The sequence below is a fragment of the Pelophylax lessonae genome (assembly GCF_965119305.1).
Source record: "Pelophylax lessonae genome assembly, chromosome: 1".
Classification (NCBI taxonomy): Eukaryota; Metazoa; Chordata; class Amphibia; order Anura; family Ranidae; genus Pelophylax; species Pelophylax lessonae.
In genome coordinates, this window is record NC_138768.1 from 795,929,148 (window position 1) to 796,073,326 (window position 144,179).

The window sequence follows — 144,179 nt, forward strand, 5'->3', positions numbered from 1 at the left end:
TGTTTGCCCACCTCCTGTACCATGTCCGCAGTGTTTGCCCACCTCCTGTACCATGTCTGCCCACCTCCTGTACCATGTCTGCCGTGTCTGCCCACCTCCTGTACCGTCTCTGACCACCTCCTGTACCATGTCTGACCAGAGTCTGCAGACTCTGATGTAAGGGGGAACTCTGTGCTGGCTGGGTTATGGTAACCCAACCTTCATGTAAATTTGAGAAATATGTTTTTTGACTTTTGTTTAACTTTAACACATTGCTAATAGCACTAGCTATATGTTTATAGTTAAAATATTGATATTTGCACGGTTTAGCACTGAAAATTGTTATTTTAGGTACTTTTTTCAGTGTCCGTAAAAAAATGGTGCTGTCCGTAAATTTTGGACGTTCTGCCAGTAAATTTCCCTCCGGGGGGTTGGCAACACTGATCCAGAGTGATCATGGGCTTCTTGGCTGCATCTCTGATCAGTCTTCTCCTTGTATGAGCTGAAAGTTTAGAGGGACGGCCAGGTCTTCGTAGATTTGCAGTGGTCTGATACTCCTTCCATTTTAATATTATTGCTTGCACAGTGCTCCTTGGGATGTTTAAAGCTTGGGAAATCTTTTTGTATTCAAATCCGGCTTTAAACTTCTCCACAACAGTATCTCGGACCTGCCTGGTGTGTTCCTTGTTCTTCATGATGCTCTCCGCGCTTTAAACGGACCTCTGAGACTATCACAGTGCAGGTGCATTTATACGGAGACTTGATTACACACAGGTGGATTCTAATTATCATCATTAGTCATTTGGGTCAACATTGGATCATTCAGAGATCCTCACTGAACTTCTGGAGAGAGTTTGCTGCACTGAAAGTAAAGGGGCTGAATAATTTTGCACACCCAATTTTTCAGTTTTTTATTTGTTAAAAAAGTTTGAAATATCCAATAAATGTCATTCCACTTCATGATTGTGTCCCACTTGTTGTTGATTCTTCACAAAAAATGACAGTTTTATATCTTTATGTTTGAAGCCTAAAATGTGGCAAATGGTCACAAAGTTCAAGGGGGCCGAATACTTTCACAAGGCACTGTATATATATATATATATATACAGTATATATATATATATATATATATATACACAGTATATATATATATATATATATATTTCACTTGGATGTTATAAGTTGCACTAGTAAATACAGCTTGATAAAAAAAAAAAAAAAATGTGCCCGTCTTTATTTTAGGCTGCAAAGCAATAAAATGTGATTGTTTTAAGGGGGGGAGGGGGGTGATTCTTTTCTATACCCATCGTTCTTCTTACCCTGGAGTTCAGTTTTACCAAAGACCTTCTTGGCAGGAATGAAAGCGTCAGATATAAAAAGCTTAAAAACTACTTTTAAAACGTCATTAATATGTCAACGCTTATATGACATTTCAGCTATTGGGTTTTAAGCTACTTTAATTTTAAAGTGACAGTTATTTTCAGCTGAGAGCCAATAAGATTTGAACATTACACACGTCACATGGCAATAATAAATATCCTTGTGATAAAACTTTATGAATGAAGACTCATGTTTAGTGTGTGTTATATTTTTGCAAAGTTTGGAAACAACATGGAATCCTAACTTATTTTACAACATACAGTATGCCAACTTCAGTACCCTGAAACACTCATCAATTAAAGTGGAGTTCCACCCACATTTCCATGTTGGCATATCCGCTTCATAGCAGCAAGTTAAAACCACATTGGATGTTTGTTTTTTTTAGTTCATTTACCTTGTTTTCTTGGGGTTATCTGTTTTCTTCCTGTTTAGCACCGCCACAGCAAGGTATGTAATTTCCTGAGGTGCTTTGGCTCCTGGGAGATGTGTGTCATCATTCCCAGCAGTCAGTGGGCATTGCCGCCTGTTAGCATTGCATTATTTCCAAACAGGAATGGTGATAAGTGCGGTTGTGATGGCAACCCGATGAATAATCTGTGCGCCGCATCATGTGCTTTATGCGCATGCGTGAGATTGGCTAACCAGCAGCACCTTTTTCCCTGGAAGGATACACTAGTGGGCTTTACATGCTCATTGCTCACAATAAAGATGGGAGCACAATGGCAATCGAGAATAAAGGTTAGTTTTCAACAAAATACATAACTAAAACAGCAGCATTGCATATAATCAACTTGTTAGTCAGGTATTAGTAAGGACATCACAGGTGTCTTTTTTAAATAAAATAAATAAAATTAAGGCTGAAACTCCCCTTTAACAGAATACTGAAATGCCTTCTGTCACCTGGGCTAAGCACTGAAATTCCATTAGCTCTTACAGTATCTCACAAAAGTAAGTACACCCCTCACATTTTTGTATCTTACATCTTTTCATGTGACAACACTGAAGAAATGACACTTTGCTACAATGTAAAGTAGTCAGTGTACAGCTTGTATGACTGTGTAAATTTGCTATCCCCTCAAAATAACTCAACACACAGCCATTAATGTATGAACTGCTGGCAGCCAAAGTGAGTACACCCCTAAGTGAAAATGTCCTAATTGGGCCCAAAGTGTCAATATTTTGTGTGACCACCCTTATTTTCCAGCATTTCCTTAACCTGCTTGGGCATGGAGTTCACAAGAGCTTCACAGGTTGCCACTGGAGTCCTCTCTCACTCCTCCATGACGACATCACGGAGCTGGTGGATGTTAGAGATCTTGCACTCCTCCACCTTCCATTTGAGGATGCCCCACAGATGTTCAATAGGGTTTAAAGCTGGAGACATGCTTGGCCAGTCCATCACCTTTACCCTCAGCTTCTTTAGCAAGGCAGTGGTCATCTTGGAGGTGTGTTATCATGTTGGAATACTGCCCTGCGGCCCAGTCTCTGAAGGGAGGGGCGGCGTATGGTCTTAGCACTCACAGGCTGACCCCCCCACCCCTTTATCCTCTGCAACAATGCTGGCAGCACGCATACATCTATTTCCCAAAGACAACCTCTGGATATGACGCTGAGCATGTGCACTCAACCTCTTTGGTCGACCATTGGCGAGGCCTGTTCTGAGTGGAACCTGTCCTGTTAAACCACTGTATGGTCTTGGCCATCATGTTGCAGCTCAGTTTCAGGGTCTTGGCAATCTTCTTATAGCGTAGGCCATCTTTATGTGGAGCAACAATTCTTTTTTTCAGATCCTCAGAGAGTTCTTTGCCATGAGGTGCCATGTTGAACTTCCAGTGACCAGTATGAGAGAGTGAGAGTGATAACACCAAATTTAACACACCTGCTCCTCTTTCACACCTGAGACCTTGTAACACTAACAAGTCACGTGACACCAGGGAGGGAAAATGGCTAATTGGGCCCAATTTGGAAATTTTCACTTAGGGGTGTACTCACTTTTGTTGCCAGTGGTTTAGACATTAATGGCTGTGTGTTGAGTTATTTTGAGGTGACAGCAAATTTACACTTATGCAAGCTGTACACTCACTACTTTACATTGTGGCAAAGTGTTATTTCTTCAGTGTTGTCACATGAAAAGTTATAATAAAATATATACACAAATGTGAGGGGTGTACTCACTTTTGTGAGATACTGTAGATAGCAATAGCCAGCTTGTCACAGTAACATGCAGACTAAGCATATCTGAGGATTTCCTATTTATGTGTGTAAGGAATGAAAGCCCCGCATCACACCATTGTGCGCCACTGTTCCTCTGCAGCTGCTCTCTTCCACAAGCTCTTTGAGGCCTCCACAAATGGATATGAGATATAATTTAAATCTATTATCCCCACAAGTGTCAAACGCAGGGAAGCATTTTTTTTCTGTGTTGCTAATAACAAGGTCGGCGAGGATCCTTTTTTTTTTGTATGTTAATTGTTTTTCGAATAATGCTCAGCCATCTGTCTTGTACAGAGAAGAAATAGTCTTTATAAAAACCATCTCTTTCATTTTACAAAAATGAAATATTTTTGCCCTTACAAAAATAGGCTATAAAACAATATTTTTATGCAGAACTATATTTTACTAGAATTAATCTCCAGGCAAATCAGAAAATGTTGCATTCACACGGACTGAAACTAGGCTAAACTCATTTTGACCCTGGAATTTCTCTTCCATGCTTGGCTGCTATCCTAGTTATATAGATATAGTTGCTTGCATCTTTATCTTTTGAATAACCCTAGATCTGTGTTGGGAAATTGAAGTGATTGTAAATGATCACCTTGTAAAACAACCAAGTCAGTTTGAAATAGAAATGAAAGGCAAAACATTTGTGTATAGATATTAAAAAAAAACATTATAAAATACCTTTTTATCCCTTTCTTATTAGTGATCACCTTCCCTCTGTTCTCAGCTGCATAAGAGCTAGGGGAGGAGAAACAGAAGCACACTAAGCTTCCCAGTGACAGGCTGTGCAGGGGGGGGGGGGGGCGTGTCAGGGCAAGTCTGATCATTGGAGGAGAGCAGGTTAAGTTCCCAGCAAAGCTAAAGAACTGACCACACTGTGCTCTTCTGCTTAGTGTGATCAGTTTTCAATAGGAAAGCAAAGGGACTGGCAGGAACACCAGGGATTTCACCCAAAGGAAGCAATACAAAGAGAACAGGATACTTTCTCATACAAGTGCATGGTACAGCAGGCACAAATCAGGACTATGAAACGTTGGGGTAACAAACACTCACAAGGAGTAGTTTATTGATGCTAGACTTCATTGATTTTGTACCAGAAGAGTGGTAGCGACCAGGTTTGGAGAACACAGAGGATAGTTGGATTTTTTTTAACACAGAGAGGGGGTGAGGGCACCTGGAGGAGGAAGCTTCAGTTGGGCTATAATACAGTTCTTTGCATGTGGTTTAATAATTATTTAGATCTCAATGGTAAGTTCTATTCAACTTTATCACCAACTGCTCACTGGATTGAGAGTGACCTAAAATAATAAAGGTCAAAAGCAGTTAAATTGTATGAATGGCCAAAATCTTTTTTATTATTTTTATCTATTTATTTATTTTTTTAGAAAATCCGCCCTTACTACTTGTCCCAAAAATGAAGCAGGAAGTAAAAAGAAATCTCTACAAAGTGAGAGGAATTTCCCCCTTAGACAGTTGTCACCAAAACAGAGATTCTTTATTGGATAATGTATCCTCACCTTATTCAATATTCAAATGCAAGAAAAGAAAAAGGCCACTGTGGACTTTGGAGGTGCTGGAAGGATGAACAGACCGAAAATATTTCATGTTTTACAAACTTTTTACATTATTAAAATTTATCTCACCTTATGTTCTGGTGACAACTCAAAAATTTTGGATTTTCCCATTATTTTCTGTCTTAGTGTTCATAATAGCTTGGATTGAGTTAAAGCGGTTGTAAACCCTATGAAAAAAAAAATAAAAAAAAAAAACCTGCAAGTCAAAGGCATAATGAGCTAGTATGCATCGCATACTAGCCCATTATGTGTAACTTACCTTAAAACGAAGCCCCGACACGGACCCCCGGACATCGATGCGGGCGCTGCCATGATCCCTCGTCGTCTCTTCCGGGTTCGGCGGCTCCGGCGCGCTGATTGGCCGGAAGAGACGGCTCCAGCGCGCTGATTGGCCGGAGCCGCGATGACGTCACTCCCGCGCATGCGCGCGGGAGTGATTTTTCCGGCAAGCTCCCGGCAACTTAATTGAAGGTCCCCCCGGACCTTCAGAGCGCATGCGCCGCTCGCGCGAGCGGCTGCATGCACTGTAAATATCTCCTAAACCGTGCCGGTTTAGGAGATATTATTTGTACCTACAGGTAAGCCTTATTATAGGCTTACCTGTAGGTAAAAGCGTCAAAAAGCGGGATACAACCGCTTTAAAATGGATTAGAACCCCTTTCGGTTTTTATTGCTGTCTGTGCCCCTGTTAAGGAGATTCACCCTCTCATTTTGTCCTGTTAATCATTATCATTGAAAGTTAAAGTAAAGAAAATCTTACATTTTGGGTTGTCCCCAGAAAAGTAATAGAGGAGAAATCTACCAATGGGGACACTAGTTCTATTGACCTAGGGGTCCCCAAGGGAGTCCCTTAATTTGCAGGGATTTCCTCTCACTTCCTGTTTGGCTAGGGGATAAGAAATGAAGGTAAATCTCCGAAATGGGACGTAGATGGTGAAAAAAAATTGACAGAGTTTTATAACCCTCCCTTGCCCTATTTGAAATAAAAAAAAGTTTTGCCTATAGTTTTACTTTAATATTTACTCTCCCACCCAGTCAGTAACTCATCACCTCCATTGTGGATGGTAACTGCAATTTGTTTCCTCTAGGCCTCTAGTAGAACTCTATAGCAGCCAGTATCCTCAAGAGGTCCTCCAAGGAGGGGAGATCATTGCAGCATTCCAAGTCCTTAGGTCCAAACCAAAGGTCCAGGAGCAAGATAGGTGTTACATTTGCATTCTCACAGTGCAAAAGGCTAGGAGGAAAAAACATGTGCAAAGAAATACCTCAGATATTTATATCTTTCCCAGCATGCATAAGCAAAGCCCCTTATCCCACATCTTGGCCAGTCTTAAAGAATAATTCCAGGGATGGCTATATTATACATAGTTACGTTGGTCCAGCTTGGACCTATGTAACTGTGTATATACCATAACTGACCCACCAACCTGGAAATCACTGAAGAAGACACTGCTACTTCAGTAATCTCCACTTGCTTTCGGATCCTGCTTACTGAACAAAGGAGGTCGCCTCTCAGCACGGTGCCATTCAGCCTCATAAATTGTCTGCACTATATAGATATATCTATAATAAATAAATATTAGAAAGGTGTTCCTTTACGTACTGTTTAACATTCTATTCATACTACTTTCAGGTTCAGTGGAAGAGAGGCTGGAAATGGCTGCTATATACAGAGGAAGTCCAATCCAATTTTGACACACAAATACATGCCACCCTAGCTCCCCACACCTACAATACGCCACATTATCGTCAAGTGGTACCATAGACCCCCATTACTCAAATACATCATCACCCCCATGTAAGTGAGCATACAATTCCCCCCCATCCCACATTCAAATAACCTTACACAGGACAATGCCATCTGCTAGATCTTGAATGAGTTGGTCAATCAGACACCGTGGATGTGCTGTTTATCCAGCAATCCCATACTTTATTAAAATTGGTAGGTATTCCTCGATTTGTGTAGGTCGCCTTATATAAAGGGAGGGCTTTGTTAATAATAGCCTCCCATGCCAGAACCACTGGTGGGGTGGATTTTTTCAATGAAAGCACGATTCATTTCCTGGCATAATAGTATAAGTAGCAGCGTCAAAAGGGTACGTGTTACATGTCTATGAGTAAGGGTGTCCACGAGACCCAAAAGACAAACCTCCACCACAGGCTGCACCACAATTGCTGTAACATCTACAATGCAGTCAGTAACCTCCCGCCAGAATTTTTGGATCGCCTCACATTCCCAAAGTATGTGCATAAAATCTGGATTGTTTGAAGTGCCTCACCAGCAATCGGGCAACTGGGTAGGGAACATCCTCGCCAATCTAGCTGGTGTGAAATAAATGCGGTGTAAACATTTTTATTGAATGAGATGATCCCTGGTCGTATACATGCCATCCTAGCCCTTGGCCAGAATTAGTTAGCACTAAGATCTAAAGGGTCACCTGGAGTATGTGCCTGGGATGAGCATGGAGCAAGTAACTTCAAAAGTCATTTTAGGTGCTTCACTCATACTGAAAAGAGGGTTTGATGGATCATGTGTGACTGACTGACTGACTGAGTTGGATGTCTGCCACCAGAGTTGTATAAAGTACTCAAAACCCATACTTGAGTAAAAGTACAAGTGCTCGATCAAAAAGTGACTTGAGTAGAAGTACTAAAGTATTCAACATTTTTTGTACTTAACCACTTAAGCCCCGGAAGATTTTACCCCCATTCCGACCAGGGGGTATTTTGCGATTGGGCACTGCGTGACTTTAACGGACAATTGTGCGGTCGTGCGACGCTGTACCTAAACGAATTTGGCGTCCTTTTTTTCCCACAAACAGAGCTTTCTTTTGGTGGTATTTGATCACCTGTGCGATTTTTTGATCACGCGCTATAAACAAAAAAAGAGCGTCAATTTTGCAAAAATAGCAATATTTTTCACATTTTTTTATATGAAATTCCCCCCAAAAAAAATGTAAAAATCAAAATTTTTTAACATTTTCGGCCAATTTGTTTTATGCTACCTATGTTTGGTAAAAAAAAAAATTGCAAAAAGCGTATTTTGATTGGTTTGCGCAAAAGTTATCGCGTTTACTAACAAAGGGAAAGATTTTTGTCATTTTTGTTGTTTTTTTTTTTAACGCGTAATGGCGGCGATCTGCGATTTTTTTTGCGGTACTGCGACATTGCGGCGGACAGATCGGACCCTTGACTGACATTTTTGACACTTTTGGGGTTACCAGTGACATTTCTACAGTAATCAGTGCTATATATATGCACTGTTACTGTAAAAATACACTGGTAGTGAAGGGGTTAACTTTATTTGGGAGGGAGGGGCTGTGTGTGTCCCTAGGGGCGTGCTTTCTACTGTGATTGGCTGTGGCTTGAGCTGTAAGGACACTGATCAACGGATCTACATAGTAGATCCATGTGATCAGTGTCTTTACAGCGAGGAGAATGACAGGTGGCTTGTTTACACAAGCTGCCTGACATTCTCCCTCTCCCCCGCCGATCGCCGAGTGGCCGGCGGACATCGGGTCCGCTGGTCACACGCGCGGGGGGGTCCGTGACCACGCGGGAGCGCGCCTCCGGCGGCACGCGCTCGCTCCCTAGACCCTCACAAGCAAGCAACGTAGCCCTACGTTAGTTTGCCTGTGAGGGGCTGACCGCCGACGTAGATAGTCGTGCGGCGGTCGGCAAGTGGTTAAGTATTGCAAGTAGTTTTTTTTTTAAATTTTGCTACTCAAGTACTGAAAGTAAAAGTACCAGTACTGTGTTATGTAGTTATTAAAGAAAGAAGTCAAAAGTTTTAACATCATATTGTTTTTTATTATTTCAAATGCAGCTTTTATTTATACATACAGTAGCATTTATTTTCGTATGCGCTGATAATACACATGTTTTGAGCTTCATGAAACCTGCCATCTACTGTTCTGGCAGTGGTAATTTTTATAATAGTAACGAGTAACTATGCAGCACAAAAAAAAAATATCGGAGTAGAAGTATTGAAATCATCGAAAAAATGTAGTGAAGTAAAAGTGGAAGTAGGAGAAAAAAATTCTACTCTAGGAAAGTACAGATACCGCCTTTCGGTACTTAAGTACAGCAGTGAAGTAGTTCTACTTAGTTACTATACATCTCTGTCTGCCACTAACTTTACCAAAAAACTGAAAAAACTACTCTGAATGGGGTTCTTGGGATACAATGACACACATACAGTATGTAATGGCAGGTGTAGGTTCTGTGGTGCTGGTTCCCCAATGCTCAGTAGTGTGTTCTACATAGCCCTGAAGACTCCTGGGGAGTTTGAGGTATGTATCCCAGGAGAACTGCAATAGCCTGATAACAAGCCTAATTCATATAATTACACTGCTTTACATTCAATAAAATACATAATGATTTATTAATTATCACAGAGATGCATTTATTTGTGTCTTTTATATGGTGTCTGCCTGGAGTTCAGATTTTAAATATGCATGTAAACTCCAACAGTAAATGTCTCCTATTTGCTCCCAATGGGTCTGTTAAATATGTATGTTACATATATGAAAGTGTTTTATTCATTTTGTTTAACAAGTACAAATAAATAGCTTTTTATCCAGCCAGAAATCCGGGGAACTGATAACTTCCTGCACTATTCACCTCTACACTGTTATAGGTTAGCATTGTTCCCTCAAAACACTGTTATGGAGAAGAGAGTAAGGCGTTATGTATGTCTAACACATTTCCTGCCCTGGGGTGAGAACACTGCTCAGTATGGTTGCCTCTCTAGGACAGGAAGTGTGTCAATGGCAGGATTACCTGGTTAAAATAAAGGAAAAAAAAAGTGTTAAAAAAAAAGGAAAACGAATGCAGCCACCATGTTTAAGGACCAGTAAGCTGCAGCACTATTAACTTTTGTTCTTGGATTAAGAAATGCTTTAACTGGTAAATGTCTGAAACTGTAAGGGTCCATTCACACCAGGTGTGGTGGGTCTGTGTTGAGTGGCTATTTCAGCGCAGCCCCACCGCACCTCCCCCAAAATGTCTTGTCTCCGGTGCGGCCGATTTTCATCACTGTGTTGCAGCAGTGTGCGAATGATGTGTGCTGAAAAAAAGTACTGCATGTAGTACTTTTTTCCAGCGCAGCGTGGGTCATGGCACGCTGGCAGATAGAATCCTATAAAAGGTCAATAAGCGACATTTCAATAACATTTGTTTAAAAAAAAAAAGTAATCAGTGCAGGAACTGCATGGGCAGGCTGGTTGTACTGATCCATTGATCGACTCTAGTCTAACCAGTACAACCAGCCTGTCAGGTATTTTACGTTGATCACTGCCGGCAGCTATAGCCACCAGCAGTGATCATTGTCTACCGGTGGTTGGGGAAGGATCCTTGCTGGGAGAACACAATAGCGCTGCAGGAGGGTTCCCACATAATCACAATCAGTCACAGTCAGACTCTAGCAATTTTCTTTCCTTCAACCCATGTTGTTTGGCTTGCTTTACGCTGGCCATAGGTGAGTCCGTTTTTTTTTTCATTCAACCAGGGGATTGAACTAAAAAAAATTGGCCCGAATCCCCCATTCACACATTTGAGGTGGATGGAGGAATCCTCCCCACTCTATCATTGTATCCTGAGTGGGAGACTTCCCTGCTGTGGGCTATAGCCTGCAGTGCTGATCGAGCAAAATATTTCCCAATAGGGTGGTTGGACTTCTGTTCAACCACAGTGGCCATTCATGGATGGAAATTCGTCTGATACCTGCTGAGCTGGCGGAATTTCTATCCATGTGTGGCCAGCCTAAGGAGATCTCTTTAACCCTTGGTTCACACCTATGCGTTTTTTAGTGTGTTTTGCCTTTTGCAGAAATGCACTTCAGTTCATTTAACACGGTTTCCTATAGATCTAGTTCACCACTGTGCATTTTGAGCTGGTACTTTTTTTTCCTGCAGCAGATTGTGTTTTGTGTGTATCGATTGTAATAAACCTGTGCCAAAAAGTATTGCATTTTTGATGTGTTTAGCGTTTTTTTTTTTTTTGCCTAATAGGGAAAGTATTACAAATCTGTTCATGGAGTGTGACTTTGATGCCATTTTACAGTCTAGGGTTATATTTAAAGGCTAAGATTAAATGTTAGGATTAGAGTAGGGCCCTTTTCACACATGCAGACCGTTCATTTCATAAGTTCAGTCACGTCAAAATGGATGAAGTATTCATCAGTTTTTCATCAGCATTCATCATCTTCTACCAATGCAAAAATGGATTAAAAACTGACCATTTGTCAGTTTACATCTGTTTTTCGTCCGATCCATATTTTTTTTAACAGAAGAAAAAGGGTCCTTTCACATGAGCAGTGTGCCCGGCGGACTCTGTTTTGCTCAGCGGGGATCAATCCGACGATCCTCGCTGAACAGGCGGATGACAGCTCCGTCTCCACTAACTTTGCAGAGACAGACCTGTCAGATCCCCACTCTCCTCTATGGGAGATCAGATAAAAATTAACTGCCTGTCCTTTTCCATCCGATCCGATTCTCCAGACGGATGGAAAATAGGGTTTCCCTCCGTCTGGATTTCACAGACCGGATCGGATAGCAGCGGGTGTCAGCAGAGATGTCACCGCAGACATCTGCTGCCCCATAGGGGTGCATGGAGCATCCAATCAGGTCTGCCTGAAAAACTGACAGGCGGACCGGATTGGAAAGCAGTGTGAAAGGACCCAAATAGAGCTCTGATCGGAAAGCCCGTGTGAGATGACACAAGGGGCTAGATGTAATTGCTAGGGTTAGCAGTAATTGTTAGATGTAATTATTAGGGTTAGTGGTGTAGCAGGTTTTCCAGGCATTGGGCCTGATGTGGGTCTGCCATGGTTACTGGTGACACCTTCATCCCATTTAAGATGAATACTCAAGTGTGAGATTGGAGACAATGACCATTCCAGCATCTTTGGTTTGTTTTGATAATTTGATATTGGGGATGGGAGAAGGGAATGAGTGGGATACTCCTCTGGCTCAACTAGGTACAAATGGGACACTTTATGGAAAAAATGCCTTTCAGCGCTGTCTTGACGCCGGCTGGATGCCAGCCAGCACTTGTTGGCGCTTGAAAAGACACTGACTTGGTGAACTGTACTTGAACTTGACTTCTGACACTCTGATCAGCTCAAAAGTCCTGGACTGTACTTAGACTTGACTTCTGACGCTCTGGGTAGCTCAAAAGTCCTGCAAACAGCTCCCTCCAGTCCTTCCTGACTGAGGTAGCTCCTGTAACTGCTTGTGCTGCTGCAACTCTCAACACAGTACGCTGCACGCTGTACACTTTAACACTCCAGGGCCCACCCGCTGGCGCCCCCTTTACACTTCAGGGTCCTCTCAATAGGCACCCCCTCTACACTTCAGGGTGCTCTCACTAGGCACCCTCTCTACAATTCAGGGTCCTCTCACTAGGCACCCCCTCTACACTTCAGGGTCCTCTCACTAGGCACCCTCTCTGCACTAAAGGGTGCTCTCACTAGGCACCCCCTCTACACTTCAGGGTCCTCTCACTAGGCACCCTCTCTACACTTCAGGGTGCTCTCACTAGGCACCCCCTCTACACTTCAGGGCCCTCTCACTAGGCAGCCCCTCTACACTTCAGGGTCCTCTCACTAGGCACCCTCTCTACACTTCAGGGTGCTCTCACTAGGCACCCCCTCTACACTTCAGGGTCCTCTCACTAGGCACCCTCTCTGCACTTCAGGGTCCTCTCACTAGGCACCCTCTCTGCACTTCAGGGTGCTCTCACTAGGCACCCCCTCTACACTTCAGGGTCCTCTCACTAGGCACCCTCTCTGCACTTCAGGGTCCTCTCACTAGGCACCCTCTCTGCACTTCAGGGTCCTCTCACTAGGCACCCCCTCTACATTTCAGAGTCCTCTCACTAGGCACCCTCTCTGCACTTCAGGGTCCACACACTGGTACCCTCTCTGCTTCTCTTCAGGGTCAACACTGGCACCCCCTTTACTTTTACTCCTGCACCGGCTAGCTGGCTCCTGGATCCCCACGACCTTCCCCCAGAGTGGTCCCCTCTTTCTCTAGGCAGACCCCCAGGGGGCAGTTTACAGTACTCACTAACTGGGAATGCTTTCCTGAAACTGGACCCCTCTCAACTCCACTGGTCCTCGGCACACTGGATCCTCTCTACAGCTCAGCTCAGCCCTCTGTCACCTCAGGCAAGCCACCTGGGACAACTGATCCTTCTGACAGGAGGAGAGACAGCCGCACTCTCCCTCCTGGAACTCTGCTTCCAGTGGCGGCTGGTGAAGTTTTAAGATGGGGAGGCATTCTATTTTAACCCCTCCCGTTTCTCATTTTGCTTGCGTGAAAAAATTCTCCCAATATATCACATATTAAGGGGTCCATCAGTACTAGTATATCCCATAATAGGGAGCAGGGGCCCTATTATGGGATATACTGTGAGAGACACCCTATTATGGGATACACTGACTGAGAGTGGCACAAACCCCACAGTACAGACCCCCTAGCACAAACCCCACAGTACAGGCCCCCTAGCACAAACCCCACAGTACAGACCCCCTAGCACAAACCCCACAGTACAGACCCCCTAGCACAAACCCCACAGTACAGGCCCCCTAGCACAAACCCCACAGTACAGACTCCCTAGCACAAACCCCACATCATGGATGGATGGACCCAGGCCAGGCCAGAACAGGTAGGTACAGGCAGGTCACGGTGCCAGATTTATCAAGTTACCCAGTCCGGGCCCAGAACAGAGTGTGCAGATATCATTATCATCATGGATGGATGGATGGACCCAGGCCAGGCCAGAACAGGTAGGTACAGGCAGGTCACGGTGCAAGATTTATCAAGTTACCCAGTCCGGGCCCAGAACAGAGTGTGCAGATATCATTATCATCATGGATGGATGGATGGACCCAGGCCAGGCCAGAACAGGTAGGTACAGGCAGGTCACGGTGCAAGAATAATATCCCAGGCCAGGCCCAGACCAGAGAGTGCAGATATCATTATATATATCATCATGGATGGATGGATCATCCATCCATTCATGATGATATATATAATGATATCTGCACACTCTGGTCTGGGCCCGGCCTGGGTAACTCGATAAATCTTGCACCGTGACCTGCCTGTACCTAACTGTTCTGGCCTGGCCTGGGTCCATCCATCCATCCATGATGATAATGATATCTGCAGCAGATATCATTATCATCATGGATGGATAGATGGATGGATGGATGGATGGATGGACCCAGGCCAGAACAGGTAGGTACAGGCAGGTCACGGTGCAAGATTTATCAAGTTACCCAGGCCGGGCCAAGACCAGACTAGTGTGCTGTGCTTCATCATGGATGGCAGGCAATGGCATTGGCAATGGCAAGGCATGCATTTTTTTTGTGGAGTGGACGGAGGCCTGAGGAGGAGGAGGACTGAGGCTGCTGCTGCTCAGGGCTGGACTTGTCTCTCTCTTTTCCGACCCGAGGCCTGGATCCGAATGCGGTCTGCCGTCCGTCCACGAACAAGAAGGCCCGCCGCCGCCCAATCCGACTCCTGGTCTCCGTCTCCTCCTGGTCCTGGACTGGTCCTCCTGGTCACGCGGTGACTCGGCGAGAGCTCTGAGTGGACGGGACGTCTTCTATCTTCTCTCTCCGGCTGCTGCGACACACTGAGCCACGGGAAGGAACAGAACCCGGAAGGCGTAAGCGGTGATCGTGATGCCGGGGCTGTGCACCGCCCCACGCGTCACGTGACCAGATGATGTCCTACTGTGATTGGTCCAGGCTGGAGTCTGGACCAATCACAGCCTGGACATCAGAAAAGTGGGGAGTGTCGGGGCGCATTGCCCTGCGCCCCCATGACCCCCTGAAGAGCGCCAATCGGCGCCTCTGCTGGCCGAGGGTGGGGTCAAAAACCCCACCCTGGCCGAGGGTGGGGTCAAAAACCCCACCCCCCCCCATACCCAGCACACAGTCCGGCGCCCCTAGTGGGCGAAAAATTTACATTTTTTTTTGTAAATCTTTCTTCTTTCTTTTTTTTTTTGGGGGGGGGGGGGCGGCCGCCACTGGGCCGGCCGCCACTGTCTGCTTCCCACCAAAGACGCTGCATCATGCGTTCCCCTCAGACGTATACCCCCTCCCAGAATGTTGTGTGGCAGAATCTGCCTTTCTGGGGTAGATACAGACCTGAGTGAACCATTGGCTGGGTTTCCTCCACTGCCCAATGAGAACCCTCTCATTAAGCACAGTGGGGAGACTCCCCAGTCTCAACAGCTACACCTGGGAAACATGACAGCCCAGCTGAAAATCATAGTCCTGCTGTTAAGCAGACAAGGCCCACTATACTTTACCTAGCACCTACTTTGTAGGGTGCTACAGTGGTAATTGTTACTTGAGTGTAAAGTCACATCAAAGTTGCACTTCGGGAACAGAATTGTAATAATTTCCTATTAGCCAAAAAAAAAAAACCCCAAAAAAGCATAAAAGACGTGTTCAAAAAACACAATACGTGACTAAATTGCATCAACTGCAACCTGAATAGATGTGAACCTAGCCTTGGTGTCACTTCAAAGAACAGGAGTTCATTAAACGTAGTTTGTCAAAATCTTAACAGACACAGACTAAGAAGATATGTATATTGTATGGAGTAATCTGCAGCCTTCCTGTATCTCAGAGAACTCTCAATCACAGATCATGTTTCAGGAAGTCATAGAAAGTCACATGAATGAAGTAGTTTGTCTCCTGCAGCCTGCCATAGTCTCAGATCAGCTGATCCCTACTAATACAAAGTATCTGATGCGATCCTAGGAAGAATGCAGCTGCTACAATGATCCCACTGCTTATCTTCCTGCTCTGCTATGGGGGGGTTGTCACCTCTCATTCTACTGATCCCCTCCAGGTGTTTGTCATCCCTCATAGTCACATGGATGTGGGCTGGGTGTACACTGTGCAGGTACAGTATATAGAATGGCATCTTTATAGGCAGATCAGATTTACTCATTATACTTTATACTTGTTATTATTGGCTGTTCACCTGCTGTGCATCTACAGCTCAGTGTGACAGGGCATGATGAGACTTGTAGTCCTCCCCCTGCAGCTAGAGATACATTGGTCACCTATACCTGTATGGACTCAGTGTGATTATACACAAAAAACTGTTGTAATCATGCAACACTACATATGAGTTGTTTGTTTCTCTTTTATATTATCATTGTTTTATGTTTCAAGGTCATATTTACAAATAGATATTTCTATGCATACTAAGCTACAATGTTGTGTGTCTGTATTTATAAAATGACCGATCTGTATGTTATGTCTATTTCATATGCTGTCCAACAAAAATTACCAAGACAGGGTTGGGACAAACTAAAACTTTCACAGCAGTTCCCACAACAGTAAAAAAACAAAAATAAAAACCAAAAAAAAAAACCATTGTCACGTATGTGGCCCTTTATGCTGCATTCACACCTGAGCGTAGCTTTTTTGAGCATTTTTCCGGTGTTTCTTTTGTATGTGCAATTTTGTCATGTTTTTTATAAAGCGTTTTTTTTAACTAGCCTCTAGCGAAAATGATCATCTGTTGCATCATTTGTTGCTAGGCTATTCCACTTTTTTTTAACTTTTCCATCAGCTTTTATTTTATTATTATTATTCACTTATTATTTGAGTTTCTTTGTTAGGGTAATGGGTTAGAGTTAAGCCTCGTACACACGTACCGATCGTCGGCCCGAACGATCGGCCGTCTTTTGTCCAGGGCTGTCGTGTAGGTTGAAAACTGCAAAAGACTGCACACGAATTTTGTCGGCCAACAACAGCCAACTGCAGAAGTGATGTCATGTGATGGTTAACTTTCCTTGTCTTTTTTCTTTTCTGAGCATGCCCAGTCTTGCTAATCTGCTGTCTGTCGGCCGAAATCTGTACTGACTGGCGAACAATCGGCCGTTCTGGTGACGGCCAACAAAAATTTTAAAGTCTGCACGACAGATTCTGTTCGGCCGAAAATGCGCTGTCTGCTGTCGGAAGCATCATACTAACAAGCCTACAATCGGCCGATCGGTTGTCGGCCAATATTTACGGCCGACAATCGGTACGTGTGTACGGGGCTTTAGGCCCCTTTCACACAGGTGGAACGTTCAGATCCGCCTGTCCCGTTATCAGGTGGATCTGAACGGATGCCCCATGCATCTCTATGGGGCATCGGATGTCAGCGGAGACATGTCCGCTGACATTATTATTATTATACAGGATTTATATAGCGCCAACAGTTTGCGCAGAGCTTTACAGTTTTACATCCGATCCCTCAAATCTGGACGGATGGAAACCCTATTTTCCATCTGTCCAGCCGATCGGATCAAATGAGAACAGACAGATGGTCCGTTCCCATTCGATTCACCCATAGAGAACAGCAGGGACCTGACAGCTCCGTCTCCGCACACAGCGCGGAGACAGAGCAGCCATCCGCCTGCTCAGTGGGGGGATCGGCGGATCGATCCCTGCTGAGATAAACGGAGTCCACCGACGGACTCTACTGTGTGAAAGGGGCCTAAAGGTTAGGATTAGGGGTTGAGGTTAGGGCTTGGGTTATGGGTTAATAATTTTTTTATTGTCTTATTATTTAATTTTTATTAGGGTTAAGGTGTTAATACTACTACTGCTGCTACTACTAATAATAATAATAAAAACTATACATGTAAAATAAATACACAATTAAAAGTAATCATAAAAAATAAATGAATACTATCTAATACTAAATAAATAAATAACCCTTAACCTTAACCCCCAACCCTTAAAAAAAAAAAAAAAAGGATAATTATTATTATTAATAATAATAATAATAAAATAAACACCCTAACACAAAATAAATTGAATAATAATATTAATGTATTATTATTATTATTATTCATAATTTTATTTATAATATTAACTTTTTTTTGCTCGGGTTTGGGTGTTTATTATTATTAGGATTATTATTATTAATAATCATAATAATGTAATATTTTTTAAGGTTAGGAGTTAATTATTATTTTTTTATTTATATATTAGTTATTTATGATGATTTTTAGTTGTTTGTGTATTTATTTTACATTTGTTTTTATAATATTACTACTTTTTTTTTTGCATTTGAGCAGAAAATTACTCAATTTGCGTGAAAGAGCACAACAATGCACAAATTGCACGTTTTTATTAATTTCTATGATAATAAAAATGCGCCAAAAACTCGCAAATCTGTGCAATTTGAGTTACAAAAAAGCTCCAGACCTTTTTTGAGCTTCAGGTGATTTGTATTGGAGATGTAAACCAACTCTATAGAGAATAATTGATTATTTTTTTCTCCTGCAGTGTTTTGGAGCTTTGAGGTATGGGGTCTAAAAGGTGACTGCTGTAAGCAGCACCCCTGGTAGGGTTATAAACTGCATACAACTATCAGCAAACCTTCTATGAGATTTTGGTCTTCTTTTCTTTTTTTTCAATACGTTTTTATTGAACAGATATTTTGCAAGAATACAAACCGTGTATATGAAGAACGCTAACCTAAGGCTCTATTCACACCTAGGCGATTTGAATTACTTCCTAATGGCACCCAAATCAAGGTGCGATTTTTGCCGTGATTGTTGAGCGCTGCAGTCAGGGCAAAATCGCAATGTGCAAAGCTTGTCACTCAAAAGAAGCAGAAGCTTCTTTTGGGCAACAGCATAGCATGTTGTGATTTGCTGCGATTGCAGCGCGATGTGTTGAAGCAAAATCGCACCGCGATTTGGGTGCCATTAAGAGGTAATGCCATTGCAAACACGTCCCGCAATTTCGAATTGCTTCTGCCTGCAATTCAAATGGCCTAAGTGTGAAGAGAGCCTCTGTAGGATACTCAGGATACTTAATTGCTGCTGAAATCGCTAAAAAGAGAGTAGCTAACATGCTAGCCCAGTAAGGGCTTGTTTACACTAGCATTGCCTTCTAAAAAGTGATTCACAGTCACTTTTCAGAGGGTGTTTCACAGGTAGTGAGGAGGTATTATATTGCCTCCTCTCCGCCTGTTTTAACCCTTAAAAGCCTGAGCTACAACCACAAACATTGCATGCAGTTGCAGAATGGTTTTGTTGCAGCCCCATTCACTTGAATGCGACAGCGGGAAATTATCACTGTTTATTTCACTGTCTATGGAGAGAAACATTTATATCTACCAGTTTATGATACTACAAGGTTGCACTACTAGCACATAACAGTATGAGTATACTGGCAGGTATATCTACAATTAATATAAAAAGTTCACACACCCCTGTTAAAATGTCAGGTTTCTGTGATGTAAAAAAATGAGACAAAGATAAATCATTTCAGAACTTTTTCCGCCTTTAATGTGACCTATAAACTGTACAACTCAATTGAAAAACAAACTGAAATCTTTTAGGGGAGGAAGTAAAAATAAAAAACTAAAATAATGTGGTTGCATAAGTGTGCACACCCTTTTATAGTAGTGGTCTTAGTAGGTCTTTCCTGACATTTTCTTATGCCCCGTACACACGTACCGATTGTCGGCCGAACGATCGGCCGATTGTCGGCCTGTTAGTATGATGCTTCCGACAACCGACGGTGACTTTTCGGCCGAACAGAATCGGGTGTGCAGGCTATAAAATTTTTGTTAGCCGTCACCAGAATGGCCGATTGTTCGCCAGTCAGTACAGAATTCGGCCGACAAACAGCAGATTAGCAAGACTGGGCATGCTCAGAAAAGAAAAAACACACGGAAAGTTAACCATCACATGACATCACTTCTGCAGTCGGCTATTGTTGGCCGACAAAATTTGTGTGCAGTCTTTTGCACTTTTCAGCCGACAGGACAGCACCGGACAAAAGACGGCCGATTGTTCGGCCGACATTCGGTACGTGTGTACGAGGCTTAAGTCACATCCTACAGCAAAAGACACGGTCCGCAGAGAGCTTCCAAAGCATCAGAGGGACCTCATTGGTAAAAGTTATCAGTCAGGGGAAGAGTACAAAATAATTTCCAAGGCATTAGATATACCATGGAACACAGTGAAGACCGTCATCATCAAGTGCAGAAAATATGGTACAACAGTGACATTACCAAAGATTGGTCATCCAAAATCCATTGGCCTCCAAAATTGATGAAAATAGGGGAAACAACTGGTGAGGACGGCTGCCAAGAGGCCTACAGCAACATTAAAGGAGCTGCAGGAATATCTGGCAAGTACTGGCTGTGTGGTAGATGTGACAACAATGTCCTGTATTCTTCATATGTCTGGGCTATGGGGTGGAGTGGCAAGACGGAAGCCTTTTCTTACAAAGAAAACACCCAAGCCAGGCTAAATTTTGTAAAAACACATCTGAAGTCTCCCAAAAGCATGCAAGAAAATGTGTTTATGGTCTGATGAAACCAAGGTTGAACTTTTTGGTCATAATTCCAAAATATATGTTTGGCACAAAAACAACACTGCACATCACCAAAAGAACACCATACCCACAGTGAAGCATGGTGGTGGTAGCATCATGCTTTGGGGCTGTTTTTCTTCTGCTGGAACAGGGGCCTTAAGGGCCATACACACTATAAGATTTTCTGAAGACTTTTTCCTTCAGATTTACCTTTTCTATGTAGTGCAAGGGCCTGCCAGATTGCATACAAATTGAAAGTGTTTAGGTTTGACCTCATATTATATGGTTTTGGTAAGTCTAAAGGAAAAAGTCTTCAGAAAATCTTATAGTGTGTATGGCCCATTAGTCAAGGTAGAGGGAAAACTGAACAGTTCCAAAAACCTTCAGACTTCTGCTAGAAAGCTGAACATGAAGAGGAACTTCATCTTTCAGCATGACAACGACCCAAAGCATACATCCAAATCAATAAAGGAATGGCTTCACCAGAAGAAGATTAAAGTTTTGGAATGGCCCAGCCAGAGCCCAGACCTGAATCCAATTGATAATCTGTGGGATGATCTGAAGAGGGCTGTGCACAGGAGATGTCCTCACAATCTGACAGATTTGGAGTGTTTTTGCCAAGAAGAATGGGCAAATATTGCCAAGTCAAGATGTACCATGCTGATACTCATACCCAAAAAGACTGAGTGTTGTAATAAAATCCAAAGCTTCAACAAAGTATTAGTTTACGGGTGTGCACACTTATGCAAACATATTATTTTGGTTTAAATTTTTACTTCCCTCCACCTAAAAGATTTCAGTTTGTTCAACCAAGTTTTACAGTTTATAGGTCACATTAACCACTTCAGCCCTGGAAGGTTTTACCCCCTTAATGACCAGGTAATTTTTTGTGATTCAGCCCTGCATTGCTTTAAATGACAAATGTGCAGTCATGTGGTGCTGTACCCAAATACAATTGATGTCCTTTTTTTTTACCACAAATAGAGCTTTCTTTTGGTGGTATTTGATCACCTTTGCGATTTTTAGGTTTTGCGCTATAAAAAAAGAGCGACAATTTTGGAAAAAAAAAAAAAAATTTTTTTCTTTCTGCTATAAAACATTCCAAATAAAAAAAAAAAAAATAAAAAATCAATTTTTTTTTATCCGTTTAGGCCAATTTGCATTCTGCTTCATATTTTTGGCAAAAAAAATTCCCAAAGGTTGTGTATTAATTGGTATGCGCAAAAGTTATAGCGTTTACAAAATATAGTATAGATTTTTGGACTTTTTTTTTTTTTTTTTGTTTTGTATTAGTAATGGCAGTGATGGGCAATTTTTAGCGGGACTGCGGCATTGCGACGGACAAATCTAACACTAAGTGACACTTTTTGGGGATCAGTGACAACAGTACAGTGATCAGTGCTAGATAATATGCACTGTTACTGTATAAATGACACTGGCAGGGAAGGGGTTAATACTGGGTGTGATCAAGGGGATAAGTGTGAGCCTAAATTGTGCTTAATAACTGTGTGGGGGGGGGGGGGGGGGGCTCTGTAACAGGCACACAGAGATCTCTTTTCAGTTTCTCTGAAGATTGCGGGAGGGCGTGATCTACGTGATTGTGTGCAGCCAAGCCGTCCTGCAGCAGTAAATCTGTGTGGGGTGGTCGGCAAGGGGTTAAAGGTGGAAAAAGTTCTGAAATTATTTATCTTTGTCTCATTTTTTTTTTACATCACTAAAACCTGTCATTTTAACAGGGGTGTGTAGACTTTTTATATCCACTGTATGTGGATGTATTATTGATTGTGGGGGTTCAATGGATTGGACAGCGCACCACTGCTATATAGTAAAGATTGACATTCTGTAGTGTGTGAGTGCACTCTTAAAGTGGTAGCAGCAGTCCTATTACCTTAAGTCCTGGTTCACACTGATGCAGTGCGAATCTGATGCGATTTCACTGTGTGATTTCATTGTGCAATTTCTGTTGTAACGGGCAAATTTATTGTGATTTCTGAAGGGACTGGGCATAGCTGGAGATCAAATTCGCACCGCACCCGCACTAAACTCGCACAGCACATGAGACATACACTTACATTTTTAGTAAAAATGCAACTTCCAAAATTCCAACTGTAAGTGTAAACCTAGTCTGATTCCTTTAGAACAGCCATTGCTGATATAATGGGGTCCTTCTACTATTGGGCAATGTAAATTACCCCTATACTGACTAATAATTTAAGAAAGCACTTTTCTGCTAACCGCCTATAGTTTTTACTGTCTTAGAATTTCTGTATGTAATCACAGGAAAGCATGCACGCCTATGCTGCCAATGTCTACACCACCGTTGTAGAGGAGCTGATGAAAGCCAAACACCGCAGGTTCATTGCAGTGGAACAAGAGTTCTTTCGTCTGTGGTGGGACACTGTGGCTGGAGATCTGCAGAGACGGCAGGTAAGTGTGCAGATCATTATGAGGACATGTTTGGGCCATATGGTTAGGCGGTTTTTCTGTTAATTTTTTATACTGCCTTATTGTTGAAAAATTATGATGGTTCTTGTAAGTTGTCAATATGGCAGGTTGTCATCATAATTAAGTGTATGTGTTTTGCTTTCTTCTATTAACTTTACATTGCAGTATAAACAAGGGAGCTCTGACCTCTGCAGTGTATAAATATGCTTTTACTACACAAAAATGCAGTACTTACAAACTGATATTACAATTATAGGAATACAATACAAGACTGACAGGTATACCTATCACTAATCAAAATGCTACCTACTTCCTAGCAAATAAGCAGCCTATAGTCTGTAAACAGTGGAAATACACTTAAAAGTTATTTAACTTAGGTTACAGTGTGTTCACGATCTCCATAGGCAATGAGGACCCAGGCTTAATCTATAAGCAGTTGCTGGAGATCAGGCAAAATCGTCTTCAGGTATAGCTTCTTCTGTCTGTACAGACCTTCCAAGGTCCTTATGGAGTCCTTATTTCAGCTTATGCCTGACGACCTTTTATTTGGAGAATGTACCATCCCCACCTGGGTGTGGCCCCCTATCGCAATACCGAGTTTCAATGGCACCCTCTAGATGGCAATGTGGTATCATACATGCCATTGGTCATATATCTAAAAAAAAAAAAAAAGTCAAGCTATTGTTTGCCCAGGTTACTGACTTGTTTACCATAGTTACAGAGACAATAAAAAACATCTAACTGTCAATTGAAATACAACAATAGTTCACTGTTCCCATTATATCCAACGGCATTTGTTAGAGTAGTCCACTCAAACACTCAAAAGTAACCTGATTTCTGTTTCTAAGACAAACTAATAAACAGATTCTTCCATGTACAGTAAAGTCTGAGAGAAAAATCATAAAACAGACTGTAGAGAGACGACCCCGGGTCACTCTGTGTGTTAGCAATCTACGCCTGGTTTTGATTAAGACAGGCCTGCTGATTGCACACCTGTGGGCTGGGTTCATATTATTCCCAGGGTTAGCACTCAGGGCTCCCAGTTGGAGACATCTGCACCCGGGCAGACACGAGGTCTGACCTAGGAGTCAGGAGTCAAGAGAACACCAACCGACAGACACGAGTTCTGTGTATGGGAGTCAGGAGGGCTCCCACCCTCCCTGAGAGAGAGAGAGAGGACACAGTTGGCAGCCAGAGCGTACAGGTCTGCAGGAGGCAGATGTAGTCTTCTACAGCGCAGTATGAAGCTGATCCCAAGGAAGCTACAAGGGAGCGTGACAAAGGATACTTGTGTTGGTCTGAGGATCAGACCTTAGGCCTAGACGTGAGGCCTGAAGCAGCCGTGTGGCATGTGAGTAAGCCAGGAGGCTGAACTAACCATATACAGTAATGGTGGAACCCCTGCGAGGGAAAATTACTGTTTTGTGAACTTTCTTTATGCATTTAAATAAAAGCGGGCTGCCATGCCCTTAAAAATGCGGTCTGGACTGGCACTACGTCTTCAAATCGCATGCACCACTTGAGTTGAATCGCCCCAAAAAGTTACAAGACCGATATAGTTATATCAAAAGCAGCACAGTATGTCCAGCCAGAATGTATTCTAGTGTTAGATAGGGTGGGGAAAGATTGGAGGCCCTGTCAGGTTTTTTTTTTTATATCCAGTTTTTTTTTTTTTTTTTTTAGAGAGCAATGATGAGTTCAGGTGTATTTGGACACTGCCTGAGCTATCCCACTGGAAAGCTGTCACTGCCAACTGCCAATCATAGGCGACTGAGTCATTCCACATCCCACAGTCGCACGTATACACACCCCTTGCATACAAGGCCGGATAGCTCAGGTGTGTTCAGTCCTGTGTCCAAACCCACCTGAGCTCATCCCTATTAGAGAGATTTTCCACCAATATCTGAGTTGGTGACAATGGTTTCACCTGAGAGCAAGTGAGGGATATTACGCATATGTATTTCTGTCTGTGTTGCTGCCACAGAATTTCCCTCACTTCCTTTCTAGTAAAACATCAGGGATCACAAGGCTGAGCTCAAGCCAAGTTGAGATCCTGCAATATGGACTCCCTGTGGATGTGTGCACGTTTCAGCACTGACTAGACGCCGTAGTTTTTCCTGCGGGTTGTGGCGTCGCTCTGCATTCACAGGACTCCTCGCAAGCAGAACTTGGCAAAAGATGTCATCCCAAGGAAGGGGAGTACCAGTGGATACCTGTTGGTGGAAGGAGCACCAGGAAGGAATCTAAAAAAAAAGGGCTACGGAAGGCCACATAAATGGACAGAGGGTTTATTACCATCATTTCGGACGGCCTGAGGCTAGATGAATGGAAGTGTCCCGTGGCTGATTGAATACTGATGCCATTTTGTCTCCTATAGTTGACCACTAATAGAGGATATACCAAAGCCTATGTGACCTTCCATAAAAGAGGGTCCATACTTTGTGGTAAGAGTACATCTTTACCTAAGGCAGTGTTTCTCAACCTTTGAGTCAAGGCACCCTTTAAAATTATGGACAATCTCAAGGCACCCTTTAAAATTATGGACAATCTCGAGGCACCCTTTAAAATTATGGACAATCTCGAGGCACCCTTGAGATTATGAGGACATGTTTGGGCCATATGGTTAGGCGGTTTTTCTGTTAATTTTTTATACTGCCTTATTGTTGAAAAATTTTGATGGTTCTTGTAAGTTGTCAATATGGCAGGTTGTCATCATAATTAACTGTATGTGTTTTGCTTTCTTCTATTAACTTTACTTTGCAGTATAAACAATCTCAAGGCACCCTTTAAAATTATGGACAATCTCAAGGCACCCTTTAAAATTAGGGACAATCTCAAGGCACCCTTTAAAATTATGCACAATCTCTAAGCACCCTTTAAAATTATGGACAATCTCAAGGCACCCTTTAAAATGATGGACAATCTCTAGGCACCCTTTAAAATTATGGACAATCTCAAGGCACCCCATTCTAAAATGTAAAAAACGTTTCTAATAGTTTCATATATTGCAGCAACATCTACACATGTAGAACACCTAACGTTATTTTTTTTTCCAAAGCAAATACACTTTTGCACACTGGTACAGACTAGTATTCCAATGTTTCTCTTCTCCCTCAATTTCTCTCCATCTAGTCAGCTAATGTGACCCCAGTGCTGAGGGAGAGGGGCACAGGAGGGTCAAACAAGGATGCCATGGAGACAACAGACATCCTCCCTATCAAATTGATGACATCATTGGTTGTTAGGATGCCAGTGTCTAGAACATTGTAATGGTGCATAATGAAAACCCAATGGCTTCGTGTAAATAAAAGGCAGGCTTCATCCACCTGCTGGCTTGTATACAAGTTCTGATCAATTTTTAGGCATTTTGCCAAGGCACCCCTGAAAAAGTCTCAAGGCACCCCAGGGTGCCTGGGCACCCTGGTTGAAAAAGGCTGACCTAAGGTGATGGTGATTTCACATGGTGAAGGGATTCCACTATAAAACAGTGAACTCTTGCAAGACTCTTCTCTTTGCTTTTTCATCAATTGGTTGTCACATCATTGGACTTCACGTTTTTTCATTTTTTAAGTGAATTTTTTTGTGTTTCAACACTTGAACATTTTATGATTCACTTGGATTCATTTTATTGCTTTATATAACACAACGCATACATTGTATTATTGTAGTTTTTATGAAAAATATCTCACATTAGTGTTGCAGCTTTTCTGATTATATATTTAACAATTTTTCACGAGCGCAGTATTTTTCTATATATTTATTTAAACAGAGATACCACTAAGTGCTGAGTGTTATATTCAAAGTGCTTGTTGTGTTTGTGCAATGGTGTATATACAGTGCATTGCGAAAGTATTCGCCCCCCCCCTCCCCCTGAACTTTTCGACCTTTTGCCACATTTCCTGCTTCAAACATAAAGATATAAAACTGTAATTTTTTTGAAGAATCAACAAGTGGGACACAATCATGAAGTGGAAGAAATTTATTGGATATTTCAAACTTTTTTAACAAATAAAAAACTGAAAAATTGCAAAATTATTCAGCCCCCTTAAGTTAATACTTTGTAGCGCCACCTTTTGCTGCGATTACAGCTGTAAGTCGCTTGGGGTATGTCTCTATCAGTTTTGCACATCGAGAGACTGAAATTTTTGCCCATTCCTCCTTGCAAAACAGCTCGAGCACAGTGAGGTTGGATGGAGAGCGTTTGTGAACAGCAGTTTTCAGTTCTTTCCACAGATTCTCGATTGGATTCAGGTCTGGACTTTGACTTGGCCATTCTAACACCTGGATATGTTTATTTGTGAACCATTCCATTGTAGATTTTGCTTAATGTTTTGGATCATTGTCTTGTTGGAAGACAAATCTCCGTCCCAGTCTCAGGTATTTTGCAGACTCCCATCAGGTTTTCTTCCAGAATGGTCCTGTATTTGGCTCCATCCATCTTCCCATCAATTTTAACCATCTTCCCTGTCCCTGCTGAAGAAAAACAGGCCCAAACCTGATGCTGCCACCACCATGTTTGACAGTGGGGATGGTGTGTTCAGGGTGATGAGCTGTGTTGCTTTTACGCCAAACATAACGTTTTGCATTGTTGCCAAAAAGTTCGATTTTGGTTTCATCTGACCAGAGCACCTTCTTCCACATGTTTGGTGTGTCTCCCAGGTGGCTTGTGGCAAACTTTAAACAACACTTTTTATGGATAGCTTTTAAGAAATGGCTTTCTTCTTGCCACTCTTCCATAAAGGTCAGATTTGTGCAGTATACGACTGATTGTTGTCCTATGGACAGAGTCTCCCACCTCAGCTGTAGATCTCTGCAGTTCATCCAGAGTGATCATGGGCCTCTTGGCTGCATCTCTGATCAGTCTTCTCCTTGTATGAGCTGAAAGTTTAGAGGGACGGCCAGGTCTTCGTAGATTTGCAGTGGTCTGATACTCCTTCTATTTCAATATTATCGCTTGCACAGTGCTCCTTGGGATGTTTAAAGCTTGGGAAATCTTTTTGTATCCAAATCCGGCTTTAAACTTCTCCACAACAGTATCTCGGACCTGCCTGGTGTGTTCCTTGTTCTTCATGATGCTCTCTGCGCTTTAACCACTTTACCACAGGAGGATTTTGCTGTCTTACGTCCAGGCCACTTTTTGCGATTCGGCACTGTGTGACTTCACCTGACAATTGCGCGGTCGTGCGACGCCATACCCAAACAAAATTTACGTCCTTTTTTTCCCACAAACAGAGGTTTCTTTTTGTGGTATTTGATCACCTGTGCGATTTTTACTTTTTGCGCTATAAACAAAAAAATGCGTAAATTTTGAAAAAATAACAATATTTTTCACATTTTTTTTATATGAAATTCCCCCCCAAAATTTTTTTTAAATTTTTGGCAAATTTTTGTTTTCTGCTACCTATGTTTGGTAAAAAAATCACAATAAGCGTATTTTGATTGGTTTGCGCAAAAGTTATTGCGTTTACTAACTAAGGGAAAGATTTATGTAATTTTTGGTGTTTTTTTTTTAACGAGTAATGGCGGCGATCTGCAATTTGTTTTTTTTTTTTTTTTTTGCGGGACTGCGACATTGCGGCGGACAGATCGGACCCTTGACTGACATTTTTGACACTTTTGGGAGTACCAGTGACATTACTACAGTATTCAGTGCTATACATATGCACTGTTACTGTAAAAATGACACTGGCAGGGAAGGGGTTAATTTTATTGGAGAGGGAGGGGTTAATGTATGCCTGGTGCTTACTAACGTGTGTGGGGGGAGGTGACTGAGTGACACAGGGACAGATCGCAGGTTCAGCGTTGCTGAACCCTGCAATCTGACTCTGTCTGTCACTTAGGAGATCCGCCCGCTTTGTTTACACAAGCGGGCGGATCTCCAGACTCGATTCCCTGACGATCGGGGAAGAGCGGCGGTGATCACCGCCGCTCCTCCCCTGGCCCGACTCCCGCTGTGACTGAATACAGCGGGAGCGCGCCGCCCACAAGGGGAGGAGTCCAGCGACATAGGTCTACGTCGCTGGATGGGAACGAGCCACTTTGCCGTAGTACAGTCAACGTGACCGGTCGGCAAGTGGTTAAACGGACCTCTGAGACTATCACAGTGCAGGTGCATTTATACGGAGACTTGATTACACACAGGTGGATTCTATTTATCATCATTAGTCATTTAGGTCAACATTGGATCATTCAGAGATCCTCACTGAACTTCTGGAGAGAGTTTGCTGCACTGAAAGTAAAGGGGCTGAATAATTTTGCACGCCCAATTTTTCAGTTTATTTGTTAACAAAGTTTTTTGAAATATCCAATTATTTGAAATAAATTTCAAATAAATTGTATATGCGCTCCCAGGTCGCAGGATGCCTAGGCGCAAGACTAATGATAGGGGTGCCACATCCTTGAAAATTGAATTTTAAGAAAAGGGGGAAGAAAGATTGGACTTTATTGGCACCAGTATTAAAAATATAAGTTTTTATTTTGAAACTCACAAAAAACATTTATACAGAACCAGAAATTTTTTTGGGGTGATAAAAATTATCGAATCTGCTAATACATTTAACACGAACTTCCCCCTATACTGACAATGCTGCTCCCTGATGTGCCTCCTGTTCGCATTTATCCAGAGTGGGGGCACTCTAATAAAGGAGGTGTCTTAGGGAAAAAAGCAAAAGAAAAGTAAACTGATGCAGCCACCACATCTAATGATTGGGAAGCTGTAAAATAACACATTTTTGGTTCTGTGTACCATTTTTATATTGGAAATGCAGAGCATGCTAAGGAAGTGGTAAATTAGGGGAAAATGTCAAGTAACTGTTTTTTTATAATTGATATTTCTTTTTTATAATTTACAGGTGCATCAGTTGATTCAAGAGGGAAGGCTGGAGTTCATCATTGGAGGCCAGGTCATGCATGATGAAGCTGTTACTGCCATAGATGATCAGATTTTACAACTAACTGGTACGTAGGGTTTGGACTTCTCCAAGCTAGGTTTTAAAAATAAATATAATTGGGTAAGGTGAGTGTGATAATGAGATTTATGCTTGATTGAGTAACCTTGTCCTTTATAAGGTCATTAACAGATGACCTTAACCATATGTTCCCAGCAAAGAAATGGCAACTAGCCAGGTTATTTCCCCCATAGCCAGGCTGGCATCTAGAACATGACGCCACTCTACACTTACCTCCAAACAAGCATGGAATTTTCTCCAGAGATAAATCGGTATTTCTGCCACTTTTTGAAACTCTGGTTCAGCCACATCTGTAGTATTCTATCCTGCTGGTCACCGGTCCTCAGGAAGGATGTACTGGAGTTGGCGAGAGTCCAGAGAAGGACCACAAAATGTACAATTGGTCTGGAGGACCTTAATTACAAAGAACAACTACAAGCACTAAACTTTTATTCTCTGTGGAGAAGAGACGCTTGAAAGGATATATGATAGCGATATACAAATATCTCAATTGTCATCTCAGTGTAGGTAGGAAACTATTCAGTCTCAGGGAGTGTAGACACAGGGCCACTCAATGAGATTTACCCTTTAGCTGCGTAGGGGGTTTTTCACTGTCAGGGCAACAAGAATGTAGAACCCTCTTCCACAATCAGTGGTGTCAGCAGGAAGTATTGATAGTTTTTAAAAGACTTGGATGTGCATCTTAGTGAACACAATATACAGTACAGAGTTTGGACTGGATGGACTATGTTAATGTTAGGATCTTTAACAGGAAAGATCCTTGGGCAGTTGGATCATGTCTATACCTGTGACCACAATGTCATGTGTATGGCTTGGTTTACTCGACTTTTTCATTGATACATTCCAAAAAGTGAGCCTGTCTGAGAGATTTGGGGGCTGCCATTATTTCTAAACAACTGGCTGTTCTGCTGACTCATTCACTTTAATACATTTTGAGGCAGTTACCCAGAAATGTACAGATATGGAAAATCAGACAAAAAGTTGGAAATTCCTTATCCGCGTACTTTTTCTGGGTCAGCGAATCAAAATATGGAAGAAACATGAGGAGTATGACATCAGAGGAGAAAAGAAAAGGTCAGGAATGGCGGACCCCATGCTTTTTCAGAACTGGTTTTATTGCATTCCCTACTACTGTCTGAGACTGTGGGAAATGGAAGTGGATCAGGTTAGGGAGCATTGAAGGCAAGTTAAATTTGTCTTGAGCTTCAGCTTGAAAATTTGGCATGCAGTGCCCTGATTTATTTGCTGTGAATAGCATGATGCCCCCACCCTCCTCAATATTCTCCCTTACATTCCTCCATTTTCTTTTATATCATTTTCATTACCTATCCTCTGGAGGGAGGACATGGGAGTCATACCTTGGCTGGTGCCCCACCAAGGGCCCCCAACCCTGCTGTTATGCCAGACGTAGATGATGACACCTGCATTAGCTCCTACTAGGGACCTGCTTCTATTCAGTGCCGACATATGATTATGGGTCACACCCCACAGCCCATGTGCCAGGATTTTAAAAGTAGATTAAAGAATTTTAACCCTCAAGAAATAACTAAAACAAATTCTGTTATATGGAATCTTATGACCTGTCTAAACAATGATCAGAATGTCTCACCCACTTTATGTTGACAGGGTAATGCTTTACTCTGTCACTTTTAATGCTTGTTATATCTTGCGAAAACCTAAAATAAAGCATTTAAAAGGAAAAGAAAATTGTATACTAATCGGCATTCTGCGTTTTCACAGAGGGACACGGCTTTTTGTATGAAACATTCGGAGTAAGACCTCAGTTTTCCTGGCATGTGGATCCATTTGGGGCTTCAGCCACCTCACCAACACTCTTTTCCATGGCTGGATTTAATGCTCACCTCATCTCCCGCATAGATTATGATCTTAAAGCTGCTATGCAGGATTCCAAGGTACCCATGTAGACTGGATTAAGTTTTTTTCTGAATTTCTGCCATGGAGGACAATCTGTGTTTGCCTTGGAATACCATAAACATCCTCCTAAAAGCAGTCCGTAATAAATTTGGAAACAGTTTGCAGCTTAATCTGTTTGTGAAATTACACCAAGTTAGGATTGGTGCCAACTAGAATGGGAAGTGCTTGTTATTGGGCATGGGAATTTTATAAAAAAAAATGGTGATTGCTTATCAGGTATCCCCTTTGATTTAGAGAAAGAAGGCATTAGAATCATGGTTGGTGGCAGCAGTATTAACATTTTTGGGTGAATTTCTCTCTTTTGATTCTTTGTGAGAGATTTTGCAGTGTGTTGCCAGCATAATGTAGCCATAGACTTGAGACGATAGTCATAAAATCCACCTGCCAAGTATTTGTTCAGTGCCTTAATACGCTCACGTGTATTGGCACACATCCATGTATGTTTATGCCCTGTGCATACAGCCTTAGCACCAGCTTAAACTTGGAAGCAATAATAATTGTCCAGGAAAATCTAATTCAGCCTACTGTTGCTTGTCCTTAGATCTGTCATTCAGGGGTTTCTGTCCAAATATCACAAGTTCATAGGAGATGTGATTGTTGCCTGTTCAAAGCATTTCATGCCAATGCACATTTTTATCCTTGGGAATTTTGCCAGTTGTGGCAACAAGCCTGGTTATGTACAAGACAGCTTATTTGTTCAATCCAACAAGATATGGCCAACCTAACATGACCTTCTTTTTTTTTTCATGTATAAAAACTATAACAAGCCACAGATGCGCAAAGAGTATGCAGGAATATCATATGACTGACCACCTTAAAGAGCAGAATTGTGACTTACTGCACAAAAGATTGGAAAGTGGAATTGTTGTTATTGCATTACTAGCACACACAGACGTGCACATGGGGTGTGCCAGTTGTGCCTGGGCACACACTTATCACCCTGCACGGCACAGATTTCAATAGCTATTTACTGTGCTTCAGTTTGTGAATGAACAGGAAGCTGCTCAGCACATAGCACTTTCATTCATTTACTGTCCAGTGCAGCTGAGGCTGCAGAGAAAGGGAATGGGGAATCTGTTCCCTCATTTCATTCTTCTGTCTCAAAAGTGGCACATCAGGGATATGTTTAGACCCCTGATTTTTCACCAAAGCCCCCCAAAGGTGCTCCTACAAAGATTGTAAAAAATAATAAAAAACAGTATTGTAAAAAGTAATAAAATAATAAAAAAAGTTCTGACACCGTCCACTGCCCTACTGACACCGTCCACTGTTCTACTGACACTGTCCATGTTTTTATGGTTTTTAAAATGTGTGTATGCATATACGTGCCTGTATATGTATGTGTATAGTGTGTGTGTGTGTGTGTGTGTGTGTGTGTGTGTGTGTGTGTGTGTGTGTGTGTGTATGTGTGTATATATGCACATGCAATCATAAAGATAGAAGATTTTCAGGAAAATTATTGCATTTTGAATAACAAATCCTCGCAGGTTTAAGTGTCATAACTATCACCTACATCCATTTAATTTGACCATATTTTTGTTAGATCTGATCAAAATTGTCATCGGCTTTGGAACAGTGTTTTTAAAAGTTATAAATGCATGCACTTCTACAGTATATTTAAGTCAGTGTATAAAGAAATTCCAAACTATACCTTATGCTGTAAAAAAAAAAAAATAAAAAAAAATGAATTTTTAAAATTCTATAAAGGTATAATTTATTTTTCAAGCAGATGTACTTAGAACTTACAGTATCTCCTAGGTATTGGAACACTGCTTAAAATTAAAGTGATTTTTTTTTTTAATAAAATGCTTATTGTTGGATTTTAATGCTCTTGCTGTTCTTTAAAAATGTTGCTCTGCTAACTGTGTTCTGGCTGTCTTGTATGTGGGTGACCCCTATGCCCATTGAGATGTATGGAGTCTTGCCAAATGTTTACAGTTCATATGTGCTCCAGTTTAGATCTAAAACCCTATGTAAAGCTGCTCCCAGCGCCTGAGAGGGACACATAGCCAAAGACTTGGGAGCTGCTGTCAATGGTGGAGGAGGAGGAGTGGTTTTTGCTCAGTGTCTCTCCATGCCTGTGTGTGTGGCGCTGGGAACGGCTGCATTTAAGGTTGTAGTTCTAAATGGGAACGGGCATGAACTGGAGAATTTGGCAAGTCTCCATAAGTTCCAAGCGGGCACAGGGGACACCCACATACCAGAAGTCGACCAGCACTGCTCATTTGACCTATCTTTCGGTAAGAGGCTTCGCAATTGGTGGTGGTTCGTTTCCACATTCATTCCCTTTACACTGGGCTATTCACGTTTGCTCATTATTCATTTGGTGAGCGGCTGCACAATCGATAGGGATTCCTTATTGGTGGTGGAAATTTATATAATTTACGGTATAATACTATGCAAGTTTTTTCTCTTTTGCATATTATTCACATTATTCGCTGAGGACTCTGACAACTCCCATCTCCCAGATCTGTGACTACATCTCAGCATATGAATCTTGCAGATTTTTAGTGGCTATCTGGTAAGCACATTTCCTACAGAGACCGTGGAGTGTGATCTATGTTTTCAGCGTCAATCAAGTTGATATTTGGGACATTGATTTTTGTTTGGACATTAATTTTTGTTTACCCACATCACGCAGCGCGGCTTATTTTTCTATACATTATCTGAGGGTGTGGTCGCACTTGAAGTCGCTGCTTTTCATACAATACTCACTTTAACGCGGTTATTTTTCTCGTTTTACAGCCAGGGGATATTCAGTGCAGCAAGAATAGAAGTAATATTTGTAAAAAAAGAATAGCATTAGCATGTTTGTTCTGCTATTAACATCACATGAAAAGGCTTTAATATAACTTTAAGAACATGTGTCCGAAGATTATGATTTAGAGATAAATAAGCAATAGTGCCATAAACATAAAAAAAAAATATTCCATACATCTCTGCAAAACATGCATATTTCCCAAGTTTTGTGTGTATGTGTGTGTGTATATATATATATATATATATATATATATATATATATATATGAATGCTACAGGTACTGAAAAATACCTGTTTATCCTACTATAAATGCTGTCAACATCTAACTTCATGTAGAGAGCTGACAACTCTGCCCTTGCTGCTTTTAAGTCCCAAGCAGTGCTGTCAGCCCTGCCTTGCGTCAATCCATCTCCTCCATCATAAAATCATATCACCCCTTAAGCTGGCCATAGATTATACAATTTCCTTTCCTTCCACCACAGGTAGAAGGATAGAAAATCACTTGATTCCCCCATCAACACAGTCAGTGTTGATGGAGGAATCCATCCCACAGTGCTGTTGTGTTCTGCCAGCAGGGGGAGCCTTCCTGATTACTGCTAGTGGCTATAGCTGCAGCCTGCAGGCAGTATTCGCATGCAAAAAATCCAAAAGGCTGGTTGTACCCAAGTTGTTCCAATCAGCCTACCCATACATGGATCGAAATTCGGCCAGTCCCTGCTGAACCAGCAGAACTTCGATCTATGTTTCGTCGGCTTTAAAAAAGAGATATGCATGGCCAATCAGAACTGTGGCAATGCACAAGAGACACTGATGATCACTCTACCCCATTATTCTCATTATTCTATATTTTATATTCTTTGAAGCTGCATTGTGTGTTACACTGCAGGTCTCTTCTGCACTTTCTGGGATACATTCCAGCATTTTCTTTTAAACCCATGGTTTTTCAAATAAAGTAGGTGATTAAACTGCCGTTTGTTGTAATTGCCAGAAAAAAAATCATCACAAAAGCTGCTGTAAATCCCAGAGCTATAGTCTGGGATTCCCTTTTTTTTTATATATTTTTTTTCTTCTTTTACAGAAGCTTCAGTTTGTTTGGAGAGGTTCTCATTCCCTATCAGAAAAGCAGGAGATATTTACCCATGTCATGGACCAGTTCAGTTACTGTACCCCGTCTTACCTGCCATTTTCCAACAGGTAATATTTGGCCTAAAGATAAGGATTTACAAAATCCCATTATTCATATTGCATATTCAAATTCCAAGTTCCTTTACCTTAACCAGTTTTGAATAATAACAATTCTGATATTATCTAAAGGAGAGACCTAAACATGGATCAACTGTTATTTTTAACTAATCAAATTTCTAGGATAAAGCGTATGAAAAATTAAAGGAGTTGTAGAGTCAGAAGGTTTTTTAACATAATGCATTAAGATAAAAAGCCCTCTGTGTAGCAGCTGCCTCAGCACCCCTAATACTTACCTGAGCTCCATCTCTATCCAGCGAGTAACCTTGGCCATCCTGATTGGCTGAGATACAGCCGTGGCACTATTAGCTCCCGCGGCTGTCAATCAAAGTCAGTTAGCCAATCAGGAGATAGAGGGGTGGGGCTGAATGGCAGCTCCGTGTCTGAATAGACACACTGAGCTGCAGCTCGGCTTGGGTGCCCCCATAGCAAGCTGCTTGCTGTGGGGGCACTCGACGGGAGGGAGGGGCTAGGAGCTCCAGCCAGGGACCAGAGAAGAGGAAGATCCAGGTTGCCCTGTGCCAAACCAACTGCAAAGAGGTGGTAAGTATAACATGTTTGTTATTTAAAATAAAACAAAAAAAAAAACGGGACTTTACAATCACTTTATTTTTCTTTAGTTTGTGTAGCGTAAGGAAGGTTAAAGTGGTTCTTAAGCCGAAACATTTTTTACCCTAATTCATTCCTTGCATTAAGTTAAAAAAATATTTAGATAGCAGTATTCCCTCTCAATCGATCCTACCCTGTGCCCACCTACAGCAGCTGTGTCTTCTCTTCCTGCTCTCACTGAACAGACTGCAAGCAGCAAGAGCCATTGGCTCTCGCTGCTGTCAGCCAAATCCTGTGACAAAGGGGCGGGGCTGAGCCGAGCCGCGCTGTCTGTGCCTATAAATTGGGAGCAAGACTGAAGGTGATCCTGTGGGCAGGTCGAGGTGACAGGAAGATCGTCAAGTCCTTTTATGTTTCCCTCCTCACAGGGCACAAGTAAGGGTCACATGAGAGACCTACCCCGGGGATGGTTCTTCTGAGCTACGTTGGGCACCTGTAACAGAATCACTCCACTACACATGGGGGTACTTTTTGCTTTTGTGCTGTTTCCTTCAATGCCCTGGGACAAGGCTGAGATTGCCGTGGGGGAATATTCGACCTTAAAGTGGACCTCTGCTGTTAGAGATCAATGTACACCTACACTGTAACTGTTCTCCAACTCTCAGGTCCTCGTGACAATGCACATCTTCTCCATAATTTGCATTTAGGAGGAACATGCTGAGCCTTGTCCACATCCACCTGTCCAGCATATTCCACTACCGTTCCCCAGTAGTGGAGTGGGCCCCGCTGTTCACCTTGCATGGGCTCCACATTTGCACTTAACCCTTGAACTTTTGTAGCCCTGTGCATCCCATTGCTGTGATGCTGACATCTCCCTCGCTGCTAGAAGCTATTTCATCTGCAGCATGTACAGACTACCAACAGGCTGCTTGTTAGCCTTCCCTTACCTTAGGTAACCACTTGTGTCTTCACACTGTATTACTTTTGTACTGATGTATTCACACACCTTAAAGTACCTTTTCAACCTGTACCATGGGATGGTACCTGTTACTTGCATTACACCCCTTTGAGTACCTTAAGACTAGGCAGGCACAAAATTTCCAAAACTTTACTTACAAAAGCACAACATTTAGGGACCTAATTCTTTCCTACATCCCTAACTCTAACTATGGACTGCACCAGCATACCTGAAATGGTAGTGTCCATGTAATTACAGAGTCCATCAGAGGCATTCTCCAGTAGCTGGTATCTTCGTGGCGCACCCCAAGTTCTTAATCTTTACATCCAGGTAGTAGTGAGCAATAATATTTTGCTCTTTATGGGTGTTGTTCTCCATCTTTCTCTCTTATGGTCACTGGCTCTCCTGCTCTTGGGCCTATTATGGACCCTGGACCCTCCGTGACCCTCCTGCTCCAGACCACTGTCCCACTTTTAAAACACAGAATCAGCGGGCTGGACCCAGAGAAAATCCCGCCAAAAGACAAAAAAAAACGGGAAAGCATTAACTCCTACCCACTGGTCTAGGACAGCACCTAACTGGCTAATTCCAAACCTCTTACAAACCCCCATGTCAAGGGTCCTGCTATGGGGGGAAGCAAGATGAGGAAGAGCCAGGAGCATTGGTGGAGCTCACAATCTAGAAGGGAGGGTCAAGTGAAACAAAAGGCAATAACAGTGGGGGATGGGTTGATGGAGAAAATGGAGGTATATTTGTTAGGCGTATATTAATTGGTTTGCGCCAAAGTTATAGCGTTTACAAACTATGGGATAGACTTTTGGACTTATTATTTTTTGTTGTTGTTTTGTATTAGTAATGGCAGCAATCAGCAATTTTTAGCGGGACTTCGGCATTGCGGGGGACAAATCTGACACAAAGTGACACTTTTTGGGGACCAGTGACACCAGTACAGTGATCAGTGCTAAATAATATGCACTGTTACTGTATAAATTACACTGGCAGGGTAGGGGTTAATACTGGGTGTGATCAAGGGGTTAAGTGTGAGCAATACAGGAGGACTTAGAAGGCCCTGCTCGTTAGAGCTTACAATCTAGAAGGGAGGGGCAAGCGAAACAAAAGGCAATAACTGTAGGGGATGAGCTGATGGAGAAAAGGGAGTAGAGTGTTAGGTGCAGCTAGGATAGGCTTCTCTGAAGAGAAGGGTCTTCATAAATCGTCTAAAAGCTAGTAGAGTAGAAGATAATCGAACCGATTGGGGTAAGGAGTTCCATAGGATTGGAGAGGCTCTGGAAAAGTCCTGGAGGAGAGCATGGGAGGAGGTGATGAGGGAGCTAGAGAGCAGTAAGTTTTGAGAGGAACGAAGAGAGCGATTAGGTTGGTATAATGAGACCAGGTTAGTGATGTAACTGGGGGCTAAGTTGTGGATGGCTTTGTAAGTTGTTGTAATGATTTTGAATTTAATTCGTTGGGTGAACGGGAGCCAGTGGAGGGATTGACAGAGCAGAATAGCGGACACTGAGCGATTTGGTAAGGTGGATGAGTCTGGCAGCAGCATTTATGATGGATGGATAGTGCAGCAGGCACATATCAGGAATATGAAATGTTTGGTTTACATATTGTTTACATGGCATTAAAGCGGAGTTTCGCCCACCTTAAAAAAATTAAAAGTAGCTGCTAAAATATAGCAAATAAAGAAAAAAATAATATAGCGTATACAATTGTGACACAAGTCATATTGTAATTGAATGTTATTAAAAATTACCTTTCCTTTTCAATCTATAGCCGCTGTATTTTCTGAAAATGCAATGCAATATGGCTACCTGGAACTGTTCTGTACACAGAATGTATACTGACCACACCCCAGAAACATTATTTCCTGCTTTTGTGATTGGCTCGCTGATTTTCCTAGATGGCCTGCCTAAGATACAAGTCCGATTGTAGGCACCCCCTGCAACAAAAATTTCATTTTTAGTGAGATAATCACAATTGGAACACGTCTAAAGGGATGCAGGCCCTGCAGCTTTCCTCATTAGTGCTCTGCATGTGCACAGCTGGTTAATAATTATGAAACCACTCCCATTAGATTCATTTTCACACAGGGGCATAGACAAACACAGAGGGACTTCTTCAGAATAACAAAAGGTAGGAATCTGCAACAAAGGTTGTTATAATCCTTGCAATGTACATAGATCACCCAGAGGGGAATGTTTTTTTCTCAACAAAAGTGGAGTTACGCTATATTAAATGTTGGTTGTAGTGTCTGTAATAGATTCATCAGCTCCATCTATTGCCAAAATTCATTATCATTTCTCATTGAGGTACTGTATGTCCGAAATACTACATTTTGGCCACTAGATGGTGCTGACAATCATAGAAAATACCTATTACAGAAAATATACCCTAAATGTGTGCAGCCTGCACAAATGCGTGTGACATTCTGCCAACAAATGTTTTATAAAAAAAAAAAAAAGTCAAAAGTACATTTCACACTTTTTTTTGTTAAAGTCCAAAACTTTTTTGGAGAACAGTAAAGCCTTCTGTAAAGTTTTATTGATTTCTGTAACCCTGTTGAGGGGATTTAATTTCTCTTCCTGTCTGGGTGACAGCAGGAAAGAAAAGACAGGAGGGTTGTCACTGGGACAGGAAGAGACAGACAGTAATAGTATGCTTATTAGATTTTCTGGATAGTTCTATTACCCTGTGTGTGTTCTTAAGGGGGAGTTCCACTCAAAAGTGGAACTCCGCTGATCTGCTTCCCCCCCCCCTTGGAAGTTCGGCCCCCTCCTTTTTCCTCCGCCGCCGGGCCAATTACAAAGTGCAGCGCGCTTTGCGCATGTGCAGTAGGGAACCAGCAGTAAAGCCGAAAGGCTTCGCTGCCGGGTTCCTTTACCCTGGATGGCGGTGGTGACACCTGAGAGCCGATACAAAAATCGGCTTCAGGTGCCGACATCGCGGGCTCCCTGGACAGGTTAGTATTTCTATTTAAAAGTCAGCAGCTACAGTATTTGTAGCTGCTGACTTTACATTTTTTTAAGGGGGGCGGAACTCCGCTTTAATGCCATGTAAACAATATGTAAACCAAACATTTCATATTCCTGATATGTGCCTGCTGCTCTATGTACTTGTATGAAAAAGTATCCTGTTCTCTCTGTATTGATTCCCCTGTGTGAAATCCCTTGTGTTCCTGCTAGTCCCTCTGCTTTCCTATTATAAATACTAGACATGAGAGCCCAGCATGGTCAGTCCTCTAGCTGTGCTAGCCTGCTCTCCTTCAATAGTCAGACTTGTGCTGACACACTCCCCCCTGCACAGTGAACTGGGAAGACCAGTATACTGCTGTTTTCTCCTCCCCCAGCTCTCTGAGCTCATTATGCAGCAGCAGAGATTATGCAATTAAAAAAAGGTATTTATAATGTTTTTATATTTATACACAAATGTTTTGCCTTTCATTTCTATTTTAAACTGAATGGGTTGTTTTACAGGTGAGGGTTTACATATACTACTATATTTACATACACACATATAATAGTGTGTAGATTCTTTAGGTGTGGGATGGCTGGACAAAGGGCTGGCAGCTTCTACAGGTTAAAGGGGTTCCACAGTCACTTTGGGCTGCACGAAGGAGTTATCATTTTTGAAGGAGATATACCCATTTTGGAGATCGCTAGCAGTGGGAGTGGTACTGCAAAGGGATAGCTCTATCCGATAGGAGGGACGCATCCGGACCTGAAGAGGGTCTCCTAAGCACGTTTGGTCTTAATGCCGTAAGGCATATAGGACCCACATTTTCTGGTGAGTTTGAAATTTACCTATTTCCCACGGTGAAGGGATATTTTGGGAAGAAAGAAAGGAGCACCTGCACTTTACCATTTATCTACACATATCCTGTGGACTATTTTTTTATTTATATTTATTTTTTCACCCAGAAGTCACATTTTGGTGGATGTTACCATAATATGGACTGTCTATCATCAATTCAGTAAACAGTTGTGCACATGAACTTTAACTATTTATTAATTTTATATATATAATTTTTATACACAAATGGTATTTTTCATCATATGCAGCACAGCATTCACATAATTTATTTATTTAGTAGCACTATTTAATTTTTATAGAGTGTTTACATAGTGGTATATTTATTAACTTCTTTGGTTGACATACTATCAGCAAGCGCTATAGGTAATCGCCCTACCTTTGATTACTATATCTCATCACTAGCACTAGCACTTTACTATAGCAGCTGCAATTTATTTATTTATTTATTTATTTATTCACTCATTCATTTAAATTTAGTGTAATATTATCACTAGGCCCAATAACACCTTTATAGGTCCCTACTTTGGCGCGGGGAATATACTTTGTATATGTTTTTCAAATTTTCTTTTTTTACCATATGCTTGGTAAAAAAAAATCGCAAAAAGCGTATTTTGAATGGTTTGCGCAAAAGTTATTGCGTTTACTAACAAAGGGAAAGATTTTTGTAATTTTTGTTGTTTTTTTTTTTTAGCGCGTAATGGCGGCGATCTGCGATTTTTTTTTTTTTTTTTTTTTTTTGCGGGACTGCGACATTGGGGGCGTACAGATCGGACCCTTGACTGACATTTTTGACACTTTTGGGGTTCCCAGTGACATTACTACAGTAATCAGTGCTATATATATGCACTGTTACTGTAAAAATGACACTGGCAGTGAAGGAGTTAACTGTATTGGAGAGGGAGGGGTTAAGTGTGTCCTAGGGGCGTGCTTCTAACTGTGATTGGCTGTGGCTTGATGTGTAAGAACAGTGATCAACGGTCCTACATAGTAGAACCGTTTGATCATCATTCTTACAGAGGGAAGAATGACCGGCGGCTTTGTTTACATTAGCCGCCTGCCTTTCTCCCGCTGTCACGGACATCGGGTCCGCCGGGCACACGCGTGGGGGGGGGTCTGTGACCGCGCGGGAGCGCGCCTCTGGCGGCGCGCGCGCTCGCTCCCAAAACCCTCACAGGCTAGCGACATAGCCCTACGTTACTCTGCCTGTGAGGGGCTGACTGCCGATGTAAATAGTCGTGCGGTAGTCGGCAAGTGGTTAAGGTGTGAATGGAGCATTGTGGCTGAGCACTGTAAGCAGTCATAATGTGGTATGTTTATTCAATATCTGCTTTAAGTTGCATTTTTTTAGCTAGAGTACTGTAACTCTTTACCATAAAGTTACTGCAGAAGACTGATCAATTGCAGTTCTTTTTTTTTTTTTTTTTAATATATTCTAAATGCTTCTAGGTCAGGATTTTACTGGAATGGGGTGGCACTGTTTCCTGATCCACCGAAGGATGGCGTTTATCCTAACATGAGTCTTCCCGTCACCAGTGATCACATTCACCAATATGCAGAGACCATGGTGAAGAATATTAAAATGCGGGCAGCCTGGTTTAAAAGCAATGATGTCTTATGGCCCTGGGTAAGTTCTTTCCAGGTCCCATCAAAGAACTTTCTGTTTCCCATTTCCATCCGATCAAAAAAGCTTAGTTGTAACTGAATACAATCCATGTGTTTCTGTAAACTGCACAAGGGTTTATAAAAGATTGGAAAGGAAGAAGTTGTGGTGGTGGTTTTTTTTTTTAAAAGAATTTTTTATAAATTTATAATCGCCATACAAAAATAAAAAAAACTATAGAAAATGCAAAGACCAAATCATAAAGAGAAAATACAAATATCGAAAGCATGTAATACAGTAGGATATGGGGGGAAAAAAATGTAAAAACAGAATAAATAATACATAAAAGCGGAAAAAAAAAAACGAAAAAAAATTTAGATCACAAACTTTCTAGTTATGCTGTTTTTTTTTTTTTTTTTTTTTTTTTTAACAAGCATGCAGTTTTAGTAATTTCTGCAAAAGATTTTGTGAACTCAGAGGTCTTGATCTGTATGCTTCTCTAGCTTAATGCCTTAGAAAGAATCTAAGCCATCAGCATGATAGCCAGGCAGCTAACATTTGCAGAAGCATATTCCCTCATTGACAACCTTCATATACTCTGTATACAGATTTCCTCAAAGTCATTTTTGATATGACTTTCACATTTTTGCTATTTTTTTTATGCAATTCCATTGACGAGTAAGCAAGCTTTAATTTATGTACTTAATCTGTGTATTTAGCCATTTTTCCCTGGAGTTCAGCTTTAAAGTATTAGAGTCATCTGAGGATAGAACTGTGATAGGAATGTGCAATGAAGAAGACAGTCAGAAAGCCAATGACAAAGATATTAGAAGAGTAATGATAGAAGCTGGTACATACATATTTACCAGCATAGGCGTGCGCAGCCTATTGCATTAGGGTCTGCGCCCCAAAGCTAAAACAAACATGTCTTTCTCTGCAGCTTCAGCTTCACTGGACAGTGAATGAATGGGAAGTGCTCTGTGCTGAGCAGCTTCCTGTTCATTCACAAACTGAAGCATAGTAAACACAGTTTACTTTGCTCCAGTTATGAATGCACACAGTGAGTGTGTTCACTGTGTTTATTTAAAAAAAAAAAAGGGCAGGACATATTTACTAGCCCCTTCCCCCCGCTCTCCATTCTAAACCATCCCTTACAGCAGCCGAAGGGAGAGGAGAGAGGGGGAAGCCAGCAGCACTGCTGGGGGGAAAAGGTGCAATACTGGGGGAAGCCTGGGAGTAGGGGGAATCCACATGTAGGGATTAGGGTGTGCCCTGGCACACCCCCTGCGCACGCCTATGTTCACCAGTACACCATGGATCATGCAGGAGCAGTCCAAATATTTTATTGCAAAAAAGATCACATCAAAAACAGTGCTCTGTTTTTGATGTGATCTTTTTTGCAATAAAACTTTTGGACTGCTTTTGCAAGATCCATGGTGTGCTGGCGAATATGTATGTACCTGTGATAGATCCAGTGTCCAGCTGGTGATTGCTTCAGCACCCAATATATATGTGCCTATATCCAGGAAGGTGTGCGATGGGAATATGAACTTTATTGATGATAGAAGCTGTCATAAAAGTGACAAGTTAACATCTGTACAAAACAAATTGACTGCATCTAGATTGGACTTATTTTTCCATTTTCAGGGCTGTGACAAGCAGTTCTTTAATTCTTCCATTCAATTTAATAACATGGATTTGTTACTGGAATATATAAATAATAACCCAGAGTTCGGAGTGACTGTGCAGTACTCCACGCTTGGAGAATACTTCAAAAGCTTATACAGGAGAAACTTGACGTGGGAGGTTCGCAAAAATGAAGATTTCCTGCCGTACTCTTCAGGTATGATGCACAGACCACATTCTAGATTATAATTATTATTGATTCATATAGTGCTCTCATTTTCTGTGGTGCAGTACAGTACAAAGAAACCATTATATGCACAGATAAGTATTTGGAACGGCTGCAGCACTAAACAGGTTAATGTAATGAATCCAAGAAAATGGACAAGTGTAACTAAAGGCAAAGCTTGTTTTTTCTTCATTTTGGATAAAGTAAGGGTTATAACCCCTGTCATTTTGCCCTCTGTGTACAAAGTGAGGGAAGCCCACGATGTTACCAGGGTCTCAAAATCCGTGACCCATTGGAAGATTTGCCCTCTATTACTGTTCTGCTCAAAATTTGGGATTTTCTTTTACTTTTGATCATAATGGTAAACAAAACAAACAGAGAGGGTGAATCTCCCTAATACAGTGGGGATCGAAAGTTTAGGCACCCCAGGTAAAAATTTGTATTAATGTACATAAAGAAGCCAAGGAAAGATGGAAAAATCTCCAAAAGGCATCAAATTACAGATTAGACATTCTTATAATATGTCAACAAAAGTTAGATTTTATTTCCATCATTGACACTTTCAAAATTACAGAAAACAAAAAAATGGCGTCTGCAAAAGTTTGGGCACCCTGCAGAATTTATAGCATGCACTTCCCCCTTTGCAAGGCTGAGACCTGCCAGTGTCATGGATTGTTCTCAATAATCGTCTGGGAAGACCAGGTGATGTCAATATCAAAGGTTTTAAATGCCCAGACTCATCTGACCTTGCCCCAACAATCAGCACCATGGGATCTTCTAAGCAGTTGTCTAGAAAACTGAAACTGAAAATAGTTGACGCTCACAAAGCTGGAGAAGGCTATAAGAAGATAGCAAAGCGTTTTCAGATGTCAATACCCTCTGTTCGGAATTTAATTAAGAAATGGCAGTCATCAGGAACAGTGGAAGTTAAAGCAAGATCTGGAAGACCAAGAAAACTATCAGACAGAACAGCTCGCAGGAATGTGAGAAAAACAATTCAAAACCCACGTTTGACTGCACAATCCCTCCAGAAAGATCTGGCAGACACTGGAGTTGTGGTACACTATTCCACTATAAAGAGATACTTGTACAAATATGGTCTTCATGGAAGAGTCATCAGAAGAAAACCTCTTCTATGTCCTCACCACAAAAATCAGTGTTTGAACTTTGCAAATGAACATATAGACAAGCCTGATGCATTTTGGAAACAAGTTCTGTGGACCAATGAGGTTAAAATTGAACTTTTTGGCCGGAATGAGCAAAGGTACGTTTAGAGAAGAAGGGGCACAGAATTTAATGAAAATAACCTCTGTCCAACTGTTAAGCATGGGGGTGGATCAATCATGCTTTGGGGTTGTATTGCAGCCAGTGGCACAGGGAACATCTCTCGAGTAGAAGGAAAGATTGATTCAATAAAATTTCAGCAAATTTTGGATGGTAACTTGATGCAATCTGTGAAAAAGCTGAAGTTAAAGAGAGGTTAGCTTCTACAAATGGATTATGATCCTAAACACACCTCGAAATCCATGGGGGATTACATCAAGAGGTGTAAACTGAAGGTTTTGCCATGACCTTCACAATCTCCTGACCTCAACATAATTGAAAATCTATGGATAGACCTTAAAAGAGCAGTGCGTGACAGACAGCCCAGAAATCTCAAAGAACTGGAAGACATTTGTAAGGAAGAATGGGCAAAGATACCTCAAACAAGAATTGAAAGACTCTTGGCTGGCTACAAAAAGCGTTCACAAGCTGTGATACTTGCCAAAGGGGACAGTACAAGATATTAACTCTGCAGGGTTCCCAAACTTTTGCAGACGCCATTTTTTTGTTTTCTGTTATTTTGAAAGTGTAAATGATGGAAATAAAATCTAACTTTTGTTGACATATTATAAGAATGTGTAATCTGTAATTTGATGCCTTTTGGAGATTTTTCCATCTTTCCTTGGCTTCTTTATGCACATTAATACAAATTTTTACCTGGGGTGCCCAAACTTTCGATCCCCACTGTAGGTACACAGACAGAAATATAGACTAACAGGGGTTCTAATCTCTCTCTGCTCTATCCAAAATGAAACATTTTGCTTTTAAATGTGGAGGGATAAATGGAGCCTCAGTTATTAATTTATCTAAAAAGTTGAGCAGGGGAGCACTGGACCCTGTTGTAGGTGAGGATTCCAATCTGATGTGACCGCTTTTTTTTCTGGAAGCTCCAATGAGCCCTGACATGGCCTTTGGGGAAACATCTCAAGTTTTGAAGCAAAAGAGAATGGCAAAATATAGTTGTCAATTGAGATAACAATAACAATGAGGTTCCAAGGAGCTCCTTGGGCCTAACAATGTTGGATTCAAAAGGAAGGCCTGGAAAGAAATATTGGGGGAATTCTAGGGTTAACATTTGAAACTAGCATAAGATCCATTTCAGTTTTTAGTTTAGCCATATTTGGTGCTTTTTTTTTGCAAACCTTAGTTATTTGTTGTTTTTGACAACATTTAAAGTACTTGCCACCAATTGCATCTCTGTAATTTTATAGAAAGATAGTACATTCCTCAGACATTCCTCAGAAGCCCTCTACCGGGCTCACCTCTACATTAAAATAAGCCTTGTGATCTTTTTTCTATATTAACTGACCACACAACTGACAAATAAAAGGCCAGCAAATCCAGTTTGCCCTGCTGAACACCATGTCAATGATCAAGGACTCTCTGCAGTCTCTGCATTTGCCAGTCAAGCTGTCAGACCCAAACCTCTCACTTTTTGGTACCATGCTGGATTTCAGGGTTCCGGGGCCTGGGAATTCTTCCCTGCATTTGAAAATACTCCTATTTATGTCCCATTGAGTTGCCTTGTCCTAATGGAAAACCTGCTGCTATTGCCAGGTCCAACTGTATATAGGAATACAACTGAAACAGCCTGGCCTGGAAAGGGACCTTGAAACTGGCATCAATTTTACTGAATCATTGGCACTAAAACATGAATCTGGAAAGGTGATTTAAGCGTATAAGAAATCCAGTGATTTCAGTGATATTAAATAAAGGGTCAACGCAAAGCCACATTAGTGAAATTGGGATGTCAATTCCCAACTCCAGTCAAAATGTATGGTTTGTGACCCCATTACAAAGATTTTTCCTCACTTCCTGTCCCCCTGACACCGGTACAAGGGAGTGCAATAGTCACAGGAACAGATACAGACAACAATAAAACTATTTTTATCAATTTTCATTTTTTGAGTAGGTTTTATTTATTTTTTTATTTCCCCATATAGATGCGTATCAAGCATGGACTGGCTTCTATACCTCTCGCAACATCTTGAAAGGCGTGGCACGCAGAGCCAGCTCACTGCTGTATGCAGGGGAATCTGCATTCACACAGTATCTGCTGAAGCATCCATCTGGAGCTGTATGCAAAATGTGGGCTCTGGAGCAGCTGCAGGCCCTCCGATGGGCCGTCTCAGAGGTAAACCTTTAGTGCAAACATGGTTAAAAAAGAAAACTCCATCTTTGACTGGTAAAAGCTAGGTAAAACACTGTGCCCCATTTATCAAAACATATTAAAGAGAAATAGTCAGGATTAGGTATTTATAGGAATTGGATTGTGTTTTGTATCCTCCCCCTGTCAGAGCACACGTCTGTTCCGTGTCTGACCACAATGTCCCCACAGAGGCTGACCTGTCTTCTACCTGAGCTCAAGGCTGATCACTGACCTACTCTGTGCAGTAATAGAGAGAGACATAACTGGCATTTATGAAAAGGGGAAGTGATTGGCGCTGCCAAAGATAGGGTATTATAAAAAGTATATTTCCTAATGGTGGTTATTACTATCTAATAAGATGTATATATTAGATAGTAATAACCACCATTAGGAAACCTACTTTTTATAATACCCTATCTTTGGCAGCGCCAATCACTTCCCCTTTTCATACATTCACCTGATACAACCTCCTTAGGCTGTATTTTTGAAGTGGGCTGCAGCCAAGCTTGAATCCTAACTTTTATCCTAAGCGCGGATTCTTTGTATTTTTATCTATAACTGGCATTTAGGGCCTTATTTAGGACACATTCATAATTGTCACAGGCCAATTTTCCATTTCAAATTTTCCAAACTACAAAGAGAGAATCTGTGGCACAGCAAAGACTAATCTGCTCTTAAAAACATTTAGGGACAAACCCTGTAAATATATTTTTCAAGCTCTAAGAATCTGTCCAGAAAACAGGAGAGGGGCAGAGGGACAAGAGCAGAGTGGGCGAGACTCTGAGGAGAACCCTGCACTGGATGCTGGAACTTTGGAGGACTCAAAATCAGAGCTTAGTGGAGATTCCTGTCTGGAATCTAAGACCTGGGATTGTGAACATCTTCCTTTAAACAAGTGGAACTTTATAACCAGTAAATGTCTGAAATTAATGAATATGGTGCCTATTTGGAAGAGTCTAGAGCAGCCTTGGTCAACCATTTTATCCCAGAGGAACCCTTGAAATAATGTTCTGGTTTTGGGAAACCCCTGCTAAAATTAATTATTGGGATCAGAGGGAAGAATGCCCCTAACATTGGTGATCAGTGGGAAAAATGCCACTGCTACAGATAGCTAAAAAGAGCAATGGTGTCATTCTGCTGGCTGTCTAGTGATGTTGGACTGGGAATTAGGCGGGCACAATCAGATTGGGAGGTCAATCAGCCACAGCTGAAGAAACCCCTATACACCTCTGAAGGAACACTAGGGGAACCCTGATTGAGAATGGCTGGTCTAGAGACTGTCTCCTCAGTGGAAACAGTACAGTATATACAGAAGATGGCAAGGCTTGATTTATTTTTCAAGTTACAGGTCTGTGTGATTGAATATAGAGGGTAAGTGCTGACAACAGCTGGTTGGGCTAGTCGGCTAATAAAAAAGTTACCAGATGCTATAAAGGACTCTTTATAGCTTAACTCTCTTTATGGCTTTTTGTAAGCACACCTCCAATACAGGTTAAATAAGTGCATTTTCTTGTAGAGTGCATTGTAGATGCATGAACTTGACTCCAGCAGTGCAATTTTGGGGCTCTTGGAGACTTTCTTAGCATGAAATGGTCAACTTTTGGGCTTCATTTACTGGTCCATCCAGTCCTGGACCAATTTGCAGTTGTGTAAAATCGATGTCACTCGTACATAATTTTCCTTACAGTGCAATGATTGATTTCAAATCGTTTATCAATCTTTTTAAATCCCTTCCAATGCCTAGAGTCATCCATTAAGTTCTCTGCACCTAATCTGAAACACTTGATTCTTAATTTATCGATTTGAAAGGCTGTACTTAGTTTTTCCACGTGACAGATCTGTATTTTGGTTATTTAGATTATGAAAATCAATACACCATGTCAATTTTATATGTAATTTGTTCAAGTATATAACTTTTATCTGTAGACACTGTTTAATTAAAGATCTAATGTTTGCATGTCCAAATATAATATCTCCATAAGGTGGTCTTACTTTGTTCACTTCTGTATACACATTATGACCTAAAGTATGAGGACAATAAGAGTCCAGGTATTTCCAGTTACGGGGAATGCTTCAGCATGCACAGATATTTAGATAAATGTGCATTACCAAACTTGGAGAAAGTTCAAATCACAATTTCTTAAAACAAAGTTAGCTATGAGTATCAGTGTGGTGCCTATAAGGGAGAGCATAAAAAGGGTTTATTTAACCACTTTAATACAGGGCACTTCCCTCCCTTCCCGCCCAGGCCAATTTTCCCCTTTTAGCGCTGTTGCATTTTGAATGACAATTGCGCGGTCATGCAACACTGTACCTACACCAAATTTATGTAATTTTCCCCCCCACAAATAGAGCTTTATTTTGGTGGTATTTGATCACCTCTGGGTTTTTTCCTTTTTGCTAAACAAATAAAAAAAGACCGAAAAGTTTGAAAAAAAAAAAAGTTTTTTTTTATTTATGTTATACAATTTTGTAAATAAATAAGTTTTTTCCTGCACTGATGAGCACTGATGAGACTGCACTGACAGGCACTGATGGGGTGGCACTGATGGGGTGGCACTGATAGGTGGCACTGATATGCAGCATTGGTGGGCACTGATAGGCGACACTGATGGGCACTGATAGGCGGCATTGATGGACACTGATAGGTGGCACTGACGGGCACTGATAAGTGGCACTGGTGGGCACTGATGGGCGGCACTGATCGGCACTGACAGGCGGCACTGATGGGCACTAATGGGCACTGATAGGCAGCACCGGTGGGCAATAATGGGCACTGGTGGGCAACACAAAAGGATGGCAATGATGGGCACTTGTGGGCAGCACTGATAGGGCACTGGTGGGCAGCACTGATGGGGAGGGCAATGGGGGGCTCCCTGAGCCCTGATTGCCATCCCTGGTGGGCATCCCTGGGGTCATAGTGGGCATCCCTGGGGTCATAGTGGGCATCCCTGGTGGATCTAGTGGCATCCCCCCCCCGAGGGTCTGCACTGGCAATCAATGATCTGGCAGGCATGAACTAAGGAAAGCCGATCAACGGCTGTTCCTATTTACTATGTGACCAGCCGTGATTGGACACGGCTGATCACATGGTAAAGAGCCTCCGTCAGATGCTCTTTACCGAGATCGGAGATGCAGGGTGTCAGACTGACACCTCGCATCACCGATCGCCGCTCTGCGCGCCCCCGGGGGCGCCCAGAGCTGTGTTATCCTGCCGCCGTCATATGACGTCCGGTCAGGATAACACAACCACATTCCCGCCGTCAATTTGTAATAGGGCGGGCGGGAAGTGGTTAAGTTGTCATAACAACTTTGTGAGACAAAAAAAAAAAACACTTTAAAGACAGTTAGCCTAGCTCCACATTGAATGCGGGTTTGGCTGCACGATTTCAAAATGGCATTTCAGTCTGACTTGGGGGGCAATTTCACAGACATCTGTGAAATCAGGCTCCTGCACAGATGTCTATTGAATTTGACACCCTCCCCCCCCCCCCCCCGGAAGTCACCAAAAGCAGTACAGAAACTACTTTTGGGAATCGGTGCCGCACCACAATGTCGCCGTCGCACAGATTCGGATGGTGACATTTCTGTCAAATCGGACCAATGTGAACGTGGCCTAATGGGTTGATTTACTAAAACTGGAAAATCTGCTGCAGCTGTGCAAGGCAGATAATCCGCTTCTAACTTCAGCTTGTTTAATTAAGCTTTGACAAAAGAAAAACTGACAGCTGCTTGGTTTCTATGCAGAGCGTCACCAAATTTTGCGCTCTCTAGTTTTAGTAAATCAACCATAAGTGTCGGTTCACACTATGGCAATCCGACTTCGGGGGCGACTAGTGAAGTCGCCGTGCACCGCGACTTTGGCGCGACTTGCACGGACTTCACATAATGGAATTCAATGCAAGTCGCTCCGACTTCGGTCAAAAGTAGTGCAGGAACTATTTTCTAAGTCGGAGTGACTTGAGTCGCTCCTATTAGAACGGTTCCCATAGCACTAAATGGACCGTGACTTGTCAGGCCGCCAAGTCGCCTGACAAGTCGCGGTAGTGTGGACCGGGAATAAGGGTCCTTTCACACGAACGATCTGATCAGATCCGCCTGTCAGTTTTTTAGGCGGACCTGATCAGATCCTCCATGCATCCCTATGGGGCAGCGGATGTCAGCAGAGACATCTCCGCTGACACCCGCTGCTATCTGAAATCCGGACGGATGGAAACCCTATTTTCCATCTGTCCAGCAGATCGAATCGGATGAGAATAGTCCGTTCTCATCCGATTCCCCCATAGAGGACAGGGGGGATCTGACTGCTCCATCTCTGCACACAGAGCGGAGACGGAGCTGTCATCTGACTGCTCAGCGGGGATCAGCGGATCAATCCCCGCTGAGCAGAGAACGGATTGCGCCGGACGGCGCATCATGTGAAAGGACCCTTATGAGTTTGATGTCCTGAAATAGAAGGCCCAACAAGCTCTTACAGGTGACAACGCGCAGTATATACTTTTTTAGGTGATAACTAGGTATTAAAGTATAACTAAATGCAAAAACATTTTAGTTGGATTGAATGTGAAGAGATTAGATCACCTGTAAGGATTTACTGCTACAAGTGTCCCCGTTCGGGAGATCTACTACCTCTTTTTGTCATGTTGACTGAGAGTGAGGGTGAAATAAAGTCCCAAATGTTGAGTTGTCACCAGAACAGAAGTAGAGGGAAAATCTCCCAATTGGGACACTAGTTCTGGCTGCATTTAGGAATTCCCTCACTTTGAAAGAAATTCCTTTCTCCTGTTGTGGCTGTGGGACAGGAAAACAAGGGAACCTAATAGGAAACAGATGTCAAAAAATGATACGGGTTTTAGCCCATCCTTACTCTATCCAAAATTAAAAAGAAATTGGCTTTAAGTCAGTAATTTTACTTGTCTGGTCATGATTGCAACTGCCCTGGATATTGCGATGTGTCATTACTTATACAGTGGGTACGGAAAGTATTCAGACCCCCTTAAAGTTTTCACTCTTTGTTATATTGCAGCCATTTGCTAAAATCATTTAGGTTCATTCTTCTTCCTCATGAATGTACACATAGCACCCCATACTGACAGGAAAACACAGAATTGTTGACATTGTTGCAGATTTATTAAAAAAAAAAACTGAAATATCTTATGGTCCTAAGTAATCAGACCCTTTGCTGTGACACTCATATATTTAACTCAGGTGCTTTCCATTTCTTCTGATCATCCTTGAGATGGTTCTACACCTTCATTTGAGTCCAGCTGTGTTTGATTATACTGATTGGACTTGATTAGGAAAGCCACACACCTGTCTATATAAGACCTTCCAGATCACAATGCACGTCAGAGCAAATGAGAATCATGAGGTCAAAGGAACTGCCTGAAGAACTCAGAGACAGAATTGTGGCAAGGCACAGATCTGGCCAAGGTTACAAAAAGATTTCTGCTGCACTTAAGGTTCCTAAGAGCACAGTGGCCTCCATAATCCTCAAATGGAAGACGTTTGGGATGACCAGAACCCTTCCTAGAGCTGGCCGTCCGGCCAAACTGAGCTATCGGGGGAGAAGAGCCTTGGTGAGAGAGGTAAAGAAGAACCCAAAGATCACTGTGGCTGAGCTCCAGAGATGCAGTCAGGAGATGGGAGAAAGTTGTAGAAAGTCAACCATCACTGCAGCCCTCCACCAGTCGGGGCTTTATGGCAGAGTGGCCCAAGGAAAGCCTCTCCTCAGTGTAAGACACATGAAAGCCCGCATGGAGTTTGCTAAAAAACACCTGAAGGACTCCAAGATGGTGAGAAATAAGATTCTCTGGTCTGATGAGACCAAAATAGAACTTTTTGGCCTTAATTCTAAGCGGTATGTGTGGAGAAAACCAGGCACTGCTCATCACCTGTCCAATACAGTCCCAACAGTGAAGCATGGTGGTGGCAGCATCATGCTGTGGGGGTGTTTTTCAGCTGCAGGGACAGGACGACTGGTTGCAATCAAGGGAAAGATGAATGCGGCCAAGTACAGGGATATCCTGGACAAAAACCTTCTCCAGAGTGCTCTGGACCTCAGACTGGGCCGAAGGTTTACCTTCCAACAAGACAATGACCCTAAGCACACAGCTAAAATAACGAAGGAGTGGCTTCACAACAACTCCGTGACTGTTCTTGAATGGCCCAGCCCTGACTTAAACCCAATTGAGCATCTCTGGAGAGACCTAAAAATGGCTGTCCACCAACGTTTACCATCCAACCTGACAGAACTGGAGAGGATCTGCAAGGAGGAATGGCAGAGGATCCCCAAATCCAGGTGTGAAAGACTTGTTGCATCTTTCCCAAAAAGACTCCTGGCTGTATTAGATCAAAAGGGGGCTTCTACTAAATACTGAGCAAAGGGTCTGAATACTTAGGACCATGTGATATTTCAGTTTTTCTTTTTCAATAAATCTGCAACAATGTCAACAATTCTGTGTTTTTCTGTCAGTATGGGGTGCTATGTGTACATTCATGAGGAAGAAGAATGAACCTAAATGATTTTAGCAAATGGCTGCAATATAACAAAGAGTGAAAAATTTAAGGGGGTCTGAATACTTTCCGTACCCACTGTATATACTGTATGATACGACATAATCTGTTATTGTAATGACGCAGAGTGATTAAGATATCTAATCCAAAAGATTTTCTTTGTAGGTTCAGCATCATGATGGCATAACAGGAACTGAGTCGCCAAGAGTTAGGGATATGTATATGGCACACCTGCACCAAGGAATGCTTGGGGTCCGAAAACTGATGGAATCCATCACTCTAGATCAGTTCAGCTCTGACAATGATGGTCAATCAGAAGGTATTTTGTTTGGATTTTTTTTCATACAGAGATGAAAGATTTTGGTTCACCACATTTTGTAGTTAACAAATTGGAATCAGAATTGGCTTAATTGGTCAATTATGTACAACATGCAAGGAATTTGTCTTAAGTTTCAGGGTTAGCAGTTTAAAGTTTGGGATCAAGTCAAAACTTGTTATTGTGCTAATCGTTTGTTGCAGTGCAGGATGATTAGAGAAAACCTATTGGTCTTTGCTGACCTCTCTTTCTGGAAATACTGTCTCTCTGGCATTTTTATAGTAATCTAGTCTGAGATCCCGTTGCTACAAAACAACAGCACTTACCACTCTACTGCTTTCATGGCATGTCAGGGCAGTCTATGAAGACAAGTAAACCTATGTTTCATGCACATTATGCTGTATAGTTATGTACCTGTTTTAATCTTTTTCAGATCTAATGAATATTACAGTCTACAATCCACTAGCATGGGATATAACCACATATGTCCATGTGCCAATGAATGTTTGGGTCACTGATGTCTATGATGAGATGGGACATGTCATTCCAGCACAGGTGTGTTTACCGCATACATTCTTAGTAAGGCCCCTTTCACACGGGCTGATCCATTTTCACAGACCCTGCTGGCTCTGGGGGGATCGCTGCGTTGATCCCTGCTGAGCAGGCGGATGACAGGTCCGTCTCCGCTCACTGTGCAGAGACGGACCTGTCAGAGTCCCGCTTTCCTCTATGGAGACATGTCAGTTTTCTTCTGATCCAACCCGCTGGACGGATGGCCAACATATCGCCATCCATCTGATTTCAGCGGATCTTGTTGGATCGGATGCCAGGCAGGTGTCAGCAGACACGGACATCCGTCTCCCCATAGAGGAGAATGGGTGGTCCGGCTTAAAAACAGACAGGCGGACCTAATCGGTCCGATCGTATAAAAGAGGCCTAAGACAGTGGGCTTTATGGAATAAAGTTCTTGTCTTGACTACCCTCTTGACTGCCCCCAGCTATTATAGACACTCGGGAAGCAGCGTGAAATGCTAAACATAAACATTATGCTGTCTGTGTAATCTGATCACCCTACTGGTCTATTGATAGCACAGTTCCTGTTAAAAGAGCTTCCAGAGAGCTATTGATTGTCCATAGACTGTGCCATCCGTTGGCTGTAGATGGTAAATATAAAAAAAAAAAAATATACAGAAAACCTCCCATAATATCGGTGGGAACATACAGAACATACAGTGTGTAGAACTAAGGGAAAAATGTACTTTAAGCCCCCGTTCACACTAAGGCGACCTGTGAGGCGACCTGGTCGCCTCACAGGTCGCCGTAGGTCGCCTTCCATAGGGAAGCTGCGGACCCGTTCTAATAGGAGCGACACAAGTCGCTCCGACTTAGAAAATGGGGCCGGAGCTTCTTTGGGGCGACCCGGAGGCGACCGCCATAGACTTCAATGTTATGAAGTCCGTGGCGGCCGCTCCGAGGTCGCGGCGCGCTGCCCGAAGTCGGATCGCCCCTATGTGAACGGGGCCTAAGGATATACATTAAGTGCATACACAAAAATATTTTTTTAAACTATAAAACCATAATTTATTGTGTGTATATATACATTTAAAGCACTAAACTGTATAAAAAAAAGTACAAAAGTAACTGTGAAACATGTAACAACATTTCACAACACTCAATACTGACAAGTTTTGCAATGAATAATCTCATCTTCAGGCTAGGTGGTGTATAATTGAATTTTTTCCACATCAGTCAATTGAAGATTGCAACAAAGTATCTTAAAATCCCAACAAAAAACTTAAGTTTAACCCCCTGGGCATCAAAAGTTTCTATCGTACCATGTCCACACTTGTTTGTACATGAGGGTAGACGGCTCCATATATGTTGACACCTTCCAATCACTCAAATATCCTTATTGCAGTAAATGAATATGCTATAATACAGGGGTAGCATAATCCCCACAATGTTGTCAAATGACGCGGTCTCTCAAGGCTGGACTGCCCCTGTTGGTATTGGTGGCTGCACAGTGATAATATCAATTCTAATTATGCAAGATAATATTTGGGCTTGAAAAGCGTTGGTGCACACAAATGTGGATGAATAGCTTTTGTGGCTATTGAGGATGAGGAATATATTTAATGATTTTTCTTTTTTTTTTGTGCCTGGAGTTCAGTTTTATTTGTATTTTCTTTGCTGTTTTCTTTTTTTTTTGCTGAAAAAATAAATCCTAATGCTGCCTATATGCATAATGGAATAGTCATTCTATATTACTGTTGTTTCAAAGAAAATTGTTCAGAAAATGCATTTTCTTCTGTATGTATGTCCAGCCTTAGTCTTTGATTTATCCATATTTATTTTCTATTTATATACTACAGATCCACAATTCCAGTGATCCAGGTCACACTTTCAATTTGTATCTCCTTGTTGCTCTGCAAGGTCTCAGCTATGGAAAGTACTCTTTAAAGATTGGAAATGAAGAATCCAGTCAGGGGACAGTCACTGTGGGCAGATCAGTGAACTTTGAGAGACGACCATCAACTGACCAACAAAACTGTGAAAAGACAAAGATTGCAGTTATGAATGACTGCAACACCCTCTGGATCAACAAGAGCACAAACTTACTAGACAGTATAACAGACAGGTAAGATTTCTCAGTTTAGATAAAGCACAGTATGATAAATGCCCAGTATTGGGATCCAGTTCCAGCAATCTTCACTGTGCTGCTCCACCCAGAGCCATGAACAGGAAGAAGAGGGCACTTTCGGAAGAAAATCCTGTGGCTTTGGGCAAAGTAGCACAGTGCAGATCACTAGAAAAGGGACAAAGCTAGGTGTTCGCCTGGCCATACGCTGTCTTTTTCCTACAAAAAAAAATAATACATTTTATAATGCCTGCAAAAAAAAAAAAAATATTTAAAAATGTTAGCTAACCTTTTTAAGATGCTCTGTTCTTGACCCTTTAAAAAGAAAATACCTGCATAGTTCCCTTTTTTTATGAAGGGCCTGGGCAGTTGTGTTGGACATAATTATCCTGTCTGTGTCTCCATTATCAATTGTAACTAGATTTGAACACTGTCTGTAATAACTATGGGTTTATGGTTTAGGGGCTGGGCTTCTTGCATTGTATGCAATGAGGACAGCTTTGGGACAGGCTCACTTTAACATTGTTCATAAAACCTTGCAGTAAGCTATGACACCTTGTCCTGAGAAACATATAAACAGGTGCAATGAACTAAAATTCAAAGAGGTCTGGTCGCTAAACTTTTCTTCCAGCCGAGGTCCGAATCTCAAGTTTGTGTTATGATTTGGAAAGATTGTAGTCATTGTATGTCTATCAAAAATATATCAGGTCCCCCCATTAGAATGCCCCCTTACATCAGGTGTCCCCCATTAGAGTGCCCCCTTACATCAGGTGCCCCCATCAGAGTGCCCCCATAAATCATGTATCCCATTTAGAGTGCACTTTTTATTTCAGGTGTGCTAATTAGAATGCCCTCTTACGTCAGGTTCCCCATTAGAGTAAACTTATGGATCAGTTGTGATCCATCATAGTGCACCTATAAATTCGAAGAGCCCATCAAGGTGAGCAGCGTACCTGTACCTGATGGATATATCCCTGTAGTCAGGCAGGCAGGGGGGTGGGAGCTGAAAAAGAAGCAAATTGCAGGGGGCGGGGCACACACTGAACGTCATTGATGCCTACAGTCCTAGCAACCAATGACTGCTGAGTAGTGGGGATCCAGTGCTGCAGGCTGACAGTTCAGACAGGAGTGTCACTCGGTCTGGGTTCAGTCCACAGTCTGTCATTTTGGAACCATTGATCTAAAAGGTAAAAAATATTTTTAAAATGTTATGCTGTGCAAATGGGAACACAAATAAAGCGGTTTTCTCAAATTTGATTGCAAAACTGAAAATGTGCTTTGATGAACATTTATATAAAAGGTATCGTTTTCTCTAAACTAAACTATACTGGAACTAAACCCATTGGTTTAAAGGTTTCGAAAAAGTTACGGTAAATACCTGGCATGCCGGGAATGCTAACTGTCACATTTCCTAGTGCTTTCAACCAAATTTATCAAACCATCAAATGGCCGATGTCATAACTGATCACACGTGCACCACCTTGGCATTTGTATATCAAGCAGATACTTCTAAGATGACAGCTTCCTTGGCTGAAAAGGATAGGAGGGTTTAATTTCGCTTTAATGCATTTAACATGTCTTTTTCCTTTTTACATTGTTGCTCTTTTGTATTTCTACTTAACAACTTTTACAATCAGTCACATAGGGAGTATGTGGTTTTCACTAATGGTCAACATAGCTCATTGATTTATTTTTTTCATATTTATCTTTATTACTTATTGGTGAGAACTTTGAGAGTGATATCTTTTTTTTCCCCAAGTCATTCTCCAGGACGGTCACATGAGAGATGGGCTCCTCCTCCCTGGACACCTCCTCTCTCTGCCTGGGTTCAGCTGGTGAGGTCACTGTTACTCAGGCTCTTGGGGTGAGGGATGGAGGACTCCCTGTTTTAAGCTTTTTTCCCCCTCTGTCTGCTTCTCTTTTTCCTTGCTTTTAGCCCAAGTTACAAGAAGCCACAGAGGCGCTAGATAAATCTAATATACAAGAGATTGAGACCACCGACACCGGTTATATAGAGGTCTGCAAGAGACCAAAAACAGATCATTTCCGGTCCACCAATCTCTTTAAAAGAATAATCAACAAGGAATGGGAATGTTCGGAGAACAAATTGTTCTTTCCTAAGGCCTTAAAAAGAACATTTCCTTTTGAAGAAAAGGTGTCCCGGCTAAATGCCCAAAGTTGGATGCACCTTTGGCAAAGGTTTCCAAAAATTCAGATTTGTCCTTGAAGATATGGGCCTTCTCAAAGACCCACCGGATAAGAAAATCGACGTGATGCTAAAGAGGGAGTATGAGGCAGGGGTGGCTGGTTTTCAACCCAACATGGCCAATACATGTGAAGCCAGGAATGTGGCTTTCTTGCTTGAACAACTCCTTGGTCTCCTGGGGAAAGTCCTTGGCATGGAAGAGGCACAGGATTTCCTTCTCTTGATAGAAAAGGGAGTGACGTATATGGCCGATGCTTCAGCAGAAGCTGTTAGAGTATCAGCCCACAACACAGGCCTTAATGTAGCCAGAGAGCTGATGGGGACTACGCATCAAAGAACAAGTTATGTAACATCCCTTTCAATGGTAGTCTACTGTTTGGTCTGGAACTTGACAAAGTGTTGGCAAGATCGGCTGACAAATCCAAAGGATTCCTGTCCAAAAGAAGGGAGAAACATAAAACGTTTTTTTGTCGCCCTAGAAGAGAAACCCAATCTAAGGGGGAAAAGGCAAATCCCCATAGAAAATGGGTTTTCAACAAAAACATGGGGAAGTCAAACATCTTCTTCCCCAACTCCAGGCCCAAAAGTAATAAACCCCTATGACAGAATGTGGCTTTCTTGCTCGAACAACTCCTTGGTCTCCTGGGGAAAGTCCCTGGAATGGAAGAGGCACAGGATTTCCTTCTTCTCTTGATAGAAAAGGGAGTGACGTATATGGCCGATGCTTCAGCAGAAGCTGTTAGAGTATCAGCCCGCACCACAGGCCTTAATGTAGCCAGAGAGCCCACTGGCTCAAAACCTAAAAAGTTTTTTTGTCGCCCTAGAAGAGAAACCCAATCTAAGGGGGAATCTTTCGGGAGAGCTCACAAGGGTGAAGCAGCATCTAAAAATTCCATAGCCAGATGGATCAAGATGGCGATAGAAACAGCCTACCTGACCCAAATCCAGATGTGAAGGCACACTCCACACGCTCTGTAGCTACTTCCTGGGCAGAAATGGCTGGGGCGTCCATCGACCAAATTTGCCGAGCAGCCACCTGGTCAAGTGACTCTAACTTTGTGAGACACTACAATGTTGATCTGGTCTCCACCCAAGATCTGACCTTTGGTCATAAGGTCCTGCAGGCGGTAGTCCCACCCTAGGTATGCATCCTTGGGGTCTCATGTGACCGTCCTGGAGGATGACTTGGGAAAGTCAGAGTTTTTACCTGATAACTCTCTTTCCAGGAATCCTCCAGGACAGTGGACCCCCACCGTATTTTATGGGACTTTTAGTGGTATTTTCTTAAGAAACAAGATGTACTTGCATTACTTCTACAGCAGCTAACTAAAGTCAACCAAGCAATCTAATATACTTCCTGACTACCATTAGACCAACCATAACCTGTCTGCTCTAAAGATCAGTCAAATAACCTGTTGGTAAACCACAACAGTTCATTGCTTGCAGGGGCCTCGTTTATGAGTGTATGGTATGTTCGTAAATGGATGATCTGCATATTATGACTCAAACATTAAAAGCGGTTTGTACTTTTTTTTTTTTTTTTTGTGGTGCATTTTGAAATCACTATGCATTTTTCATTCTCTTTATCAGCAAAAGGTAGAACAAAAACAATAAATTAGAATGCCAATCAGTGACAAGTGAAAAAGACAGAAAATTCTAAATTGAGCCAGAAAAGTGGCTAAAAAATGGAGGGAATTGTCATTGAAACATGCCTGAAAAAACAAAACAAATATTCAGTCAGTTGTCCTACATTTTTAATCTCTATTCTCTTGTTTTAGCCCTTGCATGATGTACCCAAATACTGTTGTCCAATACAGCAAATTGACCATGTGGCCCCCTGGTCAGAAATGCCCCCTCACGTTCTCAATATAAATCTGTGTGATAATGCCTGTGAAGTGTTGTGGTTCTGCCAGCATAGAACACTGAAGATGGAGGGGACAAAGGGTATTTCTCTTTCATTCATTGATGGACACAGCTCTTCATCTACATGACTGTAGTGTTATACTGCCCCATACAGGAGTAGGACACTAGGCAGAGAAAAGCTTAAGCACGCCTATGGGGCAGTCCCTAGGGGTATACTCCCTCTTCCTGCTGTAGGTATTCAGTTTTTTTTCCGCCTAGTCAGGTGAAAGGACCTAGTTCCTTGCTGGGATCTCTGGTCCTAGCAAATTTCTCTTTTTAAATTGAATTTTTCCTTCTTTTATTATTTTGTTCCTGTGAGAATCTATTATCAAATGCTGGACTGGGCGACAAACTGGATAATATAGATTCTTAGGGTCCCCTCAGTCCGGCCAGTGAGTGCGTGCAGACTGCAGCTCCACGCCAGGTCGGCTGCAAAATAGCCCCATTGGACGGGGGCTGGCCTGCAAATGTATCACCCTACAGGTACCTGTAGGTGCTAGGTAAATGTATATGGGCCTTGTCTGCCTAACAGCAGGGCTGGAATTTATTAGTCGGGGTGTCATGGTTTCCAGGTGTGCCTGCTGAGGGGGGAGTCTCCTCACTGGCTCCTGTGAGAGGCTTCTCATAGGGCAGTGGATGAAACCCAATCAGGGGACACATCCAGGCTTGTAACTACCCCAGAAGGCAGATTATGCTGCAAAGGATTCTGGGAGTGGGTATAAATTTGGGGGTGGCGCATGACACAATGTCTTTGGTGGGAGCAGGGTCCCAGGATGGAGAGTGCGGCTGTCTCTCCTCCTGTCTGAGGAAAGCGGATGCCTCGGGGTGTCGCCTGAGAGTCCAGAGAGTGCTGAGTTGAGCTGAGGGGATCTGGTGTGCCGAGAACCTGCAGAGAGCGATTGGGGTCCAGTCCCAGGAAAGCCTACACAGGTCATGAGTACTGAGGATTGCCCCTGGGGGGGGTCTGCCAGAGTTAAAGGGGACCACTCCGGAAGAGGTTCTGGGATCCAGTGCCAGCTAGCTGAAAGGGGGTACCTAGGTTGAGGACCCTGAAGTTACAGAGGGGGGTGCATAGACACTGAACCCTATAGAGTTTAAGGTTAAGGGGGCACCTGCTGATGGGCCCTGAATTGTGCAGAGTGTGCCAGTTGGGATTTACAGCTTTACAGGATTCTACAACATACTATCTCAAGCCAGAGCAAGGCGGGAGGGAAGTATTCAGTGACTTGTAGCAGTATATCCGTGTCAGTGGTTTTACAATTTCACAGTCCTGGATATTCTGGACTACAAGTTGAGGATTCAGCACTTCTATTAAGTTACAGAGTGTTCTCAGAGTAAGTGAGCGTTGGTGGGCGCCGGCTGGTGTCAAGGAAGCGCCAACAGGCATTTTCCAGGAACAAAGTCCCAAGTGTATAAAGTGGAAGCCTAAAGGAGTATCCCACTCATTCCCTTCTCCCATCCCCTTTATCTACAATAAAACAACAAAACAAAGATGACGGAGTTGTCCATGTCTCAGTCTTCACACCCAGGGCCGCAGCTCACATGGGCTGGAGAGGTAACCGGTAACAATGGCAGACCCACATCAGGCCACAGGCCTGGAAAACCTGCTACACGAGTTAAACATCTTGCAAAGGTGGCATACGAACTGGCTTCTGCCAGAGTTGCAGTGTTTTCTCCTGGCCGTCAGCACCCACATTACGATGGAGCAGTGTCCTGTCCAAAGTGGTGCCCACCCTGTTCCTGTTGCGGTAAGTAGCTGTCCCCCCTCTACCCCTGGCGGGTTTTGGGGTGGACGTGGGCCCCCTCCCTGGGATGGTCAGACCCCCGGGTTTCCCTCCTTCCCAATTGCATCTCCCCTCCCCCCAACTCGGTGGTCTATTGTGGCCTGTGTCCTCCATCTGCTCACACACCCCCCTCTACCCCCCTCGGGCGGACATACCTTCCTTAGGTCAAATGGGGTGCTGCATTGTGATGGGGGTGGGAGGGGGAGCGTGCCGCCAGCGGCCAAACGATTGCTCCTTGAGGGGGGTGGTGGGCCTAGAGGGGGCGCCTGCCAGGAGCCCCCTCCCTGTTGGCATTGTTTTTGCCGGCTCTGGGACCCCTGGAAGCCACGCTGGGCCGCCATTTTCTTGTAGCCTTATGTGCTACAGATCGACAGCCATTTTTGTGTAGCCTCGGTGGCCATTTTCCCATGGTTTTCCATTGCAAATAGTGGCGGCCATGTTTTTGGATTTCAGATGGGCAGTGATTCGACGGTGGGAAGTCTCCTCGGCCTCGAGTGTCTGAAAAAGCTCTATCCTTGGGGCCCAACAAATTTCTGCACTGACGACGGTCCTGGAGTCCGTGGTGTCCACCAAAAAGCATCCCTCCGCCTTCACCTGCTTTCTCTGTCTCGTCAGATCCAGGGTCTGATTTGGTCGCCGCAGATACCCTTTGGGGTCTGCGTCCACGCACCCTGCATGCTCAGATTTTGAGGATGATTCCTTTGTTCCTCTAGCCACACATTAAAAGGCGCTAGTGGATGCACTAATTGTATCAGTGCGAGAAACATTACATATGGAAGATGCGACTAACGCAGCATCTAAAGAGTTGGACACCTTTGGCACGCACAAGTCCTCCAAAGCAGCGAGGGTGTTCCCCTTTCCCACCTTCTTTGACAATTTTGTCTAAAAACAGTGGAGGTCCCCAAAACGCACCTTTGCAATCCCTAAGCGTTTTGCAATGCGGTACCCTTATTAAGAGTCCCTACTTAAAAAATGGATGGTACCTCCTGTAGTGGACTCCCCGGTTTCCAGGTTGAATAAATCCACTGTCATACTGGTAGAAGAGTCCCTGGTCTTCTCTGATCCATTGGATAGGCGGTCAGAGGCCTTGACCCGCCATATGTTCACTGTGGCTGGGTCGGCACTTAGGCCGGTGTTTACCATCACCCTGTTGTCACAAGCTATGACTGAATGGGCAAAAGTTTTACACCGGGTCCTGGAGAAGAAACCGATCTCTTTTGAGTTTGTGGAGCTGGCAGATCAGTTGGTCCAAGGCCTACAGTTTGTCTGTGATGCCTCGTTGGATGCCCCTTCCCTGATTTCTAGACTGTCTGTCTCAGCAGTGGTCCTGTGGCACATTATCTGGCTGAAGTGCTGTTCTGCGGACCAGGCTTCTAAGAAGGCCTTGTCCGATCTTCCATTCGTGGAGCTTCCTTGGATGACATCATCAAAGGCCTCATAGGGGAAAGAGTACTCTTCTTCCTCAGGCTTCCAAGGGTAAGGAGTCCTGTTGCAGACGGTGTCCTTCCTTTTCTGCTCTCAACCGGCCTTGCTCTGATCCTGTCCATGAGCCTGGAATTTTTGGGACTGACTCTAGACATGGCCTCGGCCAGAGTGTTTCTCCCTCTGGCAAAACTTCAGAAGTTGCAGGCAATCCGGATTCTGCTAGCCAGCAGACGGTCATCTCTTTGGACTTGCATGCGGGTGCTGAGCCTGATGGTGTCTACCTTCGAGGAGGTTCTGTTTGCACAGTTCCACATGAGACTTCTGCAAAAGGAGATTCTGGTGAAATGGAAGAAGGATCCTCAGTCTCTGGACAATATGATCCTGTTGAGCCGGAGCACGAGGGGGTCCCTGGTTTGGTGGCTTCGTTCTCCGGCTCTTCTTCAGGGAAAAAATCCTTTTTTTTTCCCCTGTACTGACCGGTTGTCACCACGAATGCTAGCATATCCGGTTGGGGAGGCATCCTTGGCATGGAGTGTGCTCAAGGGGTCTGGACTCTGGAAGTACTGGAACTCCAAGTTATCAGGCTTTGTCTGGATCATTGGACAAATTGTCTCTATGGGTGTCCGGTACAAATTCAATCAGACCATGCCATGGCCATGACCTATGCCAATCACCAGGGGGGCACAAGAAGTGTCCTGGCGGCTCGGGAAGTAGCCGGCATTCTAAGGTGGGCAGAACAGCTTATTCCAGCCATCTCTGCTGTGCACATTCCAGGAGTGGAAAATTGGCAGGCGGACTACCTCAGTTGACAGGCGTTAGACCAAGGAGAAGGGTCACTTCGTCCGGAGGTGTTCCGTCAGTTGTGTCTCCGGTAGGGAACTTCCGAGGTGGATCTGTTGGCCTCTTGCCTCAACAGGAAAGTACAGAGGTTTGTGGCATGTTCTCGGGATCCTCTAGCCGATGCCACAGATGCCTTTGTGGCTCCCTGGAGTCATTATCATCTGATATACGCCTTTCCTCCTCTCAGACTTCTGCTGAGACTCCTGTGCAGGATCAAGGTAGAATGGATTCCGGTCATCCTAGTGGCCCTGGATTGACATCGCTGGTCTTGGTACGCTGATCTAGTACGGCTAGTGGCTGATGCTCCTTGGAGACTCCCTCTCAGAGAAGATCTGTTGTCTCAAGGACCGATCTTCCATCCTGCTTTATAGTCGCTGGCTAGAAAATCTACTTCCAGGAAGATTTACCTTGTACTTGGAAGATGTACATAGTGTGGTGTGAGTCTCTTGGCGTTCACCCTCGCTTGGCACTTGGCTCCCCTGGTGCAGTTGCCATTGCCGCCGTGAGACCTCAATTTGGTGTTTGTAAGTTCTTCAGAAGTCTCCATTTGAGCATATTCAGGAGATTCCCCTGCTTACATTGTCCCAGACGGTGGCCTTTTTGGTGGCTATTACTTCAGGGTGTCTGAGCTGGTGGTGCTGTCTTGTCATTCACCTTCTCTAGTGGTTCACAGGGATAAGGTTGTTCTTCCACCATGTCCGTCGTTCCTTCCAAAGGCTGTCCTCGAATTTCATCTGAATGAGGACATTGTGTTGCCCTCCCTGTGTCCTAAGCCTAAGCATCCTAAGGAAGTTGCCTTGCATTCCCTGGATGTGGTTTAGTCGTTTAGGAAGTCAGACTCACTTTTTGTCCTCACAGATGGACCTCGCAAGGGGCTGGCTGCTTCTGCTGCGACAATTTCCAGATGGATCAAACAGATTGTGGTTCAGGCTTATTCTATTAAGGGTCAGGTTCCTCCTTTCCCTGTCAGGGCGCACTCTACTCGGGCGCTCAGTGCGTCAGTGATGTAAGTTTGCAAGGCGCCAACTTGGTTGTCTGTACACACATTCACAAAGTTTTATAAAGTGGATGTATTGGCATCTGCGGATGCTTCTTTTGGCTGCAAAGTTTCACAGGCTGCTGTTTAGAGAATTTTTCCTCTTTGAGGTTGTTTTTTTCAGGTGGGCTCCAGTTGCTCTCAGTTGAGCTTCATGTTACCTGGTTGGCTATGTTTAGCCTTTGGGGAAGTTTGTTCTGCTGTTCCCACCCCCCATGTTTGACACTGCTTTGGGTCCCTACGGTCATGAAGATTAAGAGCTGTGTCTGTCAATGAACGAAAGAGAAAATGGGATTTTTGACTTACCGTAAAATCCATTTCTCTGATGTTCATTGATGGACACAGCACCCGCCCCTCTTTGGAGTTGTTTTTTTTTTTTCTTCTGACCCTGCTTGTTACAAAACTGAATACCTATAGCAGGAAGTGGGAGTATACCCCCAGGGACTGCCCCATAGGCATGCTCAAGCTTTTCTCTGTCTAGTGTCTTACTCCTGTAGGGGGCAGTATAACCCTACGTTCATGAAGATGAAGAGCTGTGTCCGTCAATGAACAACAAAGAAATGGATTTTACAGTAAGTCAAAAATCCAATTTTTACAGCATTTCAAATGAATCTCTCTATAAAAATGAATACATTCTGCTGCCTTTTTCACATTGTATGGGATACACAACGTTACTGGAAGTGCTGCAATATGAGCCTCAATTTATTTAAAAAAAAATGGTCAGGAAAGAATCTTTGCTATCAAAGTAGGCTTGTTCATTGCTCGATCCAGAGAAACTTTATGCTAGGTTCAATACTTTTCTATCATATGTGGTGGACTGAGAAGTAGGCCATTTGTTGGACTATGGAGCAGACCAATGTGCACAGGTTGACCTGTGGTCTAGTGATTTAAAATGAAGTGTATTTGAGCTGAGCTGGCAAATGGAATAAGAATTAACAAAGAGGACGAATATGAAAACTGGTATAAATTATAGGGAATGGAGAAAACAGAAATTTAAAGTTCTAAAGCTGGCTATACACTGGTAGATTTTAAAAACAAACATTTGTAGGAGCATTCTCAGCACATTCAATGGCTTGATGAATGTCATTCGAAGGTAGTTCAAAATTCCCTTTTCTGTTTTGATTTTAACATTTTTTTTGGAACTAATGGATTTTGCAGAGTGAAAACCACATACACTTTTGGAAATATGTCTGCTTGAGAAAATGTTTCTGTTTGCTCCATTGAATTTTCTTGTGACTGTGTCATTGTGAAAATGATGGTTGATTTGACTCCACCAAAAATTGGAAAATTGAATGAACGATGAACATTTTTAAAACTAAACATTTTAAACAAGGTTCTATTCATGTATAGCCAGCTTAAGACCAATCTGGTTAAATTGGTACACAGGGAAGACAGAAGAAAGGATAAAGAGTACAGGTAAAGGGGTGGAAAAAGCTAGAGAGTAGACAATGGAGATAGAAGAAAAGAAAGAGATGCCCATGCTAGTGATTCAGGCAAGAGACAATGGACATAATTTAGTTTTTTCTTTCTTTGTTTTTAAGTTTATCCTCCATACTTTAAGTCAACCCATCACGGTTAAATGTAAAAGTGTTTGTGTTCCCCTATCCATCACCCACACTTATTAATCTTTGTGAAACTATAAATTCTATGCTGTTTATGACAAGATACACTGGCAAGTTCTAAAAAAATCTGAGCGTCTGCTATTGCTGCTTTGTCAGGAAGTTCAGGGACAGCATGTCAGAAGCTTGTACAGTTATATAGTACACTAACTGGAGACTATGTTATGATTCCTACAAAAGCCTAGTTTTCCTCCAAGGTTCCCTGTTGCTTGTTTAACACTCGATGACTGCACAGTTTGACTGTGTTTTATTGCTGCAAGGGTTTTGGTTCACTTGTCAGTAGTAATGGGCTGACTGTCCGAGTTGAACATCGTGTGTTCATGTATTCGCTGAACACACAAACGAATATGGTGCCCCTGACCTGTATGCTTCGGCCTATTACAGCACAATATCCTGTCAGAGCCATGATTGGTCAAAGGCAGGGTGCCTTTAGCCAATCATGGCTCAGGGGCTAAGTCCACACCCCACACTATATAAGTGTGTTAGTTGAGATTAGGAGTGGAGATTAGGCAGGCTAGTTAGTGGCTTGAGCTTTCATATTTAATGCAGTCGGTGCAGTGTGGTGTAGGGTTGATTCTTGTATAACACAGTGTAGTGTACAGTGTACTGCAGTGCAGTGTAGTTTAGGGCTGATTCTTGTGTAACACAATATAGTGGTGCCGCAGTAGCACTAATTTTATTTAGGGCATAATTTCGGTCCTCCCTTTTGTGTTGCAGGTACTATTCCTTCTGCGTCAGCAGTGGGTTTTTTTTTTTTTTTGTGGTGCAGCAGCACTAATTTTATTTAGGGCATAATTGCTGTCCCCCTTTTGTGTCACAGGTGCTATTCCTGCTGCGTCAGCAGTGGGTTTTTTTTTGGTGGCGCAGCAGCACTAATTTTGTTTAGGGCATAATTGCTGTCCCCCCTTTTGCGATGTAGATGCTAATTATTCTGCGTCAGCAGTAGGTTTTTTTTTTTTTTGTGGTGCAGCAGCACTAATTTTATTTAGGGCATAATTGCTGTCCCCCCATTTGTGTCGTAGGTGCTATTCCTTCTGCATCAGCAGGGGCTTACTTTTTTTGGCTTGATTAAGTTTTGTTTATTAAAACCAAATATATAATAAAATGGTTCATAGTGCACCAAGTACAAAAGTATTGCACCCAAGCACTATATTCTCTTCCCACACTCTATAATAAAAAGTTATAAAAATCCCAGCCAAAAAATAAAAAAAGAGTAATAAAACGGTTTATAGTGCACCAAGCACAAAAGTATTGCACCCAAGCATCATATTTCTACCCCACAATCTATAATAAAAAGTTTAAAAAATTCCCATTGTAACGGATCTTTGTACCCCAGCTGGGCACATCCGCCGAATCTGTGTCTCCTGTCCTCCAAACGCACCCACAGCCTGCGGAGAAGCCATATCCAGCCCTTAACCCCTCAATCACGAGACAATCCACACAGGTGTTGAGGGTTAGCCATGCAGAGCTTAAACTGTTTATTACATTCCAAGACAACAGTTTTACACACAGTTAGGGAAACTCCCCTTAGCCTTTCCACAGAAGGGGGGGAAGGGAACCAACCAATGAGAACTGAACATTTGTACATTTGAAACATGCAGTCTTAATACACACCCCCTGCGGAGAAATGTCTCCAACTCAGACCATTGTCTGCCATGAATCCACACACTTAGACACAGAAACAGGAGGGGGGGGGGGGATGGGTTGTAACATTACATTACATTAACTCAATGCCATGAGTCAGTTGTTCAGAGGATGAATAAAGGGAAAATAAAATGCAATGTCCCAAACTCATAAGAAAATGACACAAAGGGGTTTACAATCCAGGGACAGGGTGATCCGTCACCCATAGTGACGGCTAGTACCGTCACATCTCTTCCCCCCCCAAAGGTAGACTAATCCAGGTACTAGACCTCCAACTGGTCTGTGCCTGAATTAGTCGGTAACAAGTCCCAAAGAGTCAATGTCTGTTTGCCTGGATAATTCGTCGGCGTTGCCGTTTTGCTTCCCAGGGCAGTAGTGGATGGTAAAGTCAAAAGGCTGCAGCGCCAAACTCCAGTATCTTCTGGCCCATAGTCTGTCGGTAGGAGGCTTGCGCACAGTCCCCTCCAAAACACACAGTGACAGTGGGTTCTGTCACATTTCTCCCCTTTTAAAAACAGACTAACGAGGTTCCTGACCCTCAAATGGTCTGGACCTGTGTTAGTCACAAACTTCCACCCCAGGCAACCAGGAAAAGTAAAAGTACGACTCTGGCGCTGGGGAGCAACACCGCACATAGGGTCTCCCATGAATAAAAACAGCCTCTGCAGAGTGGGAACAGCTGTCTGCACTCCTCTGATCCAGGGCAGGGTTGCAGATATTGGGGGGAGCTGAATAATCCTCTGCCCTGATGCCAGCGCTTCCGCTGGTAGGGAATGTAGGCTGGTAGGGCTATGCATTTGGGGAGAAAAAGGTACTTGCTTTTCTCCTGGTGTAGTTACCAGCCACTGAGAAGGTATCTTGCAGGGACTGTCTCCCGGATTCTTCATCTCTGGTTCTGATGCTGGGCAGAGACCATCAGCGCTCTGTCCTGTAGCCAGCGCTTCTGCTGGGGGGATGAACATTGGGGTAGTGTCCAATTGTTGGGGAGGGAGAATTGCTTCCTCTACTCCCGGTGGGGGTATCTGCTGTTGGGAAAACAGCTCACGCAGATCCTCTCTCAGACTCTCCGGATCCAACTCTTTTTCTGATGCTGGGCAGATGCCAGGGGCACTCTGCCCTGTAGCCAATGCTTCTGCTGGGGCACCAGATGAGATACTCTGGACTTGCTGCTGATCACCATTTCCCAGCCTTCCAGCGCCTGTCTCAACTCCCCCTTCTGAGACCTTCATGCTATTAGCTTGTCTCGCTGCCTGGTGGACCTCCGGTGCGTTCCGGCATTCTAGCGCTCGCAGTGCCCTCTGTATCATCGCTGCTTCTTCCATTGCAGTTAGTACGGGAAAACGCAGGGTCACCCCTGGCCCCATTTGCTTCTCATCTTCGTGACTGTCTGCTATTTCTCTCGGACAGTCCCAGGCAATGGGAGCCATGCCAGGCTGCTGATCACCGTCAAACAGCCGCTTGTAGGCAATCTCGAGCTCCCATTCCTGCTCAACCAGGAACTCCAATTCCTCCAGGTCACACGCCTCGTCGGGGAGGTCCAGCACCTCATCTCGGAAATCCAGAATGTGTTCCAGCCGCCACTCCTCATCGCTCCCAAAGTCTGGGTCTCCGTACATTTTTTGATGGAGCAGCCCCACGCCGCCATAGCCAACGCCTTCTGTCGGGCTGCCATCTGCTGTACCTGGCCACAGTTGAGCCGCGAACCACCGGAGGGCTCTGTAGCTGGCGTCCAGCCTCATTTCCTCCTGGACCAATCTTCCGAGCTCCGTCTTCCCTTCATCTCGCGGTCGTTCCCTCAGGAACACCTCTCGCGCACGGTACTGCTTCCGGTACGTCTCTGTGGAGGAGGGAAGGATCTTCCCCTGATGGTGCCGCTCGTGGCTTAGCGCCTCATGCCAGAGTTGCCGGCGGATCACATCCTCCCAGCCGAGCATGGTGTGCTCTGTCGCTGGTCCCCGATGGTGCTTCCGCATGCCTTGCAGCCTCCTCCCGAACTCCGCTCTCATGCTGGCTGGTCCCCGTATCACTCCTCGGCAGCTGCCCAGATCTTGAATCCTGGTGGTGGTTTGGATGTCCTGGACTGCAGGAGACATCCCACCGCTGCCAACCAATGTAACGGATCTTTGTACCCCAGCTGGGCACATCCGCCGAATCTGTGTCTCCTGTCCTCCAAACGCACCCACAGCCTGCGGAGAAGCCATATCCAGCCCTTAACCCCTCAATCACGAGACAATCCACACAGGTGTTGAGGGTTAGCCATGCAGAGCTTAAACTGTTTATTACATTCCAAGACAACAGTTTTACACACAGTTAGGGAAACTCCCCTTAGCCTTTCCACAGAAGGGGGGGAAGGGAACCAACCAATGAGAACTGAACATTTGTACATTTGAAACATGCAGTCTTAATACACACCCCCTGCGGAGAAATGTCTCCAACTCAGACCATTGTCTGCCATGAATCCACACACTTAGACACAGAAACAGGAGGGGGGGGGATGGGTTGTAACATTACATTACATTAACTCAATGCCATGAGTCAGTTGTTCAGAGGATGAATAAAGGGGAAATAAAATGCAATGTCCCAAACTCATAAGAAAATGACACAAAGGGGTTTACAATCCAGGGACAGGGTGATCCGTCACCCATAGTGACGGCTAGTACCGTCACACCCATAATTTCCGAAAGGCCAACAAGCCTCTGTGTCCACAGTGAAAAGTGATGGTCACGGACATGGTGCACCCTCTGCAGGCGGGGCGCGCTTGTCCTTTTTTTCCGGTGCTGGCTTTGTTATTGAGCCACAACATGCAGAAGAGTTGGTGGAGTGGATAACTAAGCTGTCCTCATCCTCTGTCACCCAGGCTCACACTAGTTTGCCTTCCACCACAGCTGCCAAAGTGGCCTATTTCACAGCATTACCCACCAGCAGTACCAGCCAGCCATACCAGCCAGCATTTCCCACCAGCTGTACCCACCAGCAGTACCAGCCAGCTGTACCCACCAGCAGTACCAGCCAGCTGTACCCACCAGCAATACCAGCCAGCAGAACCCACCAGCAGTACCAGCCAGCCATACCAGCCAGCATTTCCCACCAGCAGTATGAGCCAGCATTTCCCACCAGCAGTACCAGTCAGCAGTAACCACCAGCAGTACCAGCCAGCTGTACCCACCAGCAGTACCAGCCAACAGTACCCACCAGCAATACCAGCTAGCATTTCCCACCAGCAGTACCAGGCAGCTGTACCAGCCAGCTGAACCCACCAGCAGTACCAGCCAGCAGTATCCACCAGCAGTACCAGCCAGCATTTCCCACCAGCAGTACCAGGCAGCCAGCAGTACCCATCAGCAGTACCAGCCAGCAGTACCCACCAGCAGTACCAGCCAGCCATACTAGCCAGCATTTCCCACCAGCAGTACCTGCCACCATTACCCACCAGCAGTACCAGTCAGCAGTAACAACCAGTAGTACCAGCCAGCTGTACCCACCAGCAGTACCAGCCAGCAGTACCCACCAGCAATACCAGCTAGCATTTCCCACCAGCAGTACCAGCCAGCAGTACCAGCCAGCTGAACCCACCAGCAGTAGCAGCCAGCAGTATCCACCAGCGGTACAAACCAGCATTTCCCACCAGCAGTAACCACCAGCAGTACCAGCCAGCTGTACCCACCAGCAGTACCAGCCAGCAGTACCCACAGCAGTACCAGCCAGCAGTAGCAGCCAGCTGAACCCACCAGCAGTACCAGTCAGCAGAATCCACCAGCAGTACCAGCCAGCATTTCCCACCAGCAGTACCAGCCAGCTGTACCCACCAGCAGTACCCGCCAGCAGTACCAGCCACAATTCCCACCAGCAGTACCAGTCAGCAGTACCCAACAGCAGTACCAGCCAGCTGTACCCACCAGCAGTATGAGCCAGCATTTCCCACCAACAGTACCAGTCAGCAGTAACCACCAGCAGTAACAGCCAGCTGTACCCACCAGCAGTACCAGCCAACAGTACCAGCCAGCTGAACCCACCAGCAGTACCAGCCAGCAGTATCCACCAGCAGTACCAGCCAGCAGTATCCACCAGCAGTACCAGCCAGCAGTACCCACCAGCAGTACCAGCCAGCAGTACCAGCCAGCCAGCAAAGAGTCGACTGCACTCTAGACTGACAGACGCAAACCTGGAAAACCAGTTGCGAGTAGCAACATCATCAATACCAGCTAATATCACACACCTCGCCAAAGAGAAGCAGTTCTAGCCGTCACATTAGGGGTGAGTTAATTAAATGTATGAACAAATATAACAGGCTAAATTTTAAGTTGATAATTTCATACGGCCCCTGAATGATGCTAAATATCCAAACGGCCCTTGGTAGAAAAAAGGTTTCCCACCCCTGGTCTAAATGCTAGCTTGGCCAAATTGCTAGCACTACAACTGCTGCCTTTTCATCTGGTAGACTCTGCCCCCTTTTGTGAAATTGCGGAATGTGCTGTACCCCAGTGGCAGGTTCCAAAAATAAATTTCTTTGCACGTAAGGCCATTCCAGCTCTGTACCATCATGTGGAATTCAATGTTTTGGCCTCGTTGGACAGAGCGGTCAGCAGGAAGGTTCACATTACTGCTGACTCTTGAACCAGCAGGCATGGTCAGGGATGTTACATTTTCTTCATGGCGCACTGGGTAACTCTGCTGGCAGCTGGGAAGGATGCCAGGACAGGTTTCAGGGCTGGAGCTTGTTCTGCCACCACACCTCCAAAAAGCTAGTGGTGATTCTGCCACATCTATCTGCTCCACCCCCTCCTCTTCTTCTTCCTCTATGGCCTCTTCTGATGAATTGTCCTCTGAACCAGCAGTGCACCCTAAGCTTTTAAATGACTACGCAAGCAGTCAGGCTAAAAGATGTCATGCAGTGCTTCAGTTGGTCTATCTAGGGGACAGGAGCCACACTGGGGCAGGAATTCTGTCAGCTCTGCAAGGGCAGGCTGAGAGGTGGTTGACGCCACGGCACCTGGAGCCAGGAATGGATCAATGCGACAATGGCACCAATATTCTCTCCGCCCTCCGACAGGGACAGTTGCTAATGAGACGCATGACTATGACATCATCTATTGGCGCTTGTGGGGTATATATTCTATGATTGTTTGGTTGTGCATGCTGATGGCCAAGGATATTATGCATACTTTATAGATATGTTCGTGTATTGCACTTTGCTCTTTCATTGAGTTAGGCATTTTGTTATTTGGCATTTTTACCCTATATGTCCATCGTTACCTATTGGTGGTGCCCTGAGTCTGGCTTGTCTATAGGTGGATAGCTATAGACCCGCTCTATAAGAACGACATGGTATAAATTTCTCTTGATAAGGAAGGTAGGGTGGTGGCGCTGCCTAAAATTAGAAAATGCTAAGAAATATATATAGTGCAATAGAATATCAGTGATAAAAACTCAATATGCAGAAGTGTTTAACATATAAAGTGACAAGTGCATATAAATGTGATTCGATGAGAATCTGTGGAAGAATCAAAAATAAAACAGATATAATAAATATAATAATGGTGCAAATCTAAAAGTGCATATCAAAAAAAGTGCTGGAGTGCATATGGAACCTCCCAACTATACCACACACCGTGGTATTGAGGTGCAATAAAGTGCCAATCAAATATAAAATACAACGGATATATTCATAAACAGTCCAATGTAAGTTAAATGTCTCTATGCCACATGCAGTGACTAAATGCAAAGTGTAAAATTCCAAAAAATAGATAATAGGTGACAACACTCTGATAATAGCTGTAAGGAGTGACCCCGTGCTGGACGGTGAGGTGCTGGGTGATCCTTCTGGTAAAAAAACTCACTCACCAGAAACACCCACCCCACACAGGGGTATAAGGCGGGTGTGTAAAAGTATCCAGCGACCAGAGATTCTCGGTATCTCCCCTACTCCTGGATAAGGGCGTCCTGGAAGTGGTCTAGGAGATCCTGTGGTAATGGCGGGTCTTACTGAGCTCCTATAGGCAGGTAATGGTCCGGGATGTCCGCAGGGAATCACTCATAATAGTGTACCAGGGAATAATAAATAGACAAGGCACATAGTGTGATACCGTCTGGGTAATTTAATAAGGCAAAAATAGAGAGGTACTCGCATAACAGGAGAAAATACAGGCATGTAATCGTGAGTCTGGAGCGCGATGCGGTCCAAGCCTCGATCTCGATCGTGAGAAACCGGAAGTGACGCGACACGCTGTACGCGTTTCGTAATAGATACGTCTTCAGCAGCGTCGAATATATCCGTTGTATTTTATATTTGATTGGCACTTTATTGCACCTCAATACCACGGTGTGTGGTATAGTTGGGAGGTTCCATATGCACTCCAGCACTTTTTTTGATATGCACTTTTAGATTTGCACCATTATTATATTTATTATATCTGTTTTATTTTTGATTCTTTCAAAGATTCTCATCGAATCACATTTATATGCACTTGTCACTTTATATGTTAAACACTTCTGCATATTGAGTTTTTATCACTGATATTCTATTGCACTATATATATTTCTTAGCATTTTCTAATTTTAGACAGCGCCACCACCCTACCTTCCTTATTCTATATTTTTAGTCTCCGGATTAATATCCAGGGAGGCTGCAGCCTATATCTCATATCTTTTTTACATCTTCTTCACACATTATATATATATCATATCTTAAACTACCTTTACATATTTCCCATTTGCACATATATTTTTGTACACATCTTTTTGCCTTATATCCAGATAGACCATTAGCGCGGAGTTCTATACCTTTCAAATTTCTCTTGATACCTTCTACGAGCTGCTCTATACATTCGTATACAACTTTTTTGTCTCTTTGTTTCAAGTTGTCTTTATAGCCGGCATAGAATCTATCTGCCATACTACATATATAATCCCTCTATATGCTACATGGATCTTGCATCAACTGGCCATTCTCTCAGGCTTTCAGGGCATAATGATGTATCTCTATCGCCAAGATTAAATATCCTGAGGAAGCAGACTTGCAAAATGCGTCGTCCTCTTAAATGTTTTGAACAGAGATATAACTGTATATTGTATACACACATCATGAGAGCACTGTTCATGGTTTTAATTTCGTTTTTTTAAATTGCTTTGTTCGTAAATAAAATATTTTTTTCAATTTTTATAGTTATACACGGCTTATTATTATTCTGATACCAGTAAAGTCCGTATTCCCGTCCCTCATTTTTTTCCCCACTGTTTCTTCTCCGACAGGGACACTTGACACATGTTCCATGCTTGGCACATGTCCTGAATTTGGTGGTGCAGCATTTCTTGAACAGGTACCCAGGCTTACAAGATCTTCTACGGCAGACCAGAAAAGTCTGTGGCCATTTCTGGCAGTCCTACAATGCCAGTGCTTGGCTGGCTGACATTCAACGGGAATTCAACCTGCCCACCAACCACCTCATTTGTGACATACCCACAGGTGCAGCAGCAGATGGCCATCAATGAGTACCTGTGTGAGTATGGCGCAAGGACAGGCTCAGGGGAGCTTGGCTTCTTTTTTCCATGCCATAGACTGCTGATAAAGAATGCATGCACTTACCTGTCACCATTTGAGGAGGCCACAAGAATGGCGAGCCACGACGAGGCATGCATCAGTGACACTGTCCCTCTAGTCTTCCTGCTGGAGCACATGCTTTGTGAAATCATGGACAGGGCATTTGAGGCAAAAAAGTGGGAGGAAGAGGAGGACTTCTTTTCCTCACAAGGCCCCCTTTATGCAGATACCATTCCTGCGGGGCCACAAAACACACAGGAGGAAGAGGAGGAGGAGGGGGATTGTGGCAGCATGGATGTAGAGGATAACGTAAAGCAGTCTTCAAGGGAATGGTTTTCATTCCCCTGAAACCCCAGGAGTTGTATGTGGCTGGGGGGGGGTTGCTCCTGACAATGTCATCCTTAGTGACCCAGAGGCCTCAGAATCTCATGCCTCCTCAAACTAACGCTGCATGGGCTCCCTGATGCTGCAAAGCCTGTGAAAAGGACCCGGGGATTCATGGTATCACGGAGAGGGACCATTACCGGTTGGCAACCCTTCTTGATCCACGTTACAAGGGTAAAGTTGCAGAGCTCATCCTGCCTTTGTAGAGGGAGCAGAGGATGAAATATCTTGAGGACGACTTGAATAAAAATTTGTGTAACAGCTTTCCAGACACTGAGAGGTTACCATTTCCTGGACAACGTGTTTCTGAGGCTTTGTTCGATCAAAAGAGCAGTGGTGGAGAAGGAGGCCGGCTGACGGATGCCTTTAAACAATTCATTAGTCCCAGGGCTGTTAGGTTTAGCAACCAACGGCAGCATCTGCAGCATACGGTGCAGGATTATCTAGGGGCAAGAGCAGACTTGGAGACTTTTCCAACTGAGCATTCACTGGGCTACTGGGTCTTGAGGATGGACCACTGGTTAGAACTTGCTCAATTTGCAATCGAGCTAATGGCCTGTCCTGCTTCCAGTGTGCTTTCCGAACGGATATTCAGTGCTGCTGGAGGTTTTGTGATGGATAAAAGAGTGCGTCTGTTCACAGACTCTGTTGATGAGCTGACATTTATCAAAATGAATCAGTCCTGAATCAACAGCAGCTATCAAGCCCCTGATGCTGATTTAACTGATTGAATTTGCTAGGGATCTGGGATCCCTTGAAGACTGCCTATGCTATCCTATTCCTGAATCTTGATTATGCTAGCTTCCAACAATGTTTTTGGCTTACGGCACCACCAACACCCAAGGCCCAATTTTTCTGCACCTGTATCACAGGTGCATGTAATTTCAGTTTTTTTCCCCTAATTTTTAACAGCAGGGCCTGTTCCTATGCCCAGCAAGAGTAACTGTGAGGGGGTACAGTGTTCAGGCACCACCAACACCCAAGGCCCAATTTTTCTGCACCTGTATGACAAGTACATGTCATTTCAATTTTTGTTTTTAAATTTTTAACAGCAGGTGCATTTAGTTTCAATTTTTTAGAAGATATGTCTCCCGCGCTGTCGTGGGTGTGGATGTGTAATAAGTGTGTATTCGTAAGGTGCGAGGCTGCTGCTCACACTTATAAGCTTATCCTTAGCTTTGGAATGGTTAATAATGAGGGTGATATTGCTGCACTGCCTCTCTTTAGGTAAGGCTTACTTTAGACAAACATGATGTGAACACATAAAAAACTTATCAAAGCTTATATGGGTAAAATAATACAAAGTGCAATTGCTGGAAATATGTGATAAATTATTACTTTCAATTTTTGTTTCTAATTTTTAACAGCAGGGCCCGTTCCTGCGCCCAGCAAGAGTAGCTGTGAGGGGTTACAGTGTTCAGGCACCGCCAACACTCAAGCCCCAATTTTTCTGCACCTGTAGGGTAGGACAGGTGCATGCAATTTCAATTTTTGTTTCTAATTTTTAACAGCAGGGCCCGTTCCTGCACCCAACAAGAATAACTGTGAGGGTTTACAGTGTTCAGGCACCACAGGGATGGGTGAACAGTTTGGGCCGAGAATAAGTTTGGCCATAACATTGCCCATTCAGGTACTCGCCTAAAAACTGAACTTTCTCTGCAGTTAGCGGGATGTTCGCCCACTGAGCGCACAGTCAATATGTCACGAACAGGGGTCAGGCTCGAAGACCAGTTGCTATAGCAGTGGAAGCTCACACAGGAACCAGCAGTACATTACAGTCACGAGCAAGTTTAAATTACATTTTTTCCTATAGAAATGTCAGTATTGCTGCAGCAGGCTACATACATCGTACAAATGCACCATTTTACAGGCACATTAAGGGGACCCCCCAGGCACAATATTTAAAGGAATTTTTCATTTTTATTGTTTCACGTTAAGCATCATTAAAATCACTGCTCGCTTAAAAACGATTGTTTTCAAAACATTTCTTTGCATTGATACATGTCCCCACCAGGGCAGTACCCGGGTCCCCATACTCTTTTTTTTTTTTTTTGGCAATAACTTGCTAATAAAACTTTTAAAATGGGGACTTTTGATTTTTCATGTTCGTGTCCCATAGACTTTAATAGGGTTTGAATGTTCGCTAGAACTTTTCCCCTGTTCGAGATGTTCTGGTGCAAACCGAATTGGGGGGTGTTCGGCCCATCACTACTTGTCACTGTCCACATAGTAACAAGTTTTTCCTGCTGTTAGTTTATGTGTGAGTTTATGTGGTTGTAAAGGCCAAAGTAGGGACTGTTTGATTTTTTTTTCAGCAAACTCCTTTTTTGATATGTTGTGAGTATTTAAATATCCTCCAAATACCTTCTACAGCCATATTGTATGTAGCTGCTTGTTGTGCATTGATATTTTATTTGTTTCTACATTTTATAAGTTCTTATGGCACTTCCAGTGCTGCCTTTTATGTTTGCATTAATTTAGGGCAAAACAATTTTTTTTTCCATTTTGGATAGAGAAAGAGAAGGTTATAACCCCTGGTGTTTTTTGTTATTTTGGTCCCATTGAGGAGACTTCTCTTCACTTCCTGTCCATAGCCAAAACAGGAAGTGAAAGGACATCTCTCCAAAGTGAGGTTATCACCAGGGCCACCAGAACTAGTATCCCCATAGGAAGATTTCCCCTTGGGTTGTTCCTATGACAACCCAAAATTGTTGATCCCTCCACTCTATCCAAAACTAGGAAAAAGTTTTGCCTTTTGTTATACTTACAGTGGTACTTAAGTCTTGGATTTAAAAAAGTCTTGGATCAAAAATCCATGCAATGGACGTGCAATGTCTCTTCTGGAAAAAAAATAAATAAACCTATTTGCCTGCTTGCAGTCTTCTTTAGAATGTACACCAATTTGCACAGGCAAGTATCAAGTGTCGTGATGACTGCTCTCCTGCGCATGCACAGGAGTGACCTCATCCCGCACCGACCAGTGAATATGGCTACATCCTGACACCCTGTAGAAGCCAAGTAGAAGATGCCACTGGAGAGGAACCTCAGATTGCTGAAGGAGAGGTAAGTATTGTGGACTTCAATTCTGCTTAAATGGTTCTGGTGCTTTCCCTTTCTGGTGTTATAAATTATTGATTGTTTATTGATGGCGGTATCTTCTGATCTTACTTTGTATAATATGTTGTGAGTGAAAGCCTACCAATGTGTTTACAAAAAAGCAATGAGTGTGTTGACCATAATCCCCAAAAAAGAGAGTGTTTTAAAATATCTGCCACTGTGTTATATTTGCAGAGAGAGGAATTACACAATGCAAATGACCCAAGAGTTTCTCGAGTACCATCCCAATGGAGACAGTGGTGCTGGGCCTATATCTGACAACTACATGTTCACTCCAAATGGATCAGCCCTTCCAGTGGCAAAGTCGGTAGGACTGGAAATTATCACAGGGAAACTGGTGACTGAAATCAGACAGTTTTTTTACAGGTAATATGGTGGACATGTTAGATTATTAACTATTAGCTAGAAGAGTTTGATTTTATATATATATATATACAGGAAAATATGAAACCAGTGTAATATACTGCACTGTACAAAGCATATAGAACTATTCACATCACATGTGATGTACAAATACAAGCTTCAGAAAATACATCTACTACTTTTTCCTCTTTGAAATGAAAAGAATTTGACTAGCTGCCATGTACAGTCTAGATATTTCTTTATTTTAAAGAAGAGTGGATCAATGTGCTGGTTCAAGATCTGTGGGGATTGGGCAGATATTCACAAAAATCAGTTGTCCTGTTGCTGATCCGCTAAAACTTTAATTCCTTAAGTCCTTTAATTGTTCAATTTTTTAAAACAATACAATTTTTATAAATTAAAAAAAAACATATTTGATACAACTGGTCTACCTAAACTGGTCTACCTATGTGTAATTGAACCATGCAGCACCCAGCTTGGGTGCTTTCATCAAGATATAACTTCCTCCAGTCTGCCCCCAGGAACCAGGTAATATAGCAGAATATTGAAAATGGGGGATTTGTATTCTCCTAGAGGGTAAAGCTTTCCAGTGATACAAAGAAGTGGTTAGTATAAGACAAGTAAGCCAGGTAACGATGGCTAAAATGCATGTTTTTTTTGGTTTATATTAATTAAAAAAGAGAGCCAGTACAAATACAGTTATAGCTCTTATGAAAACCACAGTATATAAAAATTACAGTGTCCCAACCCCCAAGTGTGATGTAATCCACACAAAACAGACAACAATGAACATAAAACAAAAAGTCACTATATAGCATCCGGACGCAGTTAGTTTTGTGGAATATGTAAGTCTGCACAGCATAGCCGTATATGTGTAACAAAAATATCACGAGTCTATGCTGACTGCATATTGCACTTAGCCCTAGTGTGGTCTAACATTGACAGTAGGGAAATGCTGTTTCCATGATATATTGAGGCCACTCATTGTGTGTAGCATGCAAGTTCATCTGTTAGAATCAGTTCCTTGGTGAACGTGTATAAATTCAATGAGTGACGTCTCACTCAGATAATGACCAATGACAGGAGCATCACAATGATGAGATGTACACTGAGTGTGGGGAGCAAGGGGAGAGTAGATTAAAGTGCTGAAAGAGTGGCATCCGATGGGTATATCTTAGGATGTAATCATCAACGGGGACATGCTGATAGATAGTGGGAACTATCTTAGTGGAGAGCAAGTTGATCTTGCCACACCCAACCCCATGCTGGGATTACATAGTTATATAGTTAGGTTAAAAAAAGACACAACTCCATCTGGTTCAACCAATAAAAAAACAAAAAAAAACAGTAACAAAAACCCAACCATACAATCCCATATACACAATCATATAGGAAGGTGAAAAACCCCAGCAAAGCATTATCCAATTTGCTACAGCAGGGGGGAAAAAATTCCTTCCTGATCCCCCGAGAGGCAATTGGATATTCCCTGGATCAACTTTACCTATAAATATTAGTACCCATTTATATTATGTGCACCCAGGAAAGAATCCAGGCCTTTTTTAAAGCAATCTAGTAAACTAGCCAGAACCACCTGTGGAGGGAGTCTATTCCACATTTTCACAGCTCTTACAGTAAAGAAACCTTTCCGTATTTGGAGACTAAATCTGTTTTCCTCTAGCCGTAAAGAGTGCCCCCTTGTCCTCTGTGTTGACCTTAAAGTGAATAATTCAACACCAAGTTCACTATATGGAACCATTATGTATTTATACAGGTTGATCATATCCCCCTTAATCTCCTCTTCTCAATAGAGAATACATGTAGTTCCTCTAATCTGTCCTCATAGCTGAGCTCCTCCATGCCTCTTATCAGTTTGGTTGCCCTTCTCTGCACTTTCTCCAGTTCCCCAATATCCTTTTTAAGAACTGGTGCCCAAAACGGAACTGCATATTCCAGATGAGGTCTTACTAATGATTTGTACAGGGGCAAAATGATATCTCTCTCTGGAGTCCGTGCCTCTGTTAATACAAGAAAGGACTTTGCTTGCTTTGGAAACTGCAGCTTGGCATTGCATGCTATTATTAAGGTTAGGATCTACCAGAACACCCAGATCCTTCTCTGCTATGGATTCCTCCAGTTATACTCCCCCTAGTATGTATGATGCATGCATATGTTTAGCCCCCAAGTGCATAACTTCACTATTATCAACATTAAACCTCATTTGCCACATAGTTGACCATTGAAACAGTGCACTAAGGTCAGCTTGTAAGTTGGAGACATCCTGTAAGGAAGTTATTCCACTGCAAAGCTTGGTGTCAACTGCAAAAACTGAAATGGTACTTTTAATCCCAGACCCTATATCATTTATAAAGATATTAAAAAGTAAGGGTCCCAACACTGAACCTTGGGGTACACCACTGATAACCTTAGACCAATCTATACATGTTCACCAAGGAACTGATTCTAACAGATGAACATGCATGCTACACACAGAGTGGCCTCAATAAATCATGGAAATGGCATTTCCCTACTGCCATTAATGTTAAGCCACACTAGGGCTAAATCTTGGTTCACACTACGGCGATCCGACTTAGGGGGCGACCTGTGAAGTCGCGTGCACCGCGACTTCGGCAAGACTTGCACGGACTTCATAAAATTAATGTCTATGCAAGTCGCTCCAGGTCGCCCCGAAGTAGTACAGGACCCTTTTTCGAAGTCGGAGCGACTTGTGTTCCTATTAGAACCGTTCCTGTACTACACTATGGGACACGACGGTGCGTGACTTGTCAGGCTGACCAAGTCGCCTGACAAGTCGGACTAGTGTGAATGGAGACTTAGTGCAATATGCAGTCAGCATTTTTGTTACACATTCCACATACCTCACTGCGTCCGGACGCTATATAGTGACTTTTTGTTTTATGTTCATTGTTGTATGTTTTGTGCGGATTACACCACATTTGATAGTTGGGACACTGTACTTTTGATATACTGTAGTTTCATAAGAGTTTTATACCTGTATTTGTACTGGCTCTCTTTTTTAATTAATATAATCCAATAAATCTATGCACCTTTGCAATCATTACCTGTCTAACTTGTCTTATACTAACCACTTCTTTGTATCACTGAAGGGCTTTACCCTCTAGAAGAATACAAATCCCCCTTTTTCTGTATGCATCTCTGGTTATTAGACAAGTACCCTATTGGTGAAATGGTATGCTTATGATGTTGATTTATCCCCCCCCCCTTTGGTCTTTTGCTTTATCTAATATAGCAGAATACTGCATAGCACCCAGGAATCTAGCCCACACTATCTTAGGTGCTCTGAAACTGGAACTCACTTTATTGAAAACTCACACAGAATTTATATACTACACAACTTCAGGTAGGGCCTGATCACTGTAACGATACAAACTGTAAATATAATTAACATATCTAAGGAACAGCCAACGTACATATAATTCTAATCCACCTCTAGCAAGTAATAGCTGACAGTGATCTAATTAACCCCTAAACTAATCAACGTAAACACATCACATCCCCCAATAATTCAATAAGTTAAAGTATACACAATATTAATCAACTTCTCAAGAGATGATCAGACGGACAGAAACAATAGGTGACTCCATTTACAATGGGCATGCACACCTAGGAAGCACACAATGGGACAAAGACACTTAACACATAACACCTTAAACAGATAATATCAAGAGACCCCAGAACCAGGTTGCTTTGAGCTAATGATATGAACATCTGCTCTGAGTATCACAATCTTAAGCAGTCATTTCTAGTTTTGGGCATAGAGACCCCAAATATGTATATGGGTCCTCCAATTACCAGAGTCTGTGTTTTGGAGAGACATCAACTTGAATCAGAAACAAGACCACTCCAAGGGTCCCCCAGGCATACACCTCCCAAAGTGTAGTGTTCCCTTAAAAGCCAGGGACCATAGTCAGTAGATAAGATGCCACCCTGCAGTCCTCTGCAAAAGCCCCTGTCCTGGTTTGGTCTGCCACATCATGTTAATATTTATTTTGTTTTATTATGGAATATATTGTGAAAGCTCAGACAATTATTAACTTCAGCATGCTCTGTGAGTTTAAAATAAAGAATTTACAAAAAAAGAAGGGGGGGGGGTGGCCCTTCCACTCCACATATAAGAGCATGGTCTACTAGAGGCTTCTGCAGTACCAGTGTTACTAGAGTGTTGTGTCTTGAGGTATCCTTTTGGTAGTCCTATTTCAGCAAATTTAAAAAATGTTTTGTTCAACATTTAATGAAAATAAATTGTCTTAATTTTTCTAGGCAAAGTCTTAGTTTATTATAAAGTGATTTATTGTATTAACCAAAAATGGGGTTCCAAGGAGTATTTTTCACTCTCATTTTAAAGAATCTGATTGGTTACTTGAACACCAACTCTTTTTTGTTCATGCTTTTCTCCCTCCTAAGGCCTAATTTAATAAGCAAACCTTAGGAGTTGTTTGTGTGGTTTCCTTTTCTTATCTTCTTTTTGTATACACTGCTCTATTTAAAAAGTCAAAATAAGGAGACACTGAACATTAATGCCCTATTGTGGATATCAAGAAAATGTATACACTGCTCAGGTGAATCTGCTCCAGCAATCAGTCGTGGGTGCCTGGCCCCCAGCTCGCCACTGTAAACAATGCAATTTCGAAGAGGAAACGGCCGCACACCACAGGGAAGCTTGAATGAAGCAAAAATCTTTTACTGGCACATATCCAAGTACAAGGTACAACAGGAAAAATGTAGACACGTTTCACACGGACTCAGCATGCTAGTTCGTGTGAAACGCGTTTACATTTTTCCTGTTGTACCTTGTGCTTGAAAATATGCCAGTAAACAAGATTTTTGCTTCATTCAAGCTTCCCTGTGGTCTGCGGCTGTTTCCTCTCCTAAGTTCCCCTTTTGTGGAGATGGAGCAAGATATTATGCTACGCCTGTGAGCTTGTCATTGCAGCAATGTGCCTCACACAGCACAGGTTTCCCTCTATACTGTATAAACAGTAACTCACCCTAGCTCCACCGCACTGTGGGAAAATAAAGAGCTAAGTGTCGGTGCTCAGGCTGAACGTCCAAACCAAATGTAATATGAATAAAGCCGGCACACAAAAAGTCTTCTTCCAAGTAAAATGCTTTATTCCAACATGGATAGCGGTGACAACATGACAGATGCGTTTCGGCTTTACGCCTTCCTCATAGCATGTACATGTACAATAAAATCAAACTTATATAATGTGAAAACTGCTCCTAAAACTAGGGGCGGTGCATACTTAATTGCAATTAACATCAATACATAACACCAGTGGTGTGTTCAAGTCGGTCAAGGATCAAGGAAGGTGTCCCATAGGAAAACAAACATTAAATGCCAGTCCACACTAATGGGATGACAGACACCGCATGCGACTCGGAGCGCACCGCTCCTACAATCACACGCTAAGTCTGTGCGACACAAACTCAGCCACACTGATTGCATGGGCGAATCAGAGTCGCATCGAACATGCACATGCCCTAATTTAGGTTTGCAGCAGAATCTGATTGCATGGTGGTTCACACCAGTGCGATCCGACTCGTGTGTGAACTGTCAGCTCGCACCATGACAAGCGAGCTATCCCAGGGGCGTAGTAAATAAAGCATTGACACCCCCAGCGATTCGCATACGGCAGTGCGAATCGCCATGAAAATTCAATGTGACGCAGGAACCCGCAGTATGTTTGCAGGGCTCCCACATCGCACAAGTGTGGACCGGAACCAACCCTTAATAAACTTCACAATTATTTCAAGAAAAGGTTTATATCCATCCTATTGTTCATTCCACTAGGTGCTCTTGTATTTAGCTTATGTATCCACCACACCTCACGCTGTAGTAAAGTGCGGTGGATATCACCTCCTCTAACTGGTCTTCCAACCTGTTCTAAACCAAAAAAGGAAAAAGAACTAAGGTTACCTCCATGGATTTCTCTGAAATGTTTAGACACACTAGAAATATTTTTGGCATTAATGTTTGATGCATCATTGAAATGTTCAGATATCCTTACTCTTAAATTCCAAATGGTGCATCCAACATACTGCAATTGACAAACACTACATTCTATGATATAAATGACCATTTTAGAGTTGCAGTTAATCTAATGCCTAAGTGAATAAGTCTCTCCTGTAGAAAAGGAGATCACATTTTTACTTTTTTTATGTCTTACACATTGTTTACATGTGAGAAAGCCACATGGATATGATCCCACAGTCTTCAACCAAGAATGAGATGTTCGAGGACTGTGGGAGCCAAAAAGTGAAGGTGATAACATAGTTCCCAAGGTGGGAGCTTTCCTGCTGGAAAAATGACAGCCTTGCTGTAAAATGTTGTACAGTGCGTTATCTGTATACAGAATGGGAAGGCAACGTTTGACTATTTTCATATCTGATCCAGTGTCGGCCCGTGCATAGGGGGCGTCAGGGCGCCGCTCCCCTACCCCTAAAAAAAAGAAAAAAAAAAAAAAGAAAAAAAATTACAAAGCGAACAAATAAAGTTGTAAAAAAAAAAAAAATTGGGTTCGCCGGCCTCTGTGATGGCACTGGTGGCTAGGGGGGGGGGGGGGGGGTTTACGTCCCAGAAGAGGTGCCGATTGGCTGCCTTCTGGGGGCGTAAAGTGGGCGCAAGTCTTTGCGATTGGACACCCCCACTTTCTGATATCCTGGCTGTAATCATCATCCAGGACATCCCATGGCCCCATACTGACCCTGCTGACGTCACGTCGCGTGCGTCAGTCACGCTGCCGCACCGAGTCGGAGACTAGTGGACGGACGGTAACGGCGGGAGACGGGAGTGACGGCGGCACCGGCAGAGAGCGGAGAGGAGACCGGAGTCACCGGACCGGAATCGGATCCATCCGTCCAGACCACCACCGGTAAGTGGTGCAGTTTGCAACACTGCAGTGCTTCTGTTAAAAGTTCTGCCCCTGCTGGGCAGAGAGGACAAAATGGCAGTTGCTCACTTGCTGTTCCTGATGAAGACTTTAAATCCAGCCAGCTGCTATTTTCTCTTCTGGTGCTGAACAGAGGTGGAGCATTTAGAGGCTGCCGGCTGTCACGTCTTTTTCCTGCAAGTCCAGGCACTGTTGCTCCCCCATTAGTTGCTTCAGTCACTTTCTATGCCACCTGATATGCCCTTCTGCCTCCAGGCTCACTGCTTTCATTTTGACAGAACCTGTGGGCACTCTGCAATCATTGGGGTATGATGCTGTGTCACTCTGCAATCATTGGGGTACAATGCTGTGGCACTCTGCAATCATTGGGGTACAATGCTGTGGGCACTCTGCAATCATTGGGGTACGATGCTGTAGCACTCTGCAATCATTGGGGTACAATGCTGTGGGCACTCTGCAATCATTGGGGTGCAATGCTGTGGGCACTCTGCAATCATTGGGGTATAATTCTGGGGCACTCTGCAATCATTGGGGTACAATGCTGTGGGCACTCTGCAATCATTGGGGTACAATGCTGTGGGCACTCTGCAATCATTGGGGTACAATGCTGTGGGCACTCTGCAATCATTGGGGTACAATGCTGTGGGCACTCTGCATTCATTGGGGGACAATGCTGTGGGCACTCTGCAATCATTGGGGTACAATGCTGTGGCACTCTGCAATCATTGGGGTACAATTCTGTGGCACTCTGCAATCATTGGGGTACAATGCTGCGGGCACTCTGCAATCATTGGGGTACAATGCTGTTGCACTCTGCAATCATTGGGGTACAATGCTGTGGGCACTCTGCAATCATTGGGGACAATGCTGTGGGCCCTCTGCAATCATTGGGGACAATGCTGTGGCGCTCTGCATTGAAAGGGGCACGCACGCTGAACTCTGCATTGATGGGGGCACAGCACATTGTTAATTGCATTGAAGGGGGCACTGCACAGTTGCATTGAAGGGGGCACACACGCTGAACTCTGCATTGTGGGGGCATAGCACAGTGTTCATTGCATTGAAGGGGGCACAGCACAGTGTTTATTACATTGAAGGGGGTACAGCACAGTGTTTATTGCATTGAAGGGGTCACAGCACATTGTTCATTGCATTGAAGGGGTCACAGCACATTGTTCATTGCATTGAAGGGGTCGCAGCACAGTGTTTATTGCATTGAAGGGGGGCACAACACAGTGTTTATTGCATTGAAGGGGTCACAGCACACTGTTCATTGCATTGAAGGGGTCACAGCACAGTGTTTATTGCATTGAAGGGGGGCACAGCACAGTGTTTATTGCATTGAAGGGGGGCACAGCACAGTGTTTATTGCATTTAAGGGGGCACAGCACAGTGTTTATTGCATTGAAGGGGGCACAGCACAGTGTTCATTGCATTGAAAGGGGCACGCACGCTGGTCTCTGCATTGAAAGGGGGCATGTACCATCTCCTGTACCATGACCTGTGCCATGCCTATACCATATCTGTGCCATGCCTATACCATCTATTGTACCATCACCTATGCCATGCCTATACCATCACCTGTGCCATGCCTGTACCATGACTTCAAAGTCACGCAATTTTTTACTGCGTTTTTTGGCGCGAAGCAATACCTATTACATTTTTCTTTTTGCGCCCCCCAAACATTTTGAGCACCAGCCGCCACTGATCTGATCATATTGTGCTGAATATGATGTTACAAAATGTATGCCTTTTTTGTTTCGACAAGAATGTTTTCTGTCTTCAAGGACCGGGTTAATTAACATATTATGTTCTTTCTCATTGGCTAATCGATTACCTCTATTTATCAACTCTTCACTATAATTACGTTCTTTTAATCTATCTAATCTTAATATAATTCTGCATTCTTGTAGGTAATCTTTGTCCTGGGAACAATTTCTTTTAGCTCTGGTGAACTCTCCTATGGGTAATGCCCGCACAGTGTGTGGAGGATGGCAGCTATTGGCCAGCAACAATGAGTTCCCAGCACTTTCTTTTCCCTCTATACTGTCTCTTGACTGTTGTTCTGTTTTTTTCCCCTTCAGTGATGTACGTGCAGAAAGCTACAGCTATACAATCATCTCCAGACTCTACAACATCCCTGATGGTTATGATAAGTCTCTGCTGTGCCGGCATATTGAACAGCAGTACAGAGTTGGGCCTTTGGAACTTAACCGGGAAGCAGTAATCAGAACACAAACCAATCTGCTGACCAACAAGAGGATCTATACAGATAACAATGGATACCAAATTCAAATAAGGGATTTCAAAACCTATGACAACAACACAGTGGCCAGGGTATACAGATAAAAAAGCACATAGTTTGTCAGCTTTGTTTACTATATATTTGGTTGCATGCCTATCAGAGAAGAGTACAAAACCTTGGAATTTCAGGGCCATTTTAACAGTTTACAGGACATCCATGTGCAGGATCTTAGTGCTGGTTCACACTTGTGCGATGAGGGAAGGCTGCGAATATGCAGCGTGTTCCCGCATCGCAAATGCACATCTGGCAGTTCACACTGCCATATGCGATACGCAGGGGGTGTCAATTAAATGTTAACGACACCCCCAGTTTGATCGCATATCGCAGTGCGATCTGACAGTTTGCACAGGATCGGATCGCACAAGTGTGAACCACTGTGCGATCCGATCCTGATGCGGCTGGAAAAAAGGGTCATGTGCGAGTTTGGTGCGGATACAGTGCGAATTCAGCCATACAAAGTGTATGGCTGAATTTGCATCCGCACATCCGATCGCATGTAATGAAGGAGCAGTGCGCTCCGAATTACATGCGATCGCCCCACTCGCAATAATGTGAACCGGCCCTTAGATACTGAAAAACATGTGGCTTTCACTGTATTTACCAACACCTGTAAAAAAAAACACCGCTCCCTAAGAGATATTGAGACCCCAACACTTAAACTGATCCTACCCATAACCTTATCAATTAAGAGATATCCATCACCAATATATTGCACTCAATAACTGTATGCAGATAATACATACAGTCAGGTCCATAAATATTAGGACATCAACACAATTCTAATATTTTTGACTCTATATACCACCACAATGGATTTGAAATGAAACAAACAAGATGTGCTTTAACTGCAGACTTTCAGCTTTAATTTGAGGGTATTTACATCCAAATCAGGTGAACGGTGTAGGAATTACAACAGTTTGTATATGTGCCTCACACTTTTTAAGGGACCAAAAGTAATGGGACAGATTAACAATCATAAATCAAACTTTCACATTTTAATACTTGGTTGCAAATCCTTTGCAGTCAATTACAGACTAAAGTCTGGAACGCATAGACATCAGCAGACGCTGGGTTTCATCCCTGGTGATGCTCTGCCAGGCCTCTACTGCAACTGTCTTCAGTTCCTGCTTGTTCTTGGGGCATTTTCCCTTCAGTTTTGTCTTCAGCAAGTGAAATGCATGTTCAGGTCAGGTGATTGACTTGGCCATTGCATAACATTCCACTTCTTTCCCTTAAAAAACTCTTTGGTTGTTTTCGCAGTATGCTTCGAGTCATTGTCCATCTGCACTGTGAAGCATTTGGCTGAATATGAGCAGTAAATATTGCCAGAAACACTTCAGAATTCATCCTGCTGCTTTTGTCAGCAGTCACATTGTCAATAAATACAAGAGAACCAGTTCCATTGGCAGCCATACATGCCCACACCATGACACTACCACCACCATGCTTCACTGATGAGGTGGTATGCTTTGGATCATGAGCAGTTCCTTTCCTTCTCCATACTCTTCTCTTCCCATCACTCTGGTACAAGTTTATCTTGGTCTCATCTGTCCATAGGATGTTGTTCCAGAACTGTGAAGGCTGTTTTAGATGTTGTTTGGCAAACTTTAATCTAGCCTCCCTGTTTTTGAGTCTCACCAATGGTTTACATCTTGTGAGCCCTCTGTATTCACTCTGGTGAAGTCTTCTCTTTATTGTTGACTTTGACACACATACACCTACCTCCTGGAGAGTGTTCTTGATCTGGCCAACTGTTGTGAAGGGTGTTTTCTTCACCAGGGAAAGAATTCTTCAGTCATCCACCACAGTTGTTTTCTGTGGTCTTCTGGGTCTTTTGGTGTTGCTGAGTTCACCGGTGCGTTCTTTCTTTTTAAGGATTTTCCAAACAGTTGATTTGGCCACACCTAACGTTTTTGCTATTTCTCTGATGGGTTTGTTTTGTTTTTTCAGCCTAATGATGGCTTGCTTCAATGATAGTGACAGCTCTTTGGATCTCATATTGAGAGTTGACAGCAACAGATTCCAAATGCAAATAGCACACTTGAAATGAACTCTGGACCTTTTATCTGCTCCTTGTAAATGAGATAATGAGGGAATAACACACAACTAGCCATGGAACAGCTGAGCAACCAATTGTCACATTACTTTTGGTCCCTTAACCTCCCTGGCGGTATGATTATGTCAGGAATTATGTACCAAAAGCGGTACAATTTTTTTCATGGAAATTTGGCGTTATGTATTATAGGCCTACAATTCTTAGTAATTACTGACTTAAACCTGACCAAAACAAGAGTCTAGTAGACATCCCAGATGTGATAAATTTGAAACACAAATGCATGAATTATAATCTAATCAATAATATAATTTTATTATATAATAAATATATATATATATATATATATAATAAAATTATATTATGGATTGGATTATAATTCATGCGTTATATATTATATATATATGTGTGTGTATATATATATATATATATAAATATATATATATGTATGTGTGTGTGTGTGTGTGTGTGTGTATATATATATATATATATATATATATATATATATATATATATATATATATATATATATAAAATATAAATGTGTTTGTGTTTTGTGCAACGTTTGAATTTCCCTCCCAGTTCCGCTCCCATGCAGCATTGCTGCTGCAGGGAACGGAACTAGGAAGTCATCATACCGACGGACGAGCGGCGGGGATCTCGGCTGGCGGTCACAGCAATGAGAGATAATCGCTGGATCGCCAGGAGAAAGTGAGAGACAACACTGCGCTCTCTGCACATCTACCCCGAGCGTGACTCGGGGATACCGATCCTAGTCTAAAAAATCCACCCCGAGTCACACTCGGGGTTACCGCCAGGGAGGTTAAAAAGTGGAAGAGGGAAGGCAAATATACAAACTGTTGTAATTCCTACACCTTTCATCTGATTTGGATGTAAATACCCTCAGATTAAAGCTGAAAATCTGCAGTTAAAGCACATCTTGTTTGTTTCATTTCAAATCCATTGTGGTGGTGTATAGAGCCAAAAAGATTAGAGATGTGTCGATGTCCCAATATTTATGGACCTGACTGTATATCAGTATCATAGCTATCAGTATTGGAATTTCTTTTTTATTTTGCATACTTTAATTTACAGTTTTCTTCTCAAGCTCACCAGCAGTAATGACGGTTACAGGGGTTGGAACATACCCTAATACCTCCAGTGGTGCTTATATGCCTTTCCTTTACTTACACTCAATGCCATACCTTAGCCTAATCTGAATTCCAGGTATGGATTTTATTGCATAATTACACTGGTACAGGTTGGACGACTGTAAGTATGAATATTTCATACCTGTGAGCCTTTAACAGTGAGCTGTTGTGGATTGATTTTGATACCTGCATTAATTTTAGAACCAATGCCACTCTGCAAGCCAGTAGTATTGGACTAGTGCAGCCCCCCTCTTATTTCTCAGATTAGTATCCACCTATGGCTGTAATGATATTAAAGATCTGTGGTGTCTTTTTACTGACCGCCAGTGCAAGGAGTCCTATTACTGACCACCAACTTGGTTTGCTTATGTAACCAGAGCTATAATGATTTTAGCAGAAGTTCCCTGAGATCTGAACATCATTTTAAAGCGGTAGTAAACTGGTGTGTGTTTTTTTTTCTGGAACCTGCAAGTTAAAGCCATAATGTGCTAGTATGCATCGCATACTAGCACATTATGTGAAATCTATCTTAGAACGAAGCCCTTCCAGTGGCGAGCTGTCACCGTTGACAAGGCTTCCATCTTCACCCATCTTTCTTCTGGGTTCACAGACTCCGGCTGTGTGAGTAGCTGGAGCCGCAATTATGTCACTCCCACGCATGTGCACGAGAGTTGCTGTTAATGGCACAGGACTCTGAAAGAACGGCCTGGGTGGTCATTTCTTCAGAGCTCATGCCCCAGTCATAGGCGTGCGCACAGGGTGTGCCGGGTGTGCCTGGGCACACCCTAATCACCTAGGGCACATTAGCATTATCGCTCTGTTTGCCAGTGAGGAGATGGGAAAGATCTCCCTCGGACCTGCTCTGCCATAAGAGAAGTGCCACACACTTCTATTTCACTTTGCCTGCAGGGAGAGTAATGTACCGGGGCCATATACATTCAGGCAAACACATGCATGTGTATTTAAACTTTGGGGTGCACACCCTAATGCAATAGGCTGCGCACACCTATGGCCCCAGTGATGTGACCGGCAGCATGTACAGTAGATATCTCCTAAACAGTGCACATTTAGGAGATATTTACAGTACCTTTAGGTAAGCCTTATTATAGGCTTAAAAAGGAAAACGTTGCGCTGTACTTCAATCTGTACATGTAAAAACATTTCAAACCTCAAAAATTAGTTAATGTAACAATTTAAACAGTTTCGTCGTACTAGATCCCTATTGCCCTATCGAGGATGTCTATTGCGACTAAAGCCCCGTACACGCGCACAGATTGTTGGCCGTAAATTGTTGGCCAACATCCGATCTGCCGATTGTTGGCTTGTTAGTACGATGCTTCCGACAACCAACTGCGAATTTTCGGTCGAAAAAAATCTGGTGTGCATGCTATAAAATTTTTGTTGGCCAACAAAGAACGGCCGATTGTTCCTCAGTGAGTAAGACAAAAATTTCGGCAGACAAAAATCAGATGAGCAAGACTGGGCATGCTCAGAGAAGAAAAAACACACCGAAAGTCAACCAGAACATGACATCACTTCTGAAGTTGGTTTTTGTTGGCCAACAAAAGTCCAGTGCAAGTCTAGAGCACATTTCAACCAACAAACAACACTGGACAAAAGTTGGCAGATCAGTTGGCCAACAATCTGTGCTTGTGTACGGGGCTGTAACGTATGTCAGCGGAGGAAATAGCGGTGGCGTTAGCATGCCCCCTGGGGCTGTAGGCAAATGTATTACTAAACTGCCTGTTCTATCTGGAATCTTGTGAGTAGCTTTTTAAGGAACTAGCCAATAATTTTACAAAAATGTTGCCCAATGGAAGCTTTCTTTTTGTAACTTTGCCCCTTATGACCTGGCCCGGGCACCTAGTTTACATCATAAGAGCCATTTCCAGAAGATACCGTGACACATACCTAGCGTGTGGGGTGAAGCTCACTGAGGGGTGGGTAGACTTATTTGGTATCTTAATTTCTGGTAAGAGGCTAAATGTACCTACCTGGAAGGGGAGCACTTGCATTTCTAAGGAATTATATAAGCACGTGTGGACTATCACTCTCCGGACTTTGCTGAACTCTTTTTTTTCTTCACATCATCATGCACATTTGATACTGCAATCATGGATTGATATTATCCTAAATAGATTCGATCTATTCATTTTACATTATGAAACTGTTTGAATTGTTACATTCACAAATTTTTGCAGTTTGGCATGTTTTTACAGCGCAACATTTTCCTTTTTTTAATTTAATTTTATATTGGTGTGTACAATATTCCTGAGTGGAGCTAAAAACCGCTTGTGGTGACACATTTAACACCCAATATTTTAATAATACACGAGCGCAGATTTACTAACTTTTTCTATACTTATTATAGGCTTACTTATAGGTACAAATTATGCATGGAAGTTTACTCCTTTGGTAAAAAGTTTGAAAAAAGCTACTTTGGACTAACAAGTCTTGTCTCTCATAGAATTATTACCCAATGGTTCGCATGGCTTATATAGAAGACGAGAACACACGACTAGTCATTATGGCTGAGCGGTCACATGGAGTTTCCAGTCTGAACAATGGCCAAATGGAGGTATCATTAACTTTTTAAAAAAGTAGCCGTATTGGTGCACTTACGACAGAAACAATTGAGTGCTGCCTGTGATCATTTTTTTTATTTGCACTAACATACAATTTTTCAGAACAAGCTTTCGGGGTATGTCCCCTTCATCAAGGCCCCAGCAGTACACTGGGAATACTGCTGGAACCTTAAAGAAGGGGACATACCCCAAAAGCTTGTACCGAAAAATTGTATGTTAGTGCAAATGGAAAAAAAGTATCACAAACAGTACTCAGTTGTTTCTGGATTAAGTCCAAATTCAGAGATCTACTATGTGCTGCAGACTGAGCCATTTTTTTTGTCCGACATTACTTCCTTCTCTAGATAATGCTGCATAGAAGACTGTGGAATAACTTGGAGTGGGACTTGAATTACAATCTGACTTTAAATGACACTTCTGTAGTAAGGCCAACTCTCTGGCTTATGATGGGATCCAAAATTGTAACCAGTTCTTTGTACCAGAGATTGGGGCTGTCTCTAGAACATAGGCCACTGGTCATGTTTATTCCATTTAAAGGTAAATTCTTACTATTACACCATAAACCGTAATGTGATGAGTTCATTGTATCAGCTAAGAAAAGAGAGCCATAATCCTTCTCACACTGAGAGAGAGAAACTGCAAAGCACAGTTACTGTAATGTACTAGTAAGCAAGAAACATATAATGGGCAAACATGACTTTTCCTATGTGTCACAGTGTGCATAAATATTGATGCCAGCCATGCAAGAATGATTCCTTTTAGGTTCTTACCAAAACAAGAATCAAGGGTAAATCTTCCAGTGGAGACACTTGTTGCTGTGACAGCTGCATAAGAGTGGTTTTATTATACTCTAGAGCAGGAGTCTCTAAACTACGGCCCTCCAGTGGTTTAGGAACTACAATTCCCATCATGCCTAGCCAGGGCCGGTGCAAGGATTTTTGGCGCCCTAGGCAAAATAAAAATTGCCGCCCCCCCATATGCTCGGCCCACGATGTGAAAAGAGAATTACAATATGAAGGGAAATTTTTCTTTCTTTAATCATATACTGTGTGTTGTTATTAGGGGAAAAAATATTGTTACCTCTTGGATAAGAAAAATAGCCTTTTCCCTTAGTTTAGTGAATGTGGGGGAAAATCCTGTGCTCCCTGTTTGTATTCGGCAGCAAGATTGTCTTAGGTCTTTATCCTTCATCAGAGGCTCTCCTCCCTCACCGCTATCCATCATAGGCTCTCCTCCCCCACCTCTATTCTTCATCATAGGCTCTCCTCCAGCACCACTATCCATAGGAGAGCCTATTAATGAAGAATAGAGGTGGTGGAGAAGAGTCTATGGGGAAAAATAGTGGTGGTGGAGGAGAGCCTATGATGGATAGCGGTGCTGGAGGAGAGCCTATGATGGAGGATAGCGGTGCTGGAGGAGAGCCTATGATGAAGGATAGCGGTGCTGGAGGAGAGCCTATGATGAAGGATAGCGGTGCTGGAGGAGAGCCTATGATGAAGGATAGCGGTGCTGGAGGAGAGCCTATGATGAAGGATAGCGGTGCTGGAGGAGAGCCTATGATGGAGGATAGCGGTGCTGGAGAAGAGCCTATGATGAAGGATAGCGGTGCTGGAGGAGAGCCTATGATGAAGGATAGCGGTGCTGGAGGAGAGCCTATGATGGATAGTGGTGCTGGAGGAGAGCCTATGATGAAGGATAGTGGTGCTGGAGGAGAGCCTATGATGAAGGATAGTGGTGCTGGAGGAGAGCCTATGATGGAGGATAGCAGTGGTGCAGGAAAACCTATGATGGAGGATAGCAGTGGTGCAGAAAAACCTATGATGGACGATAGCAGTGATGGAGGGGAGCCTAAGATGAAGGATAGCGGTGGTGCAGGGAAAACCTATGATGGAGGATAGCAGTGGTGCAGAAAAACCTATGATGGAGGATAGCAGTGATGGAGGGGAGCCTAAGATGAAGGATAGCAGTGGTGCAGGGAAAACCTATGATGGATAGCAGTGGTGGAGGGGTTAAAACCCCTTTAGACAGTGAGTAAGTCTCCTATAACTATTTATAATAGTGAAGTCTTTATCAGAACCTATTGGACCCCCCCCCCTCGAGGTGTGCGCTGTGCTTGGGGCTCACTGAGAGTTGTAGTTTTATGTCAGTCATGTGACCCCCCCAGCCCCCTCACCTGGATGATCTGGAACCCCTGGTGCTCCTCCACATACACAGCCATGTGTGGGGGGATTCTCAGGGTCTTGTTGCTGGCGTCCATGTCTCCTCAGATCTCCGAGTTGCAGGCCTCAGATTCCCCGGACAGGCAGCAGTACTCCTTGGCAGCACAAGCAGCTCCCTCTATCACATTTCCCTACCCCGGCGCTGAGTCAAACTTCCTGACTCGCTCATTGGTTCTCCCCCCGCCCTTTCTCCTCCGACGGCTGACGTCATCTGCAGGGGAAACCTAATGCGCATGCGCGGCATCGCCGCTACGAAGATTTCCGACGCTGGAGCCCGGTGTCAGCCCTGAGACTCGCACACATCTCAAAATCGCCCAGGCAGCCGCGGGCGCCGCCGTGCAGGTGGAGCACAACAGGAGGGGCGCCGCCTGCAACCGCCGGTCCATACTGATTCCGGGACCGGGGTGCAGCAGGTAGGATGCTGGCGCCCCCTGCTGAGTTGGCGCCCTAGGCGACTGCCTGGTTCGCCTTACAGGTAGCGCCGGCCCTGTGCCTAGCTATGTCTGTGAATGACAAAGTTTTATAATGCCTCATGGGACGTGTAGTTCCGCAACAGCTGGAGGGCCGTAGTTTGGAGATCCCTGCTCTAGAGAGATGTTTTTGCAATTCCTGTTGTGTTTAAAGACAAGGAAGAAATAGGACATCTCCCACAATGGAACACATATGGCAAAAAAAAAAAAGAAATGGCAGGGTTGTAATTACCTGTTCTATCCAAAATAAAAATAACAAATCTTGGCTTTCAAAGCGACATTCAAAAAAAGGATGGAAAGTGTGAATCACTTAGTTGATTTATGTGTAAATTTCAGCTTGAATGTGTAAATTTCAGCTTGAACTATTAAGTCTTGTAAACAGCAGTCTTTTTAGAAAAAAGGAGCAAAGAAGGCAGTGTCAAATGTGAAAATGAGCCTAAAACTGTGCCTTCTAATTACATAAAAATGCAGCATTCATTTTGGGACCATGGTCAACAAGCTTCAATGGCCAAGCGTGTTTTTGACATCAGTTGAAAACACTTCTGAGATCATTCAGAATCTCCAGCTGAGAGAACATCTAGAGGGCAGTGGATCAGTTTCTGCAGTACTAGGGTGTCCCAGGTACACTGTAGTGAAGTATGGCTGGTAGAACCACAGTGAACAGCGAGGTACCCAGACACCCAACAAACCCAGAAGTGTAAGATTCTGAAGATTCTGCTTTAGCCCTGCAGAAGAGCAAACATTGGAGGCATTGGTATCTGAAAAGGTGGTACTACTTTTCTTTGGCAGGGTGTTTTTCTTATTTTTAAATTGGTAAAAGGATTGGTTAAAAAAAAAGAAAAATCACTTTTTCATCTCAACCATAAGAATTGCACAGAACCATTTCACATTTCCTTTACTATGCTGTATTATTTTCACAGGTGAGCTAGGGAGAGAATAGGTATTCTCAATTGATTGAATGTTAAAAATGCCAGAAATAAGAGAAGAGGACATATTTTTTATTTTTGGTTTGAAGTGTAGCAGAGTTTGAGTCTTCAAAGCTTATTTACTGTTATTCCTCATCATGGTGGTAAGGTCTTGCCACTAACTCAAGCTGTGACAGCATTACATTGATGCTGGTCTCTAGTAAACGTATTTACAGTGTATAGGGAATGCACTCGAGAGAAGAAAGCAAGGGAATTGAGCTGACTGCAGAGCCCTGGCTGTCATGGTAGGCCAGAGGTGGAGATGATATCCCCAAGGATGTAATCTTGCTTTACTCCAGTCAAAAAGACAAAAATGTTTATTTAACGCTGTTAGTACATATCTTTACAAAACTTGAGCATTCTAGATATTTAAATTCTGTTGGAGCTACACCAATAGAGATAATGTTTTTTGGTGTGTTATCTTCATGTTAATAACATATTTTAACTGATATTAATGTCAATCAGGAAAATCAGCAACTGAAAAAATGCCATCTGTCCCCATTGTATTACCACCCAACATTCACCTTCAGATTCTCAGTGTTCCTGGCTGGAGGTATTCTTCAAACCACACAGAGCATATACATAACCTCTACAAAGGTATGTCCTCTACAAAGTGAAAGTGATCACCTGCATTATAGTGACTTAACATGAATCCACTGTTTAGCACAGCCCAATATTCACGAGTAAACAACCTGCCAGATATTTTTAGGAACATAGAAAATTTTGTGCCTCCTTTATGTTTAGTTCTTTCTCAACATTTATATTGCAGGCTTATTGGATGTATGCAGGTATTGCAGAATATTTTAAAACAATGTCAAAGTAAACAATAATGAATTAACTGGAGTGGCAATCTCATTTTTCCAATACCCTGCAAACCTTTCCGGGGACTCTATCAAATACCATTGTCACCAGAAAGCTGCCTCTAAACTTCAGGAATTATAGTACCTAACCTTGTTCATTCAAGGGACCCACCACTCCTACAATACACATCAATTTGATGTACCAGTGTTTATATTGGGCACAAAAAGTAAATGCTTACAAACACGCTTGATATGTGTAATAACATATAAAAAAACTGCATTACCTGTATAACAAATTCAAACAACTATAAGACCCCGTTCACACTGGGGCGAGCCGACTTTGCCGGGCGACCTGTGAAGTCGTGGCGCGCAGCTCGCATCGCGACCTCGGAGCGGCCGGCACGGACTTGATATAATTGAAGTCAGTGCAGGTCGCTCCGGGTCGCCCCTAAGAAGCTCCGGACCCTTTTTCTAAGTCGGAGCGACTTGTGTCGCTCCTATTAGAACGGGCCCACAGCTTCTCTATGGCGAGTGACCTGTCAGGCGACCAGGTCGCCTGACAGGTCGCCCCAGTGTGAACCGGCTCTTAATGCAAAAATGATTAAATTTCCTTTTTTATACCTGTAACTTTCCTTGAAAGTGGAAGGTGAAATAACAAATAAAGGACTTAAAGCAAACCTGTTGTGCCTGAATGTAAAGCAGGCCATACACTGTAGATTTCTTTTCTTCTGCCTGCATTAATGCCAACAGTGCAGATAGACTAATCTTGCCGTCAGGGAATTGTATTCTTACAGCTGCCGCCACAATAGTAACAGTGCTTGCATCTGATTGCATGCAGGTGCTGTTTGTCCAAAAGGCTCCATTGTCAAAAGTTGATTGAACAAACAACTTTTGTCAAATAGTGCTGTGCCAGCGGGGCCTTAACCTGCTTAAAATTTCAGCCGAGCCAACAGAAATTGGCATAAATTGTAGCAGTGTATGGCCAACTTAGGTGCTTCTTTGGAAGAGGTAGCATATATTGTCTGTCCAGAAACGCCATTCCTGTCTGAGATTTAGGGGTAGGGTTAATACCAGCGCTATGGAGTTTCAGTACCCTTATTGGACTGGGATAAACAATGTGATGTAAGCTGCCACCAACCTACCCATGAGGTAGTGAAAAGTGAAAAAGTACAAGGTTGTTGGGGTCGGCGCTATCACTTTTAAGATATTTCAAAGATAAAAAATGTGTACTGTGCGTATTGGTGAAAGATAAAATACATAAAACCATACGTTTTTAGTAAAGTGCATATAGTGCGTTTGCCACTTAAATGCAAGGTGCTTAGTGCTGATTTAAAACATCAATAAAGTGCATAAGCTGTGTTTAGTGTACCATATCATATGCCACAATATACATAGAAAGTGCTGAGTGCTGGTATTTGCATTAAACCACGTGAGTGATTATGTGCCTTTAGAAAATGAACATGGCGCTTGTGGATCTCCACCAAGTGCACCGCTGCTTACTGCACATTTAAGGCAGATGATTCAACCACTCTTCGGTCACTGAAACACAAGAGAAGCCTCCATTGCGTAGTATATGTTGGTTATATAAAAGCAAGTTAGCATCCACTCATATTTAGGGAGTTTACTATCAGCATACGGTGTTCGCCGAGTTGCTTCCGCGTTCCAACGGCTCAAACCACCGTTACCGGAAGTGACGTATTGACGTAAACAAACCACGCCCTGTCTGAGATTGCTCTCACTTTCATGTGTAGACTCAAATACTTAAGCATGTGGTGTAAGCACTGCCCACCACCAGCCCTCTGACAAATAAGACTCCCAATAGACAGGGGCAGGGCTTGGAACCCAAATCACTGAAGTGACTTTCCTGGAAAAGGGAGGTAATAGTAGGTAGCCTGTGCAGTGTGGTACGGTCCTTATGTGGCACTTTCAGTTTCAGATAGAGTAGAGGGCAGATTTATCTCAAAGGACACAACTGCACCTTGGTTTTAAAAAAACAATATTGCACTCAGCCTAGTACACTTATTAATTCCATTAAATTAACAATATAATGCTATGCCTTTTTTCACATTACCTAAGATTTTATCATGGTCTGCCTTGCATAGCTTTGCTGCCCAAATCAATTGTAGCTGAAATTGTTGCAGCATATATCATCACCAATTGACCATCCAGGCTCCATTTGTGAAACAAGTACACAGGAAGTACTATCCAGTAAACAGGAAGTACTGTCCTATGCTTCAACAGTCCCAGCATTTAATGGTGGAAACAAACTTCTCACTTTTAATGCAGCATTTGTGTATGTATGGAATATTGCTGTCTTCCACTTGGTATTTAGATGATTGGGGGCATAAGAAGTAAAGGAAAACCTCTGCTTCTGCCCTAAAGGGGACACGTTGACAGTGGCACTATTTTTGATAATAAAGAGTATTTCTACATGGTTGGGGAATGATGGGGGGGCATGATGGGTGGATTTTAATGGGGATAGGTATACCTGTATGTTTTTATAGTGATAAATGCTCTGTTTAGTGACTGATGAAAGTGGGCTCAATTCACTAAGAATATCTCATGAGATACTTGAATCAGGACACGTTTTTTTCCAATTATCTCATGAGATAATGAAAATGTCAATTCACTATCACCATTATGAGGTATTTACTCAGGGCCGGCCTTAGGTGTTCAGGCGCCCCGTGCGAGCTAATCCTGTGGCGCCCCCCCCGCGCGCGCATTTTCTTGCACCTTTTTTATGATCACTAATAACTTAGCCCCCCTTACATCAGAGACCCCCCACACATAGCCCCCTTTACATCAGAGACCCCCACACAGAGCCCCCTTTACATCAGAGACCCCCCACACAAAGCCCCCCTTAATTTAGAGGCCCCCTACATCAGAGAGCCCCCCCCCCCACACAGAGCCCCCCCTCACAAAGCCCCCCTCACTTCAGAGACCCCTCCACACAAAGCCCCCCTCACATCAGAGACCCCACACACACATCAGAGACCCCCTCACATCAGAGACCCCCACACAAAGCCCCCCTCACAAAGCCCCCCTCACTTCAGAGACCCCTCCACACAAAGCCCCCCTCACATCAGAGACCCCACACACACATCAGAGACCCCCCCCACACAGAGACCCCCTCACATCAGAGACCCCCACACAAAGCCCCCCTCACATCAGAGACCCCAACATCAGAGAGCCCCCCTTACATCACAGAGCCCCCACACAAAGCCCCCTTACATCAGACCCCCCGTGGAGCCCCCCACATCACAGACCCCCCACACAAAGCCCCCCTTACATCACAGACCCCACACACAAAGCCTCCTTACATCAGAGCCCCCCCTCCACACAGAGCCCCCCACATCAGAGAGCCCCCCTTACATCACAGACCCCCACACAAAGCCCCCTTACATCAGACCCCCCCCATGGAGCCCCCCTCCACACAGAGCCCCCCACATCAGAGAGCCCCCCTTACATCACAGACCCCCACACAAAGCCCCCTTACATCAGACCCCCCCCATGGAGCCCCCCACATCAGAGAGCCCCCCTTACATCACAGACCCCCCACACAAAGCCCCCTTACATCAGAGCCCCCCCCTCCACACAGAGCCCCCCACATCAGAGAGCCCCCCTTACATCACAGACCCCCCACACAAAGCCTCCTTACATCAGACCCCCCCGTGGAGCCCCCCACATGAGAGAGCCCCCCTTACATCACAGACCCCCCTTACATCAGACCCCCCCCCCATGGAGCCCCCCATCAGAGAGCCCCCCCTTACATCACAGACCCTCCTTACATCAGACCCCCCCCTATGGAGCCCCCCACATCAGAGAGCCCCCCCCTTACATCACAGACCCCCCATGGAGCCCCCCACATCAGAGAGCCCCCCCCTTACATCACAGACCCCCCTTACATCAGACCCCCCCATGGAGCCCCCCACATCAGAGAGCCTCCCCCTTACATCACAGACCCCCCCATGGAGCCCCCCACATCAGAGAGCCCCTCCTTACATCACAGACCCCCCCCCCTCACACAGAGCTCCCCTCAAAAAGCCCCCCCTTACATTTTTTTAAAGGAGAGAGTCCTCACTTACCTTCCGCTCTCTGCAGCTTTTTTTTTTTCTTTAAACTTCCCGCCCCCACACATCCCCGGGAGTGTGTGCGGGGCGGGAGGAGGAGAAGGGGCGGGGCGAGGAGGAGCTGACGATCTCTCCTCTGGCGTCAGTGCAATGAGGGAGGAGAGATAGTCAGCGTGGCAGGATCGGAGCGGAGGCTGAGCTGTGTGTGTTACACAGCTCGCCTCACTGCTGTATCAGTACGCGACCGAGGCACAGCCGCACAGCGGGAGGTAAGCGGCGGCCGCGGCCTGTGTTAACCCTGTCCAGGCCGCGGTCGCCGCTCACCTCCCGCTGTGCGGCCTGAATCACCGGATCTGCGAGCTGTGATGGCCGCACAGCTCGCACACCCCAAAGGCCGGCCCTGTATTTACTTCAAAAAACAAAAACACTCGGCAAATACGATAAAATGGCGTTAAAATCAATTCACTAAAGGAAATAAATAAATGAAAGCATGAGTTAAATAAGTAGTGGTCCAGTCATGAGGTATTTAAGGAGTGTAAAAAAAAGAATAGACAATTTGGAGAAGTCTCTGCCTTTTTTGATCAGTTACTCGACAGTAATGCATAGAAACTTAAATATGTAACAGCACAAAATAATTGGGGTTGATTTACTTAAAGCATAACTAAAGGCAAAACTATTTTTTTAGTTTTGGATGGAGTGGAGATAGATTAGAACCCCTGGCAGGTTTTTATTGCGGTCTTTGCCCCTGTTCGGGAGATTCACCCTCTCTAATTTATCTTGATTACTGTTATCATTGAAACTAAAAGAAAATCACAAATTTTGGGTTGTCCCCAGAAAAGTAATAGAGTGGGAAAACTTTCAGTGGGGCCACTGGTTCTGGTGACCTGGGATTCCCCAAAGGATTCTTTTAATTTGTAGGGATTTCCTCTCACTCCCTGTTTTGGCTATGGGAAAGGAAGTGAAGGGAAATCTCCCCAATGACAATGTTGTCTTTTTTTATTAGTAGAAGAAGGGTATTTGTATTTACTTAATTTAACATAGTTGTTTTTGATATACTACGTGTGTTCTGTGAAAGCAGCTTCCCCTTAACTGGTAATCCAGTCACCTTTTTGTATTAATATATCTGCTGCAGAGACCACACTGACTTAACAAGTTGGCATATTTCTACAGTTTAACCCCTCAGCCCCGGCTACACACAAATATGTGGCCTCTCGGTGGGTGGGCCTTGACGCCAAATGGTTGCACTGTATCCATCCCACTGGCCATCACTTCATGAAATAAAATACCAATTGGGTTCATGAGATAAATACCTCACATTTTGATGAAATAACTCTCGTTTTTTTTTTTTTTGTAGCGTTTTTTTCTAAATTGCAAAAAAAATGTTTGAAAAACGCTATGAGTTATTTTACCTCAGATCTTTAAAAGGAAAATAACTCTTTGTGAAATGAGCCTAGTGTTTGCTTTATGGTTTTGGTTGTTCTTGGTATGTAGAGTATTTATTTCATATATTCTGTATAGTAACTGTCTGTAGCAGTCCATTTTCTTTGGATTTTGGTCACTAAGACAGCAAGTGATTGCAAAAAATCTCCCCAATGATGTACTGACAAAGAAAAAAAAAAAAGAAACTAAAAACTTTTGTCTCTTTGTCACACTCCATTCTTTAATAAAAAATAAATGAAAAAAATAAATAAATAAAAAAAAAAATGGAAATGGAGTACCGATTTCTCACTCACACAATGTATTATGAATACTTGCAGGTAATAGACAGAAAACTGCTGCAGATTTTCAGCGAGTACTTCTCCGACTCCAGCACCTCTATGAGGCTGATGAAGACCCAGTTCTTTCCAAACCAACTAGTGTTAACCTCAAGGTGGGTTCCACTTCCTCACTGCTGCAGGCTGTATCCTGTGGGTTATGAACAGAAGGTGCAGTCTTTAACCAGAGGCACAATAGCATCTATATGTATGAGTGTACTGAATGTATTTATGAGGACTCTGCTGTGTGAAATGTGTAAGATATTTCAATGAAAATAATTTTGGAGCTTTTCACCTGTGTCCTTTCACCTGTTATGGATATGCTAGTTTCAGGGCAGTGAATATTGAAGCAAAGAAGTCAGATTTGTCCACTCTCATATTTCCTGAGGTGTTCTGTTTAATGGGAAGTGGTCACTGAGTGCAGAGGTTCACCTAGATCACATGTGTCAAACACAAGGCGTGGAGGTCAAATCCAGCTCTCCAGGCCATATCATGTGGCCCTTTCAACGAGGACTTTTTTTTTTTTTTTTTTTAGCCAGAATGCAGTAGAACTCCATTCTGCAACTTCTGGCTCTCGCCCTCTGCTCCTCGCTCACCACTATCATTTGTAAACACAGAAGCCTTCTGTGTTTACAAGGACAGCTTTCCTCTTGGCGGCTCGCGGCTTTCACATATACCTGCCTGCCCTGCATGCACTCATGGCAGGGACAGATGACAACCAATGATCTCCCTGCAAGTACACAGTACACTCATTAATGCACTCTGTACTAGTGATCAACCGATAATGTTTTATTATTGCCGATACCGATATTTTGATCATCGCATATCAGTATTGGTCGATATTTTCGTACATTAAAAATGTTTTTATTTTTTTTTACAGGTACTCCTGTGGAGGGATCTGGGGGTCTAAAAGACCCCAAACCCCTCCTCTGCACTTAAAAGCATTTAAAACGCCAAGTTTGGCTGTTTTGAATGCTGTAATTTTTTTTAATTTGGCGCCGAGTACCCGGAAGTGATGTCATGACATCACTTCCGGGTTTTTACTTGGAGACTCAATCAGTGCCAAATGCGGATGGGACGGGAGACCCGGACGAGCCTCGGAAGGTGGCGGGAGGGGGGGGGACGTCCCCTTCCGCTCCTTGTAATGACAGCCGAGCAGCTTCTCAGCCACATCAGTTGTCATTGCAAGACAGCCGACCATCGGCTATCACTGGCCTCTAGCTGCAGGCATCACTCCGGTACGAACACTTTCCCGAAAATTTCGGCAATATTGGTAACCTCGGGGGCCGATTCCGATATATCGGGGAAAGTGCAGATCGGCCCTCGATATATTGGCTTTGCCGATAATCAGTCGATCTCTACTCTGTACACAGTACACTCCTTAACTTTGCACTCTGTATGCAGTATACTCCTTAACTCTACACTTTGTACATAGCGCACTTCTTAACTCTGCACTCTGTACATAGCGCACTTCTTAACTCTGCACTTTGCATGTAGCGCACTCCTGAACTCTGCACTCTTTATGTAGTGCACTCCTGAACTCTACACTCTATTCAGAGCGTACTCCTGAACCCTGCATTCTGTATGTAGCACACTCCTGAACTCTGCATACATAGTCTTACAGATAAAACCGGCTCTTTGAGGACAACCATAATGCTGATGCGGCCCTCGATGAAATTGAGTTTTACACCTCTGACCTAGATAAAGTAACTTGTCTACTTGTCTTTACCTGGTCTGACATTGCAGCATGTTTCATTGCAGTGCAGAGGAAATTGAGCCTCATTATTTTTTTTTTATATAACAGAGGTCTCCATTATTGGTGTCAGTGGGAAGAATAGAGCCCTATTGTTTGTGTCAGTGGAAGGAATTGAGCCCAAATGTTGGGGGTGTTGAGAGGAATAGTGCCCCATCATTAGTGTCAATGGGAGGAATAATGCTCCATTTCAGATAGTCTGAATCCAGGGCCAATCAATTACATGTGATCGCTGCATGAGTGATTACATGCGAGTGGCCACGGTTAGCAGCAGGAGTTGTCAGCCTCTCATTGCTTTCAATAGGGCTGCCTCCTACAGCTGATCACGGGAACCCTCGCTGGAGTTCTCGCATCTAATCAGAGTGCAGGTGCATTTGCAGGCGTGAATGCATGCTTATGGATACAGCCACTCACCTAAATCTTTATTTATTTTTAAGGCTTTTCTTGCCCACTTAAAAAAAAAAAAAAAAAAAAAAAAAAAAAAGGACATCACATGGTTTTCCTGTGCGGGGTTTTTCAGCATTTTTCTGCCACACACCCTCTATTCATTAGTCTCGTGATTTACTCTTGCAGCACACTTCAGACCCTTTGTCTGTATACTCTAGACCAGCCTTTTTCTCCAGGGCGCGTGCCTTCGAGTTCCTTCAGGGGTGCCTTGGCAGAATGCCAACAAATTGCCTAAAAATAGTATACAGGTCAGCAGGTGGATCAAGCCTCCCTTTTAGTTACTCATAGCCACAGGTTTTCATTGTGCTCCATTACAACATTCTAGCCGCTGACGTCCTAACAACCAATTATGTAAATGGTTGATAGGAAGGATGTCAGTTGCCTGCACCCCATCCTTGTTTACCCCTCCCCTTTCCCTCTCAGCACTTGGGTCACATTAGCTGAGTGAGGGCAAGAAACAATGAAGAATAAAAAAATTGGAATACAAGCCAGTACCAGCCCGAAAGGGTGTGTTTGCTTTGGAGGAATAAATCACCTCTAATGTTGGGTGTCCTACCTTTGTGGATGTTTCTGTGCTACGTAACACTAGTGGTTTCGTTTTTTACATTTTAGAATGGGGTGCCTTGACTAGAAAAAGGTTGAAAAACACTGCTCCAAACAGGCATCCCACACAGGCTATGTGCATACACCTAGCTGCTCCTTGCTGCTCTGGCTTCCACCTGTCTCCTAGGTGGAGCCATCCTGACTCCTGGGCTCCTCTGTCCACCATGGTGGGGCCCTAAACCACATTCATCTCTATAATAAAAGCCTTGCACACATCTGCATAAACAGTGTGCTAGCTATCCACAAAACCTGGACCTAGGATTAGAGGCTTCCTCTCTCCAAAGTCTCTGCAAAGCCTTAGGAGTCCAAGTCCCATTTGGGCTTTACTAGCCACTGAGGATACTGAAAATCCAGTTTCCTCTGTGTGAGGCAAGAACCCTGGAGCCGTTCTAAATGAGAACCCTGAGTGACACAAAACCCTTTTCACACCGTGACAATTTTAAATTTTTCTTTATTTTTTTTAATGTTATTTATTTTATTGGTTATGTATTTTTGGAAGTATGTATTCTTCATTTTTGGGAAATGCAGCTGCTTTCATGTGATCTGTCAGTTGCATGATTCCAAAATTAAATTACCATTACCTACTAAGAACACTTTTGTTTTACCACTAGAATCTTCTCTGCCATCTAAATAGTGTGCTGTGACTTCTACAGATACTCATCATCCTGACTTGTCATAGTAAGAAAATGACTCATTGTGAAGGTATCCTGATTGTGTATGATTGTGAAAGTGTCATTTTCGTCTGCCAAGCCCAGTTTGGCACTTACTAGATACTGTAGGTGTAAACTACAGTATACACATCAGTGTAACTTTTGCTTTCCTGGCATACCTGGGTCCTGAAAATAGCAATCCAGATGGCTATTCATCAAGGTCTGATGAAGCCCCTTGACAACTACTGGGCCCACCATGGTTGTCCTATAGGTGATTGGAGGTTCAAATTGACGGTTCCATTTACATATGGCAGTTTTATTTGTGTAATGTTCTTATCTATATCCAGATTGTGCTCTAAATAAACCTGCCACAAACATAGGCAATTCAAAATGAGGATGTGAAGGAAAAACACATCATTCAAGGTCACTGTCCGTAAACACAAAAATTGTGAAGTTGATTCAGAGATGCGGGCTGCAGTTTTATGCAAATCCTTTACTTTTTCTGTAAAATTTGAGGGTGACCTACCCATCCCACCTTCTGAGCCTTTCTAAATGTCCCTTAAAGTGAATGTAAACCCTCACACATACCCAGTGAAGTGAACAGCCTCAGATGATACACAGAGATTAAACAAATCTCCCTACATAAGTTTATTTTGTATATCTGCTATCTCCAGCTTTCTACACTATTTAGAATTTGAACATTGTGTTAGAAATGTTTCTTCCTGTTTCAGCGCTGGATGTGGAGTCTTGGCATACATTGTGTGTGAGCTGATTGGAGGAAAGGCACACACTCCCCCCCCCCCCCCTCCACATAGGCATAGGAAGGAAGAAACATGCAGAGCTGTGCTGTGAATAGACCAGCTCTCTGCTAATCTATATCTATGCACCCATCCGGACACAAAATTTCCAGCTGCTTTTATCTCATGTGTCAGAGAGCTTGTCAGAAGTTATCATGCTGATAACAGAGGAACGGAGCAACAGAAAGACACAGGACTTAGAGCTTTGGAGAGAGATAAGTCAACACTACAGATATTTGTGCCCAGGTCAAATTTCATGAATGGGGTTTACATCCACTTTAAGCAGAGCAGGAATTAGAAAAATTCTACCCTTGCAGTTCACATTTCTCACACCCTCCCCCCCCCCCTTCTCCACTGCGAGAGTTAAATACTTATTTAGTGAAGGGGTTCTGGGATAAGGTGTAATAATTAAAGCCGACCATACATGGTTTAAATTCCGAAATAATTTTCTTTCGAAAATTGTAAATGATAATTTTCATTCGATTTTTGCACCATTAGTGGGCTGCAGCAATGGCTGATTTTCGTGTGGCCATCGAATTTGAGTGATCAGGCATGTTAAAACATTTTTGAAAATCCAAGAAATTTTTAATCAATGATGGCAGAATTGTTTTAGAAATATAATCAAAAGAGAAATGTGCATGAGCTGTGACTTGGAAAGAAAAGAAGATTGCCAGCCACAAAAATTATTTTCTTTAGCAACATGTGAAATTGAAAGCTTGGTTGGTCGAATTTCGGAATCAATGGTGGCATCATTGGATCACAAAATGCACTAAATTTATGATTTTCTAAAGAAAATTCTTTCCGAATTTGACCCATGTATGGCCTGCATTACTTATTCATGGCTTTGTCGGGCTCATTCCAGCTATGTGACCAGTCCAACGCAGTGTCCCCTCTCTGGTACTTGGGACTCCGGTTGCAAGCTCACCTCCTTGCATTGTATGTGAAATCAAGAGGCTACCTACAGCCCGAAGCTTTGGGCAGAAGAAAACACTGGACCTAGGTATAGAATAAGTAATACATCTTATCATTGTACCCCTGGACTAAACCAGCATTTAACCCCTGCAGTGCAGAGGGCTGCCATTGCAAGGGTCAAGTTTGCCTAATTCCCAGAGTTTAGCTTTAATAGAATGGGCAGCCTCATTGACCAATAGGAGGTTTAGAAAGTGAGATACAATGGGGCCAAGTTCAGCTTTTACATTTAGAATTCACTCCAGATACAGACATATTTATTTAACACATCCCACCGCAATGACCTGTAAAAAAAATAGGAGCTAATATGTGCTGGTTTGCAGTGGGGAAAAAAAGTAGAGCAAGCCCTACTTTTTGTCAGCGCAATGCAACGCAGCACATGGTAATACCTGTCAGTGCAGAACAACGTAGATCGATGCACAGGAAAAGAAGCAGACCAGCACAAATTTGGCTACTCTGCCATGACGTAGACCCTTTACACGTTAAAAAAAATTACGAAGAAAAGGGTATGTTAAAATGCAATGCAGCATACCAACTTATGTCGGTGCACATGTGTTCTCCTGCACTCACACACACATTGTAGTTCAAATGGACTATTAGGGGTTGATTTACTAAAGGGAAAAAGACTGTGCACTTTGCAAAGTGCAGTTGCTCCAGAGCTTAGTAAATGAGCAGAAACTCTGCTGGCTTCCATCATCCAATCATGTGCAAGCAAAAATGCTGTTTTATTTTCCTTGCATGTAATTGGGTACTCTTTTCAAAGTGAAGCCTTACCTAATTTACTAAACTCTGGACCAACTGCACTCAGCAAAGCACACAGTCTATTTGCCTTTAGTAAATTTAACCCCTTAGTGCCGGTTCACACTATAGCGATGTCAGACATTGCATGTGATTTGCACAGCACTGCTCTGCAAATCACAAGCCAAGTCTGTGCGATGCAAATTCAGTCATACAGATTGTATGGCTGAATTTGCAAATTTGCATCGTATTCGGACCAAAGTCCTGCAGGACCTTTTTTTTTTTTTTGGTCCGCACCAGAACCTATGCGATTCAATTCCTGTTCGAAGTGACATTTCATACTGCGATATGCAAACTAATCTGGGGGTGTCATTATCTTTGTATTGACACTCCCAGCAGTTCGCATATGGCAGTGTGATCTGCCTGCGAGTCGGGTGAGATGCGGGAACTGGCAGTGGATTCGCAGGGTTCCCTCATCGCACCAATGTGAATCGGCACTTAGTCTAGATTTTCATATAACTTCAGCTGCTTGTATTTCTAAACTATTAAAAGTTATGTTTTAATGTGCAGTTTTCTCTAAAAGGTAACCTCTTATGTTTTTGTGAACACATATGGCCCAAGTTCACTGTAATATTAGCTGTCTTCTGATATTCTATATTATATAAAGTCATTAATTGTTTCCTTCTGATGGTAGAATAAGTGTATTAAATAATGTATTGCGTTTAGTCTCTTCTAAAAGGATTAGGTGATGTGACATTTGTGGAAGAGCGCTCGCTTACGGGAACATGGGATCTAAACACCATGGAGAGATGGAAATGGAAAACCACACAGAGCAAGATGAAGGCCAAAGGTGAGTAAAGGGTACTGTCACTCAAAATTGTTAGGTTTTTTTTTTTGCCTTTTACACAGGTCTAATATTAAAAAACAAAATTAAACAAAAAAAAAAACATAATACATTTGATGAATTCGATTTTTTAGCTAGCACAAAAATTGAATGAAGAAGCCAATTGCTGTCTGTAACGATTCTTCCATTCGCTTTTTAATATGGGTTGATAACCAATAGAGTGGCGTAAAAAAATCTGTATGTATGCGCCACATCCTTAGAAATTATGCCATAATACGAAAAAGAACTGCAAATATTGAGGCTTTTCAGGTGCTAATTTGGATCAAAACATATAGAACAACATCTGTTAAAATTTAAGTATAACTAAATGCAAAAGTTTTTGACACAGTGGAGAGTGATTGGATCAAGTTTTATTGCTGTGTGTCTCCCAGTGAAATTTAGGCTGTTTGTGCTGTTTACTATTATCATCAAAAGTGAAATGAACCACTTGTCGACCAGCGACAGACATACCTGTACATCACTAGACTTCAAGTGGTTACTCCCGGATGATGCCTGCAGCTGCTGGCATCATCCTAGTACTGTTTTATTGGAGCCGAAAGCCAGCTAGCTGCAAAATAGCTGCTGGATTGCTTTTACAAGCAGTGGGAAGGGACCTTCCACAACTTTTTTGGGATCTCCCGTCACACCTGGAAACCCTATTGATCAGCTGGCGCTTCCACTGACTGATCGGAGAGCTGAACAAAGACCAGATTCGGCTATCGTAAGGCAGGAACCGATGACCTGACATCACTTCCAGTTAGAGATGGGAATCGGGTGTGTTCGAGTTCCCACGTGCCGCTAATCACAGGCACTGAGACATTTTCTGATCTGTGCAGCTGCGGATCGGGAAATGTCTCACTGCTTGTGATAAGCTGAGTGCAGTGTCAGCTTCCTGGGGGGATGGGGCACGTGGGAACTTGAACGCGCCCGAGCCCATCTCTACTTCCGGTTTACCTGGATGTCTACTGCGCCATTTGCAAAAATCAAAAGCATTCAAACACACCAATCTTGGTGTGATCTAATGCTTTTAAGTGCAGAGGAGAGATTTAGGTTCTTATAGACCCCAGACCTCTCCATAAAGAGTACCTGACACATGCCTATTGCTGTCACAAAGGATGTTTACATTCCTTGTGACAGTAAAAAAAGTGATTAAAAAAAGAAGAAAAAAATTGTAAAGCAACTGTGTAAAAATGTTTTTTATCCCCTCCCCCATGCTCATGCACAAAGGCGAAAGCACGTGTCAGTCCTGCACACACAGAAACAGCGATTGTTCCACACATGTGAGGAACATCAGATCATGAGCAGTAATTTAGTAAATCTAAAGTGGTAACCTGTAAAGGCTTTTAAAGCGTCACCTATAGATAGCAAATTTATGTAGTTTGTCGCAGTTGCACAGACGTGTGCAATTTTAGAGAGTGACATGTTTGGTATATATTTACTCGGCATAACATCATCTTTTATATTTTACCAAATAATTGGGTTATGCATTGTGTTTTTTTGTAATACAATTTTAAAAAGTATATTTTTTTCAAAAAAATTGCCTTTGAAAAAGCGCTGCGCAAATACTGTGTGACATAAAAAATTACAAAACCCACAGTTTTATTCTCTGCAGGCCTGCTTTAAAAATGATATATTGTTTGGGGGATCTAACTAATTTTCTAGCAAAAAATACAGATTTTTACATGTTACAAAAGTGTTGGAGATCAAGTGGTTCAAAGAAAATGCCAAATTTCGGGTTGTCCCCAAAACAGTAATAGAGGGCAAACCTTTTAAAAAGGACAGTAGTTCTGAGGACCTTGGTGAAAACAAGGATTACCATAACGTTGGAGGAATTTCCTCCATAGAATAGGCTCATGCGGGGGTGCAACTCAGTTCAAGGTCCAGTAGATAAAAACAGGGGGTATATCCTACTGCCCCCTATCCACCAGATGGAAACAGGGTGGTGGGAAAGGCTTCAGGCAAGAGGGATCTTGGGATACAAAATGCAGAAAGTAGATCTTTGTAAAAGTATCTAACTTATGGTCCCACTGATCACTAACCATCACACTAGAGGTATCTAAATACAGATCTGCATAAAGGTATCTCCTATTTAGCAGATAAGGGCAAAAAGAGAGGACCCAATGATATAGATTAAAATCTTGTATAGGCCTAGGTAATCGCCAAACAAATACTTCCGTATGTGCCACAGGATACATTTTTTGAGGTTTGGTAATTGTGTTTAAAGCATAGTCCTTTTTTAGTCACATTTGAAATTGCCTGGCAGACATAGGGTGATGCTGGAGGAAGTATGTTGGGAGTCGCACAGTAAGTTCTGCAGCTTAATAAGAGAACAAAGATATTTTAATATAGCACAAGTAAACATTGCAGCAAAAATACTTTTTTTTTTTTTTCTTTAAAAAAAAAAAAAAAAAGCAAAACTAAATTTCCGCTCTGTGTGGGTGAGCTCTTACCATAATGTGCAAGTATACATAGCATACTTGGACATTATTGCACACTTACTGCACATAGAGCCCTTCTCCAGCAGTGACAGGTTCACTCTTTACTCATCACTCTGTGTGCTGACAATGCCATTTCCTTTGCCACATCTATTCAATACCTCTTTGGACGTTGGATGGCCGCTGATGATGTTGCAGATGTTTTTTTTTGGCAAAAGAGTCTTTGAATGTATTTTATTGCATGTCTCATTTGCCAAAAAAACTCTTAAACCCTAACAATTTTTCAAAGTGCATGTCCACCAAAACTGATATTCTAGTACACATGTGTCAAACACAAGGCCCTGGGGCCGAATCTGGCCCTCCAGGCCATTTCATGTGGCCCTTGGAGCCAGGGCTTTCTTTTAGCCAGAACCTGGTGGAACTCCATTCCACCACCTCTGGCTCTCGCCCTGTGCACCCCGCTCACCACTATCACTTGTAAACACAGAAGACTTCTGTGTTTACAAGGACAGTTTTCCTCATGGCGGCACATGGCTCTCACATATACCTGCCTGCCCTGCATGCACTCATGGTGGGGACAGATGATCTTCCTGCAAGTACACAGTACACTCCTTAACTCTGCACTCTGTACACAGTACACTCCTTAACTCTGCACTCTGTATGTAGTGCACATCTTAACTCTGCACGTAGCACACTCCTGAACTCTGCACTCTGTACGTAGTGCACTCCTGAACTCTGCACTCTGTAACACACTCCTGAACTCTGCATACATAGTCTTACAGACACAACTGGCCCTTTGAGGGCAACTATAATGCCGATGCGGCCCTCAATGAAATTGAGTTTAACTCCCCTATTCTAGTACTTGATAATAAATAATGTACTGAAAAAAAATGCCATTTTCCCTTGATGCATTTGCTAATAAGTTATTGACCCCACATCTAGCCCACTGCAGACTTGTCATGCTCTCCTTGCTGTGAAGTGGGTAATTATAACAGCACACCCTATCACTTTTGAGGCCTTTGTGGCATTGTTAGGATAGTAAGGATAGTTACCCACCTCTTATTTGAATCTACCCTCCTCTGTGTTTTGCTCTCATAGTCCTGCAATTGTTACCATGGCTAGTTTGGGCGACATTCTCATTCTAGAGGCATCTGCTGACAAACTTCCTGGGCAAGCGATTGAAGGAGAGTAGGGAATTGACAGTTTAAAAAAACATTGCACGATTGTTTTTTTTTTTATAAATGGCGCTGGAGGTGTCTGCGTCTGTTTTCTGCTTCCATAGGCATAAACATGAAAGCTAAGGCAACTCTAGCAATTTGTGTGGATGACTGCAGCTGGACACCTTTACACAGATGTTCAAGACCACTTTCGCCTAGAACAGGGCAATCTATTTTTAAAAATTTTAAGCTAATGTGGTTTATTCCTTTTCTTGCTCTCATATCCATAAACATACAAAAAGTATTTTTACTGCACAGTGGTTAATATAAAAAAAATCACTAAAGATCACAGTGGTTGAGTGATATGCTGAGTTAACCTGCCTCCCAACACCATGAGAGGTACCCCACTTATGCAGCTGCATGGGCTGTATGGATAAATTTTTTGTGTTCCCCTGTCAGGAACCATAAACCAGATGGAGGCAGAAAGTGCAGTTAAAATCACACCTTTAGGCCCTGTCATACGGGTGCGTCAGTCAAACGAAATCCGCTTGCTCAGTGGGGGATCGCTCCACTGATCCCCGCTGAGTAGGCGAATGACAGGTCCTGTTCGCTGTGCTGTGCAGACACAGACACAGCTCCGCTCTCCTCTATGGAGAAAATGGGTGGAAATGGATGGAAAATAGGGCCACCGTCCATCTGGATTTTGTGGGCAGGTTAGGATCAGATGGGGGAGGGTGTCAAATGACGTGTCTGCTCTCATCCGCTGCTCCATAGAGGAGACTACAAGGTCCGATAAGGTCCTCCTGAAAAACTGACAGGCAGACCTGATTGGAAAGCCTGTGTGAAAGAACCCAAAATGAAATTAGAAAAATAACATGTTTAGGACTGTAGTAAAAAAACAGAAGCCATGGTTTGGATGGAGGCTGGACTAATGAGGCAGGTAAATGGTAACCAGGTCAGTCCCTGTGGTAACAAGTAACTCCCAACAAGAGCCCAGTCCTGAAATCCCCATGATTCAGAACTTTGCCTGATGCACACCTAACTGTTTGGGGGCTTGCATCTCCATCCTACCTCCCAACACCCTTCCCCTTCCTCTTCCCCATCTTCTCCCTAACCACATTTGGTTCTATATTCTCTATCTTTTCCTTCCCTCTCTTTTCTACTGTTGTCCTAATAAGCTTCTTCCTCTGTTCCTCTGGTTCTATATGCCAGGATAGCGCAGTCATGCTAAGACCCTCCTGCAGGGACGTTTCCTGATCACAAATGAGATACACTCCCCATGCAGTCTTAGGTCCACTCCAATAAATCACCTTCCACGTGTTATATAGTATCCCATAAGGAACCTAGAATATCTTCTTGAAATACCCAAGTTGTTTATCCTGTACTGAGGTTTGACAATACCACATGTTAAGTGGTTGATTTGGGGTTTATTTACAAAAACTGGAGAGTTCAGAATCTGGTGCAGCTCTGCATAGAAACCAATCAGCTTTCAGGATTTTTTTTCAAAGCTTAGTTGAACAAGCTAAAGTCAGAAGCTGATTGGCTACCATGCACAGCTGCACCAGATTTTGCACTCGCCAGTAAATTTAGCCCCGATGTCAATGTACACACTCCTGCACCTTGTATTTGTATATCTTTAAAACAAATATTCCTTTTTTTCCTTTATAAAAAAAACCCCAAAGATTGTGACCAAGTTATCTCGCAAATGCTGTGGTAAAATGCAGTAGATTAGTTTAGCAGTGTATGTTTTATGAATTCTTTTTAATGTCCAACGCTTTGGTCTGCTAACTCATTAACCACATGTGACAGGAAATGCTTTTTGTCTTGCAGATCAAATGCAACCTACAAAGACCATAGAAGACTTTGTTCTTACTGTAGAACCAAAGGAAATAAGAACTTTATTTGTGTACTTTCGGTAACCCTTACCAAAGGAAGAATGTAAAGGGGTTAAGCAACTACTGAAAACTGTAAAAACCATATTATAAATTAAGCCACACTTGTATGGCAACTGGAAGTCTTGTGTGTATGTATGTCTACTATGCAGCCCATAGCTTGATGGTACTATGTTAGGTTAAAGGGCAACAAAAGGACATTAGGGACTTTTCTCACTGGAAACCAAGACTGAAAAATATATCTTAACTCAGCACATTATTTGTAAATATGTCCTGTTCTCAAAATCTTTTTAGGCTTTAAATATTACCCTTTGAGTCTGGTATTGATCTTAAAAGAGAACCCCATGCCAAAATGAAAAAGAAAACTGTGTGGGTCCCCCCCCCAAAGAAGGGTCCGGTATGGATTTTGAGGAGAACCCCCACGCCAAAAAAAAAAAATTGAGTGGGTTCCCCCTAAAATCCATACCAGACCCTTATCGGAGCATGCAGCCCCACAGGTAAGGAAAAAGGATGACGAGCATTCCCCCTGGACCATACCAGGCCACACGCCCTCAACATGGGGGGGGGGGTGCTTTGGGGCGAGGGGGGGGGGGCTCTGGCTCCTTTATTAAAAATCTTCCTCTGGTCTTCTTCCCCCGGTCTTCTCTGCTGCTGCTGTCCTCTCTGCCTCCGACCTGGTCCTCCTCCGCCGCTGTCTCCTGTCGGTGTGCCAGCTCAGCTCTCTGCCAATTCCTATATAGCCATGGGGCATGGCCACCCGGTGATGTCACCATGAGATCCCTTCCCCTTGTAACATGACGTCACAAGGGGCTCTGCCTATGCCAATTACAGCTTCTAAAAGCCTAAGTGCGCATCGAGCCAAGGAATAACATGGAGAGGTGTTTTTAAGCTGCAAAAAAAAAATCTGATGCTGGTAAAAGCAGCTGTAAAAACACCCTGTGTGCATCAGGACTAAAACAAAAAACAAAAAAAACGAGTTGCCTGACCATTTCTGGCTTCAGTATTTTGTGAGCCACTGACCTGGAACAATCAATGCTGATCAGGAAAGTCAACACAGTCAGAGATAGTAATCTGACTGCATGTTAGTGGTCGGTGACAGGTGGTCAACATGACAGCCGGTCAACATGACAGCCAGTCAACTTGGATTTTCATGAGATTCATTTATTGGGATCTCGTTAGTTGGTATCTTTGCCTAAGCAGTTTCTGGATATCAGCCTACCAGGGTTTGCATGGCATTGATCAAGTGACTGGGCTTTAACTGGAGGCTAATTACACATATTATGGGAAATGGTACTGCCTTATTTCTTTACATGGTATTATGCAGTATAATGTATGTTAAAATACAGATGTATTTAACTTTTACTACTGTATATGTCCACTTAGACTACATACATATATACATACATATTTAGATAAACATTGACATTTGTAATATAATTTACAATATATTGTACCACTATATTGGTATTGCAAATAAATATATTATTTTAATAGATTTTTAAATATTTACCTATTTATTAGAGTGCTGGATGCATAAATTGACAGTTGGATATTAAAAAAAAAAAAAGCCTAATTCCCTAGAATTAAAGTGTATATATAGGCAAAAAAAAAATTCTTATACTTACCTGGCAGTGGATATACCATGAACATGAAGGTGTTTTTTTCAGGGTGAGGCTCATCCATTGCACTCTGGCTGTGCTGACCCCTGATTTCACCAAACATTGGAAGCTCAATTGCATAATTTGTGCTAGTGGGGGACTGCGATCGTGCTTTTATTTTGGATGCCATACATTTGCATTCCATTAGGTGGATTTCCCATCATTTTCTCTCCTAGATGCAAAAAGTAGTGAAAGGAAATTTTTGGATTTCCCATCACTTTCTGTTTCAGTGACAGTGGTCACCAGCAGAATTAGAGGGATGAATCTCCCTCCTACATGGGGACATGAAAAAAAAAATTCACCTGAAGGTTTTTAAATGTGTTTTCTCTACTTTTTTTTAATTTTGTTTGATTTTTTATTTTTTTTTCACAGTAAGAAAACAAAGTGCAAAAAAGTAACATAAACATTTTACAGAAACAACACATACAAGTGTATTTTATTTTTTCTTGGCAGAAAGCGATACAAAAAAATGAAAAAAACTTATAAGGTACATTCTTGTATACAGTCTTTTACAATTATTGGTTATTTCTTACTGTGGAAAAAAGAGTCAATTAACAAAACAGACCCAAAATTAGAAAAAAAAATATTGATGTTTTAATCATGTTTTAACACTTGGTGTGTGCTCACTTTGCTGTGATAACCATATCTGTGCAGGCATGTTGATCCATGGCTTTTTTATAAAGACATTGTGCTCACATGCATTTTCCTTGTTTTTAAAGGGTTTTTTCGTTCTTTTTATTTTATCTCATATCTGATTTAATATGGGTAAAAGAAATTGTGTGCCTACCTTTTATTGATTGACATTCTATATTCATTTTCTAAATGTGTTTTATTTCCACTAGTGCTATCAGTACTTCTCTTGTCTGTACCATACATAGGACAACCTTTTTAAAACTTAAGTGTTTTTGGCCCAATACAATAGTTCTGGGTTACAGTTAAGGGAAATGAATCAATAAATGTACAAAGAATAATTTTACAAGCAGTAGGTAAGGGGTACCTACCGACAATCTACAGGAAATAGTGGGAGGACAGACAATGGTGTACAAAGAGAAGGCCAGGTAAAATCTTTTATATACACATCAGTGGTTTTTCATGTGTTACAGTTGCAATTCAGTGCTTTCTAGCTGCTTTTATGCACTGCCATTTTATTCCTATGAAAAGTGAGTTTTGCTGAACATCGCACCTAAAATCCAGTGAGCAGAATTTTTTAAATGTTTAGTTGGAAAGTCAAACTTTCATTTTAAATCTGCTAAATACATTCTAAGTGCATTAAAATAAAAGGTGTTCAACGTCTTATAGTTCATTTTCTTTATAAAGTAGCCACAGCTTGAGTAGAAAAGCCTGTCCCCTGCCAGTATGCTGAGGTCATGGGGGCAGCTTATGCTGTACTTTGGTGAACAGTAAAATGTCACTGTACTGCACTCTGCACTTATACATGCCTGATGAAGGGGTTCCTGCTTGTCCCAAAATGTCAAAATCAACCGATCGCTGCAATACATTTTCTGACGCTATTTTGAACATCCATGGTTTGTATATATTCTTTGACTTGTGTTGACATCAGTTCCCAGCCAGTAGTTTCTACAGAACCCACTTGCTTCAAGCCATTTCCAGGAATATGTGCAGTGGTAATATTCTAATTACCTTACTTGCTTTTGCAGAGGTCTGACATGCCCCACTGTGTGAGTCGGAGCTAGAGGCCTCCAATCTGCAGTAATCGTGAGCTTTGAAAAATTAAAAGCTCTAGCTTACAGCGATTGAATACTACCATGTTAGCGTTGTAACAAAAATTTGAAGCGGGGAAGGCGCTGACTGCTGAAAGAACTGTTGCAGTTCTGCAGCACACAGAGACACTGAGGTTGTTTTACTAAAGACAAATAGGTGTTGCACTTTGCAAGGGAATTTTCCCCAGAGCTTAGTGAATAAGGTGAAACTCTGCTGACTTTCATCCAATCAAGTGCAAGCAAAAATGTTTTACTTTGATTGCCCATGATTGTGTATTCTTTGCAGATGCATCGACGCTTACTAAGCTTTGGGGCAAATTCCAATGCAAAGTGCAACTGCCCTTGCAAAGTGAACTCTCTATTTGGCTTTAGTAATTCAAAGCTGATCCCAGACAAAAACAGAGCTGCATGTGACAAAAATGGGTGCTGAAAGCTTGCAGATTTCCACAGCACAGCACACTGTTAGGCTGCGTTTAAGTGTGAACAGGGCACAGAAAAGCAGTTTTCTGCATGACCTTGTGAAGATTACTGATCTTCCAGTCCTGAAAATCGCTATTCTCCACAGAAGTGTGAACAAGCTCTAAAAGTAGAACAATTCTCTCAAATACCAGAATCTAACTGTCAACAAGTGATGCATTAGGCTTTGTACCGTATATATGTGTCGCTACACCAAACAAATCCACAATTTTCATGACCCTAAAATTAATACTTAGTCAGGGCTTTTTTTCAACGGGAACGTGGGGGAACGCAGTTCCTGCACCACCAGTCTGAATGTATGCAATGGCAAAGGGGTGCTGGGGTCAGTGCGGTGAGCTGAATGGCCTATTGAGGCTGGCTGCCGGGGGGTCTATTGTTGCTGGTGGGCATTTTGTTGGGGGGGGCTATTGTTGCAGTGGAGGATTTATTGTTGCTTGGGGGAACTATTGTTGCTGGGGGGCTATTGTAGTGGGGGGTCTATTGTTGCAGGGGAGCATTTATTGTTGCTGGGGGGCTATTGTTGTTGTGGGTCTCTTGTTGCTGATTGCAGGGGATCTATTTTACAGTTTTTTCCATTGTTGCAGGGGACGATTTATTGTTGGGGGGATCTATTGTTGCCGATTCCAGGGGATCTTATTTACTGCTTTTCTAGTTATTAACAAATTCTATACAAATTACCTAGAACCACAACATGATACTTTTTTCTGTATTCTCTAAAAGGGGGGGGTACTGGGAGGTGGGTAGAGGATAGAAGCAAAGGACAGCGCTTGGAGGAGGGTAGGGGGTGGAGACAAGGGGTGACTCAGAAGAGGGGAGTACCTTCTGAAAAAAAGCCCTGCTTAAAGTGATACTAAACACACACTATTTATATTAATTTACATTGTCCCTATTTCTGTATGTGGATGATGGCACTGTAATTATTTTAAATAAAAAAAAAATGACCCAGTTCTTTCCCAGCCTGTCTACAGGGAAATCCAAGCAGGAGGAGCTTCTAGACCTCTGCTGCTGGTCACAGGTTTAAAAAGATAAAACAGAGTAAAAATAAATAATTCATATTAATAAACTGTTTTAAATTGTCATACAAATATAGATTTGAAATCAAATCCCTATAATTTTTTTGGGCATTAACTTGTGTGGGTGGATTTCTGTGTCACGCCCCTCCAGCCTGTGTCTTTGAATAAGAGAAAGGTGAAGCCTCCATTAATCTACATGTAATATCCCACCTCCATTGTGTTTAGCTGGTTAGTGGACATGGAGGAGGGAGGAATTGGGCAGTAATTTACCACTGTGTATACACCTACATGTGTGACTCTATAGTCACATGGGCTGCTCAGGTGTGATAGGGAGAAAACGCTCAGCATAGAAACTCACTGAAAATTGAGCAAAAAAAAAAAAGGGGGGTAAAGTAACCAAGACTGTAATGTTAATAACGCATCACAGAATGTAGCCTTGTGGCTAACAGAAGCCAGTATCAGAAATTGACTTGAAAAACTAAACACAAATAAATCGCCAGAACCAGCTGGCTTACACCCAATAGTCTTTAAGGAACTCAGCCAGGCAATAGCTAGACCAGTCTTTCTCAACCAGTGTGCCGCGGCCAGTGGATCTCAGGTGTGCCGCGGGATCATGAGAGAGAACTGTACATCGGCACTGTGAGGAACCTCCGTCAGCCTCAGCAAAGTGAAAGTAAAGGGGGGGGAGGGGAGTGTGTTGTGCTCTCTGCTTTTCAAGGTACTGTGCTAAAACATTTTAAAAGGGTTTTATACGTGTGTACATGTGTGCGTGTCTGTGTGTGTACATGTGTCTGTATTTGTGTATGTGTGTGTGTGTACTTTGTGTGTGTACATGTATGTGTGTTTGTACATTTGTGTGTATGTGTGTACGTGTCTGTATGTGCGCATATATACATGAGTTTGTGTGTGTGTATGTGTGTGTGCATATGTCTGTTTGTGTCTGTATGTGTGTATATGTATGTTACTTTTAATCCTGACCCTACCCGCAGAAATGCAGGGAAAGAAGTCCCTGACCATTTTTTTTTAATTGTGCCGCACCAAAAGCACCCACATTTGCAAGTGTGTGGGCTACCATTAATAATTAATGGCACCCCTAAAAAGTGTTTGTCTTTGTGTAAGGAACAAACGCGATTTTGCATGTGTTTCACGACGTACAGTAATGTGAACCAAGCCTCAAGACTGAAAACACTTTTCAAGGGCACCCGACTGGAAAAAGGTTGAGAAACACTGAGCTAGACCATTGTTACTAATTTTTATGGACAGTTCACTGACTATAATGGTACCAGCTGATTGGAAAAAAGCCAACGTGGTAGCAATATTTAAAAAAGGACCGTGATATATCCCTGGAAACTACTGGCCAGTTAGCCTAACATCAAAAGTCTGTAAGATATTGGCGGGGATGATAAGGGATTATATCAAAGAATTTGCTAATGAAAACAGTATCATTAGTAGCAGTCAGCATGGATTCATGAAGAATCGTTCTTGTCAGACCAATCTAATAACATGCTACGAGGAAGTGAGCTGCCATTTAGATAATGGAAGGCCTGTGGATGTGGTGTACCAGGCATTTGATACAGTTCTGCACAAACCTTTACTTTACAAACTGAGATCTTTTGGCATTTACCATAGGGTATGTACCTGGGTTTAAAACTGGCTACACGGACAGGTCCCAAAGGGTGGAAATAAATAGCGAGTACACGGAATGGTCTGGTGTGGTAAATGGGGTCCACCAAGGATCTGTCCTGGGACCAATTCTGTTCAATGTATTGATAAATGATACAAAGGTTGGTATACGAATTAGTGATGTCGCGAACATAAAATTCGCCGTTCGCGAACGGCGAACGCGAACATCAGCGAATGTTCGCGAACCGGCGAACATTGCGAACCGCCATAGACTTTAATAGGCAGGCGAATTTTAAAACACACAGGGACTCTTTCTGGCCACAATAGTGATGGAAAAGTTATTTCAAGGGGACTAACACCTGGACTGTGGCATGCCGGAGGGGGATCCATGGCAAAACTCCCATGGAAAATTACGTAGTTGACGCAGAGTCGGGTTTTATTCCATAAAGGGCATAAATCACCTAACATTCCTAAATTGTTTGGAATAACGTGCTTTAAAACATCCAGTGTGTGTATACGATCAGGTATGATGTTGTATCGATCAGGTAGTGTAAGGGTTACGCCCGCTTCACAGTGACAGACCAAACTCCCCGTTTAACGCACCGCAAACAACTGCAAACAGACCAGAATCGACCAAAATGGGACAGGAACTGGGCTTTAAGGGTTAGGGTTATGGTTAGGGTTAGGTTTAGTGTTAGGGGCTAGGGTTAGGGTTACGGTGAGATACTTAGGGTTAGAGTTAGTAACCCTACCCCTACGCCTCTAACCCTAACCGTCTAACCCTAAGCACTAAAAATAACCCTAACCCTAATTCTAACTTTTTTTCTGGTTCTGGACATGCTACAGAGCTGAAACTTCACAGGTACACTTTTTAGACCCCCCAGACACTGAATCACACACAAAAAAAAAGTTCTTAAAAATTGTAATTTTTTGTTAGAGAGCCAATTATTGGAAAATTTAAAAAAAAAATAAAAATAAAACATTTCTTTGGATTTAGCATCTGGGGGGTCTAAAAAGTGTACCTGTGAAGTTTATGTATAAATGTATATGTATATGTGTAGCATGTCCAGAACCAGAAAAAAATACAAATTAGGGTTAGGGCTAGGGTTAGGCTTAGGGCTAGGGTTAGGTCTACGGTTAGGTTTAGGGTTAGGGTTATTTTTATGGCTAGGCTTAGAGGGTTAGGGTTAAGGTTAGAGGGTTAGGGTTATGGTTAGAGGGTTAGGGTTATGGTTAGAAGGTTAGGGGCTAGGGTTAGGGTTACGGTGAGATACTTAGGGTTAGAGTTAGTAGCCCTACCCCTACCCCTCTAACTCTAACCCTCTAACCCTAAGCACTAAAAATAACCCTAACCTTAGCCCTGACCCTAGCCCTAACCCTAACCCTAGCCCTAACCCTAATTCTATTTTTTTTCTGGTTCTGGACAAGCTACGCTACAGAGCTGAAACTTCACAGGTACACTTTTTAGACCCCCCCAGACAATAAATCCAAAGAATTTTTTTTTTTTTTTTTAAAGTTTTTTTTTTTTTTTTAAGTTTTCCAATAATTGGCTCTCTATCAAAAATGACAATTTTTAAGAACTTTTTTTGTGTGATTTAGTGTCTAGGGGGTCTAAAAGTGTACCTGTGAAGTTTCAGCTCTGTAGCATGTCCAGAACCAGAAAAAAAGATAATTTTTCAGCAGAGCAGGGATGGTGGGAACCCCTTTTACACCTATATGATCTTTTTTTCTGGTTCTGGACATGCTACAGAGGTGAAACTTCACAGGTATGCTTTTTAGACCCCCCAGACAATAAACACAAATAATTTTTTTTTTTTAAGTTTTTTTTTTTTTTTTTTTAATTTTTCCAATAATTGGCTCTCTATCAAAAATGACGACAATTTTTAAGAACTTTTTTGTGTGATTTAGTGTCTAGGGGGTCTAAAAAGTGTACCTGTGAAGTTTCAGTTCTGTAGCATGTCCAGAACCAGAAAAAAAAGATCATTTTTCAGTAGAGCAGGGATGGTGGGAACCCCTTTTACACCTATATGATCTTTTTTTTCTGGTTCTGGACATGCTACAGAGCTGAAACTTCACAGGTACGCTTTTTAGACCCCCCAGACACTAATCCAAAAAAAGTCATGCCTGCCACCGTATATATCAGTGGTGGGTGGGCAGTGGCACTGCAGTGGGCACAGTACACTCTGTGGACCTGACAGTCACTGGCACCCAGGCAACTGCAATTATAAAAAATATATATATATTTTTACTTTGCAAGCTGCTGTGCCACCGTATATATATCAGTGGTGGGTGGGCACGCAGTGGCACTACAGTGGGCACAGTACACTCTGTGGACCTGACAGTCACTGGCAGCCCAGGCAACTGCAATAATAAAAAATATATATTTTTTTTCAATTTGCAACAAGATGCTGTGCCACCGTATATATATCAGTGGTGGGCAGTGCACTGCAGTGGGTACAGTGCACTCTGTGGACCTGACACAGCACTCACTGCAATTATGACAGAGGGAAAAAAAAAAATATTTTTTAAAATGCAAGGTACTGTGCCTGTGCCCCCCGAAATGAGTGTGGTGTGCACACAGTACAGTCTGTGGTGGGTCTGTGGCCTCTCACACACAGCGGGCAGGCAACTGCAGTGTACAATAGATATATATATATATATATATATATATATATATATATATATATATATATATATATATATATATATATATATATAAAAATACTCAATTACCAGCCCTTAAAAGGGCTTTTGGGGACACTAGATATATATATATATATATATATATATATATATATATATATATATATATATATAAAAATTACACAAATACCAGCCCTTAGAAGGGCTTTTTGGGGTGCTGTCAGGATGCTGTCCTTACAGCAGTAGTGGCCCAAGAACACTGACTAGCAAGACCAGGAACACTGACTAACAACTGTCCCTAGCTATTAACAGCAGCAGCAACACTCTTCCTGCTCTCACTAACACACTGCTTCAGAATGATCTAAGATGGATGCTGCCCTTGCTTATTTATAGGAGGTGGGAGGGTGTGGGAGGGAGGTATGCTGATTGGCTGGAAATGTGCCTGCTGACTGTGAAGTTCAGGGTCAAAGTTTGCCTCAATGATGTATTATAGGGGGCGGACCGAACATCGCATATGTTCGCCCGCAGCGGCGAACGCGAACATGCTAAGTTCACCGGCAACTGTCCGCCGGCGAACAGTTCGGTACATCTCTAATACGAATATCAGAGTGTTTGCTAATCATACAAAGCTAAGCAGGGCAATAACTTCTGCGCAGGATGTGGAAACCTTATAAGAAGACCTAAATAAAATAATCGGGTGGACAACTACCTAATAAATGAGGTTTAATGTTAAATAATGTAAGGTAATGTATTTGGGTGCTAAAATATGAATGCAAGTTACTCGCTAGGGGGAGAACCTCTGGGTGAGTCCGGAATGGAAAAGGATCTGAGGGTCCTAGTAGATGAGATAGGCTCAGTAATGGCATGCAATGTCAAGCTTCTGCAAGCAAAGCCAGCAGATTATTGGCATGCATTAAAAAGGGGTTTTACTCCAGAGATAAAACGATAATTCTCCCACTCTACAAGACTCTGGTCCAGCTGCCTCTTGAGTATGCTGTCCAGTTCTGGGCACCAGTCCTCAAAAAGGATGTGCTGCAACTGGAAAGAGTTCAGAGAAGGGCAACAAAGCTTATAAAGGGACTAGAGGATCTCAGCTATTGGGAAAGACTAGAATCATTGAACTTATTCTCTCTGGAGAAAAGAAGCTTGAGAGGGGATATGATAGCAATATACAAATACCTTACTGTTCACCCTAGCATAGGGAAAAAACTTTTTAGTGAAAGGGAGTTTAAAAAAACAAGCGGCCATTCACTGAAATTGGAAGAGAAACGGTTTAACCTTAATTTGCTTAATCTGCGTAGAGGGTTCTTTACTGTCAGAGCGGTAAGGATGTGGAATTCTCTTCCACAAGCAGTGGTATCAGCAGGGAGCGTCAATGGTTTAAAAAACTATTAGATGGGCATCTTAACGATCACAGCATACAGAGATATACGATTCATTATTGATATACACATGTACACACACACCCACACAGGTTGAACTGGATGGACTGGTGTCTTTGTTTTCAGCCTTACCAAGTAGACATGTGCAGAACGGAAACATTTGTTTTGTTTTGATACATTTGTTAGGTTAGTAATTTTGTTTAGTTTCCAAATTCATTTAGTGTGGTTTTAGAATTCATTAAATTTAGTTTAGTTTTTGTTAAATATCATTTTGTTTTCAGTAAATTTTGTTTTGTTTAATAATTTTCTAACGAATTCCAAATTTTCAGAACAATGCTAATTCGGATCAGTCTAAAAATGATTGACAGATTTGAATTCTGTGTGAAGAATAGCTGGTTGTTAAGCAGCTGGTCGGGACAAGGTGTGCCTTGGGGTGGGCAAAGCCCCCCTGCCCCAAAGCACCCCCCTATGTTGAGGACATATGGCCCGGTATGGCTCAGGAGGGGGGGTATGCTTGCTCGTCCCCCCCCCCCCTTTTCTGGCCTGCCGGGCTGATATGGATTGGGGGCAGAACCCACGCTGTTTTTTTTTCTGAATTTTCTATTGTTGCCATAGTTTTGCTTACATTTCAGCTGTCCAGTGGGGAAGCCAGCTGACAGCTGATCACTCACCGGTTGTTAAGGACGTGGTGGCCGGCTTCCTGACCCACTGTTTAACAACCAGCTATTCTTCACACAGAATTTGAATCAGTAATTTTTCGGCCGATCTGCTTTCTAATCGTTCTGAAAATTTGGAATTCATTAGAAAACGAATAGACAAAACTAATTTTAATGCATTTCAACGAAATTCGTTACTATTTGATACTATTTCATTCAGAGATTCGGATAAAATCAAATCTCTGAATAACCAAAATATGTCCGAATTTGTTTTCGAACCGAAACTAATTGCACGTGTCTACTGTAGAGTTCTGAACTAGTCAGCAATGAGTCCAGATCTAAATCCTTTAGTGAAATCCTGCGGAGACTGATCTCAAAACAGCAGTTGGGAAAAGGAACCCTTCCAATCTAAGGCTCCGTTCACATGTTAGCGTATGGATCACGGGCAGAACCGCCGCGGTTCCGCCCGCGATCCGGAGATTATTGCAAATCGCGGGATGCCTGTGCGTTGCCCGTTGATTTGCAATAGACCCCCAAACGCTGAGCGATGTTGCCGCGATTTCCGCCTGCCGAATCGCGGTAACATCGCGCAAAAAAAAACACGGGACGCAATACGCTCCAAAGAAGCTCTTGTACTTTTTTGGTCGTAATGCGTCCCGCAATTTTTTTTTTTGCGCGATGTTACCGCGATTCGGCAGGCGGAAATCGCCGCAACATCGCTCAGCGTTTGGGGGTCTATTGCAAATCAACGGGCAACGCACAGGCGTCCCGCGATTTGCAATAATCTCCGGATCGCGGGCGGAACCGCAGCGTTTCTGCCCGTGATCCATACGCTAACATGTGAACAGAGCCTAAGAGACCTGGGAGCAGTTTGCGAAAGTCGAGGGGTCCAAAATTCCAGAGAGGTGTAAGAAAGGTATTGATGATTACAAGAAGCCAATGATTTCAGTTATGTTTTCCTAGGGGTGTGCTACCAAATAATAAATTGAGGGTGCCAATAATTTTGTCCAGTCCATTTTTAGAGTTTTGCATGGAATGTGTCAGATTTGGCTTTTTGTTTCTCCACTTTTCTGTGTCATACCAATACAAACAAAAGAAATAAACATGAGAATGCCTAAACATTTGTAATTGCAACAATGTTCTGAGCGAAGATGTGCATTATCTGAGAGAAATGCTGGGGTGCCAATATTTTTGGCCCTGACTGTATATAGTGTATGCACTAAGCTTCTTTATTTAATTGTAATATGATTAATTTAAACGTGGGATTATTTTCTCTTTCACAAAGGAAATGGTTGTCTAACCACTGAAGGCCTTTACTTCTTAATAAATCATTATTTTATCACTATCGCAAATCACTGTATTTTCTGACTAGAAAAAAAAAAAAAAGATATATCTTGAATAAAAGTAAATTGAGCTAATCTGTACAATAAAAAATACTTTGTTAAAGTGATACTAAAGGTAAAGTTTTTTTTCTCTTTCAATCATCGACGGACACAGCACTCCATAAATCGTAATAAATCAATGGTCGACCCGAACCATTCGATCATCCCTAGTTCCAAGCAACCTTGATCGGGTAAGTCTATAGTTAGCTTCCTTGGACCTGCAAACAAGACATCGTTGTTGGTTTCTGTCCCAGTGGACTTCTTCAGTGAGCGTCAAGGAGATCCACAAAATGTTTCTTTTGGGGGTACCCAGGAAGGGAGACAAAGCTTGTCCTTTTCAGGTTTTTTAGGTCCTGAGTCTCCTTGTGCAGATTTAATTCTTGCAAACGTTCAGGTGATGTCTGAACTACCTAAAGTCCCCTCTATCCCTGTCTAGGGAATTGATTTACCTAGGTCTAAATCTATTTCTGACCAGGGTGTTCCTTCCTCTGCCCAATCTTCAGGGACCACAGGCCGTGATTCGCCGGCTGCTGTCACACAGATAATTCTCTCTCCCATTTTGCATACGGTTTCTGAGTCTGGTGGTATCCACCTTCAAGACCGTTCTGTTTGCACAGTCTCACGTGCAGCTCCTTTACTAGGTTCGGCTCCACAGGAGGATACCGAAGTTTGTGACAAAGTCACGGGGTCCTATGTAGGGGGGTATGTTTGATCTCTGGAGAGCTGTAGTTTTGTTTGCCTCCGTCCCTGTGAATCTGGGGTGGGGTGGGGGGATTTGTTGGTGCCTCAAACCAAGGTGTGGGACTTTAAGGGCAAGTGATGGATACACAGTTGTATATAAATAAAAATCTAAATAATTTATTGATGAATTTAACACATATATTCAAAAAAAAATGATAAATGACAGTCATCATTTTGTGCATAAGTGTTGGGTTATAGACCCAAGGTTCGTCGAAGTAAGGTACGTTCGGAAAAGAGTTTCCGTGACACTTGTGAATAAGGTGACTTGTATTGGATGTAAATCTCTATTTTTCCAGGCTTGCTTGCTTGGAACTATATTCACAGAGATCATCCGGTGTTTTTCCTATGCGTTTCGGCTAACAATGTAGCCTTTTTCAAGGATATTTGTATCACTAGTTCTGTAGAAATAGTGATAAATATTAATAATCATCCATGTATATCATATGAAGTATTTATGACATGGTAAAAAAAGAAGAAAGTACATACATTTTGCCTATTCTTGTAAGTTTCCCTGTGTCTGGAGAAGACTCCTAACAGGAACCAATGGGATGCAACCTGGAAGGTATATGTGTATAGTCATGATTAAAGTTGGAATTTATTTTGGGATATTCTAAGTAATGATTTTGAGGTAAGTTAGTAGCGACTCACTGTGTACTGTAGAGTCCTCTATTTAATCCTTCATGTTATTTATGAGGGTTGAGTGAAGGAGGTGATATCCAGGTATTCTCAAGATAGTTGACATCCTGGAGATACATGTTGTTATTACCAATGTGTTTGTAGTGAGGTTGGGGAAGGGGTTTTAGTTGTGTGCAAAATACTTACAGTATATACTGCAAGGTCACAGCCACCATGTGGCACAACACTGCTGAAGAGGTCTTCCTTAAGACTTATAATTTGCGGGGCTGAAATATTGGAGATATACAAGTGTCTATTTTAGTATGTTATTTCTTAAAATTATGGTATATGAGGTAAGTGGGTAGACTTACAAAACGTGCTGCAGGGTTGCAGTCATCGTCATAGTCCACCCAGAATGCTTGTATGGCTAATTTCTCCGTGAGTGTAAGTTGCTGGAATTATATGCAACCAGCTGTTACTGGGTATCCATGGCAAAATAGGCAGTGAAACAAAGTGGTAGTCTAAAATGCTTGTTTTATTTACAAGGTGACTGTGGTAACAGTAGATGGTGATCCATCCCAAAAGAACTTACTGTTTACTGTATTCCTGATGGTGCATCCGCTCTGTCTCCTCTCTTCCCTCAGTTTGAGGGAGATGTGAGGAGACGCCGGTTCCCTGGCCTTATAAAGCCTGCCGCGCATGCGCCTTAGGCGCCGCATGCATCGGGCTTTGGACGCTGCTGACGTGGCTCCTCGCTACTGTGCATGCGCCTGGGGAGGTGCGCGCACATCGAGAGACCAGTCGCGCGTACTGGCCGCCGACAAGGAGGGAAGGAACCAAGATCCTTTGAGAGGGATCTTGCTGGAAGAGTGGTGTGTTCCGAGGTCCCTTGTTAACCCCTGGCTGCCCAGGGGCTTACCGTGCCGGGTGCGGTCTTTAGACATTGGAAATATTCACAAGAAGGCGTTATGAAGGTTCACGATTTGCAATATATAGAAATATAAATAAACAATAAAGTACAGACATATATGATATATCAAATGCTTACTGTACAAACTAAGGAAGGTAGGTATGGACCATAAGGTGAGTACCTGGATAGAGAACTGGCTCCAGGGGAGAGTCCAGAGGGTAATGATTAATGGGGAGTACTCGGATTGGGCGGCTGTGGAAAGTGGGGTCCCCCAGGGTTCGGTCCTGGGACCAATCCTGTTTAATTTATTTATAAATGATCTAGAGGAGGGGATATCTAGTACAATCTCAGTATTTGCAGATGACACCAAACTAGGCATGCAGATATCTTCTATGCAGGATGTAGAAACCTTGCAAGCGGACCTGAACAAAATAACGGGGTGGGCAACTACATGGCAGATGAGGTTTAATGTTGATAAATGTAAAGTAATGCACTTGGGGGCCAAAAAACAGAAAGCAAGCTACTCACTAGGGGGGGAACCTCTGGGTGAGTCTAGGATGGAAAAGGACTTGGGGGTACTGGTAGACAACAGGCTTGGCAGTGGCATGCAATGCCAAGCCGCTGCAAGTAAAGCCAACAGAATACTGGGATGTATAAAAAAGGGGATTCACTCCAGAAATAAAGAGATTATTCTCCCGCTCTACAAGACTCTGGTCCGGCCACATCTGGAGTATGCTGTCCAGTTCTGGGCACCGGTCCTCAGGAAGGATGTGCTGGAACTGGAAAGAGTCCAGAGAAGGGCAACAAAAATAATTAGGGGAATGGAGGACATCAGCTATGAGGAAAGGCTACAAGCACTGAACCTATTCTCCCTGGAGAAGAGAAGATTGAGGGGGGATATGATATCAATGTACAAATACTGTACTGGCGACCCTAGCATAAGGAACAAATTATTCAGAGTAAGGGAATACAATAAGACACGTGGCTACTCACTAAAACTAGAGGAAGGGCAGTTTAACCTTAAATGCGTAAGGGGTTCTTCACTGTAAGAGCGGTAAGGATGTGGAATTCTCTTCCACAAGCAGTCGTATCAGCAGGGAGCATCGTTAGTTTCAAAAAACTGTTAGATGGACACCTTAGAGACCACAACATACAGGGGTATACAATGTACGGTTAAAAACAAACACACACACACACATCATAGGTTGAACTTGATGGACTGTTGTCTTTTTTCAACCTCACTAACTATGTAACTAACTATGTAACTATAGTCTTATTCGTAGTTTTAACAGCAGAAATAAATACTACTCATTGGGCCTCGTAAAACAAGCATATCTTGGAGGCTTTCTGGGAGCAGAAATGGTTGTATCCTAAATGTATTTCAAGATATGTGGAGAGGGGCAAAGGCCCCCCCAAAGGGAGGAAAACAAAGAAAAGAGGGGGGGGGGAGAAAAAAATAAACAGAACAAAATAAAAATAAAATAACATTTTTATTTTTGTCTTTGTTTTTGTTTTGTTCTGTTTATCTTCTTCTTCCCCCCTCTTTTCTTTGTTTTCCTCCCTTTGGGGGGGCCTTTCGGGGGGCCTTTGCTACTAACTTACCTCAAAATTATTACTTAGAATATCCCAAAATAAATTCCAACTTTAATCACGACTATACACATATACCTTCCAGGTTGCATCCCATTAGTTCCTGTTGCGAGTCTTCTCCAGACACAGGGAAACTCACAAGAATAGGCAAAATGTATGTACTTTCTTCTTTTTTTACCGTGTCATAAATACTTCATATGATATACATGGATGATTATTAATATTTATCACTATTTCTACAGAACTGGTGATACAAATATCCTTGAAAAAAGGCTACATTGTTAGCCGAAACGCGTAGGATAAACACCGGATGATTTCTGTGAATATAGTTCCAAGCAAGCAAGCCTGGAAAAACAGAGATTTACATCCAATACAAGTCACCTTATTCACAAGTGTCACGGAAACTCTTTTCCGAACTTGCCTTTCTTCGACGCACCTTGGGTCTATAACCCAACACTTATGCACAAAATGATGACTGTCATTTATAATTTTCTTTGAAGATATGTGTTAAATTCATCAATAAATGATTTCGATTTTTTTTATATACAACTGTGTATCCATCACTTGCCCTTAAAGTCCCACACCTTGGTCTGAGGCACCAACAAACCCCCCCCCCCCAAGTCACGGGATCCTCTGGTTAGACGCCGCAGACATCCAAGGACCACGGTAAGGCCAGTATCATCCTCAGCTAAGGCTTCTTTTGCAGCTCCTATGAGGAATCAAGAGCGAGGATCTTCCAATCATCCTGGTGGCTGTAAACGTCCCTTGGGGGCTTCCTCTCAGAAGACCAGTTGTCCCAAAGGCTGATCTACCATCCTGCTTTACAGTCACTGGTTTTAATGGCTTCGCTATTGAAAGCCAGGTACTGAGGGATAGAGGTCTGTCTTGATCAGTCATCCCTACTATGGTGAAGGTGAGGAAGTCCTCTTCCAGCAGCGTACATTTCTTGGTGTGAGTCGATTGGTGCTCATCTTCAATCCTTTTTTGTGGCTCGGATCTTAACTTTTCTTCAACCGGGCATTGATCAGAAGTTAGCCTTGAGTACCATCAATGGCCAGGTGTCTGCCCTGGCAATCTTATTTCAGTGACCCCTGAAATAAGTTTGTACTCTTTAGTTTGTACCTTCATTCAGGGGGTTTGACATGTGGCTCCACCTGTATGGTCTCTTTTGTCGCCATGGGAATTAAATTTAGTATTTTCGGTTCTCCAGAAACCTCCATTTGATAATATTTGGGAGATTCCCTTGCCTACGCTATCCCAGAAGGTGACAGTGTTGGTGGCTATTACCTCAGCCCACAGGGTATCTGAATGAATTGGCGACATTATCCTGTCGCAGTCCCTACTTAGTGGTCCTGAGAGAAAAAGTAGTTCTTAATCCCTGTCCATCATTCCTACCAAAAGTTGTCTCTGACTTCCATTTGAATGAGAACATTGTATTGCCTTCCTTGTGTCCCAAGCCGGCTCATCCCAAGGAATTTGCCTTGCATACCTTTGATGTGGTTCGTGCGATTCGGATGCATCTGGCAGCTACTGAGTCTTTTCGTAGGTCAGACTTGCTTTTTTTTGTAACGGAAGGACCAAGAAAATGGCTGGCCGCTTCTTTGGCTACCATCTCCAGATGAATCAGACAGACGGTGACTCAGGCCTATTCCATTAAAGGTAAAGTTCCAACTTTCCCTGTCATGGCGCATTCTACTCGGGTGCTGAGTGCTTCTTGGGCCTTCCATCATCAGGCTTCAATATCGCAAGTTTGCAAGGCAGCCACTTAGTCATCCATGCATACCATTATAAAGTTCTATAAGGTAGATACTTTGGCATCTGCGGATGCTTCATTTGGCCGCTGTTCCCTCTTGAGGGGTGTTTTTTTCTTTAAACCTTTTTTTTTTTTTTTCAGACGGGGCTCCTGTGACCCGGTTAAGGCTCCTGTGTCATGGTTAAGGGCTCTTATGTTTAGCCTTGGGTTATTTTCCTCACCCCTCATTTTCCTTTTGGCACTGCTTTTGGACGTCCCGCTAGTTATGATTTATGGAGCACTGTGTCAGTCGAGGAAGGAAAAAGAAAATAAGATTTTTATACTCACCGTAAAATCCATTTCTCTGAGTTCATCGACGGACACAGCACCCACCCCTCTATACCACCCCTCTATGGAGTTCTGATACTTCTAATACTGCTTGCTACTAAAATGATTACCTAGAGCAGAGGGGGGGGGGGGGTTTATACCGGGTGAGGATGGCTCATAGACATAGCCAGGTGTTTTTTTTTCTGCCTAGTCCTACTCCTGGAGGAGGCAATATAACCCACTAGTTATGCTTTATGGAGCGCTGTGTCCATCTATGAACCCGTAGCCAGGTGTTTTGTGTTTTGCCTAGTGACTAGGGAAGGGGAGTGGGGGAAGCCCAGCTGTGTGAGAGATTTAAGGATGGGAAGAAGGAACCTGCAGGCAGGTCGACCATCCCTAGAGGTTACCCGCATCCACCCCAAAGAAAACTACCAAAAGTGGAGAGGGGGGACTGTACTTACCTTTCCAAGGTGCGGGTAACAAGAATGCAACTAAAGGGGGAAGGGAAGTGGCGATGCCTGGAAATAGGATGAGTATATGTATTTTTTTTAAAAATGTGTCTATACTTAATGAGGCACAAGTGTAAAAAATATACTGAATTATCCTGTAATACACCACTAGTAGTTGTATGTATAAATAAATGAATAGATATATAAATAATTTCTCTCTAAAACTCACATATAACTAATGTATTGCTACATAATTGGATAAATAAATAAAGTGACTGGGTGACGTGATCTAGGCTCCAATATATTAGCCTAGTAAGGTGACTGAGTGATAAGTAATGCAGACAAATATATAATAACCATAAAAGTTATATAGGTGTATAAAATAAGTGTAACAAAAAGGAGGTGGTAATGGAGAATAAAAAGATAATCCAGTATTAGGTGATGATAACAGTGACCAGTGCTCAGTGTAATTTGTATCGTGCACAGCTATACAGTATAATAATAATAATAGTGGTGATATTTAAAGTGACCAGTGGTGGATGTGGTCCAACAATTCTAACCACGTGCGGCTATAAAGTGCTATTGGGATCTTAAAGTGACTTGTGCAAATAAATACCAATAATGGCATATGACAAGGGTATTGATAAATGTATAACCTCTTAGGGTATGGGTAGTATATTGCACAGTCTAGTCCCAGAGACGTATGTAATTAATTGATTCAGAAGTTAGAGTCTTCTGAATCTCCTGAGTCTTAGAGATTCTGATACAGATTGCACTCACCAGAGTGCCTAACCCCACACAGGGGTGTTAGGCAGGGGTTAAAATACTGTACTATTGGAAGAGCCTAGCATGGAGACCAGTGTGGCCAATTGATTTTGACAAATGGTCACCTACCATCCGAAGACCAAGAAGGAATTCCCACTTGGTCATATAATAATGCAGGGAGCCACTGTAACCTAGTAAACAAATACACAGAAAAAGGAAAGTGAGGAACCAGAGAACAGTTCCCCAAAAGTGGTTGCATAAAGGGATGCTCACAACTGCTATATTCAAAAATTGTAAACTTTATTGAAAAACAAGACATATCATGGTGTATAAAAAAAACCCCTTGGTGAGGGGATAATGGTATACATAATGGAATCAATTGCGATGTGAAGTAGCATGAGACAATATTAAAAACAATACAATGGCAAAAACACAAAAACACACATAGCTGGCCACACACCCACTAGGATAAATTGATACACTGATGCAGTGGCTCACAGTATGTAGCTCAAATCGAGCCCTCTAATACTGTGATAAACCACTGGAAGTGTATGGGCATGCCACATAAGCCCTAAGATTCAGAGGGATCTTGGTAAAGGGGAATCTTGGTAAAGGGTATTATCCATTTACCAAGATTCATATAGCATTAAATTCATCAAATTCATAAACCGTCACATAGGGTATGGTGAAGGATGGTGATTTTATATTGTATTCGCTGGTCTGTTGTAGAATCTGGTGATCAGCCAGGGAACTACCTATCAACTTTACAATATCCCAAATTGTGACTGGTATGCAATCAGGACATTCCTCTCGTTTACGGACAACTGGAGTCCTTCCGGTCATGTGGATGAACAGACTGCTGAAATCACTTTTGAATCAAAGAATGGCATGGGGTGGGGGGAGGTGAACAAATAATGGATGGAATGGATATGCTGCCAGTCTCTAATGTGTATGAAAAATCACAGGGATAGCCAGACTGGAATCAGAGGCATTTAATCATGGTAGATCAGGCAGCCAAACATAATGATCGTCCAGGGACAAAGATGATACTCTCATACAGTGATGTGTAGAGTATTAGAGGAGGGTAAGGGAGAGACGCTAGATTCAGATTGAACTGCGCAGGCTCGCACCAGTTAGGGTTTAAACGGTTAGCGGCTTTTATGGGTAGTGATCAGAATGTATCACATGAAATATATTCCAGCCGTAATGCCTACCGCTTTACCAAAGTCCCATACTATTTGGAAATAACTGGTGTTCACAGCCTTTTCTCTATCCCTAGTGACTTCCTTCAGGTCTCCTCATTGCAGACAACTTTCCAGAGATGGATGGCTGGGTCCATACACAAGGCCGACAGGCGTCGGTAGTGTCTAGATGTCTCCTGGTACTGGTTGCTTCGGCTGCAGTCAGCCCCTCCAAGGCACCCGCGATCAGTGGCGTCCACCGCAAGTAGCTGTTTGAACGCTTGGGCGGCTATGACTACGGCCAATAGACTGTTCCAACGGGTATGTGGCCAGCGTGTGGCGTCAACGCGTTTTGCGTGCGTGACGCACGCCACTTCAGTGTGACTTGTGCAAATAAATACCAATAATGGCATATGACAAGGGTATTGATAAATGTATAACCTCTTAGGGTATGGGTAGTATATTGCCCAGTCTAGTCCCAGAGACGTATGTAATTAAATGATTCAGAAGTTAGAGTCCATATGTGAGAGTGGGTAATCTTCATACGGTGCTCCCAGCTTAATTAGGTGCAATAGGCGTGACACATAAGTGGGTGCCCAAGGTGATTCTGATACAGATTGCACTCACCAGAGTGCCTAACCCCACACAGGGGTGTTAGGCAGGGGTTAAAATACTGTAGACACAGTGGGGATGGTTGCTCCTGTATGTCTTGGGTAGTGATCCTGAATCCTTGTATTGTTAACACTGGAAACTGGGGGGGAGGTGGATATGAATCCTCAGCTATATATATATATATATGTATATCAGATTGTACTCCAGCCACAGTATCCAAAGAATAAGGGGGACACATAGCGTAATACTGTTTGTGTCAAAGTTTATTTCATACATGTAGTATAGGGTACTCACATGAAATAAAGAAGTATACAGCATGTAAAAGGGAACGTACCGTATTCAATCAGCCCTCTAGGATGCTGGAACGCAGTGCGTTCCACGTAGAATCCGGAAAGGGAAGTGATTTTCACGGAAGTGATTCATTTTTATTTAAGGTGCGGGTAACGCTCGAGACAGAACTCCTCGCCCCCAAAGTAGGGGAGCTGTCAGCCAAGGGACTGCTGCGACTTAGACCTAAGCCCGGTCATATGCGACCCTGCGAGGCATTTAACTCATGGTCCAGCCTCCGTCCGTGAGGCTATGTCGTGGCTGACCAAGTGCGTAGCTGCGGTCTGCACGCAGTCGCTGGCTGGGCTGGGAGGACCACTGGATCTAGATTATTCAGCCCGTCACCCAGCCCGGCAGTTAATTGTAGATCTCCCGAGAGAAAACAAATAAGATGTAAGGAAGGAGAAAATAACTAGGACCAGAGATCCCAGCCGGCAGCCTAGGTCCTTACTCCTGACTAGACAGTTTAAAGCTGATTACCTAGAGCAGAGAGGGGGTTATACACCAGCTGAGGACGGCCCATGGGCATAGCCAGGTGTTTTTTGTTCTGCCTAGTCCCACTCATGGAGGAGGCAGTATAACCCACTATTTATGATTTATGGAGCGCTATGTCTGTCAATGAACACAGAGAAATGGATTTCATGGTAAGCACAAAAATCCCATTTATTTTACAACAAACATATTATTCTTAACTGCTCTGTGTAGTGGTTTTGCACAGGGCAGCCCCAATCCTCCTCTTCTCTGGTCCCTCTTCAGTGCTCCTGGTTTCTCCCCCCCCCTGCTGAATGCCCCCACAGCAAGCAGTTTGCTATGGGGACACTCATTCATGCCCGCTACCGAACCCCTCTCCCTCCTCATTGGCTTTGATTGACAGCAGCAGGAGCCAATGAGTAGGGAGAGAGCGGGGAGAGCTGCCACTCTCTCGTGTACATGGCTGGATCGAAATCAGGCTCAGGAAAGTATTGGGGGTCTGGGGGGTAGGAGCTACACACAGGTTTTTGTACCTTCATGCATAGAATGCACGAAGATAAAAACCTTCAGCGTTTATAACTACTTTAACCTAAAACACCATTTTAGATGGTGAGAAATAGTAGCATATGGTAGTTGAAATACCCACTGTGTTTTGCTTAAAGTGCAACTAAAGGCATACTTCTTTAAGATTTGAGTGGTGAATAGTTAGAACCCCTGTTTTTTTTCTGTCTGTATCCCCCATGTAGGATTATTTGCTCTATCTAACCGCCCTGGTCATCCGTGTCACTGTGACTGAAAGTGAGGTTATATACAACATTTACAGTTGCCACCAGAACAGTAATGGAGTGGAAAACTTTCAATGGGGACTCTTTTTAATCTGAAACTGTCTTAGATGGGATTTCCCTCACATTGTAAGGATTTCCTCTCTATTTTTGTTGAGTCTGCAAGACTAGAAGTGAAGGGAAATTTCCCTAACGAGAAATAGATGACAAAAAAACAAAAACTGTCAGTGGTTTCTACAACTTTACCCAAAATGAAAAACAATAAGAGTTGGCTTAATATATACAGTGCCTTGAAAAAGTATTCACACCCCTTCAAATTTTCAACATTTTGTTATGTTACAATCAAAAATATAAATGTATTTTATTGGGATTTTATGTGATAGACCAACACAAAGTGTTGGCTTCATACCAGCATCAATTCTTCTAGGTACACTTGCACACAGGTTTTGAAGGAACCCGGCAGGTAGGTTGTTCCAAACACCTTTAAGAACTAACCATCTGTAGATGTAAGGTTGCCTCAGATCATTCTGTCTTTTCATGTAATCCCGAACAGAATTGATGATTTTGAAATCAGGGCTCTGTGGGGGGCAAATTATCACTACCAGGACTCCTTGTTCTTTATGCTGAAAATAATTCTTAATGTTTGGGGTTGTTGTCCTGCTACAGGATGCATTTGAGGCCAATCACACTCCTCCTCGAATGGTATGGCAGCAAAATGTTTCTAGAAATTATCACTTGTTGGGATTCTAAGTAACTATTCCTGAAAATTCCAGGGTATGTTTTCCCATTTTTATGTGTATTAAGTGAGATCTCCAGAACTGGACACAGTATTTTGAATGAGATCTTTAGTTATCAGTAGAGGGGTCAACCAACAGGAAGAAGAAGGTTCTGATTGCCCTATATAGATCTTTAGGGAGATCTCATTTAGAATACTTAGAGAAAGATTTTGATACAGTACAAGAAGTCCAGAGATAATTAACAAAATGGTTACAGATCTGAGGAATAAAACTTGTCAGGAGAGACTTCTAGAATGCAATATGTATAGTCTAAAGGAAAACGTGAAAAGGGAAGACATGAAGGAAACCTTTAAATATATCAAACTAGCATGAGGAAAAGTCAAAGCCAATCTTAGAAAGTATTCTTTTACTGAAAGTGTAGTTGATATTTGGAAGTAGTAAGTGGATTTAAACATGTTTGGGACAAACCTAGATGTACAACCAAAAAAGTAAAAAAAAGAAAAAAAAAAAACATACATAGATAAAAAATGGAGCAGGCTCGATGGACCACTTTGTCTTTTTTCTGCCATCACTCTTCTATGTTTTATTACTGTACTGGGCATAGTTTGCCTTATAAGCAAAGCGTTCTGCTAGAAATTATTAGTAATGATAGAATCTATACCACAAGATTACTTTTACAGTATAGAAAATTGTATGTTGGTTTCCTGTGCCACTTAAAACATTTTTTTTAAATGTTATCTGGCTTCTAAATCACCTAATGTTTGTCTGCTTTATTGTAAAAAAAAATCTAGTATTGAGAAAGAAAAGTTAAATTCTGTATTAAACCCCATTCTGTATGCCTTGCTTATGTTTTCCACATTGCACTCATATTCTGCAAACGGCACTAATAATGTTTTGCACATAATAATCCTATTCTGTAGTGTATTCCACATTCTTTAGACCCTGATAATAAACATGCCTGTTTATGTGCTGCTTACAATTGTAATAATTACCACTTGACATCTGGAAGATTTACCCCCTTCATGACCAGGCAATTTTTTGCAATACGGCACTGCGTTACTTTAACTAACAACTGCGCGTCATGCGAATCTGTACCCAAATAGATCACAAATTAATCACAAATAGACCATTCTTTTGGTGGTATTTGATCACCTCTGCATCTTATATTTTTTGCGCTATAAATAAAAAAGACCAATAATTAAAAAGAAAAACAACAATATTTTTTTACTTTTGGCTATAAAATAAATGTAATAAAAATTTAAAAAAAATCTAATTTCAGCCAATATGTATTCTGCTACATATTTTTGATAAAAAAAATC

General features: G+C 42.8%; 1 protein-coding gene across 1 annotated transcript; it reads left to right on the top strand.

Moving 5' to 3' along the window:
- The first annotated feature begins 15,890 nt into the window (after nt 1-15,890).
- MAN2B2 (mannosidase alpha class 2B member 2) lies at nt 15,891-119,260 on the top strand. Its single transcript, XM_082260272.1, has 19 exons — nt 15,891-16,078; nt 22,792-22,938; nt 29,808-29,913; nt 31,665-31,837; nt 35,698-35,813; nt 42,634-42,811; nt 44,435-44,630; nt 47,906-48,096; nt 54,793-54,946; nt 55,377-55,498; nt 57,316-57,581; nt 81,250-81,441; nt 90,455-90,707; nt 96,347-96,457; nt 96,809-97,001; nt 100,584-100,715; nt 106,746-106,858; nt 113,426-113,549; nt 119,005-119,260. Exons 1-19 carry the CDS (start codon nt 15,953-15,955, stop codon nt 119,091-119,093), a joined length of 2,982 nt encoding a protein of 993 aa, XP_082116398.1. The 5' UTR covers nt 15,891-15,952; the 3' UTR covers nt 119,094-119,260.
- The last annotated feature ends 24,919 nt before the right edge of the window (nt 119,261-144,179 follow it).

Coding starts and splice junctions, on each gene's coding strand:
- MAN2B2 (XM_082260272.1), top strand. CDS start 15,953: ATGATCCCACTGCTTATCTTCCTGCTCTGCTATGGGGGGGTTGTCACC. Junction 22,939..29,807: donor GAGATCTGCAGAGACGGCAG/GTAAGTGTGCAG, acceptor TATAATTTACAG/GTGCATCAGTTGATTCAAGA. Junction 54,947..55,376: donor CAATGATGGTCAATCAGAAG/GTATTTTGTTTG, acceptor AATCTTTTTCAG/ATCTAATGAATATTACAGTC.